Consider the following 144179-nt stretch of genomic DNA (forward strand, 5'->3'; position numbering starts at 1 on the left):
CCTGTATGTACGGATGGTTGCGATGGGTCCCCACCGGTAACCCGCTCCCCGGCTTCAAGCTGGGCCGGAGGAGCACTACACTTTGCCCGCAGGCGCTGGCCCTCAGAGACTGGTGCCCTGGCGGTGGCGGTGCCTCTGTTGTACGGGTTGGGCTGTTGCCTTCAATCGGGACTTGGTTGTTGGGGGAATCTACGTCCCCTTCACTGACGGATTCGGCAAATTTGGCGACTCCTAGCCTTGCCGGGGTCCGAGAGGCCCCTGCCCTGGTGCTGACTGTCCTTCGGAACACTGCTCCAGACCACCGGGCACACAGCCAACGGGGTCCTTCCAGGAACTTCCAAACGGTCCCCCTCCGGACAGTCACCGCCGTCGCTGACCTTGCTGTTCTGGCCCTGCACAAAGCTGGGCTCTCAGGATTGGCACACTCTCTGCTCAGTCACCACTTCTTGCTTTCCTCCTTTACTACTCTTCTTTCCTCCACTCTCACTTCTCTGCTGTTTACTCTAGCCCTCAGCTAGACTTCACTCTTCCCCTGCCCGGGGTTATCTGCCTGGTTTCTCCCGCCTCCAGAGCTGTGATCTCCTTGGTGGGCGGAGCCAACCGCCTGGCCCACCCCCTGGTGTGAATCATCAGCCTCTGGAGGAAGGCAACAAGGATTTTTGGTTCAGCTTAGGTGTGCCTACCTGGGATGTGGGGTGTGGTGGTGGTGTGACCTGTGACCCCTGGCTTGCCCAGGGCGACACACTGTGCATTCCCCATCGTGCTCCATCCCCCATGCTGCGCACCCCCCATCGTGCTCCATCCCCCATGCTGCGCACTCCCCATCGTGCTCCATCCCCCATGCTGCGCACTCCCCATCGTTCTCCATCCCCCATGCTGCGCACTCCCCATCGGTTCCATCCCCCATGCTGCACACCCCCCATCATGCTCCATCTCCCATGCTACGCACCCCCCATCGTGCTCCATCCTCCATGCTGTGCACTCCCCATCGTGCTCCACAGTCACACATCAGACAGTATACATGCACACATCTGATCGCATACACTCACACCCCACTTCTCCCTGTGCCCTCCGGTGGGCGGTCCCAGCAGCTGTGCTGCACGCCGTGCTCCTCTGCCGACACTCACACATCAGAACACATGCACACACCCGATCGCATACACGCACACACCCGATCGCATACATTCACACACCCGATCGTATACACGCACACACACACTGACGATATCGCACATACGCGCTCACACACTCACAACATCCGGAGATACCACATGCTTCCGGCCATGTGATCCTCCGGCAGGTCCTGGAAGGTCACTGCACGCACAGTATCTCCGCCGAGAAGTAAGCGATATCACTGGATGTTGTTGTGTGTGGATGCGATCTGATGTGTGTGTGAGGTGTGTGTGAGAGTGAGTGAGTGTGATCTGATGTGTGTGTGTCTGTTCTTATGTGTGCGGCCAATCCGTGGGGGGGCGGAGCCAGGCCAAGCCCAGAGCGGCTAATCCATGCGGGGGCGGGGCCAGGCCGAGGCAAGCGGCCAATCCGTGGGGGGGGGGCCGGGCCAGGCCGAGCCCAGCGGCCAATCCGACAGTTGTCACTTTTATGACACTTACGGTGACACTGTCACGTGACACAATTTTGGAGCAAGACAGACAGAATAAGGCAATTATATATATATATATATATATATATATATACACACACACGCAGACACACACAGACACACACACACACACGTTTTTCCAAGAATGGTGGTGAGAGTGGTGGAGGTGGAGCTGGGGTGGAGCCTGGGCGGAGTCTCAAAGAGGCCCAAAAGTGTTGCCAGTATGGGGCACTGAAATTCCTAGTGGTGGTCCTGTACACTGCTGATAGCACAGGATCCATCTATCACAATCTGCAGTGTCAGAACATCCCCTGTTCCCCCCTTTACAATGGACGGCACAATGGGTCAGTGGTTACTAGTGTTGCTTTGCAGCGCTGGGGTTCTTGGTTCAAATCCCACCAAGGACAACATATGCAAAGAGTTTCTATGCTCTCCCTGTGTTTGTGTGGGTTTGCTCTGGGTTTTCTAGTTTCCTCCCACATTTCAAAGACATACTGATAGGGAATAGAGATTGTGAGCCCTAATGGGGGCAGTGATGATGATGATTTGTTTAAAGCTCTATGGAATATGATGGAGCTACTCTATACAAGCACACATAATAAACAGATGATCTTTGATACTATTTAGATACTTGTCCAAGTTTCATGGTCTGTGTATGGCCTGTGATATGCAGACAGACAGTGAATCTTCTGTACCGAACCAAAAAGTCTCAGGCCGGTTTCAGACGCCCGTGTTTCAGGTACGTGTGACATCCACTTTGTAACACAGATGCCACACGTACTCATTTTATTCTATGAAGTTACTCACAGCCGTGTTTTCACAGGGACCGTGTGACCCCTCTTGACCCCACACGCACACACGGAGACATGTCCGTTTTTCTCCAGCAGCACGGGTGTCACACGGATCACACACTGATGTGATCCGTGTGACATAAGTGTGACACGTACTGGAGAAAACACGGGTCTTTGAAATAAACAGATTTTCTATATTTACCTGTATCCAGCGCTGTTTTCTTCAACTCTGCTGCCTCCCGCTTCTGACTGCAGCTCATTATATTCATTGATTATTCACTCCACTAAGGAGCTGGAATACGGAGCAGCGCTGGGGACTTCAGTGCCGAGGACCGCATCGCTGGGGACAGGTGAGTATACAGCAGTGTGTGTGTGTGTGTGTGTGTCTCTGTGTTCAGTGTATACAAGAATGTGCGCTATGTGTGTGTATGTGCTCAGTTTATCCATGTGTCTGCTATGTGTGTATACATATGTGTTTAAACAGATGGAAGTTTATTCACATGTGCAGGTTAACATGCTGTGGCAAGCGGGGAGGGGGTAGGACGGGGCAGCACGTCAGACGACGGCCATATCGCACTCTATACTAGTGCTTCGACGAGTCTAACTGGTTAGATATATGTGGCGCTCCGGCCCTGGTCAAGCACCACTGAGTGCTGCACCTATGCTGGGTCAGTACAACACAGGTAATCCCAGAGGCTGACTAGGGTGTGGACACACGGAACACTAGTAACCAGAAACACACGCACACCTAGAGGGGACCCCTGAGCAGACTCAGGGAGTGGCATGGCCCTCGCCTCCCAGCTAGTGGTGCGTGGTGTCACTGGGAACGAGAAGTTGTGCAGAGGCAGCCAAAGGAGAAGGAAGTGGAGGAGTCACGACTGGAGGGCAGAGCAGTGGAGCAGGGCACCGTTCGTGGCTGCTGGCGGGGGAGAAGGGCTACTGTTGAGTGCTGCCTGAAATCCTCCTGGCGTAGAGGTGGCAGAGTAAGGGGACTGTCAGTAAACCCAGCCCGCACGGGGTACAGGTCCCCAGAGCAGGGGCCCATTTTGTTGGCCTGCCCAACCTGCCGGTGAGGGCACTTTATGCGCCTCACCAAACCTACACACAGTCCGTAGCTACAGCAAGACTTCAGGTCGGGGTCACCTCAAAACAAGAAGGGCTAGGAAGGCGAGTCAGTCACCCCTACATCAGCCGAAGGGATACTTGGTTCCTCCTGATTCATCATAGCATCGCCTGGGTTAACTCACCCCTGCCCTCTAAAAGTGAGTAAAAACCCTGAAAGACATTGCTGTTTTGTGTGTGAGTTCTTCTGCGACCTGTTGTACTACACACTTAGACTGGCCACTGGGGCCAGCCTCACTCTCGGGAGGCTACAACATCTGACTGCACCTAACATCAGCCCCAGGCATTCCCCCTAAACTGAAGTGGCGGTCACCCCCTGACCGCAAATACCAAGAGTGACGTCCCGAATCCCCCATTGAAGTTAACCTACCTGTGACCAGAAGATTTACAAGCCCGTGGAGACCCTGCGGCGACCTGCACCAGAAGGTAATGTGGGGCTTCACATATATACTGTATATATATTATATATGCATATATATATACCTATATGTGCAGTGGATTATTTAATAAAAGTAGACTTTCAACATATATAAGCGGGTAAAAGTAAAAAGCCCATGACATTTTAGACATGTGAAGTCAGCCTTAGGCGGGCTTTGCACACTACGACATCGCAGGTGCGGGTCAAATTGAAAATGACGTACTTCCGGCATCGCATGCGACATCGTAGTGTGTAAAGGCTCGATGATACGATTAACGAGCGCAAAAGCGTTGTAATCGTATCATCGGTGCAGCGTCGGTGAAATCCATAATTACGCTGACGCAACGGTCCAATGTTGTTCCTCGCTCCTGCGGCAGCACACATCGCTGTGTGTGAAGTCGCAGTAGCGAGGAACATCTCCTACCGGCGTCACCGCGGCTTCCGTAGGATATGCGGAAGGAAGGAGGTGGGCGGGATGTTTACATCCCGCTCATCTCCGCCCCTCCGCTCCTATTGGCCGCCTACCATGTGACGTCGCAGTGACGCCGCACGACCCGCCCCCTTAATAAGGAGGCGGGTCGCCGGCCAGAGCGATGGTCGCAGGACAGGTGAGTCCATGTGAAGCTGCCATAGCGATAATGTTCGCTACGGCAGCTATCACAAGGATATTGCAGCTGCGACGGGGGCGGGGACTATCGCGCTCGGCATCGCAGCATCGGCTTGCGATGTCACAGTGTGCAAAGCCCGCCTTAGGCTATGTTCACACTTGTGTTTGGACATTCTTCTGTCAGTTCCATTTTTAGCAATAGATAAATGGAATGAATGTCCAACATGGAGCCACTACATTGCTGATACATTGAAAGCAGAAGGACCCCATTGATAATTATAGGGTTCAAATATCAAATAGGTTCTGTTTTGTCTGTTTTTAAAGGGGAAAAAAATTGATGTGCTTTTTCTTCTGTTCTACAAATAAATATGGTACATAAGATAAACCAGAAGAACCCCATAATAATCAATGGAGTCTCTCGACTTCCGTCATGCTATGGATTAGTTTCGGACATTAAGTATTGTTGTTGTAATTGTCATATTTACACACAAGTGTAAGCGAAGCGTTAACAAGAGGAAGACAAAACTTCAAGAAAGTGTTCCCATATCCATTGCCATCTGCAAATTGTGCCATGTAGAGTTTGGATATCAGTGGAACAATTATGCTTCCCTTTTCTTCTGCAATTCTTTTTCCCTAAACTACAAATAGACATTTTACCTAAAACTTCAAGTAGACATTTAAAGCGCACCAATCACCAGGATTTTCCTATATAACCTATAGCCAGTGCTATATTGGCACTATCATGCTGATTCAATAATACGTTTAGTTGTCAGCTAGGATGTATAGGCTTTGAAACACAAGCAAGTAAAGTCTGTAAAATGAGCAGCTTTTTGAATGACAGCAGCTGACGATCAGCTGATAGCTGGGGTGGGTAATCATAATGATTCCTGTCCCCCTGCCTGTCTGTCCTACCCCTGTAATTTATGCTAATTCTATTATAGAATCATTTTACTATCTGACTAGAAGGACCTGTGCTGATATCATACCCATTTGACCAGAGGGGGCAGGACCTTAGCCAACAGAAAAATAATGTTGCTTCCTGGTATCAGCTATGTTGGCTGAGGCCCCGCCCCTTCTGATCAAATGGGTATGACATCAGCAAAGGTCCTTCTAGTCAGTTATACGATTCTATAACAGAGTTAGCATAAATAAAAGGGGGAGGACGGACAGGCAGGGGGCAGGAATCACTATGAATACCCACCCCAGCTATCAGCTGATCAACAGCTGCTGTCATTCAAAAAACTGCTCATTTTACAAATTTTACTTGCTTGTGTTTCAAAACCTATACATCCAAGCTGCAACTAAAGGTATGTATAGAATCAGCATGATAGTGCCAGTATAGCACTGGCTTTAGGTTATATAGGAAAATACTGGTGCTTTAAGCAACTTTTGCATGGTTTGATGAGTAAACCAGCTGCGTGAATATATGGTAAATATAACGCTATAGGACACTTTCATCTTATCTTCAACATCTAACATCACCAAGCAGCTGAGTGTCGCATCCTAAATAGTTCACTGAATTAGCAGTAGATACAAAGATTACTCGCTAATCATTTTGTCCAGATTAAGGCTTAGCATGATGTGTTCCCTTACTATGACTTACGTAATTGTTTTCGAGTTTGTGAAATATATTCTAACTTTCTGTAATCAAGATGGCTTTCAGTTTAATTTATTGTATCTGTGTCAGAAATATTTTCCTGGAGGCCTCCAGCCATGCTCGGCATGCTAGAAAACCAGCAATTTAATCCACACGGCACAGGCTGTGTATTAGGACATCTGTCTCTTCATCCTCCCAGCCAACTTTAATAACTTGTTTAACGGAAAAAGCTGCCCACACAGGCACATGTGTATCATTGTAACTGCATTAACCTTCTGTATAACTGGCTTCTGATCTCCGTCATATAAGGTTATTGACATAAGCCTTAAAGGGAAACTGTCAGGTCCCCTATGTCCTCCAACCCAGCACCATTCACATGTGTATGCCAAAATTCCCTGCCTAACCAGCCCTGTATAATATTACCATATTTACTAAAATCAATGTAAAAAAAACAACTTTTATAAGGTGCGCTGTTCCTATGCTACAGTACCTTGCGAAAGTATTCGACCCCCTTGAATTTTTCAACCTTTTCCAACATTTCAGGCTTCAAACATAAAGATAAAAATTTTAATGTTATGGTGAAGAATCAACAACAAGTGGGACACAATTGTGAAGGTGAACTATATTTATTGCTTATTTTAAACTTTTATAAAAAATAAATAACTGAAAACTGGGGCGTGCAATATTATTAGTCCCCTTTAAGTTATTACTTTGTAGCGCCACCTTTTGCTGCGATTACAGCTGCAAGTCGCTTGGGGTATGTCTCTATTAGTTTTGCACATCGAGAGACTGAAATTCTTGCCCATTCTTCCTTTGTAAATAGCTTGAGCTGAGTGAGGGTGGATGGAGAGCGTTTGTGAACAGAAGTTTTCAGCTCTTTCCACAGATTCTCGATTGGATTTAGGTCTGGACTTTGACTTGGCCATTCTAACACCTGGATACGTTTATTTGTGAACCATTCCATTGTAGATTTTGCTTTATGTTTGGGATCATTGTCTTGTTGGAAGACAAATCTCGGTCCCAGTCTCAGGTCTTTTGCAGACTCCAACAAGTTTTCTTGAAGAATGGTCCTGTATTTGGCTCCATCCATCTTCTCATCAATTTTAACCATCTTCCCTGTCCCTGCTGAAGAAAAGTAGGCCCAAACCATGATGCTGCCACCACCATGTTTGATAGTGGGGGTGGTATGTTCAGGGTGATAAGCTGTGTTGCTTTCACGCCAAACATATCATTTGGCATTGTGTCCAAATAGTTCCATTTTGGTTTCCTCTGACCAGAGCACCTTCTTCCACGTTTGGTGTGTCTCTCAGGTGGCTTGTGGCAAATTTTAAACAATACTTTTTATGGATATGTTAGAGAAATTGCTTTCTCCTTGCTACTCTTCAATAAAGGCCAGATTTGGGCAGTGTACGACTGATTGTTGTCCTATGGACAGACTCTCCCACCTCAGCTGTAGACCTCTGCAGTTCATCCAGAGTGATCATTGTTCTCTTGGCTGCATCTCTGATCAGTCTTCTCCTTATTTGAGATGAAGGTTTGGATGGACGGCTGGGTCTTGGTAGATTTGCAGTGGTATGATACTCCTTCCATTTCAATATGATCGCTTGCACAGAGCTCCTTGGGATGTTTAAAGTTGTGGAAATCTTTTTGTAGCCAAATCCGGCTTTAAACATCTCAACAATAGTATCACGGACCTGCCTGTTGTGTTCCTTGGTCTTCATGATGCTATCTATGTTTTAAACAGGACACTGAGACTATCACAGAGCAGGTGCATTTATACAGAGACTTCATTACACACAGGGGGCTTATATTTATCATCATCAGTCATTTATGACAGCATTGGATCATTCAGAGATCCTCAATGAACTTCTGGAGTGAGTTTGCTGCACCGAAAGTAAAAGGGACGAATAATATTGCACCGCCCACTTTTCAGTTATTTATTTTTTAAAAACTTTAAAATAAGCAATCAATTTCATTCTACTTCACAATTGTGTCCCACTTGTTGATTCTTCACCATAACATTAAAATTTTTATCTTTATCTTTGAAGCCTGAAATGTGGGAAAAGGTTGAAAAATTCAAGGGGGCCGAATATTTTCGCAAGGCACTGTAAATAGGGCTTTGACTAGACAAAGGGGCATTGTTTCCCCGGACTAGTTGGCCCTCTTTCCATGTTATCACGCCCCTGTGGTCATAATAACATGATTTCCATAAGCCGCCATCACTGAAGCTCCTGGAAATATTACGCATGTGCGCGGCTCATTTTGGCAGTGTCGGAGTGCCTCAAAAGCCGGGTGTACGCGTCCCAGCTTCAGAGAGGCTCCGGGCTGAGTGAAACCGAAAGTAATTCATGTGAGCTACAGGAGTCATCACATGACCCTGTGCTACTATGGCAACCACCGAAAGTCACATGATCACGCACGTGACTTCCGGTGGGGGCGCGGATAAGTGAAAGTAATGGCCACGCGCATATACATCTCGCTGCCAGACTTTGTCAGCGAGATGTTAAGGGGTTAAAAGTTGCAGGTGGAAGCGATTGCACTTATAACTTGCAGGCGCACATGTCAGCTGTTAAAAACGGCTGATATGTGCGCGGAGGAGGCAGGGGGCGGGGATTAACCTCACACGATCAATGACGGATATATCCATCATGGGTCGTGAAGGGGTTAATCATGTGCTTTCTGTATCCTGCAATATGGATCAAAACTATTGAGGTGATGATGAATTATAACATATAATTCATCATATAATTTTATCTCATCTTCATTGGGTGAAATAAAAAAAATTCAGCGTGACTTTATAACAGTAATATGGAAGCCATCACGTTTACATACACTATTTAAAAAGACACATAAATGTGGCGCCCCTGAGCATGTCAGGATGCCATAGGGGAACTGCACCCCCTCCAAAGGGATGCAGGGCCTACCCTCCCTTGGTTCCAGGTTCCACCCTATGGTATTGCTACCAACTGCATTCAAAGCCCAATCCACACTCACACCAGGACTGGACAGAAAAACCAGTGGTTAGGTCTAGAGGGGAAAGGGCCACCCACTGAAGGGTTAAGCAGACTGGTGGGAGGTGACAGAGCAGTTGGCTCCAGGGGAGCAATGTGAGAGGAAGTGAAGTAGTGACTCTCTAAGAGAGAGGAGACAGGGGGTTGGAGCTCCCAGGAAAGTGAAGCGGTAGTCCTCATGGTGTGAGCAGCTGAGGAGTTGTAGCTCCCAGGAAGTTGGACTAGACTGGGTCACAGCAAAGCAATACCATCGGGAGTGGATACCTGGACGTGCTCCCCTTTCGAGGAAACAGTGGTACACTGGGACTTTTGGTTCACCTGCAGCATGTGTACCTGATGTACGAAACATCATCCAGCACCATAACTACCAGCCGTGAGTACCCTGCTCCTTGCCTCCCAATCTCCCAAACCAGCACTATCATGCAGAGTCCCTGGAGGGAAATGTCATCTGGCTGCCCCACTCCATCGCCCCCTGGTACTCCCATCGGCAGCAGCAGTACTCCCAGTTACCACACACCACGGGTGGCGTCACAAACTCTCTCCCCTGTAAATAGCCCCCCTTCATTTGAGAGTGGCCACGAGCCCCCGGGTCTGGAGACCCTCGAGCCACAGCCGCGACACCCCCGGATCAGAGCGGTTCGACCGCTGTAGGGGTGGCAAATATGCACATTTTTCTCATTATCTGTCATGAAATTAAAATAAACCTTTTCATTTGTAGGTCAATTAGGATTACCAAAATTATTTCTATTTGCCAAATGGCAGAATAATAGAGAGAGAGAGAGAGAGAGAGAGATGTTTTAAAGGCATTTTTAATACTTTCTGCAAACTCAAAAGTTTACATACACTAAGAGTACTATGCCTTTAAACAATATCGGACAGCCCATTTGATGATGTCATGTCTTTGGAAGCTTCTGATTTATTGGTAACATTTGAGTTAATTAGAGACACACCTGTGGATGTATTTTAATGCACACCTGAAACACACTGCTTCTTTGTGTACCATCATGGGAAAGTAAAAAAAAATCATGCAAGATCTGAAGAGAATTGTAATCATGCACAGGTCTGGTTCATCCTTGGGTGCAATTTCCTGAAGGTGCTTTATTCATCTGTTCAAGAAATTATACGCAAGTACAAACAAGATGGGAATGTCCAGCCTTCATACCTCTCAGGAGAGAGACAGGTTCTGTTTGCCAGAGATGAACGTAGTTTTTTCAGACATGTGCATATCAACCCAAGAACAAAAGCAAAAGACCTTGTGACGATGCTGCTACGATTAATTATTATCCACAGTGAAACAAGTACTGTATCCACATGGGCTGAAAGCCCACTCTGCCAGGAAGAAGCCATTACTCCAAAAGAAACATAAAAAACCTAGATTAATGTTTGCAAATGCACACAGGTACAAAGACCTTAATTTTGGCAGACCTGTCCTGTGGTCTGACGAAACTTAAATTGAACTATTTGGACATAATGACAATCGTTACGTTTGGAGGAAAAAGGGAGAAGCTTTCAAGGCTAAAGACACCATCCTAACTGTGAAACACTGGGGTGGCAATATCATGTTGAGGGATTGTTTTGTTGCAGGAGAGACTGGTGCATGTCACAAAATAGATGGTATCATGAGGTAAGAAGATTATGTGGGAAAACTAAAGCAACATCTCAAGACATCAGTCAGGAACTTAAATCTTGGGCTAAAATGGGTATTCCAAATGGACAATGACCCTAAACATACTGACAAACTGTCACACTGTATCAAGGGCTGATAAGATGAGATGTGCCACCCCTCCGCGGCGGTTGAACTGCTCGGGTCTGGCATGGTTACTCGTGGCTCGAGGGTCTCTGGACCCGGGGGCCAGGGGCCACACTCAAATGAAGAAGGGGGCTATTTACAGGGGAGATATAGTTTGTGACGCCACCCGTGGTGTGCGGTAACAGGGATTACCGCCGCTGCCGATGGAAGTCCCCGGGGGCAGATCGAATGGGAGCAGCTAGATGGCTTTTCCCTCCATGACTAGGGAAGGCCCCAGGACTTTTGGATGTTGGGAATGCAGGGGGCGCAGGCTTGTTGGGCAAAAAGGAATCACATACTCACTCAGGCAGCATCGACGATGAAAGCAGACTCTGACAACTCTGTAAACCAAGTCTCTGGGTGCCGCTGCCCTCTTGGGGGAGCCCGTCCCGGTATCCGTCCCCTGTAGTACTGCTTGGTGATCCGGAGCCTGCCTCTGTGCACAATTTGTAAGTGTTCAGGTGGCCCATAGGCATAAAGCTGTCCGGGCCCCGCTCCCTACCATTAGTAGTAGAGCTCTGCTCTCAAGGGCTCACGCTTGGGATTTCTGTGGGCTCCATGGGTTGGAAAGCCCTATCCCCCTCGTTGCACTAGTGCCCCTGATCTCTGAGCTTCATGGGGACAGTCCATAAAGTCACTATCCTCCACAGGTTAATTGCTGGGTTGCCTGAAGCTACTCCCCGACCTAGGGTCCAGTACCCTGCTGTGCTTTCGGTCCCGGGCCGGCTATCGGACTATAGCTGCTGACCGTCCTCCAAGACTAGGTCCAGGCACCCAGTCCCAATATCCCGCGACCAAGTCTCCGACTCCTCCGGGCCCAGACCACCGTCTGCAACCCAATCTCTTTACTCCCCAGGAGCCACACGCTCCCCTAGTGTAAAGCCTGATTGGAGCCACAGACTCAGACTGGCTGTAAGGGGAGTCTAGAGAAAAGCCTCTCACAAAGCAGGACCCCAAGAACTCTGCAACCCTTTAACCCCTATACAGGGATTTGGAATTACACAGAGCCCCAGAGATCACTACCTGTGGTAGGCTGTAGTCCGTGGTCGTCAGGCAGGGTAAAAAAAAACAGGAGATGCTAAACAGGAACAGCATCGGCAGGCAAGGGCGTAGTGAGGAGAAAAAGCAGAGGTCAAATCCGGAACTGGCAGCAAGGTACAAAAACGACAGGCAGGAGGGTAGTCACACAACAAGCAAAGGTCATCGCACAGGAATCAAAATACAAACAGCACATGAGCCAGGAGTACAGAACTATCTCTGGCAGTGGTCATGTGACAGGAGGGGGAATAAGAAGGGTGTGGTGTCTTCCCATTGGCTGCAGGTGAATGTTGGCAACTTCAGCTGGAAGACACATGCCACCTACAGTCAGCCAGTGGTACTGCAGGTTCCAGGGAAACCCAGCCTAGTGGATGAGCAGAGCCTGTGCTCTGCAGAGCCATGGGCACCGACTTCTCTCCCATCATCAGCACTATCCATGGTGGGAACATGACGTCGTCTGGCGATCAGAGCAGAAGTCGCAGGAGCGGACTCCGGTGGGGACGTGACACCTAGCTCCTCACTGCTCGAGGGCTACTACTGCTCATCTCCTCTCCCTTTGCTCCCCTGGGGCCGACTACTCTATCACCTCCCACCAGTCTGCCTGACCCCTAGGTGGGCGGCCCTATTCTAGCTCAGCAGCCCACTGGTGTGTATGACAGGGTGTAGTGTGAGGTGTGGTTGGGATTTTGGATGCTGGTGGAGGCAGTACCACTGGTTAGGAACCCAGAATTATGGGGGTTTGAGTCCTGCACTAAAAAGTAAAGAGTGTGCAGTACCCTGTGACACCCTGACTAGTTCAGGGGCGTCACAGTAGTACAGCGATTTCCCACTAGGTGGCAGCAGAGTAGTGAAGGAAAGTCAAAGAAACACTGTAACACAAGGGCAGCTGAAGTACAGCAGAGTAACTTCAGCAGGTAGTTCACAGGCAAACCACCAGAGGGCAATAGGGGCACCTTACGCGTTTCAGATCTACGATTAAGAACTTGTTTTTACTTAATTGTCCGGAACGCGTAAGGTGCCCTCATGTGTCCTCTCAAGTTTGGACCCTCTGTATTTTTAGATGGCCAATAAAATTTTGATGTTTTTATATTCCTGATTTTTTTAGTGCTGGGCCCACCCTTTTCCTTTTCTCAGTCATATACCAGCCTGGCCTATCTGGAGGACTATGAGCACCTTTAAGTCCTGGAGCACAGTCGCCTATGGTAAGCGGAAGTGTTTTTTCTTATTTTCTCAAGCCAGCAAAGTCAAGTCACTGCAAAGGGAGGATCAAAATCAAGTCAGAAAACAGAACTGAGTCGGAAACCGGGAGATCAGGTACGCAGAGGGAAACACAAACAACTGACAAGAGTGGGAAGTCAGGTACTGGGACAGACAAATGGGGGAGGGTACAAGTCAGGGCACGGTATAACAAGGAGTCAGATCAAAGAGGAAATCTCACCAGAGCCAGTCACAGGGTGCAGAGCAAAACAATAACCAGCACTGGAATGCAAGTGCAGAGACCAGATATAGTATCTCCTGAAACCAAAACGAGGCTGATAGGAGTTAACCCCATGGCATGACCAGGCCGGGTATGGGAAACTCTGGAGTGGAGAATACCGGTCCCGGATCATGACACAAACTGGTTACAAAGTGGCTTAAGGATAACAAAGTCAATGTTTTGAAGTGGCCATCGCAAATCCCTGATCTCAGGCCTATTGAAAATTTATGGGCAAAGCTGAAAAGGTCGGTGCGAGCAAGGTGACCTACAAACATGGCTCAATTACAACAGTTCTGTCAGGAGGAATGGACCAAAATTCCTACCAACTATTGTGAGAAGCTTGTGGAAGGATATCCAAAATGTTTCACCCAAGTCATACAGTTTAAGGGCAATGGTACCAAATACTAATGAAATGGATGTATACTTTTGACTTTGCAGAAAGTAATAAAAATGCCTTAAAACATTCTCTCTCTCTCTCTCATTATTCTGGCATTTGGCAACTATAAATTATTTTGTCTTTTAATTGACCTAAAACGGGAGATGTTTACTCTGATTTCATGTCAGATAGTGAGAAAAACATGCAGATGTGTCTTTTTAGATAGCGTATGAAAATTCTGGTTTCAATTGTACATTACAGAGCCAAGGAAATAAGTGTGATAGGGAAAGGATGATTGTGATTTAGCAAATCTCACACCATATTTTAACTTTTCAGTCTGGATGCTTGTGACTGCTGGATATTACAGTTCTATTCACATTACTATGTTCCTAATGTTTTTACACCTATTAAGTTTAAAAATGGATCAAAACTCCAACTTTACTTTTTATTTTTGGTAATTCTATGAAACTTTTCATTCCAATTACAATATGCAGCGCTCTTACAGTGGGTACGGAAAGTATTCAGACTAGAGATGAGCGAGTACCGTAATATTTGTATTTGCTATACTCATAATGAGTACTTTGTAATATAACAGAGAGGTCTGGGGGCCTGAGGAAAAGGCTGAAATGAATGGGAAAGTGATGAAACTGAACGGGGAGAGTCTTGAGAATATCCCTGCATGCATTTCTGACTCACATATCGTTTCTAGGAATGAGGATGTCACAGTATTATGCCACTTATTCTCTCTCTCTGTCTCTCTCAGGTTCATACTCACCGATCATGGCGCGGCTGTCACACTGCTCCCGCTGCCTCTCTTCTTCTTCCCTACCCGCTCATTAGCTTCATCACATGTTCACTGTACCCACTCAGGTTACTACATATTTACTGCTTCACCCGCCCACTGGTGCCTATGATTCGTTGCAGTCAGACCTGCCCCGATGCTAAGTGACAGTTGTCTGACTGCAACCAATCACAGCCGCCGGTGAGTGGATCAATATCGTATAGTAAAATAAATGAATAATTAATTTTAAAAAACGACGTGTGGTCCCCCCCAATTTTGATACCCAGCCAAGATAATGCCTCACAGCTGAGGGCTGGTATTCTTAGGCTGGGGAGACCCACATTGTTAGGAGCCCCCCTGCCTAAAAATATCAGCCAGCAGCCGCCCACAATTGCAAATCCATTAGAGTTGGGACTTTAACCGGCTCATCTCGATTGCCCTGGTGTATTGGCAATCGGGGTAATGAGGGGTTAATAACAGCGCACAGCTGTTATCAAGCCCAGAATTAGTGATGGGAAGGGGTCTTCTATGAGACCCCTGTCACTAATCCTATAAGTAAAAAGAAATACACATACACCGAGAAAAATCCCTATTTGGAATAAATGCAGAACCACCTTCTTTCACCACTTTATTAACCCCAATAACTTCCAAGTTCGACATAATCCACATGAGGTCCCAAGATGGTCAGGACCCTGCTACATCCGAGCCTGGAGAGACCGAAAACATGTCCGATATCTCCAGGCTCCGGGAAACACTGACAAGAAGGACCCGGCTGGCAGCAGTGACCTCACTCAGTTCATCGGAGGTCATACCTGGGTTCCCACAGTATGACCTCTGCTGATCTGAAGCACTCTTAAAATGCGGGGCTGTGTCCTGCACCCCGCCAGTACTTTAACAGTGACAGTGCTGCCCTGCACTCCCCGGACGGCTTTGTCTGTTTTAAAGTGTGGGACCATGTCCCACTCTCCGCCAGCTCTTCAACATTGACCATGGCGTCCGGAGAGAGCGGTGATCACAGCCTGCCTGCTGTCAGCTGCCTGGGGTGTCTCGGCAGCTCCTCCTGGAAGAGCACACAGCTCTGCCAGGAGGAGCTGCTGGGGACCAAGGTCAGTACAAGCTGTGGCGAGCGGTGCAGATGAAGTCAATGTTTTTCAAGATCCAAAATTAGGAGTTTTCAGATTGGATTAAATAGTAGTAGAAAAGGGCTATAATGTTCAACTTAAAGGACTAAGGATGGTGGCAGACATTCTAGAAATAGAGTATTGGGTAAGAAGGAGCCTTAAAGGGGTATTCCCATCTCCAAGACCATATCCCAATATGCAGATAATAATAATACTAGAAGGTGGCCCGATTCTAATGCATTGGGTATTCTAGAATTTACGTATTTTGTAGGTAATGTATGATTTTTGTTTTATATAAATATATATATATATATATATATATATATATTTATATATATATATATGTTGTGTGTAGTTGCCAAGTGTTTGTGTAGGGCGCTGTAAATGTTCTGGGTGTTGTCTGGGTGTGGGGGTGTGTGAGAGCGGTGTTGTTTGTGTGTTGCGTTGTGTGTGTTGCGTTGTTTGTGGAGCGCTGTGTGTGTGTGTTGCGTTGTTTGTGGAGCGCTATGTGTCTGCAGTGTTGTGTGTGTGTTGTGCTGTGTGTTTTGCGTGTTTTGTGTGGGTGTGGCTGTGGGGTGCGTGTGTGTGTTTTGGGGGAGGTATGTTTTGTGCAATGTGTGTGTGTTGCGCGGTATGTGCGTATATTTGTTGTTGGGTGTTGTGTGTGTGCGGCGTTGTCTGTGTGTGTGTGTGGGTGTCTGTGTAGGGCAGTGTTTGTGGTTCCCAGTGTGTGTGTGTGTGTGGTGTGTTGTGCAGTGCGCGTGTGGCGGTGTGTGTGTTTTTGGGGGAGGTGTGCACCCCCATCGTGCTCCATCCCCCATGCTGCGCACCCCCCATCATGCTCTTTCCCCCATGCTGCGCACCCCCATCATGCTCCATCCCCCATGCTACGCACCCCCCATCGTGCTCCATACTCCATGCTGCAAACCCCCCATCGTGCTCCATCCTCCATGCTGCGCACCCCCTATCGTGCTCCATCCTCCATGCTGCACACTCCCCATCATGCTCCATCTTCCATGCTGCACACCCCCCATCGTGCTCCATAGTCCATGCTGCGCACCCCCCATCGTGCTCCATCCTCCATGCTGCACACTCCCCATCATGCTCCATCTTCCATGCTGCACACCCCCCATCATGCTCCATCCCCCATGCTGCGCACCCCCCATCGTGCTCCATACTCCATGCTGCACACCCCCCATCGTGCTCCATCCTCCATGCTGTGCACCCCCTATCGTACTCCATCCTCCATGCTGCACACTCCCCATCGTGCTCCATCTTCCATGCTGCACACCCCCATCATGCTCCATCCTGCATGCTGCACACCCCCCATCGTGCTCCATCCTCCATGCTGCACCCCCCCCATCGTGCTCCATCCCCCATGCTGCCCCCCCCATCGTGCTCCATCCTCCATGCTGCGAACCCCCCATCGTGCTCCGTCCCCCATGCTGCGCACCCCCCATCGTGCTCCATCCCCCATGCTGCGCACCCCCATCGTGCTCCATCCCTCATGCTGCGCACCCCCCATCGTGCTCCATGCTGCACACCCCCCATCGTGCTCTAGCCTCCATGCTGCACACTCCCCATCGTGCTCCATCCCTCATGCTGCGCACCCCCCATCGTGCTCCATCCTCTATGCTGCACACCCCCCATCGTGCTCCATGCTGCACACCCCCCATCGTGCTCTATCCTCCATGCTGCACACCCCCCATCGTGCTCCATCCTGCACACCCCCATCGTGCTCCATCCCTCATGCTGCGCACCCCCCATCCTGCTCCATCGTCCATGCTGCACACCCCCCATCGTGCTCCATGCTGCACACCCCCCATCGTGCTCCATGCTGCACACCCCCCATCATACTCCATGCTGCAACCCCCCATCATGCTCCATGCTGCACACCCCCATCGTGCTCCATCCCCGATGCTGCACACCCCCATCCTGCTCCATCCTCCATACCCCCCATCGTGCTCCATCCCCAATGCTGCACCCCCCCATCGTGCTCCATCCTCCATGCTGGGGCCGCCGGGGGCGGGGCCGAGCGTGCCAACGTGTGCCGGGGTCGGGGCCGAGCGGGCGAGGCGTCAGCGTATGCTGGCTCCCTCCATATGTGTACCGTGAGCCGGTGTACGCTGGTAACCATGCTACACATCGGGTAACTAAGGGAAGCGCTTCCTATAGTTACGCGATGTGTGTCATGGTTACCAGCATACACCGGCTCCGTCACGATCCCAGCATCGCAAAGTTATGTCCGCCGGGGGCGGGGCCGAGCGGGCGAGGCGTCAGCGTATGCCGGCTCCATGCACATGTGTACCGGGAGCCGGTGTACGCTGGAGCGGGCGATGCGTGCGGAGGGCCGTTGCGAGCGGCCAATCCATGCGGGGGGCGGGGCCAGGCCGAGGCAAGCGGGAGCGAGCGATGCGTGCGGAGGGCCGTGGCGAGTGGCCAATCCATGCGGGGCGGGGCCAGGCTGAGGCGAGCGGCCAATCCGCTGGTTGTCACTGTAAGGACACAATTTTGGAGCAAGACAGACAGAATAAGGCAATTATATATATAGATTAGCAAATACCTCCAACTAGAAATGTAGTATAGTTCTTCTGATTCACTATGTCGCTTACCTCATGTGCAAGGAATTGCAGCTTAGGTATCCATGGTTACAACCACCAGCAACTAACTGTCACTATATGGGTAGTCATAATCATAGATACCTAAGGTCCTGCATTGCCCTGCACATGAGGTAAGTGACATAGTAAATCAGAACAACTATTCTACATTTCTAATTGGAGGTATTTGCTATTATTATTATTATTATTATTATCATACCTACTACATATGGGGATAGGATCTTGGAGATGGGAATAACCCTTTAACCTTAACTTACCCCTCTTATTTTTTCTTTCTTTGCATTCTACTTGTAGACATGGTCAGGATTGTAATATCTCTTAATGCCGACTACAGGGAATGCCCTATTCTTCCTCCTGACACCACCGCATCTCAGTCCTAATTCTATGACACTTATTTCATTTGGGGTTTAGCCGCACTTTACTAAATTGTACCTGATTTTTTCATTCTTTCTATTTTTATTTTTTTACACTTATTATAGTGTTTAAGATTAATCAATTCATGAATTGAAACAGACTGCCAGCCTTCTGCCAGTTTATTTGCCATTAAATCTGTTTTTGTTTTACTGTGCATTTGTCTAGAATAGATAGATGATGTGACTAATTAATATTCTAAAGCTGATATCATCATCATTACCAACTTTGTTGAACTAATTTCTATCTCCATGGTTCTTTAACTTTTACTGAATCAAAGCCTAATTCCACATTTATCTCATTATTCATCTCTAGCGGTGCGGGGAGGTTTCACAGCATTTTGCTGAAGGTACTTTATTTAATACAACCCCAAAACGGTGACATTTGTCTTGCAATTATTTAAATGGGAAAGAACTTGGCATAACTAAATGGAGTTCTATCATTTCTCGCTCATTACAGAAAGCACAAGGTTACTGCAGAAAAGATTAAGGTCAACAATGTTTCTGTTCTTAGAGAGTTATTCTTTTGGACTTCTCTGTAAAAAGGGCACTGGAGACATCAGTACATTTTGCACAGTATGTACAATAAAGATTAATTAGCCATGTCTAAAAAGGACTCAAGAATCAACATGTATTTGAGACACCCAAGATTTGGGCTTAAGTCTATCAAACATTGCTAATTATGGTATGTTTTTGAATTAACATTTTTATACAAAAAGAATAGGCACAAATCGTGAACAAAAGGTTTTATGCAGACCTAATATAATGTTTTATAAGGAATCCATGCCATGATTGATGTAAAGGCCTATTTACACACAACAATATCACTAACGATATGTCGTCGGGGTCACGTAATTCGTGACGCACATCCGACGTCGTTAGCGACGTCGTTGCGTGTAACAGCTCCGAGCGAGTGTTAACGATCAAAAATACTCACCTAATCGTTGATCGTTGACACGTCGTTCATTTTCAAAATCTCGTTGGTCGTTGTGGACGTAGGTTGTTCGTCGGTCCTGAGGCAGCACACATCGCTACGTGTGACACCCCGGGAACGACGAACAACAGCTTACCTGCATCCTCCGGCAACGAGGTGGGCGTGTCGTTAATGCAGCTGGTCTGCGCCCCTCCGCTTCTGTTGGTCGGCCACTGTGTGACGTCGTTCTGACGGCGCATGAACCTCCCCCTTAACAAAGAGGTTGTTCGCCGCCCACAGCAACGTCACTAGGAAGGTAAGTATGTGTGACGGGTGTTAGCGATATTGTGCGCCACGGGCAGCGATTTGCCCGTGACACACAAATGATGGTTGCGGGTACGCTCACTAGCGATATTGCTAGCGATATCGTAGCATGTAAATGGGCCTTTAGACTTAAAGTAGTAATTGTCACCCCGTGACTACCGGGGTTCTGCTTGGAATAAGGGAACCCTCAGTGAGCGCCGCAACAAACTGGGGTCACAGGATACACTCTCTCCATAGAGCTGGCCTATATGGAATAGTGGCCAAAAAAGCCTTTACTTACAGCCAAAAAGGAAAGGGCTCATTTTGATTTCACCTAAAGACTGTGGGAGACTCCTCAAATGTACGGAAGAAGGTTCTGTGGTTAGTTAAATAGGTTGAAAAAAGACCTAGGCCCCTGTAATTCAACCTTCCTCCACCAATTATACATTTTGCCACTAAATAATTTATAATGATTTATATATGATTATGAGACCGAAATTTAACTTTTTGGCCACCAATGAAAATGCTGACTGGTGACAAACCAACACAGTTCATCACCCCAAGAACACCATCTCACATCATGCTATAGGGATGTTTTTCGACAGCAGGACCAGGGAAAATGGTCTGAGTCAAGGGGAAGATTAATGGTGCGAAATACAGGAATATTCTTGAGAAAAACCTGTTTCAGTTTGTCAGTGATTGAAATAGAAAGCTTGCCGGCACTTCCTAAACTTATAGTCTGAACCGGTGCAAACTGAACATAACATATAATATCCAAAATAACAGTTGTGCTCAAGAAAAGGGAAGGGGAAAAAAAACAGAAGGATGTACAGTGCCTAAAAGTAGTCTTCAACCCCCTGCAGATGTAGCAGGTTTGATAAGATGCAAATAAGTTAGAGCCTGCAAACTTCAAACAAGAGCAGGATTTATTAACAGATGCATAAATCTTACAAACCAACAAGTTATGTTGCTCAGTTAAATTTTAATAAATTTTCAACATAAAAGTGTGGGTCAATTATTATTCAACCCCTAGGTTTAATATTTTGTGGAATAACCCTTGTTTGCAATTACAGCTAATAATCGTCTTTTATAAGACCTGATCAGGCCGGCACAGGTCTCTGGAGTTATCTTGGCCCACTCCTCCATGCAGATCTTCTCCAAGTTATCTAGGTTCCTTGGGTGTCTCATGTGGACTTTAATCTTGAGCTCCTTCCACAAGTTTTCAATTGGGTTAAGGTCAGGAGACTGACTAGGCCACTGCAACACCTTGATTTTTTCCCTCTTGAACCAGGCCTTGGTTTTCTTGGCTGTGTGCTTTGGGTCGTTGTCTTGTTGGAAGATGAAATGACGACCCATCTTAAGATCCTTGATGGAGGAGCAGAGGTTCTTGGCCAAAATCTCCAGGTAGGCCGTGCTATCCATCTTCCCATGGATGCGGACCAGATGGCCAGGCTCCTTGGCTGAGAAACAGCCCCACAGCATGATTCTGCCACCACCATGCTTGACTGTAGGGATGGTATTCTTAGGGTCGTATGCAGTGCCATCCAGTCTCCAAACGTCACGTGTGTGGTTGGCACCAAAGATCTCGATCTTGGTCTCATCAGACCAGAGAACCTTGAACCAGTCTGTCTCAGAGTCCTCCAAGTGATCATGAGCAAACTGTAGACGAGCCTTGACATGACGCTTTGAAAGTAAAGGTACCTTACGGGCTCGTCTGGAATGGAGACCATTGCGGTGGAGTACGTTACTTATGGTATTGACTGAAACCAATGTCCCCACTGCCATGAGATCTTCCCAGAGCTCCTTCCTTGTTGTCCTTGGGTTAGCCTTGACTCTTCGGACAAGCCTGGCCTCGGCACGGGTGGAAACTTTCAAAGGCTGCCCAGGCCGTGGAAGGCTAACAGTAGTTCCATAAGCTTTCCACTTCCGGATGATGCTCCCAACAGTGGAGACAGGTAGGCCCAACTCCTTGGAAAGGGTTTTGTACCCCTTGCCAGCCTTGTGACCCTCCACGATCTTGTCTCTGATGGCCTTGGAATGCTCCTTTGTCTTTCCCATGTTGACCAAGTATGAGTACTGTTCACAAGTTTGGGGAGGGTCTTAATTAGTCAGAAAAGGCTGGAAAAAGAGATAATTAATCCAAACATGTGAAGCTCATTGTTCTTTGTGCCTGAAATACTTCTTAATACTTTAGGGGAACCAAACAGAATTCTTGTGGTTTGAGGGGTTGAATAATAAATGACCCTCTGAATAAACTTTTCACAATTTAAAAAAAAAAAATAAAAAAAGAAATAACATTCTTTTTTGCTGCAGTGCATTTCACACTTCCAGGCTGATCTACAGTCCAAATGTCACAATGCCAAGTTAATTCCGAATGTGTAAACCTGCTAAATCTGCAGGGGGTTGAATACTACTTGTAGGCACTGTAAATGGTGCATTGGAATATGAATACGCATTACTACCCAGAAAATATGAACATTTTTTTTTTAAATGAGTTACTTAAAGGGAACCTGTCATCAGAAATGTAGCTTGAAACCTAAAAGATTCCCCCTCTGCAGGTCTTGGGCTGCATTCTAGCAATGTTCCTGTTGTTTATGTGCCCCCTTTCTGACCAAAATAAGACTTTGTAAAGGGGTACCTTTTTGCATTCAGATCTTGATAATGGTACACGGGGGCAGGCTCTCTGGTGGCATAAGTCTGCCTCCTGTTGCTTTAGGCCATCCCCATCGCTCCATTCCATACTTCAGGACGCCGCCCACTGCGCCCGAGGTCCCATGCACGCGAGGATTGCTGGTCACGTGTGTTGCAGGCACGAGACTATGGGCGGCGCTGTGATTGCATCGCAAGTGCCCGCCCATCATCTCGTGCCCGCCCTTTCCCCTCTGCCTCCAGCGTTCTGCGCAGAACGTTCCAACGTCGGGTCATCTGGCCAGCGCTTGCACAGAACGCTGGAGGCAGAGGGGAGAGCGTGGCCACGAGATGATGGGCGGGCACTTGCGATGCAATCACAGCACCGCCCATAACCTCGTGCCTGCGCACACATGACCAGGAGTCTTTGCGTGTACGGGACCTCAGGCACAGTGGGCGGCATCTTGAAGTATGGAATGGAGCGATGGGGGACAGCCTAAAGCGACAGGGAGGCAGACTAACGGCCACCAGAGAGCCCACCCCCTTGTACCATTATCAAGATCTGAATGCAAAAAGGTACCCCTTTACAAAGTCTTTATTTTGGTCAGAAAGGGGGCACAAGAACAACAGGAACATTGCTAGAATGCAGCCCAGGAGCTGCAGAGGGGGAATCTTTTAGATTTTAAGATAAATTTCTGATGACAGGTTCCCTTTAACAAACAAAAGTTACCAAAGTTACCGTATGTTTCGGACTATAAGATGCACTTTTTTCCCCCCAAATGTTGGGGGAAAGTGGGGGGTGCGTCTTACAGTCTGAATGTAGGGCTGCGGGGATTGAGGGTGCTGCAGTGGAGTGCGTCATCTGCGGGATGAGCAGGCTGTAGCAGCACCTGCCTGACCACGTGGGCCCGCTCATTTCACATTCATGCCCATCCTCCCGCCCATCATTTCTCAGCGCTGAAGCCGGCACTGACAGGTGGGCGGGATGATGGGTGGAGGATGTGCACATAGTAAAGAGCCGGCCCGCGTGATCACCCCTGACAACTACAGCCTGGAGTGATCATGTGCGGCTGTATTCACTGCCCCCTGCGCATCATCATCAGCATGGGGGGCAGTGAATAAGTACGGTATACTCACCGTTCCCCTGCAGCACCGCGATGCCCTTCTGTCTGTCAGCCACCTGATCTGTGTAGAGAGCGGTGAGCACAGGGATGACGTCATCCCTGTGCGCACCGCTAGTCTCCACACACATCAGCGCTGCGGCCGCAGACAGGAGGACATTGTGATGCTGCGGGGGAACGGCTTCACACAGGTCAGCGGCGCTGCTGCTGACACAGAGAGGAAGATGTTCGATGCTGCAGGGAGTGAGGAAAGGGGAGTATAATTTTTTTTTTTTCTGTGCCATAGGACACAAACCATATACCAGGATGGGGTATATTATGAGCAGGATGGGGGTATATTGCAGGATGGGGGTATATATCAGGATGGGGGTATATGAGCAGGATCGGGGTATATGAGCAGGATGGGGGTATATGAGCAGGATGAGGATATATTGCAGGATGGAGGTATATGAGCAGGATGGAGGTATATAGCAGAATGGGGGTATATAGCAGGATGGGGGTAAATATCAGGATGGCGGTATTTAGCAGGATGGGGGTATATAATAGGATGGGGGTATATATCAGGATGGGGGTATATATCAGGATGGGTGCTATACCAGGATGAGGGACATATATACAAGGATGGGGATCATATACAAGGCAGGAGGATCATTACCAGGATGGGGTACCTTAGTAGAGAATTTGGGGACATTACCCTCATAACAGTGTCAGCAGCAGATCCTCGCCCCATAACAGTGTGTCATGACTACATTTTTTGCATAAAATTTTATTTTCCTCCTCTAAAACCAGAGTGCGTCTTATGGTCCAGTGCGTCTTATAGTCCAAAAAATACGGTACTTGTGCCAAGATACCACGCCAAGGTATACTCTCATCTGGGTCCTACTCTAAATGCTATGCCTTTCTTCATGTCCAAAGTCCAAACTGACCTCGTATATGGGCTAGAAAAGAACCTGCAAAAGAAAAATTAAAACACCTGAAATAACTGGGAGGACTGCGCAGACAAAAGGACATGACTCCATTTCCCTTTCGCTTTACTTGAGTGCAACTGTTAGTTTGGACATGAAGAGAGGCATAAAATTAGGATTAGGACTCAGTTGAGAGTTACACCTTGGCATGGTAACTGGGCACAAGTAAATGTGGCCAATTTTATTTGCTAAGTAACTCGTTTTTTTAAAAAAAAAATGCTTGTTTTCTGGGCACTAATGCATATTCACATTCCAATGTTCACCATTTACATCCTTCCGTATTTTTCCCGTCCCTTTACTTGAGTGCAACTGTTATTTTGTATATTATATGTCAGTGATTTGAGACTGGGATGGAGGTTCATCTTCCAACAAGACAATGACCCAAAGCTACTGCTAAAGCAACACTCGAGTGGTTTAAGGGCAAACATGTCAATATATTGGAGTGGCCTAGTCAAAGCCCAGACTTAAATCCAATTGAGAATCTATGGTCAGACTTGATTGCTGCTCACCAGAAGAAAACATCTAACTTGAAGGAGGTTGACCACTTTTGCCTTAAGGAATGGGCAAAAATACCAGTGACAAGATGTGGAAAGCTCATAGAGACTGATCCATAGTGATTTGCAGCTGTAATTGCACCCAGAAGGGGTGGGGCCTCAGCCAACAGAAAAATAATATTGCTTCCTGGCATCAGCTATGTTGGCTGAGGCCCCACCCCTTCTGGTCACATGGGTATGACATCAGCACAGGTCCTTCTAGTCACAAATTAAAATGATTCCATTATAGAATTAGCATAAATAACAGGGGAAGGGGATAACTATGAATATTCACCCCAGCTATTAGCTGGTCGGCAGCTACTGTCATTCATTTCATTACATATTCATTACATTTCATAAATACAGGGTGATAATAATCTGCGGGAATATTGGAAAGGGCAGGTGGAATAGGAGCGGTAATAACTGGTGTGCAATTATGGTACCTGTTTTCATATCAGACAATGTTCTTAAACAATATAATTTCACTAAAACTATGAGGAAGCGGAAACATGCAAAAAAATTGAGTCACAGAAGCCGATGAATTTTGTTTTGGAAAACTTTTTTGCCTTTTTTGTCCAGTCCTGTTGTTTGTCATTCCAATTTACGTTAAAAAAAATAGTGATCTTTACCCCAAACATAAATGAAGGTAGAAAATAGCAGCCATTGAAACACATACATTTGTATTTGAATAACAAAGGAGTAAAGGGGGCTTTACACGGTAGCGATATCACTAGCAATTTCTAGTGATATCGAGCGTGTAAGTACCCGCCCCCGTCGCGCATGCGATTGTTTGTGATCGCTGCCGTAGCGAACATTATCACTACGGTAGCGTCACATGTACTTACCTGGTCGGCGGCGTCGCTGTGACTGCCGAACAATCCCTCTTTCAAGGGGGAGGGACGTTCGGCATCACAGCGACGTCACCGCAACGTCACTAAGCGGCCGGCCAATCAAAGCGGAGGGGCGGAGATGAACAGGACATAACATCCCGCCTACCTTCTTCCTTCCGCATTGCGGCCAGTGGCAGGTAAGGAGACGTTCTTCGCTCCTGCGGTGTCACACATAGCGATGTGTGCTGCCGCATGAGCGATGAACAACATGGATAAACAACCCTTACTGATTTTTGAGTTTGGCACGACCTCTCCATGGTGAACGATTTTCACCATTTTTGAGGTCGCTTAAGGTCGCTGGTCAGTGTCACACGCTGCGATATCGTTAATGACGTCGGATGTGCGTCACTAACAACGTGACCCCGACGATAAAACATTAACGATATCGTAGCGTGTAAAGCCCCCTTAAGAGTACTGTAAGTAGTACAAGCTGTAGATAATGATGATACTGACCAAGAAACTGGGGGAATTCAGAACAATCGTAGCCAGAAAATAACCTCCTACTTAGCCAAAGTGATTGTATTGTTAATTATGGAAGCAATGGCTTATTATTTAAAATGTGACAAAAGAACATATTTTTATCAGCGCATCAATTACATTCCTAGAATGTTGAATGATCTTGATTAAGCACTACACCCCAAAGAAAGGGGTAAGCCCATCGATTATGGCCATGGAAGTGCAAAGGGACATCTTTGCGCACCAAAAGACCAAAGGTGAAGAGAAAATGTCAGACTTTGCTTTTCCTCTATGCCTTGTTGCATCTTTGTCTGCTGATGGCACAGTTGTCCCTTGTAACAAAATTTACCCTCTTTCAAAAGCCTCAGTAAGCGATCAATGGTGGGTATCAAGGTAAAATAATCTCCAGCTTCTATGCTGTAAAATATAAGCCATCCCCTCACTGCCTTATGTTACTCATACAAATGCTGCAACATACACAGTAGAAAATTATTGAATATATTGAATAAATAATGGCAGCTAGGTAACTTCTATGGAGGTTGATCACATGCAACTCTTTCAGAAAAAGCAGTACAATCCCGGAGGTTTGGTATCGATTGTGTTGGACTTCAACATGCGAGAGTTCAGTTTCCACACAAAGGGATGACTGAACACATTTCTTGGGCATACAAAAGACTAATTAATGAGGCAATGGAGGAAGATGAGGAAGAGTACAGTATGCAGAGGATGAGAATAATGATGAGGCTGATCACACTGATCAGACAGTGGCGCTACACGTGGATGTGGACTGGCTACCAGACAGATGATCTCAAGGAGAGGGAGGACTTCTTGAGCCTTGCTTATTTTCCTGGTCAGTTTGCTTTCTCAAAGTGGGCAGGTGAAATAATTTCATGTGCTGAAAGAGAGACAGCGCTCCTAATTAATGTAAGAAAGGATGTTAACAGCTTATTTTCTAACAGTAGAGCCTGCAGACGGCAATAGATGGTTATTCTGGAATAGCATTCTTATAACCGAGATGCCAATACATAGTACTCACCATCACCACGACCACTACCACAACTTACAGGTAGTGTTGAACCTCCTAGGCCAACATCAGTTGCAGTATTGCCTGCTCCTGAGCTGACCTCAGAAGAAGCAGAAAGTCCATCAAAGATCTTCTGTGCAGACATCAGCTCTGCTTTTTAATGATGCCTCTACCACTCTCCCACTTTGATGTCACGTACTTGGCACCCCAATCTGCAGCCCAATCATCAGCCTATAAGTGACGCCCATACTACTAGATCACTTGGGCTGCCCAGCACTTTATAAGTGCACCCCACAAGGACAAACTAAGCAGCTGAATGAATAAAGGTATCATTGATGGAAGTGAAAGACTGTTATGTAAAAGATTAAAAGGTGCTTTACACGCTGCGACATCGCTACCGATATATCGTTGGAGTCACGTCGTTAGTGACGCACATCCGGCGCCGGTAGCGACATCGCAGCGTGTGACATCAAGGAGCGACGATCAATGATCGCAAAATCGTTCAGAAACGGTGATCGTTGACACGTCGCTCCTTTCCTTAATATCGCTGCTGCCACAGGTACGATGTTGTTCGTCGTTCCTGCGGCATCACACATCGCTATGTGTGACAGCGCAGGAACGACGAACATCTCCTTACCTGCGGACACCAGCAATGCGGAAGGAAGGAGGCGGGCGGGATGTAACGTCTTGCTCATCTCCGCCCCTCCGCTTCTATTGGCCGGCTGCTTAGTGACGCAGCAGTGACGTCCCTATGACGCCAAACGCACCTCCCGCTTGAAGGAGGGATTGTTCGGCGGTCACAGCAACGTCGCTGACAAGGTATGTGCATGTGACGCTGCCGTAGTGATAATGTTCGCTACAGCAGCAATCACCACATATTGCACCAACAACGGGGGCGGGTGCTATCGCGCTCGACATCGCTAGCAATCGCTAGCGATGTCGCAGCGTGTAAAGCACCCTTAAGTGTCTTGGTGGTGGAGGAGTTAGATTTGAATACTAACGTAAACTGATGATGTCACTAACAAAAGTAACATCTTACTAGTGTGACTGAAATTCCATATATTCCAAAATGCCTTCCTCTTCCTTCCCACTAATATGCTTGCCAGAGATGTCGCGGGCGGGGAGGAGGGTGTCAGCACACCGCGCTCACCCCTTCTGCTCGGGTCCGGCTGCTCAGTGGTGGCTCGAGCCGTAGGCCGGATCCCGGGGGTTTCCTCGAGCGGCACTCCTCGCCCGTGAGTGAAAGGGGGGTTGTTTGGGGTGTTGGGATAATGTCCGTGACGCCACCCACGGTTGTGGTGATGTGTAGCACCACCGCTGCTCAATGCGGGGATCCCGGGGATGGTGATGGGGAGCAGCCAGGTGTTGTGTTGCCCCTCCGTGGGTAGGGGTGGTGATCCCGGGGCCCGGTGATGGCTTGGGAGGTGCAGGGCTTGGTGGGCGCAGGGACGCGGGGGCAGCGCTGTGCCTTGCGGCACTGTGGTACTCACTCAGCCTGAGACTTGGACACAGTTTGTACGGTAAACCAAACGGCTGGTAGGACGGTCCCACAGACGGCTGCTTTGCTTTCCTGGTAGGTGACGGTGATGTCCCTCTTCCTTGCACCTGTATGTACGGATGGTTGCGATGGGTCCCCACCGGTAACCCGCTCCCCGGCTTCAAGCTGGGCCGGAGGAGCACTACACTTTGCCCGCAGGCGCTGGCCCTCAGAGACTGGTGCCCTGGCGGTGGCGGTGCCTCTGTTGTACGGGTTGGGCTGTTGCCTTCAATCGGGACTTGGTTGTTGGGGGAATCTACGTCCCCTTCACTGACGGATTCGGCAAATTTGGTGACTCCTAGCCTTGCCGGGGTCCGAGAGGCCCCTGCCCTGGTGCTGACTGTCCTTCGGAACACTGCTCCAGACCACCGGGCACACAGCCAACGGGGTCCTTCCAGGAACTTCCAAACGGTCCCCCTCCGGACAGTCACCGCCGTCGCTGACCTTGCTGTTCTGGCCCTACACAAAGCTGGGCTCTCAGGCTTTCCTTTCTTCTTGTCACCTCACTTGCTTTCCTCCTTTACCACTTCTCTCTCTTTACTTTCACTTAGGTGTTTACACTTGCCCTCCCTGGGCTCTAACTCGATGTTTACTCAAGCCCTGCCTGGGCTAATCTGCCTGACACTTCCTGCCTCCAGAGCTGTGAGCTCCTTGGTGGGCGGAGCCAACCGCCTGGCCCACCCCCTGGTGTGCATCATCAGACTCCTGGAGGAAGGCAACAAGGATTTTTGGTTCAGCTTAGGTGTGCCTACCTGGGATGTGGGGTGTGGTGGTGTTGTGACCTGTGTCCCCTGGCTTGCCCAGGGCGACACAGAGACATAGTAGTTCAATTGTGACCTGTGTTTGGTACTACTACTGTGTACAAGTCTAGTATCAGTATTGTTGGTGGTGTACAATTTTAGAAGTGGTATGACTTTGCTTTTGTCACTCAAACTGCCACGTCCATTACCAGAGCCATTTTTTTCGTTTGCCTTACATTTTGGACACAAGTATAAAGTTCATAAAAATGTTTAACCACATACATTATTACACCCTTGTAATATATGCAATCAACCAGAAATACTAGGTAGGTTACAAGGCCAAAAAGCCTAATGCAACAACCATTGGCCCATAATTTCGGTGTGGCATGTACATATCTCCAATTTGCTAACTTAAGGAGACGTGGCAAAATAGACCTGCAGAGTTAGTTGTCTTGATTTAGTCTAACAATTTCTTTTTTCAGATTTTTTGTTAAGCAGATTAATTTATCCTTCTCAAAAGAGCAACAGAACAGAAAATGATGTTATATGGCTTTGAAAGCTGGCAACATTTGGAAGTATAGTTGTGGGATGTATAATTGCCAAACTGGACTAGTAAAACAGATATTCAAAAAGTAAAATGTTTCTAAAAATGGAAATATTTGCCTGTAACAGAAGGCAGTTTGTTAATGAAAGGGTTTGAGAGTGGTACAATCATGAGTGTTTGTAGGCACCGGGAGACAGGGTGGTGGTTCCTTTCAAGTTTGGGACTGCATTTCAGCAAATGGAGTTGGAGATTAATGGTGTCCTCAATGCTGAGAAAATACAGGAATACACTTATCCATCATGCAATACCATCAGAGAGGCATTCGATAGGCTCAATGTATAAAGTGCAGCAGAACAAAGATCCCAACTTACAGCCAACATCATTGTGTAGGCTTGGGAAAAAAGGTTTGCAGCCTCTATACAACTGCAGGATAACAAAATGCCAAATTGCAAAAGCACGTCATGAGCAGGCTTTCGAATAGTCGCATGTATGTGGTTTGTATGTCAAATACCAGCGAACAAGAATTCCTGGAAGTGATGATATGGCCCCTGCAAAGCACTGATCTCAACATCATTGAGTCTGGGATTATATGAAGAGACAAAATGATGTGCAGAAGCCTACATCCACAGAAGATGTGTGGTTAATTCACCAAGATATTTGGGACAACCTCCCTGCCGAGGTCCTTCAAAATACCTGATTTTGTGTACGAGTACCTAAAAGAATTGTTGCTGTTTTGAACGCAAATGGCAGTCACACCAAATATTGATTTGAATTTATCTTTACGTTCATTCACTTTGCATTCTAATTGCTAAAAATAAACTATTAATGCTTCTATTTTTTAAAAAAAAACATTCTTAATTTGTGGCATTTTTTCCATGCCTGCCCAAAACTTTTCCACAGTACTTAATAAATATTTATATATACGTTTAAAAAAAAGAGAGAGATAAGTGATAACAGTTTTGCCTACAATGTTAAGGATAAGAGGAAAAGATTATCACTGTGTTATGTATCAGCAATGAAACAGGTTTTCGTTAATGTCAGGGAAGATCATTTCTTTAGTTCTGTAATTTCTCTAGATACAATCATTGAGCTAAGACATTAAGATGGCATTTTATAGTTTTCTTTGGTTTAAAAAAAGTAATGCAAAAGATCTTGAAAGCTTCTTGCTTATTAATTATGCACTGCTGATCTAATATTAGAGTTGAGCGCGGTTCGCGGTTCGAGGTTCTCCAGTTCTAGGCTCGAGTGATTTTGGGGGCTGTTCGAGATCGAACTAGAACTCGAGCTTTTTGCAAAAGCTCGATAGTTCTAGATACGTTCGAGAACGGTTCTAGCAGCAAAAAGCAGGGCTTTTTACAGCTACAGTGTGCAGGAGCCATCGCTGGCAGCTTGCCAGAAGCTGGTAACCAAGATAAACATCAGGTATCCAAGCAAAGCGCTTTGGTTAGTAACCCGATGTTTATCCTAGTTACGTGCAGGAAGCCCACACTTCCCCGCTCAGCTCGCTCCGCCCCCTCCTGCCCGCGGCATGTACACATACACACACACACACACACACACACACGGTCCCGCTCGGCTTACCTGCGGTGATGAAGTCCCGCCATCCTGACCTCAGCGCTGTCACTGTCCTCCATGGCCGCCGCTTGTCACATCACCTCTCGCTTCCGACCCGAGACTGACTAGCGGTGACGTCACGGGCCTCTCGCGATACTTGGTGTGAAGGCGCCGGTCATTGAACTCAGTGACAGGGGCTGTCAGTGTGCTGGAGATCAGCGCAGGTAATGTACCTCGCTGACAGCAGCACTTGTCATGCCCTGCAGTGACCTGGACTGACCCATTGATGTTAGCTCAGGTCACTGCACTGCTCTCCCAGCCAATGGGGAGCATCCTGCTCTTCATTGACTGGGACAGTGTGGATCGTCATGGCAACCCCTTGGATTACACCAGACTTGGATTTGTTTTTCATTCTAATAAATTGGTTAAAGAGGGAATGTTTTGGGGAGTGTTTTTTCAAATAAAAATGTGTTTGTCATCTATTTTTTTTTTAATACTGACTGGGTTGGTGATGTCGGGTATCTGATAGACGCCTGACCTCACCAACCCCAGGGCTTGATGCCAGGTGACATTACACATCTGGTATTAACCCCATATATTACCCCGTTTGCCACCGCACCAGGGCGCGGGATGAGCTGGGGCGAAGCACCAGGATTGGCGCATCTAATGGATGCGCCACTTCTGGGGCGGCTGCGTCCTGCTATTTTTAGGCTGGGGAGAGTCCAATAACCATGGACCTCCCTAGTCTGAGAATATCAGGCCCCAGCTGTCTGCTTTACCTTGGCTGGTGATCCAATTTTGGGGGACCCCTACGTGTTTTTTTTTTAATTATTTATTTAATTTAAAATAACAGCGTGGGGTGCCCTCAGTTTTGGATTACCAGCCAAGGTGAGGTTGCCAGCTGCGGTCTGCAGGCTGCAGCCGTCTGCTTTACCCTAGCTGGCTACAAAACTAGGGGGAACCCTACGTCATTTTTTTTTTCATTTTTTTGGATAAATACAAAGCTAAGCACCCCTTAGTGCCACATGAAAGGCACCAAAGGGTGCTCCACTTTTTCTCCACTTTTTCTCCATTTTTTCTCCACTTTTTCTCCACTTTTTCTCCATTTTTTCTCCACTTTTTCTCCACTTTTTCTACATTTTTTCTCCACTTTTTCTACATTTTTTCTACATTTTTTCTACACTTTTTCTACACTTTTTCTCCACTTTTTCTCCACTTTTTCTCCACTTTTTCTCCACTTTTTCTTCACTTTTTCTCCACTTTTTCTCCATTATTTTCTCCACTTTTTCTCCACTTTTTCTCCATTTTTTTCTCCACTTTTTCTCCACTTTTTCTCCACTTTTTCTCCACTTTTTCTCCACTTTTTCTCCATTTTTTTCTCCACTTTTTCTCCACTTTTTCTCCGTTCTTTTTCTATGGTCGGTCTACCCATTAGCTCTGCCATGCATAGTGTAGCTCTACACCTACTGCACATGTTACTTTATGATTGACATCTCTTTCGTACCAGAGCTCTCTAAGCCTACTCTGACCCCATATTTGTCATTACTATATTGTCCTTGTACTGTATTATGACATTTGTATCATGTGTTTCATTTCTTGCTGTGTTGCAATTTTTTTGCTGCATCCCAATTGTACCTCTACATTGTTCGAGTTTATGTTATTGTTCTCTCACTCTTATGTGATACTGATTATTGTCATTTTTCATGATTACATGCAGATAAGTCCAATCTGACGAAGGCTCAGGCCGAAACGTCATTTGTAACTTGTTTTGGACAAAAACATATATGCTTATGAAAATTTTTTTTTTCTTAATACGGACCAATAAAGAGTGATTTTGCATTACTATCCGTTGTGACTTACTGACTTAGTCTGGGAGATTTAGAGTGCCGAGGTTACTCACTAATTTTATCTATTATTACCTCTGAGCACCTATATACCAGTGAGCAGAGCTTCCTCTACAGTAGTTCTCCTGATTAGGCATGCCCTTACCTCATGAGCAGGGCATTGCAGCTTTGGTAGCAACCATTACGACATGGACTCTGCTGCTGTGGACCCGAGAAGAGTGAGTGCAGATTCATTGCACCCACACTCCTCACATGAAGGGTCCGCACTCCTAGAAAATGGGGGATACGTTCCCTGAGTGTCTCCCCCCCATATTCTAGACGGTCCAGAGTCGTCGTGGGACCCCTTTATTTTTTTTCTTACAATAAATTGGTGAAAGAGATGTGAAGAAATGTTTTGGGGACTGTTTTTTCAAATAAATTTCTTTTGTCGATTTTTTTTTTTTTTGTTAGTACTGACAGTTTATGATGTTGGGTATCTAATAGACGCCATGACATCACAAACTGCTGGGCTTGATCTCAGGTTACTTTACAGCTAGTATCAACCCGATTTATTACCCTGTTTGCCACTGCACCAGGGCACGGGATGAGCTGGGGTGAAGCGCCAGGATTGGCGCATCTAGTGGATGCGCCACGTCTGGGGTGCCTGCGGCCTGCTATTTTTAGGCTGTGAAGGCCCAATAACTATGGACCTTCCCACCCTGAGAATACCAGACCACAGCTGTCCGCTTTACCTTGGCTGGTGATCCAATTTGGGGGGGACCCTACTTTTATTGTGTAATTATTTAATATTTATAAAATAATTATAAAAAAGAGCCTGAGGGGACCTCCACATTGGATCCCCAACCACGGTAAAGCTGCCAGCTGTGGTTTTCAGGCTACAGCCGTCTGCTTTACCCTAGCTGGCTATCAAAAATGGGGGGACACAACGTCATTTTTTTTTTTAACTATTTTTTAAATAGAAAAAATTAATGGGCTTCCCTGTATTTTGATTGCCAACCAAGGTAACGGCAGGCAGATGGGGGTGGCAACCCATAGCTGTCTGCTTTATCTGCGCTGAGAATCAAAAATACCGCGTAGCGCTACGTCATTTTTTTAAAGATTTATTTTTACAGCACTGTGATGTCCAGCAATCAAAATACAGGGAAGCCCATTTTGTTTTTAGTTATTTAAATAAATAATTAAAAAAAATATATATGGGCTCCCGCTGCATTTTTTGTATTGCTAGCTAAGGGTAATCCAAGCAGCTACTGGCTGCTAACCCCCACTGCTTGGTGTTACCTTCACTGGCAATGGAAAATCCAGGGAAGCATTTTTTATTTTTTTTGCCAAAAAACTACAAAAAAAGGACGTGAGCTTCGCCATATTTTTGTATGCTAGCCAGGTATAGCAGGCAGGTGCTGGAAGAGTTGGATACAGCGCCAGAAGATGGCGCTTCTATGAAAATGCCATTTTCTGAGGCGGCTGCAGACTGCAATTCGCAGCAGTGGGGCCCAGAAAGCTCAGGCCAACCTGTTTAGCGGATTCCAATCCCCAGCTGCCTAGTTGTACCTGGCTGGACACAAAAATGGGGCGAAGCCTACGTCATTTGTTTTCTAATTATTTCATGAAATTCATGAAATAATAAAAAAAGGGCTTCCCTTTATTTTTGGTTCCCAGCCGGGTACAAATAGGCAACTGGGGGTTGGGGGCAGCCGTACCTGCCTGCTGTACCTGGCTAGCATACAAAAATACGGCGAAGCCCACATAATTTTTTCAGGGGGCAAAAAACTTCTGCATACAGTCCTGGATGGAGTATGCTGAGCCTTGTAGTTCTGCAGCTGCTGTCTGTCTGTATGGAGAAGAGCAGACAGCAGCTGCAGAACTACAAGGCTCAGCATACTCCATCCAGGACTGTATGCAGAATTTTTTTGCCCACCAAAAAAATGACGTAGGCTTTGCCATATTTTTGTATGCTAGCCAGGTACAGCAGGCAGCCACGGGCTGCCTCCAACCCCCAGTTGCCTATTTGTACCCGGCTGGGAACGAAAAATATAGGGAAGCCCGTTTTTTTTTAATTATTTCACTTATTTCATGAAATAATTAAAAAACAAATGACGTGGGCTTCGCCCCATTTTTGTGTCCAGCCAGGTACAACTAGGCAGCTGGGGATTGGAATCCGCAGCACAGGTTAGCCCGAGGTTTCTGGGCGCCTCTGCTGCGGATTTCAGTCCGCAGCCGTCCCAGAAAATGACGCTCTCATAGAAGCGCCATCATCTGGCGCTGTATCCAACTCTTCCAACAGCCCTGGAGCCGGGTGGCTTGTTGGGTAATCATGAGTTAATACTGGCTTTGTTTTACTAGCCAGTATTAAGCCAGAGATTCTTAATGTCAGGCACGTTTGACCTGGCCATTAAGAATCTCCAATAAAGGGTTAAAAAAAACACCACACAGAGAAAAAATACTTTAATAGAAATAAATACACAGACACATTAGAGACTCCATCTTTATTACCCCCTGTCAGCCCTCCACGATCCTGCTCTTCTGTCTTCTTTCTTTCTAGTGTAGTAGTAGTGACGATTGTAGTGAGGATGAGGTTCACCAGCTCATCACTTGGGGCTGGGGAACCTCATCCTCACTACAATCCTCACTAGTGTAGTAGTAGTGACGATTGTAGTGAGGATGAGGTTCACCAGCTCATCACTTGGGGCTGGGGAACCTCATCCTCACTACAATCCTCACTAGTGTAGTAGTAGTGACGATTGTAGTGAGGATGAGGTTCACCAGCCCATCACTTGGGGCTGGGGAACCTCATCCTCACTACAATCCTCACTACAATCGGGAAGCAGCATGCAGCCTTCACTCCGTGAGTGATCAGTGCTGGCTGTCAGCGGTAACAGCGGTAACGCTGACAGACGCGTTACCATAGCAACGGTGCTCTCGGAGCCGCGGTTAGCGGTGACGTCACCGCTAACTGCGTTGCTATGGCAACGGTGATCTCCGTTAATGACCGGCTGTGTCAGCCGGTCCCTAACGGAACGGGGAGTCGACCGTGTGCTAGAGCATGTCGCCGGTACACGGCGATACACATATGTGCACCGTGTACCGGAGAGATGCACTCGCAGGTCCTACATGACGCGTCATAGTCATGTGACCAGTCTGTAGCCAATGAGATAATAGCCACGTGACTGGTCACATGGCTTTTTTGACGTCACGATAGGTCCTGCATCTCTGCTGGCAGTGCCGTCACCGGGAGGATTCAGCGATCATCGGATGGAATAGCGGCAGGAGACAGAGTGCAGAAGGGATCGCGAGGACCGGTAAGTGTTATGGCAATGTTTATTAACTGTTTGTGTACATTTATAATGCATTTTTACGTGTTTGTGATTGCCTCCCATTATAGCCTATTGGTTCGAGTTCGGTTCGTCGAACGTTTGACGAACCGAACTCGAACGGGACCCCCGTTCGGCGAACCGACCTCGAGCCGAACCGCGACCGGTTCGCTCATCTCTATCTAATATTACAAAAAGATCTGCTTGTTATTATTTTAGGATATATTTTTGTAAGATTTTAAGAAATTGTTCAGGAATGAGCAATTACTGATCCTATCTGTAGGATAGTTTATCGATATCACAATAAAGACCTGCACTGGCCGACACAAACAGAAATGGGCCCCTGTGCAAGAACGATAAATGGGCTCTTTGCAGCCCAAGGGCTCATCAAAATACAAAATTTCACCTGTTTTGGAAGTGGTTATGGCCCTCTCTTAGACCTCTGAGCAGCTGCATAGGTTGCATCAATGGTATGTCCGTCCCTCATCAGCTGTAAACTGCTTCGGTGCCAGCCAGACTAAAGGGTGCTTTACATGCTGCGACATTGCTAATGATATATCGTTGGGGTCACGCCATTAGTGATGCACATCCGGCGTCGTTAGCGACATCGCAGCGTGTGACACCTAGGAGCGACGATTAACGATCGCAAAAACATCACAAATCATTGATCATTGATACGTCGCTCCTTTTCATAATATCGTTGGTGGTGCATGCCGCTGGTTGTTCATCATTACTGCGGCAGCACACATCGCTATGTGTGACACCGCAGGAACGACGAACATCTCCTTACCTGCGTCCATAGAAAAGGAGGAAGGAAGAAGGTGGGCGGCATGTTCCGGCCGCTCATTTCCGCTCCTCCTCTGCTATTGGGCTGCCGCTTAGTGACGCCACAATGATGTCGCTATGGCGCCGAACACACCTTCCCCTTGAAGGAGGGATTGTTCGGCGATCACAGCAACGTCGCTGAAAAGGTATGTGCATGTGACGCTGCCGTAGCGATAATGTTTGCTATGGAAGCGATCAACAAATGTCGCACGAATGACGGGGCGGGTGCTATCACGCACGACATTGCTAGCTATCGCTAGCGATGTTGCAGCGTGTACAGCAACCTTAAGCCATGAATGGATAGGAGCACAACAGCCCAATGGAGAATACTGCAGTTCGTGTCTCATTTATGTCATTTATTTGGTTGAGAATCAGCTTTGTCCAGTGTCTCTCTGCTCAAGATAAAGTCCCAGCACTTCATATGTAGAATTATTTTTTTTTTTTTTTCAAATATTTATTTAAATAATTTTAAAATATTGACATGGGATCCCCTCTATTTTTGATAACCAGCCAAGATAAAGCATACCGCTGAGAGTTGAATCCCATAGCTGTCTGTTTTACCTGTGTGCCGCCCCGCGACAGCCGACGGGCTGCTCGGACCCAGATCCGCAGTGGCTCGAGGGGTCTCCGGATCCAAGGCGGCATTGCGCGCACCCTCGGAAATAAAAGGGGGGATTGTTTGTGGGTTTGGGATAATGTTCGTGACGCCACCCACGGTGTGTGGTAACATGAGAGACCACCGCTGCCGGTTCTGGGAAACCCGGGAATTCTGGTGTGTGGCAGCTTAAGTTGGTAACCCCTCCTTGGGCAGGGGAGTGGTGTCCTAGGGTCCGGTGATGAATGACGTGGGGAACCCGTCGGGTGCAAGGGAGGTAACATGTACTCACACACTCCAAAGTCACTGACGCTGACACCAGGTAAACCAAACTCTTGAGCACTCTGTGGTCCTTGAATGGGCACGCTGGGTCCGTGTCCTCTTGGTGTTGCCTGTTGGCCTGAAGCCATGTCCCTTGTCACTGTGTGTCCTACGTGTGGATCCCTTACACTTGAAGCGTTTCGGGTCCCGCTCATCTACGTGGCTAGCAGGGTGAGCTTGCTCTCAGGGTTCACGCTTGGGATTTTCTGGAAGTTAGTGGGAAGTCCTATCCCCCTCGTTGCGCCAGTACTCCGATTCTGGAGCGGGTGGGGAACGGTTCCTGAAGATTCCGTTCCCGTCGGGTGAATTACTGGGCTGCGTGAAGCTACTTCCCAGCCTAGGGTCCGCGTACTCCGTCGTGCCCTGGTCCCTGTCCGGTTGTAGCACAAGGCAGCTGGCCTGCTCTTTGTATCAGCACCATGCTCCCTGCCACTACCCCCTGCGACCGGGGTTCCAGCTCCTTCTGGCCAGGCCAATGTCTGGCACCTGGGACGGGTACAGGAGCTCAGCTCCACAGCGTGACCAGGACTGTCACCGCTGTCTCTCCTTCAACCTCCACTGTCCAACTCTACAACCTTACTACTCTACTGCTCTGCTGCACTTACACTTCTGCCCTCCTTCTGCCAGCCCTCCATCTGGGTGGCCCTATTCCCCTCAGGCTGCCCAATGGGTGTTTGGTGGGTGTGGTGCAGAGTTTTCCTCAGGATTTGTGTAAACCTGTTGGTAGCAACACCAAGTGACAGGACCCGTAACGAAGGAGGAGCGGGTACCATGCAGAAGGGCAGATTGCACGACACCCTTGTGACGTCCTGATAGGCCAGGGCATCACACCTGTGCTTATTATCAAATATAGGACGAGAGTCCAAGTCATATTTTTAAATTATTTATTTGTTTTTACACTACTACAACTGAGTGTTTGCAATACACCGGCACAGAGGGTGGGCCGGAGGAGGGCATGTATAGCAATCTGACTGCAACCAATCAGACGCTGGCACAGAGGGTGGGCGGTAGAAGCAGGAAATATTCATGCAGTTTAGTGAGCGGGCCAGAAAAGAGTCTGACTGCTGCTTTATCTTTGGGGAGGTACAGTATATATAACTGCTCTGCTCTTACACTTATATTGCTTCCTTTTGCAGCCCCCTAGCCTTTACTATGACCATGTTACAGTCATTTTACAGCATAGAACTTCGGGTCTCCTTTGACTTGTGTGGGGTTAGATGTCTAGGGTCAAATAAGTCCGGTTCCTGAACTAATCTTTTTATTAAAGTCCGGCCAAACCTGGCGAAGCCAAACATCCACTGGTCCGCTCATCTTTATATTCTTGGTGATTTATGAAATCCGGACTTTTGATTGTCTGCACCTGGAACTACTTTTTGTCACCACCAATAGGAGAAGCATGCTGCTGGATGTTATTTTTGTTCAATAGAAAGGAGTGAATAGTGAAGGCAAATGGATAATGGTCATCTAAAGAAAAGGAGTCAGACTTACGAATGAACATGTGGAGATTGTTATTTTTCATTTTAGTTTGCCAAAAATATCAAAGTCTGCTATACCCCCCATGTATGCTGCTTCTCCAATGATGACTCCTCACTGATGCTGCCAATCCTTATTCACTGGCCACAATGGTGACTTCATAACTACACCCCACATTACAGTTGTACACTAATGAGCAAAAGAGTAAAAATATTTAGACAATTTTTACTTACATATCTCACCATCTACTACAGCTTTGAACGTGAGGCTACTTTCATTTTATAGACCACCATCCTGGCTATTTCATACTTAAAGATTACTTGCAACTATTTAGCATATGATTAGTTATGCAGATTCTTGTCATGTCACTGCATTGTTACTGTTTTGCTTGTATTTTGGAAATTGACCTTTGATTTTCAGCAGTGCCTAAATCCTTCTGGGCATGCTATCAATTGGATTCAAGCATGTCTCTATTAAAATACGATCCCAGGTCTCTTCTAAATGATCCTACTGTTAATGCATACTGGTCAACTCACTTGGGTATGTATACAGATTTTTCTTCACTTCTACCCACAAGTGTTCGATTGAGTTGAGGTCTGGGGACTGTGGGGCCCAATCCAGCACCTCTTCTTGTTATTGAACTATTTCTTCGCCAATCTCGACATATGCTTGTCCTGCTGGAACACTATGTCATCCTTTTTATAACCCATAGTACTCGAGTGTACAAAGTGACTTGTAGGATACTCACATATAGCTCAGAACAGAGACCACCATTGATCCTGATCAAGTATCCAATGCCTTTGGTGGTCAATCAATCCCATATCATCAGGCTTCCTCCAACAAACTTGACAGTTTCTTCAATTTCTTGATGCGTTAGCCCCTTTTTCCCTTGTTTCTTCCAGACATAATTTCACCCATAAGAGCCTAGTCTAAAATCTTTCATCTAATCCCTCCCAATCACCCTTCCAATCTTCTACTGACAATCTTTTCTACTTTTTTGCAAATTCGAGTCAAAGCTTCTGATGATGATATTGAAGTTGAGGCTTCTTCACCTTTATTCAGGCCACCAATCCAAACTTGTGTAATGTGCTTTGCACCATGCTTGCATGGGAGTCTGTGATCTCACTATTATGAAGCGTACCAGCCACCTCCACTGCTGTGTTTGTTGCTCCAGAACTGATAACCCTTGTAATGAGCTGACTTGATAATTCTGATAATTTGTCTGATCGTGAATCTGTTGTCTTTTGAATGGATTGATGGACTTCATTTCATGTTCTTCCAGCTGTCATGGCGTTCACATGATGCTATTTTGCAATTTTGTTAGCTGAGAGACTACTGTCGATGAGTTGAATGATGCTATTTAAATGATGCTGTTTCCATTCGAACCAGTGACTTTCAGTTTGGAAATCAACCAAATAACACACTGAGCTATTAGGGAATGTGAGAACAGGTTGTAGATTGTAGTATACAGTGGTAATGTAGTATACCGGAAGAAAAAGATTTTTCCACCACCAGGAGCAAAACAGTAACGATGCAGGGACATGACAAGGATCAGCATAACTAATCACATTCCAAATAGTTGCAAGTTAAGTTTATGTATGGGATAGCCAAAATTATTCTCTATAAAATGAAGGAAGTCTCACGTTTGAAGCTGTACTGGATGGTGAGATATGAAGCCTAAAATTCAAAAGTTCAAGTTCAAATCATTTTTTGCTCGTCAGTTTAAAAAATCACTAGACCTAATGGACGTACGAAGCCCAGTGATTGGCTACAGAGCTCACATGCAGTGTAGTCATAAGATCACTGCTGCAACCATTCAGCAAAGACCGAGCGCATCAATGAAGAGGCATCACTGGAGCAGCAACAATAGGTAAGTATAGCGAGGGGTTTTATTTTTATTGTTCCCAAGCCTATAGAATAAGAAATGTCAACACATACAACTCCTCTAACATTTCTTTGGAGTTTTTTGTAATTTGCTCTGAAAAACAGTGAATGAAGCCATTTTTCATTTTCCTTATTGCCTTTGTGATCATTAGCACTTTAACATTACGAGTTACAATGGATAGTAGAAAGACACATGCAGTGAGGTAGAATGTGTTGGAGAATGGGTATTAGGTAAAGATTAATTTTAAACGAGCTTGCTTAATTATTCATAAAACAGCAGCTGAATGCTTTTCAAGGTAAATGTTTGGAATCTAATCCCTCTTTCAAGAGGGAGATGGAACATAGGAAGGCGTTATATGAATCATTACTAATTGCATTTTTATTCATGAGGCCCCTGAAGAACAGGTGACCTGTTGGAGATGCTGGAAAGAATCAAGCTGACACCATTACAGATTACAATAGTGGCAAAGTGGCAATAAATAATGAATGTACGAGATTGTGTTCAATATCAAGTGGTAGAATAAAATAGTATGAATATATGTAATATTTGGACTGTTAGCATCACTATATATTTGATTATGTGTAAACATTTTCCATTTTTCATGAATATTTGCTCTGTTTTATTTTTTTTGTTGAAGCATTTTGAGCAGTTGCTTTTTGTGCTCAGTACCACATGCCAAGGTCAGTAACTTCTTGAGGTCCAGTTTCTGGGGGTCCCCTAAAAAAACGGAACCTTGTGCAATTGCTCAGTTTTTTCCCAGCTAAAGGCCCTGTCACACACAGAGATAAATCTGCGGCAGATCTGTGGTTGCAGTGAAATTGTGGACAACCAGTGCCAGGTTTGTGGCTATGTACAAATGGAACAAAATGTCCATGATTTCACTGCAACCACAGATCTGCCAAAGATTTCTCTCTGTGTGTGACGGGGCCTTAAGACTAGTCCTTATTATCATTCAGTAGCTGAAAGAGGACTGGTGGGACATGCTCTTTTATAACAACAGTACTTTTAGGCTGTGATCACACACTATAAAAGTTTCAAAAAGCTCCCATGTACAAATAAGGGCATAAAATTTCTCACAAGAGTCAATACACCATACAATAAAAATATTAAAAAATATATGTTTTATTGGAAAACTATTTAAAAAAAAATGTAGATATTACGATTATTTCCATTATAATTACTGGGAAAAGAAAATGATGAAAGGATGCAAAGCAGGATAGTCTGGTTGGTGGGTAAACAGCCCAAATCAAGTTCCAAGGAAATTCGAGCTATCCAGGATGCTGCGTGTTATGATTATGTGTACCTGTGTCGCCCAGGGAAGCGGGTACTCGGGTCCGGACAGGTGCAGTTGGGAATGTCATCCTGGTGGCCATTGCCCGGTCTCGTGCCCTGGGAATGCTTAATAAAAAGGGGGTATTTGCAAGGGTGTGACACCCTACGGAGCACAAGATAGGAGCATACCTTCGTACTCTGTATACCCGTCTCCGAGCCAGTGGTTTGTAGAAGTCATGGCCTGACCCGGTTCCGTGGCCCCGTAGTGCACAGTAAAAGGGAGGTTAGATAGCATTGTCCTGGAGAGGTAGTCACCGGTTACAGTGGTGACTGTAGTCCCGGCCTTCTCCACTGCGGACCCTTCCTCCGACCTTTCCTCCTCCAGGAGTGCAACGGATGATGTCGACTACGCCACCTGTGGTGTGCGGCCAGGGATAAGGCCGCCGCTGCATGGTACTTCGCTGGGGGTGATGTTGGGGTGCAGCCGGGATGATATCGCTCCCACAGGCGGGAGAACGGGGAACTGGGAATCGCCAGATCACAAGGCGACGACAAACAGAGTCAGAGTCACTGGGTTGCGGGTTTCATATCTTATTTACTCACAGTTCTTTCATATTCACTGCAAGGACTGCAAGCAGGGCAGAGGTCAAGTCTGGTAAGGCAACCTGTGAACTTTCTCTTCCTGTGCTCTCGTGTGGTGGTCCCCTCCTTATCTCTGGAGCTCTTGGGACCCATTACTCTGCCACCCGAAGCTGCGGGGCTCTGTAACCCTCTCTCTTCCATGCCACATGACTACCGGTCCCAGGCTCTCAGTTCCTTCCTGGCTAGCCACCTCTCCCCCTCCATGTCTCTGCCGGCTAATGGATCGGGAACCTCCTAACTGGCATCTTCCTCAGCTTAGGGCCCTAGCCATCCACTCGTCCGGTCCCCGGTAAGGAAAGGGTGTATAACCAGCCTGGACACGGTGATACCTCTGCTCCACTTCCTGAGAGAGCTCTTAGAGAGCTGATCACTGCATGTTCTCTCTCTACTTCCCCAAGGCGTTCTGACTACAATGAAAGTAACTGTCCCTTTTGTAACTTCCCCCTGCACGTGCCCCCACCTCAGGAATGTCCTCTCTGCCTGCGTGTGTGTGTGTGTGTGCGTGCGTGCGTGCGTGCGTGCGTGCGTGCGTGTGTGTGTGTGTGTGAGGCTGTGTGAGCAAAAACGTAACTTACCATGTTAACCTCTGCCTGCCTGGATGGATATTATAAGATACATAAGAATAAATATATAAAATACAATACCCTGTAGCACCCAGTCTCAGGGGCGCTACAAGGGATAATAGAGTTAATGTTCGTGACGCCACCTGCGGGTTGCGGTTAGAGATAGGGAACTGCCGCTGCTCAATGTGGGTATGTGGCGCCCCAGGACCTGGTCGCCACAACAGCATTGACCTTCCAAAGGGTTAATGCTGAGCCTGGAGGTAATGGGGAGGTCCATTGGCCAGCAAGTTTAACACCCAACGCAGTTCTCCCTCCGGCCAGCAGGGGGAGCTCTGAACCTGGAATTCCAGGGAGCTTTCCTCAAGTCTGGCCTGAGGGAGGAAGTAGTGGTCAGTCTGTAGAGAGAAGTGGAAGGAAGCAGACGCAGAGTGAGCTGTCCTGTGAATCTGGGGCCTAGAGCTAGAGTAGCTTGGCCCAGGGAAGCAGGAGTAGCTGAGAGGCAGCGGAGAGACTCGGACATCGGAGTCTGTGGCCACCAGGGCTTAAAATACTCCCTGGTAGCCGAATCCGAAGGGCAGGAGAGCTGCAAGCACCTGGCCCATAAACATCCCAAAGGTACAGCTGCAGCATCAGGGCCCGGTGTGGACTCCAGCAGAGAAGCACCAGAGAGGGCCTGCGCAGCCTGCTACAGAGGGAAAGGGACGTACCAACAGTCCCAGCAGCAAAGAGGGCCATTGCTGGATTCAGAGAAGCAGGGTCCTATCATAACAAAGAAATGCACAGGAGTAGGCCTCATACTCAGCTGGCCAGAAAGATCACCCCAAGTACTTCCAGGCCGACCGGATCCCCATCACCACCTGTAACGGTCTCCCAGGACTGGACTGTTCCCAAAGTAAAAGAGGAAAAGGTAAAGATACTGTTGTTTGTGCCTGGTTCTTTCATTGCCTGTCGGCCCTGCACTGTGTTAGCCACACAACCCCATAGACTTTCACGAGCACTAACAGTGTCCCCTGGGCTCCGCTCCAACTGTGGGGAGCAGTACCACCATTGCTGCCATAACATCACCCCGGAGGCCTCACACAGCAGCGGCGGCTTAATAGCCGCAGACCACAGGTGGCGTCACAAACACAAACTTTATTCATCAAGCCACATATTCTACTGACACCCACCAGGGCCACGGAGCCGGGCCCAGCCACCACTGACTACCACCGGACTAGTCCGGCCCGGCACCGGGTGTCCCATAGCCCTGGGGTGGGTGAGTCAACTTTTGGCGTCACGAACAGGATTTCGTGCCCGGTCCCACCGGGTACTGTGCGCCTGCAGAAACTGTGCTTAAAAGACTGTGTTACTGTTTGCAAATTGCCGCCGCCATTAGCCTCGCTGAGCGCAGGAAGAAGGGGGGCGTGCCTAACAAAGAGCGCGAAGGGAGCGCGCCATCAGAGCAGAGCGCTGTTAACCCCGCGCGACCCAGAAGGGAATTTGAAAAGTGAACGGAGCCTGGTAAGGTTCACTAAGGGGGAGGAAGATGTCCGACTCGGAGGGAGGGCAGGTGGCTGCCATAGCCCGAGACGCCGCGGCGCCAGCCGAAGCAATCCCAGTCGCCGTCACCCCAGCCCCCGCTGTAGCGCCGGTAATGCCGATCACAATGCCGTACATCCCGGGAGCAGAATGGCTGCCGCAGTACTCCGGGGAGTCACATACCCTGAGCGACTTCAGAGAAAGGCTGCACAGCTTGTTCCGGGTGTATCCTCTGACTGAGAGCCAGAAGGTGGGCATATTAATGGGGCAGCTAGCCGGCGCGGCCCAGCGTGAAGTGAAGTCCTGGCCTGATACAGATAAAGGGACAGCAACCCAGATACTGGCCAAGCTAAAGAGTACTTTTGACACCCGCACTGCAGCAGAAATAAAGATGAGATTCTTTGGGTGCAAACAACGGGCCACAGACAGCATAAGGGACTATGCCTTAACTTGCAGGAGGCCCTGAAAGCAGTTAAACAGGTGGACCCAGAGAGTGTACGTGAAGAACACAAACTCCTAACTGAGCAGTTCATAGAGGGGCTCCTGTCAGATGCCCACAGGACCCAGCTGCGTATCATGGTCCTGCAGAACCCTGCTCTGGACTTTGCAAAGTTTAAGGACCAGGCCATCCGGGTACTGAGAGAATCTACACCGAATGACCCAGTACCCCTCCGGCCTCTTGCTATCACGTACCCCGGGGTGGTGCCTGCAACACGAGCTGCTGCAGGGGCTGAGGCGCAGTCCCTGGATAAGGATCCCACTGCAGAGCTCAGACAGCAGGTCCAGGAGCTGACCAAGACTGTAGCTGCCCTTGCCAAGACCGTGCAGTCTCTACAAGTGACCCCATCGCCTGCAAGAATCGAGTTGGCCTCCAGCCCAGCTGACGTCCCATGGATGCGACGGAGGAGGATTCCGCCGACCCGAGGCAAAGACACAGACCGGTATGATTCAACGGGACAACCGATCTGCCGCCGCTGCAGCCAGGCGGGCCACATTGCACGACACTGTCCTTTAAATGGGCCGAGCCTGGGGCCAGGAGCCAACCCCCAGGTGTAAGGAAGCCCGGCTCAACCCCCAGCCGCAGCAAATATGTGGGAGGATGACCGGTCCTTCCTATTGTGCTGGATGGGATCCCTTTGAATGCCCTCCTGGATACGGGGTCCCAGGTAACAACCATCCCTTATAAACTGTACAAAAGATATTGGGCTGATTCAGACATTGACCATGGCCCAGATGATGATTTAACAATTGTGGCCAGTAATGGTCAGCCCTTACCTCAAATTGGGTATAAAGAAGTAACCATTAAAGTGGGGCGGGTAGAATTGCCATGTCAGGGGATGATAATTGTAGATATTGATCGCAAAGAATCTGACCCACTGCTAACCATTGGTACAAATGTGATAGAAAATTGTATTGCCGAAGTGATAATTTTGTTGCAACAGGCGTCTGAAACTGCCAGCTCCGGGCAGCAGCGTGCCCTACAGAGGGAGATCAGAGCCCTGATGAGGAGGCAGCAGGTAGAGCTGGCCGGAGGAGAAATTGGCAGTGTGAGGGTAAGTGACCCCCTCCCCATTGCAATACCCCCAAGAAGTGAAATGTTGATATGGTGTCGGGCAGCAATAGGCCTCAGGGGTCAGGATTACCATGCCTTGGTAGAACCGGTGTATTCAGACAGTAGGCCTGGAGTTCTGATAGGCAGAGGGGTAGCAGACGTTCGCAAGGGGAGAGTGCCCGTCCGTGTCCTGAATTGTGGGGAGGAGGAAGCCAAATTGCCCCGGTACGCCACTGTAGCAAAACTGTACACTGTCAGCAACAATACCATCAAAGCAGTGGAACCCTTGATCCCGTCCGACCAGGCGGAAGACAATGGCTCCAAGGGGCAGCTGGAAGACTGGTGCCAAAAATTACATGTGGGCACCGACTCCACCCCCTCACACCAAAAGCATGGGGTTTACCGGGTGGTACAGGAGTACGAGCGGGTCTTCAGCAAACACCCCCTAGATTTTGGGCAGGTGAAAGGGGTTAAACATCAAATCCCCACGGGTGATCATCATCCCATTAAAGAGAGATACCGCCCTGTACCCCCCGCACAGTATCAGCGTGCCAAAGAAATGTTACGGGAAATGAAGGAGGCTGGGGTTATCAGAGATAGTTGTAGCCCCTGGGCAGCTCCACTAGTGCTCGTAAAGAAAAAAGATGGTACAATGAGAATGTGTGTAGATTACAGGCAAATTAACCGCATTACACATAAAGATGCTTATCCACTACCCAGAATAGAGGAGTCACTAACAGCCTTAAAGTCAGCTAACTATTTCTCCACCTTGGATCTCACCAGTGGGTATTGGCAGGTTCCCGTGGCAGAGGCGGACAAGGAGAAGACTGCATTCACGACACCAATGGGCCTCTGTGAGTTCAACTGTATGCCATTCGGGCTCTGCAACGCCCCAGGGACATTCCAAAGGTTGATGGAGTGCTGCTTGGGCCACCACAACTTTGAAACCGTGCTGTTGTACCTGGATGACGTCATAGTCTACTCCAAGACTTATGAAGACCACCTGAGGCACTTAGCAGAAGTGTTTGAGTCCTTGTCGAACTATGGCCTGAAGATAAAGCCGTCCAAATGTCACCTCTTGAAGCCAAAGGTACAGTACCTGGGTCATGTGGTCAGCGCAGAAGGTGTGGCACCTGATCCGGAGAAAGTCACCGTAATCAAGGACTGGCCAAGACCCACCACGGTAAAGGAGGTGCGGCAGTTCCTTGGGCTGGTGGGCTACTACCGAAGGTTCATTGATGGTTTCACTAAGATAGCAGCGCCCCTTCAAGATCTCCTGGTGGGCCAGCCAAAGCAGGCTAAGAAGCAGAGCCCTCCATTTGAATGGAGCAGCCAACTAGAAACATCCTTTGTCCGGCTGAAAGGGGCTCTCACGGGAGAAGAAATTCTGGCCTACCCTGACTACAGCCAGCCGTTTGTACTGTATACAGATGCCAGCAACGTGGGACTGGGAGCAGTTCTGTCCCAGGTGCAGGGAGGCAGAGAGAGGGTGATAGCGTACGCCAGTAGGAAGCTTCGGCCCACAGAAAGGAATCCAGAAAACTACAGTTCCTTCAAGCTGGAGTTCCTCGCTATTGTTTGGGCAGTGACTGAACGCTTCAAGCACTATCTGGCATTGGCCAAGTTCACCATCTTCACGGACAACAATCCGTTGACACATCTGGCAACAGCCAAGTTAGGTGCGTTGGAACAGCGATGGATGGCCCGGCTGTCTAACTTTGACTTTACCATCAAGTATCGGGCTGGCAAGAAGAATAACAATGCTGATGCGCTGTCCAGAATGCCTCACTTTCCCGAGTCTGGAGAAGACCTGGATGAACTCGAAGAGATAGAGTTACCGGCTTTCCATCCCCAAGGTGTTTCCCAGTGTGAGCATGCTGTAGGAGTGAAGCGCTCGAGCCAGCACGAGGTCTCGGTCAACCAATTACTCCACCATAATTGGGAAGAGACACAGAACGGTGACCCGGCCGTGCGATTGGTCAAAGAAAAGCTAGCACAAGCTGAGACCCATCTTGGCCCAGATGCTCCAGAAGAAGCCCAGCAGCTGTGGAAGGAGAGGGGACGACTGTTCACATACCAAGGCAAGCTCTGCAAGAGATATGTCAACTGGCAAACGAATGAACTCGTCTGGCAGATAGTGGTCCCACAGAGGGATGCTCCAATGGTCCTAGCAGCTTATCATGATAACGCAGGACACTTCGGGTGGAAAAAGTTGGAGACCCTACTCCGTGATCGGTTCTACTGGGTGCACATGAGAAAGACCGTTGAGAAGTGGTGCCGAGACTGTGGTCCGTGTAACCTGAGGCGGAAAGATGATGCCAGCCAGAGGTCTCCCCTACAGCCAATTGTCACGAAGCGGAAACTGCTGTGTGAATACTGACATGAAAAATTCAATAGCTATATGTATAGAATGAAATGTGAAAAATGGAACCTGCATTACTGCCATGAATATATGAATAAAGAGAAATTTAGCTACTGAATTGATCAATGCAGAAGAGCCCCAACACTACGCCAAAGTATTTCTCTACGTTGGGGTCCCTAGCTTGTGTGTGTCCTCTCATGCAGTTAAAAAACTTACCGTGTATGGGACGCTGAGACCCAGGCTATATATGCGTATAATGTGGATTGGCAATAGGTGTGTATGGGGAGGGTTCACAAACGAAAAAACTACTAACATTAAGGAATAACGTTTGGAACTCCATTCTATGTCTGAACTGGGTGCAAAAAACCTAAAAAACATCACTATGGGGAGATAAGGTATGCACTCCAGTGACTATGGAAGGGGAATACATGGAATAGCAGAAACTGCTGTGTGAATACTGACATGAAAAATTCAATAGCTATATGTATAGAATGAAATGTGAAAAATGGAACCTGCATTACTGCCATGAATATATGAATAAAGAGAAATTTAGCTACTGAATTGATCAATGCAGAAGAGCCCCAACACTACGCCAAAGTATTTCTCTACGTTGGGGTCCCTAGCTTGTGTGTGTCCTCTCATGCAGTTAAAAAACTTACCGTGTATGGGACGCTGAGACCCAGGCTATATATGCGTATAATGTGGATTGGCAATAGGTGTGTATGGGGAGGGTTCACAAACGAAAAAACTACTAACATTAAGGAATAACGTTTGGAACTCCATTCTATGTCTGAACTGGGTGCAAAAAACCTAAAAAACATCACTATGGGGAGATAAGGTATGCACTCCAGTGACTATGGAAGGGGAATACATGGAATAGCAGAAACTGCTGTGTGAATACTGACATGAAAAATTCAATAGCTATATGTATAGAATGAAATGTGAAAAATGGAACCTGCATTACTGCCATGAATATATGAATAAAGAGAAATTTAGCTACTGAATTGATCAATGCAGAAGAGCCCCAACACTACGCCAAAGTATTTCTCTACGTTGGGGTCCCTAGCTTGTGTGTGTCCTCTCATGCAGTTAAAAAACTTACCGTGTATGGGACGCTGAGACCCAGGCTATATATGCGTATAATGTGGATTGGCAATAGGTGTGTATGGGGAGGGTTCACAAACGAAAAAACTACTAACATTAAGGAATAACGTTTGGAACTCCATTCTATGTCTGAACTGGGTGCAAAAAACCTAAAAAACATCACTATGGGGAGATAAGGTATGCACTCCAGTGACTATGGAAGGGGAATACTTGGAATAGCAGAAACTGCTGTGTGAATACTGACATGAAAAATTCAATAGCTATATGTATAGAATGAAATGTGAAAAATGGAACCTGCATTACTTCCATGAATATATGAATAAAGAGAAATTTAGCTACTGAATTGATCAATGCAGAAGAGCCCCAACACTACGCCAAAGTATTTCTCTACGTTGGGGTCCCTAGCTTGTGTGTGTCCTCTCATGCAGTTAAAAAACTTACCGTGTATGGGACGCTGAGACCCAGGCTATATATGCGTATAATGTGGATTGGCAATAGGTGTGTATGGGGAGGGTTCACAAACGAAAAAACTACTAACATTAAGGAATAACGTTTGGAACTCCATTCTATGTCTGAACTGGGTGCAAAAAACCTAAAAAACATCACTATGGGGAGATAAGGTATGCACTCCAGTGACTATGGAAGGGGAATACATGGAATAGCAGAAACTGCTGTGTGAATACTGACATGAAAAATTCAATAGCTATATGTATAGAATGAAATGTGAAAAATGGAACCTGCATTACTGCCATGAATATATGAATAAAGAGAAATTTAGCTACTGAATTGATCAATGCAGAAGAGCCCCAACACTACGCCAAAGTATTTCTCTACGTTGGGGTCCCTAGCTTGTGTGTGTCCTCTCATGCAGTTAAAAAACTTACCGTGTATGGGACGCTGAGACCCAGGCTATATATGCGTATAATGTGGATTGGCAATAGGTGTGTATGGGGAGGGTTCACAAACGAAAAAACTACTAACATTAAGGAATAACGTTTGGAACTCCATTCTATGTCTGAACTGGGTGCAAAAAACCTAAAAAACATCACTATGGGGAGATAAGGTATGCACTCCAGTGACTATGGAAGGGGAATACATGGAATAGCAGAAACTGCTGTGTGAATACTGACATGAAAAATTCAATAGCTATATGTATAGAATGAAATGTGAAAAATGGAACCTGCATTACTGCCATGAATATATGAATAAAGAGAAATTTAGCTACTGAATTGATCAATGCAGAAGAGCCCCAACACTACGCCAAAGTATTTCTCTACGTTGGGGTCCCTAGCTTGTGTGTGTCCTCTCATGCAGTTAAAAAACTTACCGTGTATGGGACGCTGAGACCCAGGCTATATATGCGTATAATGTGGATTGGCAATAGGTGTGTATGGGGAGGGTTCACAAACGAAAAAACTACTAACATTAAGGAATAACGTTTGGAACTCCATTCTATGTCTGAACTGGGTGCAAAAAACCTAAAAAACATCACTATGGGGAGATAAGGTATGCACTCCAGTGACTATGGAAGGGGAATACATGGAATAGCAGAAACTGCTGTGTGAATACTGACATGAAAAATTCAATAGCTATATGTATAGAATGAAATGTGAAAAATGGAACCTGCATTACTGCCATGAATATATGAATAAAGAGAAATTTAGCTACTGAATTGATCAATGCAGAAGAGCCCCAACACTACGCCAAAGTATTTCTCTACGTTGGGGTCCCTAGCTTGTGTGTGTCCTCTCATGCAGTTAAAAAACTTACCGTGTATGGGACGCTGAGACCCAGGCTATATATGCGTATAATGTGGATTGGCAATAGGTGTGTATGGGGAGGGTTCACAAACGAAAAAACTACTAACATTAAGGAATAACGTTTGGAACTCCATTCTATGTCTGAACTGGGTGCAAAAAACCTAAAAAACATCACTATGGGGAGATAAGGTATGCACTCCAGTGACTATGGAAGGGGAATACATGGAATAGCAGAAACTGCTGTGTGAATACTGACATGAAAAATTCAATAGCTATATGTATAGAATGAAATGTGAAAAATGGAACCTGCATTACTGCCATGAATATATGAATAAAGAGAAATTTAGCTACTGAATTGATCAATGCAGAAGAGCCCCAACACTACGCCAAAGTATTTCTCTACGTTGGGGTCCCTAGCTTGTGTGTGTCCTCTCATGCAGTTAAAAAACTTACCGTGTATGGGACGCTGAGACCCAGGCTATATATGCGTATAATGTGGATTGGCAATAGGTGTGTATGGGGAGGGTTCACAAACGAAAAAACTACTAACATTAAGGAATAACGTTTGGAACTCCATTCTATGTCTGAACTGGGTGCAAAAAACCTAAAAAACATCACTATGGGGAGATAAGGTATGCACTCCAGTGACTATGGAAGGGGAATACATGGAATAGCAGAAACTGCTGTGTGAATACTGACATGAAAAATTCAATAGCTATATGTATAGAATGAAATGTGAAAAATGGAACCTGCATTACTGCCATGAATATATGAATAAAGAGAAATTTAGCTACTGAATTGATCAATGCAGAAGAGCCCCAACACTACGCCAAAGTATTTCTCTACGTTGGGGTCCCTAGCTTGTGTGTGTCCTCTCATGCAGTTAAAAAACTTACCGTGTATGGGACGCTGAGACCCAGGCTATATATGCGTATAATGTGGATTGGCAATAGGTGTGTATGGGGAGGGTTCACAAACGAAAAAACTACTAACATTAAGGAATAACGTTTGGAACTCCATTCTATGTCTGAACTGGGTGCAAAAAACCTAAAAAACATCACTATGGGGAGATAAGGTATGCACTCCAGTGACTATGGAAGGGGAATACATGGAATAGCAGAAACTGCTGTGTGAATACTGACATGAAAAATTCAATAGCTATATGTATAGAATGAAATGTGAAAAATGGAACCTGCATTACTGCCATGAATATATGAATAAAGAGAAATTTAGCTACTGAATTGATCAATGCAGAAGAGCCCCAACACTACGCCAAAGTATTTCTCTACGTTGGGGTCCCTAGCTTGTGTGTGTCCTCTCATGCAGTTAAAAAACTGCATGAGAGGACACACACAAGCTAGGGACCCCAACGTAGAGAAATACTTTGGCGTAGTGTTGGGGCTCTTCTGCATTGATCAATTCAGTAGCTAAATTTCTCTTTATTCATATATTCATGGCAGTAATGCAGGTTCCATTTTTCACATTTCATTCTATACATATAGCTATTGAATTTTTCATGTCAGTATTCACACAGCAGTTTCTGCTATTCCATGTATTCCCCTTCCATAGTCACTGGAGTGCATACCTTATCTCCCCATAGTGATGTTTTTTAGGTTTTTTGCACCCAGTTCAGACATAGAATGGAGTTCCAAACGTTATTCCTTAATGTTAGTAGTTTTTTCGTTTGTGAACCCTCCCCATACACACCTATTGCCAATCCACATTATACGCATATATAGCCTGGGTCTCAGCGTCCCATACACGGTAAGTTTTTTAACTGCATGAGAGGACACACACAAGCTAGGGACCCCAACGTAGAGAAATACTTTGGCGTAGTGTTGGGGCTCTTCTGCATTGATCAATTCAGTAGCTAAATTTCTCTTTATTCATATATTCATGGCAGTAATGCAGGTTCCATTTTTCACATTTCATTCTATACATATAGCTATTGAATTTTTCATGTCAGTATTCACACAGCAGTTTCTGCTATTCCATGTATTCCCCTTCCATAGTCACTGGAGTGCATACCTTATCTCCCCATAGTGATGTTTTTTAGGTTTTTTGCACCCAGTTCAGACATAGAATGGAGTTCCAAACGTTATTCCTTAATGTTAGTAGTTTTTTCGTTTGTGAACCCTCCCCATACACACCTATTGCCAATCCACATTATACGCATATATAGCCTGGGTCTCAGCGTCCCATACACGGTAAGTTTTTTAACTGCATGAGAGGACACACACAAGCTAGGGACCCCAACGTAGAGAAATACTTTGGCGTAGTGTTGGGGCTCTTCTGCATTGATCAATTCAGTAGCTAAATTTCTCTTTATTCATATATTCATGGCAGTAATGCAGGTTCCATTTTTCACATTTCATTCTATACATATAGCTATTGAATTTTTCATGTCAGTATTCACACAGCAGTTTCTGCTATTCCATGTATTCCCCTTCCATAGTCACTGGAGTGCATACCTTATCTCCCCATAGTGATGTTTTTTAGGTTTTTTGCACCCAGTTCAGACATAGAATGGAGTTCCAAACGTTATTCCTTAATTGTCACGAAGCAGCCCCTGGAGTTGGTGGCCCTGGACCACGTGAAGTTAACACCAAGCCGGTCAGGCTATGTGTACGCCCTCACCATTGTGGACCATTACTCTCGTTTCCTGGTAGTAGTGCCCGTGAAGGACCAGACAGCCAGAACAGCAGCTAGAGCATTTCAAGCATACTTTTGTCGACCTCACGGTTACCCTGAAAGGGTACTGACCGATCAAGGTCCTGCATTCGAGGCAGAAGTGTTCCAAGAGTTCTGTAACATGTACGGTTGTAAGAAAATCAGAACCACACCGTACCACCCCCAAACCAATGGATTGTGCGAGAAGATGAACCATGTGGTTATTGATATGCTCAAGACTCTACCTCTGGAAGAAAGAAACCAATGGCCAGAGAAGTTACCAGATCTGGTAGACCTGTACAACCATATCCCGGTAAATTCGACCAACTGCAGCCCTGCTTACCTGATGCGAGCAAGACCTGGCAAGTTACCTGTAGACTTTGAGATGGGGACTGTGTCACCTGAAGCAGTTCAGGAGATAGAAGATTGGGATACAGAGCGACAACAGCAGTACCGCAAGGTCCAGGAATGCGTAGAAAGGAGCCTGTCTCAAGCAAGAATGAGACAAGAGCAGCATTACAATCAAACAGCTCCAGCAACTCCCTTAGCACCTGGAGAACAGGTCCTCAAGAAAAAGCGGAGGGCGCATAAATTAGATGATCAGTGGGAGAATGAACACTACACCATTATCCCCTCCAATTTTGACAATAGTAAGGTATGCCTCATAAGCAAAGATGAAGGCAAGACCTATCAAGCAGTTTCTCGAGACCGCCTGAAAGCATGCACCGAACGGTGCAGAATCCAAAAAGAAGTAGAAGAAGTACAAGAAAGTCCCCAAAGTCCAGAAAAAGAGGAAGAGATGATCCAAACAATCCTGGGAAAATTCCCCAAAACTTGGACCCGAATAAACAATGCCATAGCGGTACCAGTGTTGACGTTCCCGCAGTTGGTGGAGCCAGAAACAGAAGAGGTTCCAGATCCACCTAAAGAACCGTCCGCTCCAACACGAGATGACACGCCAGCAGTGGAACAGGAGAATCAACCCCCTGTCAGTGGTGAACCTGTCATACCCTTGGCGACTCTTAGACCACATAGGCAATCATCACGCTTACCTATCAGGGTTAGGCCTACCTGTAGTGCTGAGGTAGAAGACACACCAAGTAGTCAGGGACCAACACCAGAGCTACGCAGGTCTCAACGCAGCACTCGGGGACAGCCCCCTCCAAGGTATAGAGAGTAAAAAGAAAGAGTACTTATTAGAATATAAATAGTTATGTGCAATGTCTGTAATGTTGTGTATAAAATGTTTTTCTTTTTTGATTGAGAAAATGGACAATTGGGCCACTGGACTATGGGTGGCCAACACCTAGCTGTACATAGTTAGCACCAGTGTGCTCAGCACCCCTGAAGAAAAACCCGTCCGGCGTGCATAGAGTGGGGTCATCAATGCTCTGACGCACGCCCAGAGCCTACGTTGGGGGTTTTATCGCGGCGGGTCCCCCATGGAGCAGTGTAATGGACACCCGGCTGGGAGCCACACTGGACTCTTAAAGTTGTTTAAGGTTGTAACATGTATGTCTTGTCTTGTTTTCCACAGTCCGGGAGTACTGAACTTAACTAAGGGGGAGTGTGGCGCCCCAGGACCTGGTCGCCACAACAGCATTGACCTTCCAAAGGGTTAATGCTGAGCCTGGAGGTAATGGGGAGGTCCATTGGCCAGCAAGTTTAACACCCAACGCAGTTCTCCCTCCGGCCAGCAGGGGGAGCTCTGAACCTGGAATTCCAGGGAGCTTTCCTCAAGTCTGGCCTGAGGGAGGAAGTAGTGGTCAGTCTGTAGAGAGAAGTGGAAGGAAGCAGACGCAGAGTGAGCTGTCCTGTGAATCTGGGGCCTAGAGCTAGAGTAGCTTGGCCCAGGGAAGCAGGAGTAGCTGAGAGGCAGCGGAGAGACTCGGACATCGGAGTCTGTGGCCACCAGGGCTTAAAATACTCCCTGGTAGCCGAATCCGAAGGGCAGGAGAGCTGCAAGCACCTGGCCCATAAACATCCCAAAGGTACAGCTGCAGCATCAGGGCCCGGTGTGGACTCCAGCAGAGAAGCACCAGAGAGGGCCTGCGCAGCCTGCTACAGAGGGAAAGGGACGTACCAACAGTCTCAGCAGCAAAGAGGGCCATTGCTGGATTCAGAGAAGCAGGGTCCTATCATAACAAAGAAAAGCACAGGAGTAGGCCTCATACTCAGCTGGCCAGAAAGATCACCCCAAGTACTTCCAGGCCGACCGGATCCCCATCACCACCTGTAACGGTCTCCCAGGACTGGACTGTTCCCAAAGTAAAAGAGGAAAAGGTAAAGAGACTGTTGTTTGTGCCTGGCTCTTTCATTGCCTGTCGGCCCTGCACCGTGTTAGCCACACAACCCCATAGACTTTCACGAGCACTAACAGTGTCCCCGGGGCTCCGCTCCACCTGTGGGGAGCAGTACCACCATTGCTGCCATAACATCACCCCGGAGGCCTCACACAGCAGCGGCGGCTTAATAGCCGCAGACCACAGGTGGCGTCACAAACACAAACTTTATTCATCAAGCCACATATTCTACTGACACCCACCAGGGCCACGGAGCCGGGCCCAGCCACCACTGACTACCACCGGACTAGTCCGGCCCAGCACCGGGTGTCCCATAGCCCTGGGGTGGGCGAGTCAGGTACTCCCAGGGATGGTGGTAGTGGCAGCTGAGATGGTAGGCCCTCCACAGGTAGGGCTGTACCTGGGAGATGTATGGTGTATATTGAATGAGACCACACCAGGTTAACTTTAACAGTCTCTACTCACTGTGGACCCTCGGCTTGCTGGTTCCGGTCCCAGGAGTATCAGTGCCAATGTAGTGACCCAGGTTGCTCTGTCCCCGGCACTCTCTGTAGATTGAGTCCCCGTAGCATGGAGCGTTTGGGAACCCCGACTGTCCCTTTTGGGATACAGTCTCCTTCTCCGTACGGCGGGCAGTGCGGACCCTGCGGGGAGGTAAGTGTCCAAACCCCGATCCTAGTTTACTGCTGATGCCCCCGGATTATTTGGTTCGATGAAGTCCATGAAGGTGTCCTCACCGTGCAGGTATTTATCAAACCATTTGAAACTTGACATTTGACCTAGGGCCCTGTGCCCCATTCGTGCTCTGGTCCCAGCGATATCTCGGTTCCCGTCCTGACGACCTCTCTCCTGTGCCCCAGGGTCACCGTTAAACGGACCCAGCTCCGACATGTCCACACACCTCCTCCGTGTGCTCTCGACTTCCTCTGAGTGACTGCTCACCCCTCCCACCAGGCTGGCTATACCCAGGGACTCGTTCCCATGAAGACCATCCCCTTACATGGTTAACCCTTTATGCCCAGTATGGAGAGGAGAACTAGGATTTTAGATGTGTGTTGTTGGAATCGGCACTCGTACTCCAGGTCCCAGGGGGTAGGTCCTGCATCCCCAAGAGGATGCAGTTCCCTGTAGTGCCCTGAGGATCTCAGGGGCGCTACATACTCACCCTAAGGGTATGCGGACACATTCCGTATTTGGAGCATATGTTTATTCACCAAAAATATGTCTCTGCATGAAAAGTGCTGCCCTTTTTTGTTTTTTTTCCATTCGTTTAAATGGGTGAAAAATGCGAAAGAATTGATATGCTGAAGATTTGAAACTGCTTCAATTCTCATTTACCTTGCTGTAACAGTAAAACACTGCTTTTTTTTGCGGACAACAGCATAACAAAAGTGTAACATGTGAACAAGCCTTATAGAAAGATTAACATTCATCTTATCAGTTCCATATTCAGTTGGTGGTTGTCAGAAGCTACACTCTTTAGTCAAGTGGGTGGGGCTTGACTAAATTTTGGTCACAGCAGAGAAATTGTCTCATAGCTTAAAGACAGGACTGTAAGTGTGGGGGAGGGGATATGGCTGAGCTCATTTGGCACACAGATATGATTACTGTATATATTTTCTGCTTTAACTTTAATATGAGACATAATAGGATCAAGGAAAAAGATAATTAATGGAGAAAGTGTTGGGATGTTTTATTTCGTGTGTATTTTCTGAATTTACCGTTCTTTTAAGCTTTCTCATGAATGTACCGACTTCTAAACCGCTCCACATCCGCACAGTTTGAGTTGTTTGCTGGTTTTCATTCTATGCTAATGTAACAGTATGAGATTTGGAGCTATAAAATGCTTATTTTGTAGTCTGGCTGTCAAACATAGTATTCATGACATAAAATGTAACTCTGTGCATGACATATCAATGTGTCCTGACTTCATCACCAATTTTCATGAGTATTATTCTTTCATCCCTACGAAGCCTAAATCTGCATGATTATGTTCCATACAAAAGTAGCATGTTTGTCATGTCACCGTCCCCATTGCTAAACATGAGCTGTCGGCTGACATGTAAGCCTTTTTTTCATCAATTACTTCGAACAGCCCATTCACTAATTAAATACATTGATAGTGACCTACTTATGGGCTTAGAGAGTCAATATATTTAAAAGGTTGATTACTATTAGTACATCATGGGCATTAATGTTATTGCTGAAGACCTTGGTTAGTTTATCTTTATAAGGTAAAACATGACTAATTATAACCTCTGGGAATATTCAACTTGCAGCTGATAAAAAAGCTTCTTCATATTATTTGTACTTTTATACAGTTTGCTGTGATATTTCAGTAGAGCTCCATGATGATGATGGTCACTATTGAAAAACAGTCGCATCAGCTTTGTGGTTCACCATAGACTTCAATATTAGTTTAGCTGGATTTTTCTGAGCTGTACAAGTGGTACTAGACCTGAATTCTTACTTAGGCACAATATAAAAACTAAAACATTTTCAAATAAAAACAAAACAAAAAATATATTTTACAATGAGGCCGGGGTAACACAAACGTATGAATCAGATGAGTGCAGTGCGAGAAAATCTCGCATTGCACTTGGACTAATGTTAGTCAATGATGTGGGTCAGATGTGACAGTTATTCCTCAGCTCTAATTGGAGTGAGGAAAAAAAAAAATCGGAGGATGTTGCGCTTGTCAGTGAGTCTCGAATAATGCGCCCCTATACAGGTCCATGGGTGCGGGAGAAACATAAGACTGCACTCAGATGACATCCAAGTGCAGTGCAATATTCTCTGAGACAGGCAATGGAGAAGATGGAGAAATTAATCTCTCCATCTTCTCCACACCTGTGATCTGATTCTCACGTATGACAGAAATAGAGCACAGTAAATGACACTTGGCTCACGCTCACAGCAGAGATGGAGCAGGGTATCATTAGCACATAGCATCCGATGCTGTATGCTAATGTGAATTTGGGCTTAGATAGTTTTTCATACAGTCTTTAAAATGTGTATTTTCACTAAGATTTAAGAAACAAGTGCTCAGCACACTACTTGTGCCTCTTCAGCTCCAACTTTCACTTCCACAGTAAAAGGACATATAAGGTCCATTAATTCTGGGGAAATATCTAAAATAAATGGTATATAATAAAAATTTGTGGATCCCCAGCTATTTCTTACATATGTTGCGTTTTATAAATACCACTTACTCCCTTACTTACTGTCTAGAACAGTGTTCCCCAATTTCAGTCCTTAGGAGCCACCAACACTGCATGTTTCCAGGTTTTCCTTACCAGTGCACGGGTGTTGGAATCATCACATGTGCAGGTAATTAAATTATCACCGATGCAATATTAAGGAAATCCTGAAAATACGCTATGTTTATGGCTCCTGAGGACTAAAGTTGGGGAACACTGGTAGACAAGTCCCATTTTGTCATATTAGTATCACATGGCATCATATATCATCTTGTGTATCATATCATAAATAGTTGAAATTGGCTGCAGAAATTGATACATCTGTGTGGAATTAATATTATGATCTATCTTTGTAACTGACTAGTGAATTAAATGTTGAGTGTAAAGCGGGTTTTACACGCAACGACACCGCTAATGAGATGTCGTTAGGGTTACGGAATTCATGACGCACATCCGGCCTCGTTAGCGACGTCGTTGCATGTGAAAAGCATGAACGACCGTTAACGATCAAAATTACTCACCTAATCGTTGATCGTTAACCAGTCGTTCTAATTCCGATTATCGTTGCTGTTGCAGGACGCAGGTTGTTCGTCGTTCCTGCGGCAGCACACATCGCTATGTGTGACACCGCAGGAACGAGGAACATCACCGTACCTGCGGCCGCCCGCAATGAGGAATGAAGGAGGTGGGCGGGATTTTCCGCCCGCTCATCTCCGCCCCTCTGCATCTATTGGGCGGCTGCTTAGTGACGCCGCTGTGACGTCGAACAAACTGCCCCCTTTGAAAGGAGGCGGTTCGCCGGCCACAGCGACGTCGCTAAGCAGGTAAGTACGTGTGACGGGTCCTAGCGATGTTGTGCGCCACGGGCAGCGATTTGCCTGTGACGCACAACCGTCGAGGGCGGGTGCTTTCATCTAGCAATGTCGCTGTGTGTAAAGCCCGCTTAAGACTGATGATGACTTGCCAATATTTTCTGGTTGTAATCAATGGTCAAGGGGATTAAAGCTCATACTGTCTGTCATCAATCCTATTACTGTCTTTTTGTTGTTACTTTCCTCATTGGTTTCCATATAAAGGATATCATATGGAAAAGCCACAACTGTGGTCTTTACTTGCAGTACTGCAATGTGGCACAATTCAAACTGAGCAGCTGTATACTGCATCAACCTGAAAAGGAAATTTGGGGAGAAGCGTTATAATTAGAGATGAACGGATCTGTGGAAGTTTGGGTTCTGCTGGTCCAGCTGAACATTTTTAAAGATCTGTTTTGGACCTTGACTTGATCTGAACTTCATTTGAAGGCACTGATTGGGCAGTTCTGGTCTCCACCAGCCATAAACAGATCACGTCTGGGGGCAGGGTAGGCAGTTTTTTTTCCATATTATTTTGTTTGTACAGACTACAAGACTACATCCGATCACGCTGTTGTTACCCCCAGTGCGAGCCATTGAAACAGTGCACTGGGCTGAGCACCGAGTGTACCTGAGGACAGCGATGCTCCTGCGAGTGTTTTCCATTTGTAAAGCACCAGAACTCCAAACCCGAACTTTGTATTCTTGGAAAAGTCTGCATTCATACCAATCACCGAACTTCAGGTGCATACGCGCTCATTCTACAGTGTCAGTGCTGGAAGAAAATCTATACAGTTGGTGGCGCTCCCCATATCGGTAACTCGTTGAGTATCTGATTGTAAGGCTATGTGCGCACTTACCGGATTTTGCCACGGATGTTTTGCGGTTTTGCTGCATGTTTCACTGCAGAAAATGTTTATAACATCTCTGCAGTGAATTACCAGCAAAACCTATGGGAAAAAAAAATCCTGTGCGCACTAGGCAGAATTTGACAGCTGCATGTTTTGCTGCGGGATTCCCGCAGCAAAAACAATTGCATGTCAATTCTTTTCCGCACGTTGCTGCGGGATTTCACTCCATTGACTCCAATGTAATCGTGAAATCCCGCAGGGAATAACGCAGGCAGCAAATTCTGTGCGGTTCACTGCGTTTTCCTGCGTTATTCCCTGCGGTATTTCGCGGTTTACCTCCGGTAATGTACATCCCTGCCTGCGGTTTTGCAGGGAAGTGATGTCATTACAGGAAGAGGAAGCGGAGCAGAGAGTAAACACACACATCACAGACATAGAACACAGACATAGAACACACACACAGACACATAGAATACACATAGAAAGCAAACGGAAATATAGAAAAAAAAACACGCGGGCTCCGCTGTATATTTACCGTCCAGCCGAGGTAAGCACACAGCGGCGGCCCGGTATTCTCAGGCTGGGGAGGGAGAGGGGCAGGGTTAATGTCCCCTGCCTCACTCCCCCTCCCACAGCCAAGAATATCAGCCGCAGCTGCCCTGGGACTGTCGCATGCATTATGCGGCAGTACCGGCGTGTCCCCGGCTCTTCCTGCCGCCGTGTAGCAGTGGCAGTCAGGGTAATACAAGGGGTTAATGGTGGCGGATCGCCGCCATTAACTCCAGGCTTGATCATGGCAGCGTCTATGAGACAGCTGACATGATCAACCAGTAAGTAAAGTGAATAAAACACACCGAAAAATCCTTTATTTTAAATAAAACACAAACAAGCCTCGTTCACCCTTTTATTAACCCCCCCCAACACACAGCTCTGGCGTAATCCACAGCTCCAGCATAATCCACAGGTCCTGCGCTGCTTACATCCAGCCGCGACTGACACAGCACTGAATGAATGCAGCAGACAGCAGAGGTAATTACCGGTCATTTCCCACGGCCGGTAATGTGAACTCACTGCCGACCGTGGGCAATGCAGCGATCTGTCATCTATCTATCTATCTATCTATCTATCTATTCTTCTGTCTCTTTATCTATCTATCTACTATCTAAGAAGGAAATTTTTTATTTTTTTTTCAATGTGCTTTATTGCATTGAATGCAATAAAGCACATACCAACCCGCACGCGGCAAAACCGCGGCAATACCGCGAACAATACCGCGGTAAAACCACAGCAAACCGCGGCAAACCGCATGCGGGTGCGGTAATATTTCAGTGCCTGCGGAATTTTCTTGAGAAAATTCCATTTTCCAGTGCGCACATAGCCTAAGAGTTCTGTTCACATTAATCACTCACTTGTCCTTTTCAGTGAGATACCAGGCACAGTATACACATTCTTATTACAGGTTATAATGGAACCTGTGCTTTAAAGAAAAAACACAGGGAGAGAAGCGCAAAGGTTGTCCACCCCTGAGAAAAATAGCAACTAGCTCTTCAGCTTGATGAATGTTCCATTGAGGGAAGCGGCTGAGACTCTAGTTGGCATATTACTACACCTTTGCAAACTGCCTACTTGTGTTTATCTGATGACAACTAGAATCGGTAAGCCGAACCAAATACCAATTGTGTGTGCATTACACACTGCAAGGATTTGGCAACTGCAGGGCCTGTTGTAACCTTTTAGGTTGCTTTATTGAATGCAACTGTGGCGCCCCTGACCTGGTCAGGCACCACAGAGTATTGCACCCATGCGGGAGCAATGCTTCCAGGTAATCTCCAAAGGCCAGGATGAGGTGCACACACAAACATATAGTGATCAGGCCTCCCACATCACCAGAGGGGACCCTTGGGTAGCCAGAAGGGGTTAACTTTCAATTCCCAGCTAGGGGTGTGTTCAGGGGCTGGTTGCTAGGAAGCAGGGCAGAGAGAGAGAGGAAGTGAGGGAGTCGAGAGGAAGAAGTTGAAGTGTATGGAGGGGGAGCAGAGAAGCTCCCGTGCAGACAGGTCCTGAGGAGTGCTGTAGCTGAAAGCGGAGGAGAACGGAGTACTGTGGGTCGGCCTGAAGAGCATCCAGAGAAAGAGGGGTGGCTGAGTACGGAGATCCCAGTATCCGAGCACACAAGGGGAACTAGGTCCCCAGTACAGGCAGCAGATCATCCAGAGCTGCTTAACCTACAGGTGGGGGGGGGGGTACTTATGCCCTCACCACGACTACACAGAGCTTGAGCCAAGCAGCACACCAGGCCCATAAGGGGACAGGGCCAGAAGCCATCCCACCAAGGCCACGCTGCCGGCAGACGAGCCAGAGAGAGGGGAGCAGGGTGGTAACAGCTTCCCTGGAGGGGTCCTACTACGCTTCAAGCAAAGGATCCTCCTAAAACAGAAAGAGTGCAAGGAAGGCGAGTGGACAGCTACCCTCAGAACGGCCTCCTGGAATTCCTGGTTCCACCTGGTTATCACAGTGTCGCCCGGGCATCTCACCGTGACCTCCAAACAGTGAGTAAACACGTTAAAAGACTTCTTGGACTGTGTTTGAGTCATTCTGCGACTTGTGGTACTACAAACCCACACCGGGCCCTGGGGCTTGCCTCACTCTCAGGAGGCTACTATATCCGACTGCACCCACCATCAGCCCCAGGCGTCCCCTAACCTGCAGTGGCGGTCCCCACTGACCGCAATACTGAGAGTGGCGTCACGATCAAAACTGAAGATTCCCTACCTGTGACCAGCACCAGCTACGTGGAGTCCCTGAAGGTATGCACCGATACAACACCTGTGGGGCTTCACATCTTCTGGCGTCACGAACAGGATAAGGACTAGACCTGTTCAGACAGGTGACCGTGTGCCTCAGAGGTCCGACCGCAAAAATTGAACCGCCGCCATATTGCCATCTTCAAAAGCGCGCGCTGCAGCCCGCGCGAGGGAGAAGAGCACCGCCCACGAAGAGGTGTGGCCGCCCCAGAATCCCCACAATTCAGAGAGCGTTCTGACCCAGGAAGTGGAAAGGGAGCGCGCGGATTTCTGAAGAAAAATGGACGCTGCAGGAGGTAATGCCCCTGGTCAGGGCGACGCAGCCCAAGCGATGCCAGCCCCTGTCGCGCTGGACGCCGCAGCGCCTGGTGCCGGTGCCGCGGTCGCAGCTGCGCCGGCCGAGGTCGCCCCCATAATGCCAGTGTCCTTGTTGTATGCCCCAGGGGCGCAATGGCTGCCTCAATACGCCGGTAAAATAGACACGCTGACCGGGTTTAAGAAAAAGATCAACACCCTGCTAGACATGCACGCGATGACTGGTAAACAGAGGGCCGCTGTGGTGCTGGGACAATTGACTGGAGCAGCAGAATTGGAAGCTGAGTCCTGGGCCAATGATGACCGGAGCTCTGTTGAGACCATCTTTGCCAAACTAGCAGCTGCTTTTGAACACCGCACGGAGGGAGAGCTGAGAACGGACTTCTATCACTGCCGTCAGAAGCCCCAAGATAGTATAAGAGACTATGCCCTCAGGCTGCAGGCTGCACTACGGGCTCTCAAGCTGGTGGACCCTGTCAGTGACCAGGAAGGAAACCGGATGATGAAGGAACAATTCCTGCGGGGCCTGCGCTCTCCTGAGGATGGGAAGCAGATGAAGCTGTGGTCCCTAGAACACCCCGACGTGGACTTTGCCATTCTGAAAGACCGGGCAGTGAAAGCACTCCAACCCCCTGTGGACACAGACCCTGCCAGTTCCACGGCTGCAGGAGCGGAATCCTCCACGCAGGCCCTGATGACTGCAAAAGGACTCAACGCGCCAGCAGAGACCATAAGTACGCTATCCTCCCAAGTGCAGCAGCTCACTAAGGACGTCGCACAAATCCTGAAAGCAATGCAGTTGCCCTCAGAGACCAAAGTCCCTCATCAGATCCTGCTAGCCGACAACCCAGAGGACGTCCCTTGGATGCGGAGGAGAAGGGGTCCCCCAACTCGAGGCAGGAGCAGTGATCGCTATGACTCAGCTGGACAACCCATCTGTCGTCGTTGCCAGAAGGCAGGTCACTATGCAAGGGCCTGTCCTTTAAACGAGTCAAACCTGGGGCCGAGGGCCAGTCCTCAGGATTAAGAAGATCAGGCCCAAGTCGCTGCTGTGATCAGTACGTGGGTGGACGTCCTGTCCTGTCCATCGTCCTGGACGGGATCCCTACCCCGGCGTTATTGGACACCGGCTCTCAGGTAACCACGATCCCGTATGTCCTGTATCGTAGGTTTTGGTCGGACGACGATCTCCGACCACCGGACCCCTCCCTCACCATCTATGCTGCCAACGGACAACCTATAGACCAGATCGGGGTCAAAGAGGTAACCATAAAGGTGGGAAGGCAGGAAATGAAGGGACAAGGACTGATTGTTGTGGACACTGATATTAGAGAAAGGAACCCGCAAATGATTTTAGGCACTAATGTCATAGAAAATTGCCTAGGGGAAGTGTTGTTGTTGCTTCACCAGATTGTTGAAGGTGCTGACTGCAGGTCGCAAAGAGCCTTGCAAAAGGAGATCCGAATCATTCTGAGGAAGCAACAGGTAAAACAGACTGGCGGTGAGATTGGTAGTGTACGGGTGATGGATGCTAACCCCATTGTGATACCCCCACGGAGTGAAATGATGATGTGGTGTAGAGCAGCGGTAGGTCTCAGAGGACAAGATTACCAGGCTGTACTAGAGCCCACTCATTCAGACCACTGGCCCATGATTCTGACAGCCAGGGGGGTAGTTGATGTACACAAGGGACGAGTGCCTGTACGAGTGTTGAACTGTGGGGAGGAGGAAGCCAGACTACCAAGGTACGCTACCATAGCCAAACTGTTTACATGCTCAGATGACGCCATAACACCTGTAGGTCCCCTGACACAAGCTGACTCAAAAGAGGGCGAGACCTCCCAAAAGCAGTTAGAGGACTGGTGCCAGAAACTACACGTGGGGACTGACTCTACACCCGACTACCAGAAACATGGGGTTTACAGGGTCGTGCAGGAATACGAGCAGGTCTTTAGTAAGAACCCACTAGACTTTGGTAGGATCAAAGGGGTGCAACATCACATACCCACAGGCAGTCATCCTCCCATTAAGGAAAGACATAGGCCTATTCCACCAGCCCATTACCAGCGCACAAAGGACATGCTGAAGGACATGAAGGAGGCAGGAGTCATAAGGGACAGTTGCAGCCCCTGGGCAGCTCCCCTAGTCCTGGTAAGAAAGAAGGATGGCACGATGAGGATGTGTGTGGATTACAGACGGATAAATCAGATAACACACAAGGATGCCTACCCTTTGCCAAGGATAGAGGAATCCCTCGCTGCCTTGAAAGCCTCTAACTACTTTTCTACCCTAGATCTTACTAGTGGCTACTGGCAAGTATCTGTAGCAGAAGAAGATCGGGAGAAGACAGCCTTCACCACCCCAATGGGCCTCTGTGAGTTCAACAGCATGCCATTTGGACTCTGCAATGCCCCCGGGACCTTCCAGAGGCTTATGGAATGCTGCCTAGGGCACCTCAACTTTGAAACCGTCCTGCTCTACCTGGATGATGTCATCGTGTACTCCAAGACCTATGAGGACCACCTGAAACACCTGGCTGAAGTCTTTGAAGCACTATCCCGATATGGAATGAAGCTGAAACCATCCAAGTGCCATCTACTGAAGCCAAGGGTCCAGTACCTAGGTCACGTGGTCAGTGCAGAAGGAGTAGCACCGGACCCAGAGAAGGTCACAGTCATCCAGGAATGGCCCACACCTACTACCGTCCGGGAGGTACGTCAGTTCCTTGGCTTGGTAGGCTACTACAGAAGGTTCATCAAGGGCTACACGAAAATGGCAGCGCCTTTGCAAGAGCTCCTGGTAGGCCACCCAAAGAAGAAAGGAAAGATCACCGGCCCGCCATTTCACTGGGGAGAAGCAGAAGAACACTCCTTCAGACAAATGAAAGGGGCCTTGACGGGTGAAGAGATCCTAGCCTATCCTGACTACGGTCTGCCATTTGTACTGTACACAGATGCCAGTAATGTGGGACTGGGAGCAGTGCTTTCACAGGTGCAGGGAGGCAAAGAGCGTGTGATTGCTTACGCCAGCAGGAAGCTCAGGCCTACCGAAAGAAACCCAGAGAATTATAGCTCATTCAAGCTAGAGTTCCTGGCCATGGTATGGGCTATCACAGAGCGGTTCAAGCACTACTTGGCAGCCACCAAATTCACTGTCTTCACGGACAACAACCCCCTGACCCACTTGGATACTGCTAAATTGGGTGCCATGGAGCAGCGTTGGGTAGCCCGACTGGCGAATTATGACTTTACTGTCAAGTATCGAGCTGGCCGCAAGAACGGCAACGCAGATGCTCTGTCCAGGATGCCTCACCTAGCAGACGAGGGTGAAGATGAAGATGATCTGGAAGAGATTGAGCTGCCAGCGTTCCATCGCCATGGAGCAAAACAGTGTCGGCAGTCGCGTGCCAACCGCCAAGAGGTGACCCTGAACCCACTACCTCATTACAACTGGAAGGAGACCCAGGAAAATGATCCAGCGGTGGGCTTGGTAAAGAAACTGATCAGCCAGCCTGGCGCCAGCCTTGACAAAGGAGCCCCACCTGAGGCACAGTACCTATGGAAGGAGAGGGGTCGATTATTCATCTATCAAGACAAACTTTACAGGAGCATCATTGACCCGAGGACGCATGAGAAGGTGTGGCAAGTGATTGTACCACAGAAGGATACGAGGATGGTGCTAGAAGCCTATCACAATGGTGCAGGCCACTTTGGTTGGAAGAAACTGGAGGCCCTACTTAAAGTAAGATTCTACTGGGTGGGCATGAGATCTGCCCTAGAGAAGTGGTGTCGAAACTGCGGGCCTTGCAATCTTAGAAGAAAAGACCAGCACCGCCAGAGAGCACCACTCCAGCCCATCCAAACTAAACGGCCCCTGGAGATCGTGGCCCTGGACCATGTAAAGTTGGCACCCAGCAGACAAGGCTACAACTACGCTCTCACTATGGTTGACCACTACTCCAGATTCCTGGTGGTAGTACCAGTCAAGGACTTGACAGGTCAAACTGCAGCCAAAGCTTTCCAGACACACTTCTGTCGACCACATGGCTATCCAGATCAAGTGCTCACTGACCAAGGACCAGCCTTTGAAGCTGAAGTGTTTAAGGAGTTTTGTAACCTATACGGCTGCCAGAAGATCCGTACTACGCCTTACCATCCTCAGACCAATGGCATGTGTGAGAAGATGAACCACATCATTCTCGATCTTCTGAAGACGCTCCCATTGGAGGAACGAAGTCAGTGGCCAGAAAAACTACCCGATCTAGTGGACATGTATAACAACATCCCTGTGAGTTCCACGAACTGCACACCGGCATACCTGATGAGGGCCAGACCAGGGAGATTGCCAGTAGATCTGGAAATGGGAGTTGAGACCCCTGAAGACCATCAACAAGGTGCTGATTGGGATTCCAACCGCCAAGCCCAATACAAGAAAGTACAAGAGTGTGTGGAGCGAAGCCTGAATCAGCAGCGTGAGAAACAAGAAAAGGCCTACAATCGAAAAGCACCTGCTGTTCCTTTGATGCCAGGAGATATAGTTCTCAAGGGAAAGAGAAGGCGTCATAAACTTGACAATCACTGGGAAGAAGAACCCTATACTGTGTTACCATCAACGCTTAGCAATGAAAAGACATGCCTTATCAGCAAAGATGGAGGAAAAACAACAGCTGTCGTTTCTAGAGATCGCCTAAAGAAATGTCCTGAACAACTAAGAATCCCTGAAGAAATTCCCAACCCTTTGCCAGTTCAAGAACCAAAAGAAAGGATGATCCATACTGCGCTTGGAGATTTTCCAGCAAGTTGGCCTCAATACAATGGAGCAGTTGTTATTCCAGTCATTACATTCACTCAATCTAGAGAAGTAGGAGACCTAGAAGCACCTGTTCAGAACCTAGAAGTGCCAAATGTAGCTGAAGCAGAAAACCACGCATTGGTATCAGTACCCAGTACACCCAGAATTCACATTGAGACACATACATCGGGTGGGAGGACACAACCTCAGACAGATGACAGTATAGTACTGCGTAGATCAACCCGCAGCAACTTTGGTCAGCTCCCATTACGCTATAGACAAAGTACAGTTTAGTTGAAAGTGACGGTATGAAGTGTAATGTTTAACCTGTTATAGTTAAGCAACGTTTAAGCGAAATGTGCCCACAAGGACTATTGTGAGACTTCCTTAAAATGTTAGACCACTGGTTATGAACTGGCTTTAACCACAAACTTTGCATTGTAAAAAGTTGCCTTCTTGGTACCAACCACAGGGTCTGCCTGTTGAGGGGCATGGCTCTGCACCAACAAGGGGGCACGCCTGTTTATGGGGCCTGCCCTCCAACACTCGGAAGCGGGTACGCCTGTTTATGGGGCCTACCTTACACCACTCCCCTCAGGAGAGGAAGATTGGAGGAAAGGTCTGGGGAATGTGATGGCCCAGACCTGGTCACCAAAAGGACCGGCGACCTACCTCCTGGAGGTTTTTGGGTGGGTTTCGGACATGTGGGTGGTTGGTGGTGGAATGGTACCTGGCATGTTTAAATGTAAATAATTGCCCCTGTGTGGGAAAAATTTGTATTTACCTTTTTTCTTTCTCTTGTCTTTGCAGCCCGAGGACGTGCTGATGATAACTAAGGGGGAATGTGGCGCCCCTGACCTGGTCAGGCACCACAGAGTATTGCACCCATGCGGGAGCAATGCTTCCAGGTAATCTCCAAAGGCCAGGATGAGGTGCACACACAAACATATAGTGATCAGGCCTCCCACATCACCAGAGGGGACCCTTGGGTAGCCAGAAGGGGTTAACTTTCAATTCCCAGCTAGGGGTGTGTTCAGGGGCTGGTTGCTAGGAAGCAGGGCAGAGAGAGAGAGGAAGTGAGGGAGTCGAGAGGAAGAAGTTGAAGTGTATGGAGGGGGAGCAGAGAAGCTCCCGTGCAGACAGGTCCTGAGGAGTGCTGTAGCTGAAAGCGGAGGAGAACGGAGTACTGTGGGTCGGCCTGAAGAGCATCCAGAGAAAGAGGGGTGGCTGAGTACGGAGATCCCAGTATCCGAGCACACAAGGGGAACTAGGTCCCCAGTACAGGCAGCAGATCATCCAGAGCTGCTTAACCTACAGGTGGGGGGGGGGGTACTTATGCCCTCACCACGACTACACAGAGCTTGAGCCAAGCAGCACACCAGGCCCATAAGGGGACAGGGCCAGAAGCCATCCCACCAAGGCCACGCTGCTGGCAGACGAGCCAGAGAGAGGGGAGCAGGGTGGTAACAGCTTCCCTGGAGGGGTCCTACTACGCTTCAAGCAAAGGATCCTCCTAAAACAGAAAGAGTGCAAGGAAGGCGAGTGGACAGCTACCCTCAGAACGGCCTCCTGGAATTCCTGGTTCCACCTGGTTATCACAGTGTCGCCCGGGCATCTCACCGTGACCTCCAAACAGTGAGTAAACACGTTAAAAGACTTCTTGGACTGTGTTTGAGTCATTCTGCGACTTGTGGTACTACAAACCCACACCGGGCCCTGGGGCTTGCCTCACTCTCAGGAGGCTACTATATCCGACTGCACCCACCATCAGCCCCAGGCGTCCCCTAACCTGCAGTGGCGGTCCCCACTGACCGCAATACTGAGAGTGGCGTCACGATCAAAACTGAAGATTCCCTACCTGTGACCAGCACCAGCTACGTGGAGTCCCTGAAGGTATGCACCGATACAACACCTGTGGGGCTTCACACAACCGCCAATAGTGAAAGAGATGGAGGACATGTTATATTGACGAACAAAGAAGCCCAGTGGATATTTCATTGTCAATTTGGAAAGGTTATAGCAGCAGCAATAAAATTAGATACATCTATTATTTGTATTGTCCAATTACAAGAACTTGGATGAAGGTGTGATATACTTAAAGCAGATAAATGCATTTCCTATGGATAGACCATGCCTTGCATAATAAACATGCTTATAGCTGTAGAAATCAGGAACAATGTCTGTTGTGATAACCATCAAATGGGCTGAAAATAAAGGGTGATAAAGTGCTACCTGGTGACAGATATGTGCTCTGTGATCTGAATTAAACATCGTCATCCTCCAGTAATCAGCCTAATGATTTTATAAGTGTGGACATTCTTCTAAATAGGGTCATCAAGTAGGAGTCTGCTCTCAGATGACATATATTGTAGTGGAGCTCTTTTTGCTAGAAGACCTCCTTTACAGAAAGGAAACAGAACAATGTTCTGATGGAACAATTGTTTATGTTTCTATCTTTTGCAGAGACTAGGAATCATTTCATGAAAATGAAGCAAACAATATTGCAGAGTATAAATGGTGCAGGAAATTGGGCCATAATAATGTAACGTATGACTGGCCCATTTGCAATACAATTTTTATTACAAAATCTTCAGTTTTAGTCAAATAAGATGCTGCAAAAATGAATGATACAGGTATAATATACCTTTGTACCGTGTCAGCAAATAAATAATTTCTTTTTAAAAATTTCATAGTCCTTAATGGTTGACACGTTTTAATGGCTAACTGAAAAGATGGCAATAAATAGCAAGTTTCACCCCTTCCCATACTGATCGTTCTGCTTCACATCACGTCTTATTTACTGCACTATTTTGTATCCTGTTGTGTATAAATATGGGACGCTTCAGATTTTGTGTTAGGGTACAGTTCCACTTGTGTATGACTCATGCGAGTCTCACATCGGTATCACCCGGTACGGCCACACACTCTCCTGACAGGAACAGGTTGGCTGCATGTATTTCCATGTAGCTGAGGCGCTCGTGGCCTTATACTGAGCCTGATGAAGAAACCGGAATAGTCTTGAAAGCTGCTATTTATTACCATCTATTCAGTTAGCCATTTGCCATGGGTGTGCCATGGGCGACAGTCCTGTAGTGTCCGGCTATAGCAGGTCGAAGCATTTGGCTGTGAAAACTGCTCCCTGACCTTTTATTATTCCTACTTGTTGTATATGGTATCTTATATATATATATCCTCTGCTTGGGGTTTATCCCTTTCCCTTTAGGACCCTGCGGACTTCCTCACTCTGTCAGCTGTTTTCATCAGCACTTCCCTTTGTGTCCTTAAAAACCTTCATTCCCTTCTGGTCTGTGCTGGTAATAGGTCTAATACCTTTAACAAGTCTTCAGTGCAAGCAGTTGGCTTGGAGTCATCTGGAGAAACTTTGCCGTGGTTGCAGTTCCTCTCCCTGAGTCTTCTGGAGAGTAGAGATGAGCCACCCCCCTGGCGTTCGAGTTCAGTTCGGTTCATCGAACGGAGGCCCCGTTCGACGAACCGTTCGACGAACCACTCGAACCCCATTGAAATCAATGGGAGGCAAACACAAACACATAAAAACACATTATACATGTACACATACAGTTAATAAACATTGCCATAACACTTACAGGTCCCCGCAACGCGTCCTGCACTCTGTCTCCCGCCGCTTTTCCTTCCGATAATCACTGCGTCCTCCCGGTAACCAGCACTGATGATAGGACCTATCGTGACGTTAAAATAGCATGTGACCAGTCACATGTCTATTATCTCATTGGCTACAGACTGGTCACATGGCTAGATGTCATTCTAGGTCCTGTCAGTGCATCTCTCCGGTACGCGGTGATCGTTCCAGCATCTCCGTGTACCGGCGAAATGCTTCCCCGTTCCTGCATGTGTGTGCTCTTTACAGAGTCAACCCACATGCAAGGACTGATTGACACAGCCGGTGAATAACGGAGATCACCATTGCTATAGCAACCCGCCTGTCAGTGTGTCTGTGTATTTATTTCTATTAAAGTATTTTTTCTCTGTGTGGTGTCTTTTTTTTAACCCTTTATTGGAGATTCTTAATGGCCGGGTCAAACTTGCCTGACATTAAGAATCTCTGGCTTAATACTAGCTAGTAAAACAAAGCTAGTATTAACTCATTATTACCTAGCAAGACACCCGGCTTCAGGGCTGCTGGAAGAGTTAGATACAGCACCAGATGATGGCGCTTCTATGAAAGCGCCATTTTCTGGGGCGGCTGCGGACTGCAATTCTCAGCAGAGGGGCCCAGAAAGCTCGGGCCAACCTGTGCTGCGGATTCCAATCCACAGCTGCCTAGTTGTACCTGGCTGGACACAAAAATGGGGCGAAGCTCATGTCGATTTTTTTTTAATTATTTCATGAAATCATGAAAAAATTAAAAAAAAGGGCTTCCCTATTTTTTTAGTTCCCGGCCGGGTACAAATAGGCAGCTGGGGGCAGCCATACCTTCCTGCTGTACCTGGCTAGCGTACAAAAATATGGCGAAGCCCACATCATTTTTTTTGGTGGGCAAAAACTCCTGCATACAGTCCTGGATGGAGTAGGCTGAGCCTTGTAGTTCTGCAGCTGCTATCTGCTCTCCTGCATACACTAGTGAATGGAGCATGCTGATCCTTGTAGTTCTGCAGCTGCTGTCTGCTCTCCTCCATACAGACAGGCAGCAGACTGCAGAACTACAAGGCTCAGCATACTCCATCCAGGACTGTATGCAGGAGTTTTTTGCCCCCCCAAAAAAAATTACGTGGGCTTCGCCATGTTTTTGTATGCTAGCCAGGTACAGCAGGCAGCTATGGGCTGCCCACAACCCCCAGCTGCCTATTTGTACCCGGCCGGGAACTAAAAAAATAGGGAAGCCCTTTTTTTAATTATTTCATGAATTTCATGAAATAATTAAAAAAGAATCGACATGAGCTTCACCCCATTTGCTGCCTATTTGTACCCGGCTGGGAACCAAAAATATAGGGAAGCCCTTTTTTTTTTTTAATTATTTCATGAATTTCATGAAATAATTAAAGAAAAAAATGACGTTGGCTTCGCCCAATTTTTGTGTCCAGCCAGGTACAACTAGGCAGCTGGTGATTGGAATCCGCAGCTCAGGGTGCCCAAGCTTTCTTGGCACCCCTGCTACGAATTGCAGTCCGCAGCCGCCCCAGAAAATAGCGCTTTCATAGAAGCGCCATCTTCTGGCGCTGTATGCAACTCTTCCAGCAGCTCTGGTGAAAGCTGGCTCGCTGGTTAATAATGGGGTTAGGACTAGCTTTATATTATCAACTGGCCCTAAGCCCGAAATTCATGGTGTGACGCCAATATTAGACATGGCCACCATGAATTTCTAGTATAGATAAAAAAAAACACAACACACAGAAAAATATTTTTATTAGAAATAAAACACAACACAATTAGTGACTCCATCTTTATTGAAATAAAGAACCCCCCTCCGCAGTAATCCTGGGTCAAGGGTCCCACGCCGTCCAATCCGGATCCAATATCATCTGATCGGTTTGCTGGAAGACTAGAGATAGAGAAAAGAGAGAGAAAAGAGAGAGAAAAGAGAGAGAAAAGAGAAGAGAGAGAGGGAGACAGAGACAGAAGAGAGAGAAGAGGAGAGAAGAGAGAGAAGAGGAGAGAAGAGAGAGAGGAGAGAGAAGAGAGAGAGATGAGAGAGAGGAGAGAGAGAAGAGAGAGGAGAGGGAAGAAAGAGAAGAGAGAGAGAGGAGAGAGAAGAGAGGGAGAGAAGAGAGAGAGGAACGAGAGGAGAGAGAGAGAGAGGGAAAAGAGAAAAAGAGAGACTGAGAAAAAGAGAGAGAGAAAAAGAGAGAGAGAGAAAAATAGAGAAAAAGAGAGATAGAAGAGGAGAGAAGAGAGAGGGAGAAGAGAGAGAGGAGAGAGAGAGGAGAGAGAGGGAGAGGGAAAAAGAGAAAAAGAGAGAGAAAAAGAGAGAGAGAGAGAAAAAGAGAGAGGGGAGAGAGGGAGAGAGAGAAAAAGAGAGAGATATAGAAAGAGAGAGAGAGAAAGAGAGAGAGAGAAAGAGAAAGAGAGAGAAAAAGAAAGAGAGGGAGAGAGAGAGAAGAGAGAGAAGAGAGAGGAGAGAGCAATGCAGCCTCATTCCGTGAACTGCTCCGATTTTAGAGGTGTGTCCCGCGGCTCACAGCTGATGTCCGGCTCCTCCCCTCAGTTCATAATTAAATTAAATTATAATTATAAATAAATAATAATTTAAAATTAAATTCTTTACCGGGGCAGCCGGGATTTGAACTCGTGAACTAATGCTTCTTAGGCGAGAGCTCTAACCATTGAGCCACTGGCTCTAATAAGAAACATAGGCAGATTTGGTAATCTTTAGCTTTATACTGCAGTAGAGAATCTAGAAGCAGATTGTTCAGCTGCAAGGATGGATGGATGGATGGGCAGATGAATGGATGGATCGGCGGATGGGCAGAAGGATGGATGGATGGGCAGATGGGCAGAAGGGCAGAAGGATGGATGGGCGGGCAAACACTGGCAGTACCGCACTCATCACCGCACACACGCAGGCACTATCATCACCGCAGGCACTACAACCCCCATCATCCTCCCCTCAGTGCATAATTAAATTATAATTATAAATAAATTAAATTCTTTCCCGGGACAGTCAGGACTTGAACTCATGAACTAATGCTTCTTAGGCGAGAGCTCTAACCATTCAGCCACTGGCTCTAATGAGAAACATAGGCAGATTTGGTAATCTTGATGTCTGCATTGCAGAGTGAAGTCTGGTGACAGCGCGATTCACTTCAGGTGCTACGTGGAGAGGACACAGTGCTCGTGTTCTACGGTGCTCCCTGTCATCTTCATGTAGCAGAGCTGACAGTGTCGTGTGGATTACTTCGGACCTGGAGGGGTATTTGGGGATTTTAATAAAATGGTGAAAGAGGGTGTTTTTTTGTCTTTTATTCCAAATAAAGGATTTTTCGCTGTGTGTGTTTATTTACTTTCACTTACAGATTAATCATGGAAGGTATCTCGGGGAGATGCCTGCCGTGATTAACTCCTTATTACCCCGATTGCCACCGTACCAGTGCAATTCGAGATGAGCTGGGTAGAGTCCCGGGACTGTCGCATCTAATGGATGCGGCAATTCTGGGCGGCTGCCTGCTGATATTGTTAGGGTGGTGGGCTCCCCATGACATGGCGCTCTCTATCCTGACAATACTAGCCTCCAGCCGTGTGGCTTTATCCTGGCTGGTATCAAATATGGGGGGAACCGCATTTTTTTATTTTTTATTATTATTTATTTATTTATTCATTTCACTGCATGATATAGAGCTGCCCGCCGGCGGCTGTGATTGGTTGCAGTGAGACAGCTGTCACTCATTATGGCGGCGTGTCTGACTACAACCAATCATGGGCGCCGGTGGGCGGGGAAAGCACGGAATAACTAATTGAATAATGAAGTGGCAGCCATTTTCAAAAGAGGAAATGCCGCTGGAGATTTGTGACAGCCGTGTAGCGAGATGCCCGTGATCGGTGAGTAGGAAAGAGAGAGGGATTGTGCTGGGGACGCAGGACGCATGCAGATACGAAAGGTGCGCACATGCTTACTGTGAAAAGCCCCGCTTTTGGTGCTCGAACCGTTCTCGAACGTAACTCGAACTGCTGAACTTTTAGCAAATCGTTTGAGTTCATCGAACGACTTGAACAGCCCCCAAAATCACTCGAACATGAAATTGGCGAACCTCGAACCTCGCTCATCTCTACTGGAGAGAAGTTATTCGTTCACTCTTTCTGTCTGTATTCCCTGTGTGTTCTTTAGAGCTTAGTGGGGTTGATTAAGCACTCATCCCATCCATTCCCTACCTAGGGCCTATTTCAAGGTCAGGTATCCGGCTGGACACATAAGTGCAGAATCTATCTACGGTGTTGAGGGATGAAGAGGGGAGCCAGGTGATGGCCAGCATTGCTCCACTCCCTTTTCCCACTCCAGTGTTGTGCATGTGTTCTGCCCCGATTGGGAGGTTTGTCCCCAAAAAAGTAATAATGCCCCGTGTGCTCCTTTGATTGTAACAATACCCTACAGCAATATTGCATTAAGTGCCCTCTTGAAGGGGTTGTCCAGGACTTTAACAATGATGGCCCTTTTTTGTGAAGCAAGAAAACAAGCTGCAGCCTACAGAAAAGAGAACCATACAGCAATATTAATAATGATTTAACAATTGTAAAAATATTATGTAGTCAACAAACATATAAGTTTACAGTAAAGTAAATGTAGCAATCTTGTAGTCTTTCATGTATTAAGCCAGTTGGGGGAACCATTAGGTCAGTATTGGATCTGGTTTAGGATGTGATAAGGCTCTGGAATATAAAAGATTATTTCTTATTCTCCATAACCCCATTGAGGAGGAATGAATCTTTTCAGAGATTCATTAGTTATAGGTAGAAACATCAACATGGTGTCCTGAACTGGACTATATAGGAAAGGTGCAGTATTTAATTCCTAAATTATTATTATTATTATTATTATTATTATTCAGAATACACATAAATTAGTATATGCATTTCATAAGAATTGTAGGAATAGTCATGAAAATTATTCAGATTGGTTCAACACTTGTGCATATCTTGGAATAAATATAATACAGTATGGATGGAGCTCAGTCTCATTTTGTAGGCTTACCTTGTGGTGCTAAATGTAATTATTCCGATTGCAGGGATCATGGTGAATGAATACAGGTGTCTAATGTCTCCATTCAAAGTTCATATACTTCATATTTAATACAATTATTTCTAATAAATGTAGAACTGATATAATTAAAATGATAGGTAGTCTTTAAAATACAACTCGTAATATTCTCTTATATTCTCTAAACAAAATTTGTCCTTGAAAAGATGTCAATTCATTAGATTACCAGAAACTATTCACCAAGTGATTCATATCCTGAGAATGGATGACTATATTTTACCCTGGGTGTCAGTGCATGTATTGCAGCAGAATCATTAAGGTAATTGGAAGCTGTTTTATCAACTACTGACCTTGAGATGTCCTTGGTGTAGGATATAGCTTGGTGCACCAACATTTGATCACATAGGGACAAACATAACCTGGGACACTTTGTACCTTTGTTGGATTGCACATTTACTTGACATTTTGCAACCATAAAATTGTAGCTTAAGCATGGCTTTTATTACATTAGTTTTCTTTAAAAAAAATAAAAAAATGCTTACCTTAATACATTTTTAATATCACTCCATAATGATGATTTGGGGCTGGTCTGCTTTCTCTGCATTGGAAATCTGTAGCGTATGGATGGAAAGATAGATTCAAACAAGTATCAGTAACCCTAATAGAAAACGTCATGTCTTTGGATCACATTGGACATTCTAACAGCACAACGATCTCAAGCATTCTCCACAGTCCACCAGTCTTGGGCTATGTCCGCACTTTGCGTTTTTACCTGTGTTTCCGCAGTGTTTTGAACTGCAGCGTTTTAATGCCAAAATGCCTGCGTTTTGATTTTCAAGCAAAGTCTATGGGAAATAGGGATTTCTTGTGCGCACTTTGCTGTTAAAATCGCAGCGTTTAATTTGCATATAAGCGTTTAAAGAAGCAGCATGTCAATTGTTTTTGCCATTTGGGCTGCGTTTTGCTAACATTGAAGTCAATGAGAAGTTGCAAAACGCAAGCAACATAAAAATTCTAGTGTTTTACATGCTTTTTTGATGCTGAAAACATGCTTTTTGGACCAATTAAATGCATGCATTTTTGGCAAAATATTAATGGCATGATATGTCCCTTTACACACACACATAGTCCGACAATTATTTTTAAGAAAATCCATAAATAAATGTAATTTTATGCATAATTATTATCACAAACTTATTATTTTAATAATAAAAAGCCATTTTTTGATTGATAATAATCTTGATATTTGTTATTATTTCTTTCCATTTTTTTTCATAGTGTTTGAATGGTTAAACTTTACTTAGTAGTGTCTTTGTATTGAAAACGCATCTGACTTTAAACAATGAAAAAGCATGTAAATCGCGCTAAAACGCGGCTAAAACGTGGTATAAACGCACGCGTATTTATTGCGTTTTTGTGGTCAAAACCAACTTTGGCAAAAAACATTTCTGCCAGAGGATGCGTTTAGAACTGCAACTACCTCGACGCAACATGCGCACTCCGCCTTGGTGTCAGAAATAGTCATTTAAGATTGTGGAGAGGTCATCACAGTCATCTGACTTGAACTCCGTAGAGAATCTTTGATGGGATTTAAAGAAGGCCGCTGAAGAAGGCAAACCCTAGAATATTAGTAAACTGGAAGCCATTGCTCATAAGAAAACGGCTATGATTCTTTAGGACCGCTGCTTTAAGCTGGAGTCTGGTGCATCACATTTTCAGCAAATCATAAAAGCCAAAAGGAGCTCTGCTAAGTACTAAAGACGCTTGTCATAAAGGGGATGGATAATTATGAGACTGCAGTAGTCAGTAAAAGTGACATTTTGTTTTCAATATGGAGAAACCACTTGTTATTTTACTTGTGTTGAGCTCTTTACATTGTTTTTGTTTTATTATTTTTTTGCAAACAGCAGAATATTTGTATGTTTTGCTAATAAGACTAATTTGCAATCGAAGTTGAATCATTTTAATTTGACTGTATAATGGGATAAGAAAGTGTCACGCTAGTGGGTGCGGACCCACTGTGCCACATAAATGGGCTCACCCTGGAAGGGCGTGACTAAGCGACTACCTAGTCTTCACTAGAGCCTCTGATGGTGAGGTTAGGCTTGTGCTGGAAGGTCGCCGCCAAGCACCAATCCAGGGTATCTCACGGTAATGTAGCAGCTGACCCCAAATGGTCAGGGATGCAGGGATGGACTCAAGTGCAGTCAGGACAACTGGAACAGACTGAACGGCTGCTGCAGACTGATCAGCTGATGTAGACTGATTGGCTGATGCAGACTGGATGGCAGGACAGCAGGTATTGGCAAGACCGGTACAGGACAACAGGTACTGGACTCACAGTATGTGTACTGGAACAGAGGTAAAGGTTTAGCAAGCACATGACCTGACCACTAGCAAACATGAATCTAACTAAATGACTATGTTGCTCAGGCATCTCCCATAGGAGGAGGATGACTTAAATAGTTAGTGGCTCTCAGCCATAGACCCTGAAGCAGGAGGCAGTGATGAGGACTGCAGAAACACCGGGAACGTGAGTGCACCAGAGAGACAGTGCGAAGATGCTGGCGTTACACAAAGCATCAAAACTTATTTAGTATGTTGTCAAGACATGTAGAAAAAAAGAGAGGCAATGGATGTATCTTTCTTTAATAATGTGTATGCACAAAAGTAATGGGAAATGAAAATAAAATAAGTATATGCAATTGTGTATGTATATATGTATAAGGGCTGACTCACACTTGCATATAAAAAGGACAAGTGCAATGCGAGAAAAATCGCATTGAATTAGGACGTGTGTTATTCAATGAGCCAGTACTGATCTGCAAGTTTTTCATTAGCTGTAATTGGCTTGAGAAAAAAAATTGCATCGTGCTGGGTATGGCCGTGTATATCAGACGAGACTCCCCATTGCTAGTGCATGCCCTCATAATCTCCTCATAACCTTGATTACTGCAACATCCTCCTCTGTGGCCTCCCTGCTAATTTTCTCGCACCTCTCCAGTCCATCCTTAAAGCTGCTGCCCGACTGATCCACCTTACTCCTCGCTACTCCACCGCTTCTCCCCTATGCAAATCCCTTCACTGGCTCTCAATTCCCCACCGTATTCAATTCAAACTACTACCACTGACCTACAAAGCTGTCAATAATCTGTCTCCTCCATATATCTCCGAACTAATATCCTGATATACTCCAACACGTAATCTTTGGTACCCCCAAGACCTCTTTCTCTCCTCCACACTTATCCGCTCCTCACCCAACCACCTCCAAGACGTCTCCCGAATATCCCCTGTCCAGTGAAATTCGCTGCTTCAACACGTCAGATTATCTGCTACACTTGCGAGCTTCAAGTAGAACCTGAAAACTGATCTGTTCAAAAATGCTCACAGCCTGCAATGACCCTGATGCCTCACCACTGCCGCCTTACCACTGCCAGACCTGCTGCCTTACCGCCACCCCAGTTACTGTCTCCTCCCTTTTATCATATAGAATGTAAGCCCGCAAGGGCAGTGCCCTCTTCCCTCTGTACCAATCTGTCTATTATAACGTGTATATGTATTTTGCATGTAACCCCTTCTCATGTACAGCCCCATGTAATGACTGGTGCTCTATAAATAAATATTAATATTAAATAATAATATTAATAATGTAAGTGTATGGGTGCAAGAAAAAAAATAGATTGCACATGGACCATCCATATGTTATCCGTTTTTTATGGTTACATTACCAGTCTTTAGCATAGAACACTGTAAATTGTCGTCTAACGCCTCTTTTACATGTCAGTGATTCTGGTACGTATGTGCTACTTGTTATACGTACCAGAATCACAGACATACACAGACCCATTATAATCAATGGGTCTGCGCACACATCAGTGATGTTTCACTGACCGTGTCCGTGATTGCCGCACAGAGACATGTCCGTTTTTTTCTGCCATCACTGATATCCCATGGACCACACTATGGTGTGATCAGTGAAACACGTACTGGAAAAACACGTAGATTGAAAATAAAAAGCATTTTGAACTCACCTTCTCCAGCGCTGATTGTCTCTGGCCTCTGCTGGCTGCTGCTTCAGAGCTGGGTAATTACTGGCATGCATATTCATGTATGCAGGCACAGCCGACCCGGAATAAGCTGCAGTGGGAGAGGAAACACAGCAGAGCCGAAGAGTTCAGCACCACGGTCAGCATGAGCGGGGACAGGTGAGTATACGTCCACGTGCAATCACGGATGATGGATCACGTCTTATGGATTGCACATGGACAACCCACATGTGCTGTGAATCACGGCACACGGAGGGACATATGTGTTTTTAACACATCAGTGAAAAACATCTGTGCTTTTCACTGACGTGTGAAACAGGCCTAAAGAGCGCTTTACACTCAGCGACGTCTCTCGTGAAAGCACCCGCCCCCGTCGTTTGTGCATCACGGGCAAATTGCTGCCTGTGGCACACAACATCGCTAGCACCCGTCACATATATTTACCTTCCTAGTGACGTCGCTGTGGCCGGCGAACAGCCTCTTTCTAAGGGGGCGGTTCGTGCGGCATCACAGCAACGTCACACGGCAGGCGTCCAATAGAAGTGGAGGGGTGGAGAGCAGCCGCATGAAAGTCACGCCCCCCTCGTTGCCAGAGGACGCAGGTACGGTGTTGTTCGTCGTTCGTGGGGTGTCACACGTAGCGATGTGTGCTGCCTCAGGAACGACAAACAACCTGCGTCCAAAAGCAGGAACGATATTTTGGAAATGGACGACGTGTCAACAATCAATGATTTGGTAAGTATTCTGTATAGTTAGCGGTCGCTCGTACGTGTCACACGCAACGACGTCGCTAACGAGGCCGGATGTGCGTCATGAATTCTGTGACCCCAACGATATCTTGTTAGCAATGTCGTTGCGTATAGCGGGGCCTTTAGACTGTAGAATATTTGCAGAAAAAAATGCATTGCATAAGGATGGGATAAGGATACTAGGCAAGAAAAAAAAAAATTGCGCACTCATATGACATATGGCATACTAAACGGATTTCACTCATTTAACTCTTCTGGATGAAAATCGGACCAATTTTTATATGGAAGTGGGAGAGAGGCTTTATGATCATACTTTCTCCCATGTCCTGGGCAAGTTAAGAAATAAAATAAATGAAAAGGATAACATAGAACTGCGGAAAAGAGCAAACAATACACAGCTGTTGTGCTGGACTTGTGAATAGGGGTGGGCGAACCCGAACTCTAAAGTTCGGTGTCCGTACAGAACACATGGTGTGCGTGCACACGAACACAAGCTTTCTGGAATGTTCGTGTTACAGTTCGTGTAACCGTTCGGGTCCAGGGGCTATTAAAAAAAGAACGTTATTAAAAAACCATTATGATCTCAGAAGTGGCTGGTGAAGGAAATACCAACAAAAAAAGAACTTGTTAATCAATTGAAAAAAACGCTCATGTTGGAGAACGTGATGGTGGAGAGGTGTAAAGAAAGGATGACAACAAAATTTTTCAGTAAATGGAGAAAGTTCATAAGCATTATATGTTCTAGAGAAGAAATAATACAAATAATGTCCACATTTGTGTCTACGGAATGGTACATGAAGGAAGACCTGTCAGGGTCCCTGTGCGAGCTGAAAGTATAGTTGGCCAAATTCTGGGTTGTGTCGCATGGAGAGGGGAGGGGGGAATGGGAGGGATAGTGTTTACAAGTAATGTTTGTAACAAGTTATCAAGGAATGCTGAAGGGGGGTAGCGGAGACTGAATAATGGAAATATACATTGACGAAGAAGGGGAAGGAGCATATTTGATGACCGTGACAAATATTTGATCGATAAATTGTAGAGACTATGTTATTTGATATTTTGATTTGTTGACCCTTATTTTCTTCATTCTGTACCCTATTTTACCATTACAAGAAAAGAAATAAAAATTTGGTTTAAAAAAAAACAAAAAACATTATGATCATACTTACAGGTCCCGTGAGGTCCTGCACACTCTGCCTTCCAGCGCTTCTGCTAACGCGTCCGTCCGATCATTGCTGTTCTCCCCGGTAAGCACCTCTGGCTAAAAGGACCTGCCGTGACCGTGACATCATACCCATGTGACCAGTCATGTGTGAATGTTGTATTATCTCATTGGCTACAGACTGGTCACGTGATTATGACGTCATCACAGGTCCTGGCGCGCCGTGATGTGAGTGTCATCGCACCACGGCGCACAATATCCCGACGGCAGTGAGTCAGCTGCATGTATTTCCACAGCTGAGGCGCTGCTGTCGGGAGAGGGGAGTGATGCACTGCGAGACGCAAGTGCAATCATCCCGTCACTGTCAACCTGCTGTATCACTCTGTCCAGGACTATGTAGCAGGCTGACATGGCTCTCTGTGCTTCACTGTGTAGAGACTGTCTGTGCACAAGATGAAGCTGAGTTGACTTTGCTCTTTGCTTCTCACTGTGTATAGACTGTGTCTGTGCGCAGTGATGAAGCTGACATGGCTGTCCCTGTGGATTACGTCGGACTAAGGATTTTTTTTATAATAAAGGTGGAGTCTCTAAATGTTTTTTGTTTTATTTCTAATAAAAAAAAATGTCTATGTTGTGGTTTTATATTTACTGTTTCCTAAAAATTCATGGGGGCCATGTCTAATTTGGCGTGACACAATGAATTTCGGGCTTAGTACCATCTGAGAATACAAAACTGGTATTAACCTCTTTATTACCCAGCGAGCCACGGCGATCACGGCCGCTGGACGAGCCGGGTAAAGCACCTGGAAATGGCGCTAAGAAACAATGCGCCATTTCCAGGGGCGGCTGTGGGCTGCGGAGAATCCGAGACCCCAGCTGCCTGCCTTTACCTGACTGGCGATCAAAATACGGCGGGAGCCCAAGCATTCTTTTTTAATTATTTTTTTAAATAAAAAAAATTAATGGGCTTCCCTGTATTTTGATTGCCAGCCAAGGTAACATGAGGCAGATAGGGGTGGCAACCCGTAGCCGTCCGCTTTATCTGCGCTGAGAATCAAAAATACCACGGAGCGATACGTAATTTTTTTAATGATTTATTTATTTTTACAGTACTGTGATGTCAGGCAATCAAAATACAGGGAAGCCCATTTTTATTTAGTTATTTAAATAAATAATTAAAAAATAATGTGTGGGCTCCCGCTGCATTTTTTGTATTGCTAGCTAAGGGTAATCCAAGCAGCTACTGGCTGCTAACCCCCACTGCTTGGTGTTACCTTCACTGGCAATGGAAAATCCAGGAAAGCATTTTTTTTTTAAAAATTTGCCAAAAAACTAAAAAAAAAAATGATGTGGGCTTCGCCATATTTTTGTACGCTAGCCAGGTACAGCAGGCAGGTACGGCTGCCCCCAACCCCCAGCTGCCTATTTCTACCCGGCTGGGAAGTAAAAGTATAGGAAAGCCCTTTTTTTACTTAATTCATGAATTTCATGAAATAATTAAAAAAAAAAACGACATGGGCTTTGCCAAATTTTTGTGTCCAGCCAGGTACAACTAGGCAGCTGAGGATTGAAATCCGCAGCGCAGGTTGGCCCAAGCTTTCTGGGCCACCGCTGCGAATTGCAGTCCGCTGCCATCCCAGAAAATGGCGCGTTCATAGAAGCGCCATCTTCTGGCGCTGTATCCAACTCTTCCAGTGGCCCTGGTGACGGGTGGCACACTGGGTAATAAGGGGTTAATACTAGCTTTGTTTTACTAGCTAGTATTAAGCCAGAGATTCTTAATGTCAGGTAAGTTTGACCCGGCTATTAAGAATCTCCAATAAAGGGTTAAAAAAAGACCACACAGAGAAAAAATGCTTTATTAGAAATAAATACACAGACACACTTAGAGACTCCATGTTTATTACTCCCTCTCACCCCTCCACGATCCTGGTCTTCTGTCTTCTGTATTCTTCAACCCATGCAGCTCTGCTACAATAGACAGCACAGGGGAGGAAGATGCTCCTCCTCCCCCGTGCAGTCTAATCATTCAATGACTGAGCAGAGGCTGTGGGTTGGTAAGCAGTGACGTCACCACTGCCACTGTTGCAATAGTAACCTGACAGGCGGGTTACTATAGCAACGGTGATCTCCACTCATCTGATTCCTGGCTAGAGTTGAGCGCGGTTCGCGGTTCGAGGTTCTCCAGTTCGAGGCTCGAGTGATTTTGGGGGCTGTTCTAGATCGACCTAGAACTCGAGCTTTTTGCAAAAGCTCGATAGTTCTAGATACGTTCGGGAACAGTTCTAGCAGCAAAAAAAACAGCTAATTCCTAGCTGGCTTTCCGCTGTAATAGTGTAAGTCACTCTGTGACTCACACTATTATGACATTTCAGTGTATAGTGTGCGGGAACAGCGCATTCAGATCACTGCTGTTTGGATAATGGCGATCGCCATTTTTTTTTTTTTTTCCTTGTCTTCCTTCCCTAAGCGCGCGCGTGTAGTGGGGAGGGCCAGCATGTCAGCCAATCCCAGACACACACACAGCTAAGTGGACTTTTAGCCAGAGAAGCAACGGCATGTGTGATAGGATGTCCATGTCACATGTCCCTGCATTATAAAAACGAGTATCTGCCCGTCTGGACGCCATTATCTCTTCTGCGTCCTTGGTGTCAGACATCATTGGCGCAGCTCCGTCCTGAGTCCTATCGCCGATACTGCTGTATGCGCTCCATACACAGCGCTGGACAGCTTAGGGATAGCACTTTCTATCAGTCCTTTTAAGGGCTCATACCGGCAGGGTCAGAGCCATAGGTGACAGGTCCTGAAAACAGAGTTTAACAGGTACACAAGATGACAGCGTCTGTGTAGCTAAGGTCAGGGATTTCCTCGCTGCATTTCCCCATTAGGAGGGATAGAAAGGCAGGCTTCCTTTCCTCTACCCAGACCCACAACCCTGCCACTGTACCCTCCTGCCCTTTGCACACTCCAACTCATTGTTACTAAGCCATTATACTAGCAAACACTGAGTGTACCTAGTGGCATCCTAAACGTGGCTATTGGATTTCTGTATAGTCCCACTAGTGCAAAGATATTTGCAGCACCTCTGCCTGCATTGCACACTCAAACTCATTGTAGCTAAGCCATTATACTAGCAAACACTGAGTGAACCTAGTGTCATCCTAAACGTGGCTATTGGACTTCTGTATAGTCCCACTAATGCAAAGATATTTGCAGCACCTCTGCCTGCATTGCACACTCAAACTCATTATTGCTAAGCCATTATACTAGCAAACACTGAGTGTACCTAGTGGCATCCTAAACGTGGCTATTGGACTTCTGTATAGTCCCACTAGTGCAAAGATATTTGCAGCACGTCTGCCTGCATTGCACACTCAAACTCATTGTAGCTAAGCCATTATACTAGCAAACACTGAGTGTACCTAGTGGCATCCTAAACGTGGCTATTGGACTTCTGTATAGTCCCACTAGTGCAAAGATATTTGCAGCACCTCTACCTGCATTGCACACTCAAACTCATTGTAGCTAAGCCATTATACTAGCAAACACTGAGTGAACCTAGTGTCATCCTAAACGTGGCTATTGGACTTCTGTATAGTCCCACTAGTGCAAAGATATTTGCAGAACCTCTGCCTGCATTGCACACTCAAACTCATTGTAGCTAAGCCATTATACTAGCAAACACTGAGTGTACCTAGTGGCATCCTAAACGTGGCTATTGGACTTCTGTATAGTCCCACTAGTGCAAAGATATTTGCAGCACGTCTGCCTGCATTGCACACTCAAACTCATTGTTGCTAAGCCATTATACTAGCAAAGAACTGAGTGTACCTAGTGGCATCCTAAACGTGGCTATTGGACTTCTGTATAGTCCCACTGGTGCAAAGATATTTGCAGCACGTCTGCCTGCATTGCACACTCAAACTCATTGTAGCTAAGCCATTATACTAGCAAACACTGAGTGAACCTAGTGGCATCCTAAACGTGGCTATTGGACTTCTGTATTGTCCCACTAGTGCAAAGATATTTGCAGAACCTCTGCCTGCATTGCACATTCAAACTCATTGTAGCTAAGCCATTATACTAGCAAACACTGAGTGTACCTAGTGGCATCCTAAACGTGGCTATTGGACTTCTGTATAGTCCCACTAGTGCAAAGATATTTGCAGCACCTCTGCCTGCATTGCACACTCAAACTCATTGTAGCTAAGCCATTATACTAGCAAACACTGAGTGAACCTAGTGTCGTCCTAAACGTGGCTATTGGACTTCTGTATAGTCCCACTAGTGCAAAGATATTTGCAGCACCTCTGCCTGCATTGCACACTCAAACTCATTGTAGCTAAGCCATTATACTAGCAAACACTGAGTGAACCTAGTGTCGTCCTAAACGTGGCTATTGGACTTCTGTATAGTCCCACTAGTGCAAAGATATTTGCAGCACCTCTACCTGCATTGCACACTCAAACTCATTGTAGCTAAGCCATTATACTACCAAACACTGAGTGAACCTAGTGTCATCCTAAACGTGGCTATTGGACTTCTGTATAGTCCCACTAATGCAAAGATATTTGCAGCACCTCTGCCTGCATTGCACACTCAAACTCATTGTAGCTAAGCCATTATACTAGCAAACACTGAGTGTACCTAGTGGCATCCTAAACGTGGCTATTGGACTTCTGTATAGTCCCACTAGTGCAAAGATATTTGCAGCACCTCTGCCTGCATTGCACACTCAAACTCATTGTAACTAAGCCATTATACTAGCAAACACTGAGTGTACCTAGTGGCATCCTAAATGTGGCTATTGGACTTCTGTATAGTCCCACTAGTGCAAAGATATTTGCAGCACGTCTGCCTGCATTGCACACTCAAACTCATTGTAGCTAAGCCATTATACTAGCAAACACTGAGTGAACCTAGTGTCATCCTAAACGTGGCTATTGGACTTCTGTATAGTCCCACTAGTGCAAAGATATTTGCAGCACCTCTGCCTGCATTGCACACTCAAACTCATTGTAGCTAAGCCATTATACTAGCAAACACTGAGTGTACCTAGTGGCATCCTAAACGTGGCTATTGGACTTCTGTATAGTCCCACTAGTGCAAAGATATTTGCAGCACCTCTGCCTGCATTGCACACTCAAACTCATTGTAGCTAAGCCAATATACTAGCAAACACTGAGTGTACCTAGTGGCATCCTAAACGTGGCTATTGGACTTCTGTATAGTCCCACTAGTGCAAAGATATTTGCAGCACCTCTGCCTGCATTGCACACTCAAACTCATTGTTGCTAAGCCATTATACTAGCAAACACTGAGTGTACCTAGTGGCATCCTAAACGTGGCTATTGGACTTCTGTATAGTCCCACTAGTGCAAAGATATTTGCAGCACCTATACCTGCATTGCACACTCAAACTCATTGTAGCTAAGCCATTATACTAGCAAACACTGAGTGAACCTAGTGTCATCCTAAACGTGGCTATTGGACTTCTGTATAGTGCCACTAGTGCAAAGATATTTGCAGCACCTCTGCCTGCATTGCACACTCAAACTCATTGTAGCTAAACTATTATACTAGCAAACACTGAGTGTACCTAGTGGCATCCTAAACGTGGCTATTGGACTTCTGTATAGTCCCACTAGTGCAAAGATATTTGCAGCACGTCTGCCTGCATTGCACACTCAAACTCATTGTAGCTAAGCCATTATACTAGCAAACACTGAGTGTACTTAGTGGCATCCTAAATGTGGCTATTGGACTTCTGTATAGTCCCACTAGTGCAAAGATATTTGCAGCACCTCTACCTGCATTGCACACTCAAACTCATTGTAGCTAAGCCATTATACTAGCAAACACTGAGTGAAAATAGTGTCATCCTAAACGTGGCTATTGGACTTCTGTATAGTCCCACTAGTGCAAAGATATTTGCAGCACCTCTGTCTGCATTGCACACTCAAACTCATTGTAGCTAAGCCATTATACTAGCAAACACTGAGTGAACCTAGTGGCATCCTAAACGTGGCTATTGGACTTCTGTATAGTCCCACTAGTGCAAAGATATTTGCAGCACCTCTGCCTGCATTGCACACTCAAACTCATTGTAGCTAAGCCATTATACTAGCAAACACTGAGTGTACCTAGTGGCATCCTAAACGTGGCTATTGGACTTCTGTATAGTCCCACTAGTGCAAAGATATTTGCAGCACCTCTGCCTGCATTGCACACTCAAACTCATTGTAGCTAAGCCATTATACTAGCAAACACTGAGTGTACCTAGTGGCATCCTAAACGTGGCAATTGGACTTCTGTATAGTCCCACTAGTGCAAAGATATATGCAGCACCTCTACCTGCATTGCACACTCAAACTCATTGTAGCTAAGCCATTATACTAGCAAACACTGAGTGAACCTAGTGTCGTCCTAAACGTGCCTATTGGACTTCTGTATAGTCCCACTAGTGCAAAGATATTTGCAGCACCTCTGCCTGCATTGCACACTCAAACTCATTGTAGCTAAGCCATTATACTAGCAAACACTGAGGAAACTTAGTGGCATCCTAAACGTGGCTATTGGACTTCTGTATAGTCCCACTAGTGCAAAGATATATGCAGCACCTCTACCTGCATTGCACACTCAAACTCATTGTAGCTAAGCCATTATACTAGCAAACACTGAGTAAACCTAGTGGCATCCTAAACGTGGCTATTGGACTTCTGTATAGTCCCACTAGTGCAAAGATATTTGCAGCACGTCTGCCTGCATTGCACACTCAAACTCATTGTAGCTAAGCCATTATACTAGCAAACACTGAGTGTACCTAGTGGCATCCTAAACGTGGCTATTGGACTTCTGTATAGTCCCACTAGTGCAAAGATATTTGCAGCACCTCTGCCTGCATTGCACACTCAAACTCATTGTAGCTAAGCCATTATACTAGCAAACACTGAGTGTACCTAGTGGCATCCTAAACGTGGCTATTGGATTTCTGTATAGTCCCACTAGTGCAAAGATATTTGCAGCACCTCTACCTGCATTGCACACTCAAACTCATTGTAGCTAAGCCATTATACTAGCAAACACTGAGTGTACCTAGTGGCATCCTAAACGTGGCTATTGGACTTCTGTATAGTCCCACTAGTGCAAAGATATTTGCAGCACGCCTGCCTGCATTGCACACTCAAACTCATTGTAGCTAAGCCATTATACTAGCAAACACTGAGTGAACCTAGTGTCATCCTAAACGTGGGTATTGGACTTCTGTATAGTCCCACTAGTGCAAAGATATTTGCAGCACCTCTGCCTGCGTTGCACACTCAAACTCATTGTAGCTAAACCATTATACTAGCAAACACTGAGTGAACCTAGTGGCATCCTAAACGTGGCTATTGGACTTCTGTATAGTCCCACTAGTGCAAAGATATTTGCAGCACCTCTGCCTGCATTGCACACTCCAACTCATTGTTGCTAAGCCATTATACTAGCACACACTGAGTGTACCTAGTGTCATCCTAAACGTGGCTATTGGACTTCTGTATAGTCCCACTAGTGCAAAGATATTTGCAGCACCTCTGCCTGCATTGCACACTCAAACTCATTGTAGCTAAGCCATTATACTAGCAAACACTGCTGCCAGTTTAAGGGCCGTAGTTGCATTGTCAGTGATACTTATTGTTGTTTATTCTGCTGTTAATAAAGATAGACCATCGCTGCAATCTACACCACCTCTCCATTTTTACTACCACATTTTAAGTGCACAATCTTGTCGCAATCAAAATGAGTGGCAAAATGACAGATGCTGGTGGAAAGGGTAAGAGGCGTGTTAGAAAAGGAAAAAAAGGGTTTGTCCGTGGTGAAGGTGGCAAAGCTTCATTAACATCTGCTGAAGATAGACCATCTTCCAGCAAAAGTAAGATGTCTACTACTTACCGTGGACAATCTGATGTGCTCCCTTTTTTACGGACACGGACAACTGGAACAAAGGTAGATGATGGCCAAAAAAGGAAAATGCTTGAATGGATCTCAAGTGGTCCAACAAGTGCCCTCTCCGCCACCTCAACTACCGCATCCAAAAAACACCAGTCCTCTGAGTTGTCATCCCAATCAAACTTGCTTTCTCCCAGCTCTGAAGTCTCCATCCGCCCTGCACAGTATGGTTGAACTGAGATGGCTGAGTCTGCAGAGCTGTTCAGTCACACTATAGCCTGGGAATCAGAGGTCTGCTCCCAAGCTACAGTGAGAACAGAACAGGAAATGGTCTGCAGTGATGCCCAGAACCTTTGTGACTCTGATTCAGGCCGTGACCGTGAGGACCAAGTTTCTGAGCATAATGTTGACCCTTTTTCACCAACTGTAACACCTGTTGTTATAGACAATGAGGAACATACTGATGACGATGAGACGCAGATACCAGATTGGGATGACAACTTAAATATTCGGTCAGGGCAAGAAGAGGCTCGGTCTGAGGGTGAGGGGAGTGCAAACACAACAATTGATGAGGAAGTTCTAGATCCCACCTACTGTCAACCCACAGTCAGGCACTCGAGGAGGTAAACAGAGGTGGTGGAGGAGGATGCAACTGATGACGAAGTTACCTTGCGCCTTCCTGGACAGAGTCGGAGTACTGGTAGCACGTCTACAACTGCATCCTCAGCCACCACTCTGCCTCTGAGCACTAGTCGGGGTGGATCAACAGGTCGCATGCCCTCTAAGCCTTGCCTAACCTGGTCCTTTTTTGACATAGCAAAAGATCGCCCAAATTATGTGATCTGTAAAATTTGTCATGGTTCTCTTAGTAGAGGTCAAAACCTCAGCAGTTTGACAACTTCTTCCATGAATCGTCACATGAATAAATATCATATGTCCCGGTGGGAAGCTCACCGTGCTGCAATGTGGCCTAGCGGAGCGAACCATCCACCGCCGGCCCCTTCCAGTGCATCCGCGCGCTCTTCATCTTCTAGGACTGTGGGGACAGCTGTCACACCTGGTTTTCCACGCACAACTTCTACCACTGTAACCGCAACAGGCAGTTTGCTTGGTAGGTCGTCAGTTGGTTTGGAAGGGGAAACAAGTAAGTGTGTACAGCTCTCTCAGACATCGATAGCACCAACGTTGGATGAAGGCGACATCATGTCTCCGCCTGCACTTTCCTCACAAAGCTGCATTTTTCCAGGGACACCCTACTCAACACCATCTACACACAGCAGCCAGATCTCTGTCCCTCAGATGTGGACAAATAAAAGGCCATTTCCTGCGACCCATGACAAAGCTAAGAGGTTGACTTTATCCCTCTGTAAGCTCTTGGCTACCGAAATGCTGCCTTTCCGCCTGGTGGACACACAGGATTTTAGAGACCTTATGTCTGTCGCTGTGCCCCAGTACCAGATGCCCAGTCGCCACTACTTCTCTAAGAAAAGTGTGCCCGCGCTACACCAGCATGTCGCACACAACATCACCGCTTCCTTGAGAAACTCTGTGTGTCAACGGGTGCATTTCACCACCGATACTTGGACCAGTAAGCATGGACAGGGACGTTACATGTCGCTGACTGGGCACTGGGTAACTATGGTGATAGATGGTGAAGGGTCTGCTGCACAAGTCTTGCCGTCCCCACGACTTGTGTGTCAATCCTCTGTCTGTCCAAATTCCACTACTGCTTCTGCCTCCTCCACCTCATCTGTGTCCTCCACTTCCGCCCCAAGCCTGCCTGGTCAGGCCACCAGCGTTCTCACTGCGCAGAAGGAATCACGCACCCCTCATTACTATGCTGGCAGCAGAGCGCAACGGCATCAGGCGGTCTTTAGCTTGACATGTCTTGGGAATAGGAGTCACACAGCTGAGGAGTTCTGGTCAGCTCTGCGGTCCGAGTTTAATAAATGGTTGTCTCCACTCAACCTGCAGCCTGGTAAGGCCATGTGCGACAATGCTGCAAACCTGGGTGCGGCCCTTCGCCTGGGCAAGGTGACACACGTGCCTTGTATGGCTCACGTGTTGAACCTTGTTGTCCAGCAATTCTTAACACACTATCCCGGCCTAGATGGCCTTCTGACCAGGGCACGAAAACTGTCTGCTCACTTCCGCCGTTGAACCGCCGCAGCTGAGCGACTTGCATCGCTCCAGAAGTCTTTCGGCCTGCCGGTTCATCGCCTGAAATGCGATGTACCGACACGCTGGAATTCGACTCTCCACATGTTACAGCGACTGTGGCAGCACCGTCGAGCCCTGGTGCAATACGTCATGACGTATAGCCTGGGCCAACGAGATGCAGAGGTGGGGAAGATCACCCTGATGGAGTGGTCTCAGATCAAGGACCTATGCACCCTTCTGCAGAGTTTCGACATGGCGACGAATATGTTTAGCGCTGACAATGCCATTATCAGCATGACAATTCCAGTCATTTACATGCTGGAGCACACGCTAAACACTATTCGGAGTCAGGGGGTGGGGCAACAGGAAGGGGAGGAACTACAGGAGGATTCATATGCGCAAGACACAACAACATCACCAAGGTCCAGACGTTCATCATCACCAAGGCGGCAGGCATGGGACCATGGGGGACAGGGATCAACAAGGGCGCATGGTAGCAGGCGAGATGTTGAGGAAGGTGCAGGAGAACATGAAGAAATGGAGGACGAACTGTCCATGGACATGGAAGACTCAGCGGATGAGGGAGACCTTGGTCAAATTTCAGTTGAAAGAGGTTGGGGGGAGATGTCAGAGGAAGAAAGAACGGTTAGCACCTCTATGCCACAAACACAGCGTGGACTTGGTCCGCATGGCCGCGCAAGACACATGAGCGCCTTCTTGCTGCACTACCTCCAACATGACCCTCGTATTGTCAAAATTAGAAGTGATGATGACTACTGGCTTGCCACACTATTGGATCCCCGGTACAAGTCCAAATTTTGTGACATAATTCCAGCCATAGAAAGGGACGCACGTATGCAGGAGTATCAGCAGAAGCTGTTACTCGATCTTAGCTCGGCTTTTCCACCAAACAACCGTGCAGGTGCAGGGAGTGAATCTCCCAGTTGTAACTTGAAAAACATGGGACGGTCTCGTCATCTTCAACAGTCTACCCGTACCAGTAGGACCATATCTGGTGCTGGTATCAGCAATTTTATGGAATCTTTTCATAATTTTTTTAGACCGTCCTTTGCAAGGCCACCAGAGACAACAAGTCTGACACATAGTCAACGGCTGGAGAGGATGATACAGGAGTATCTCCAAATGAACATCGATGCCATGACTTTGCAAATGGAGCCTTGCTCATTTTGGGCTTCAAATCTTGAAAAATGGCCAGAGCTCTCAACTTACGCCTTGGAGATTTTGTCATGTCCAGCTGCCAGCGTTGTCTCTGAACGTGTCTTCAGTGCTGCTGGGTGTGTGCTGACAGATAAGCGCACGCGTCTGTCCAGTGACAATGTGGACAGACTGACGTTCATCAAAATGAACAAGTCATGGATCCACAAGGAATTTACTACCCCTGTGTCATCCTGGGGAGAGTAAATGCTTGTGGATTTGGAATGTGCTTGATGCAAATCAAAACATCCTGTTTGCAACTAGGGCACAAGTGCTGCCACTGATGGGGTGTCTGTGTGGCCCAATTTTTGGAAAAAAGGGAGACTCCACTTGGAGTAACCCTTGCTTGCTGTGTTTTTTAAAAATGATCCAAGATGAACAGAGCTAGGATCAGGAAAGACTTTGTTATCTACCCCGGTGTCATCCTGGGGACGCCTAATTATGGCGTATTTTTGAATGTGCTTGATGCAAATCTAGCTGTGAAGTGTACAACTGGGGCACAAGTGCTGCCACTGAAGAGGTGGGTGTGTGTGGGGCCCAATTTTTGGAAAAAAAGGGAGACTCCGCTTGGAGTAACCCTTGATTGCTGTGTTTTTTTAAAATGATCCAAGATGAACAGAGCTGGGATCAGGAAAGACTTTGCTACCTACCCCGGTGTCATCCTGGGGATGGCTAATTATGGCGTATTTTTGAATGTGCTTGATGCAAATCTAGCTGTGAAGTGTACAACTGGGGCACAACTGCTGCCACTGAATGGGTGGGTGTGTGTGGGGCCCAATTTTTGGAAAAAAAGGGAGACTCCGCTTGGAGTAACCCTTGATTGCTGTGTTTTTTTAAAATGATCCAAGATGAACAGAGCTGGGATCAAGAAAGACTTTGCTACCTACCCCGGTGTCATCCTGGGGACGGTTAATTATGGCGTATTTTTGAATGTGCTCCTGTTATTACTCATTGAATGTAATCTAACTAATCCTTAGTTAATATCTTAAGGTTGTTGCCCTTATATAGTGCTGTTTGACGTTATGTTATTATGTTCTAATCTTTTTCCATTTTTTCCCTCTTCTAGATATCCTAGAACACCTCTCACCAGTCCTATAGCGTGCACAGTATTGTTTCTCCTATAACACGCTCCACCGCTACCTGATATACTGAGTCTTGGATCTCACGATACCTTATAGGAACGCACAGCACGCCTGCGTCCTCTTGTCACGTCACATTGCACAGCACATGCGTACATTGCGTGTCAGTCGCCTGCGTTCCAAAGCCAGGAAGGCAGAGCGACTTCATCGCAATGCGCATGCGCACACACGTCGCCTTTTCCCAGCAGTCTCTGACCCGGATATCGCTAAGACGCCATAACACACGCTACCAGTATATAATCCCTGCCTCTCCGCTCTGTCTCTGGGCTCCCTCATTCTGACTACATGCTGCAATAGGTAAGGTCATCAGCTTCTCTGCTGGTTCCTCCCTACTTTCCTGTTTGAAATGCTAAATCTGACTACCCTTTTCTTACTTCTAAGGCATTCCAGATTACTCTTTGGTCCTTGCACCATTTCTGATTAGGTAGGTCCTTTATTCCCACAGATTTACTTGCACATATTGCTCTTTGTTGATAATTCTGTCACGTTACCCACTGTTCATTTTTCAGCCTCGGTATACTCATGGGGCAATTTCCCCTATTACCTGGCCACGGAGTACAATCCTCAGGATCCCCTCTCTTGATGTGACTCATCTTCATAATCTATTGGTATGTTGATTCTACCTCTGCCCACATCGGATTCATACCTATTCTGACCTTACTATATATATTTTACCTTCTCATAGCATCATCTCACACTGAGATCAGCCCTTATTGTATCCTCCATATGAGAGCCCCCACGTCACATAATACGGCCGTAATACTGGTACGTATTCACACTACTACAATTAATAAATCCTTGCCATTTCTTCCGGTACACTCTAATCCCTATTCCCCTCTTCCCTCCCCCATGCTCTGTAGTCCGGACATTTCTCTACCCTGACTCCATCCTGAACCTCGGATTCTATTAGTAGCCTTGTGCTTCTCCTATAACCTACATGTAAGTCTACATAATTTTTTTCCTCTCATCCCTTATTCTAGGACCGCATCACATTACATAGATTGTATAAAAAAACATTTTTCTCTCTCCCTTTTCTTCTTTTTCCTTACAGTGTCTCTATTTATACTGTGTGTGCAGGACTTTTCCTTACACAATACGGGTATGTCTCTCTTTTTCTCTCTTTTTTTTTCTCTTTTTCTCCTTTGCCATCTACTCTTCTCCTTTTTTCCTCCCTTTTTCATCTTCTCTCATTAACCTCTTCCTTACTTCCCTCCTCTCCATCTCTCCTTCTTCCTTGCTTCTTGGACCTCCACGTCCTCACTTTCTCACCTCCCCCCTTTCTATCATATTAATCCCACCCCGGATGTACATTTATCATACACCCCTTCACCCATGCACTGTAAACTGATCCTCCCCCTCCCCCTCCCTTTCTAATTATCTTACAGGCGTTATGTTGATATGCTATGTATTCATATCATGATGTTATTGTAATTATTTTCTCTTTGTATTTTTGTACAATACTGTTCTAGTATTTCATGTCCCTGGTGAAGGCTCTCATATGAGCCGAAATGTTGGACTTTGCATTGCCCTGTATTGCCACACACTGACTGTTATGGAATTTTTCACGAATTAAACACCAGCATATTAAAAGCAACCTTTGACTGGATATTCTCTTTTTCTCAACCTGTGTGCCGGGGTTTTCTAAATTATTGGACAACTTTTTTCTCCCGAGCACCAGTTCGTTCAGTTTTAGAGCGCAGCTTATCTCTTCTCAGCTCTACCTTGAGAATCTGGCCTCAATGTTAAATCTGGACCAGAGTCCTCTAAACCTGCATAATATGTGTCAGATAGGTCCTGTGGACATATTGGCACCACGCACTGTTTGCCACTGAATCCCCATTAGCTTCATCACTAACGTAAACCAATAACCCACTAGTTTGTGCATTTCACACTTTTCAGCAGATGGAGTGTAAAGGGTGCTTTAGATCGTGCGATAGATCGTCGGGGTCACGGTTTATGTGACGCACATCCGGCATCGTTTGCGACGTCGGGCTGTGTGACACCTCCGAGCAACGCAGTATCGCTCACAAATCGTGAGTCGTGTACTCGTCGCTCAGTTTCATAATCTCGTTTAATTAAAATGGCGCCGGTTGCTCATCGTTCCCGGGGTATCACATGCCGCTCCGTGTGACACCCTGGGAACGATGAACTGCAGCTTACCTCCATCCCGCGGCACCCGCCGGCAATGTGGAAGTAAAGAGGTGGGTGGGATGTTTACGTTCCGCTCATCTCCGCCCCTCCGCATCTATTGGCCGGCGGCTGTGTGACGTCACTGTGACGCCGAACGTCCCTCCCCATTCAGGAAGTGGACGTTCGCCGCCCACAGCGAGGTCGCTCAGCAGGTAAGTACATGTGACGGGGGTTAACGACTTTGTGCGCCAAGGGCAACTAATTGCACAATCGGTCGACCCGTGTAAAGTAGGCTTAAGAGTGGTGGACTATTGCTACCCCTGAAGACAGCAATCACATAGTTTAGCATAATGTGAATAATGTCTTGCTTCTTTTGTAATTATTGTGATCTGTATACTGTGATGATAATGTGAAGATTGTAATGTACTGTGATGTGTTACTATGTATTGTATAGTGTAATCTGTGATATTATACTTGTGTTGATAATGTGTAATATGAAGTGTGGTATAGCACTTGTGTAGGAAGCTATCAGACCATAGGGTAAGCAACTTGTAAAAATTAGGACTAGCCCACAATGAGAGGAGTTATTATAATAATAATAATCTTTATTTCTATAGCGCCAACATATTCCGCAGCGCTTTACAATTCAGGAGGATCATATACAAACAAGTAACAGTTATAGATTATTTGACAGGATATGAGACAGTTAAGGTGGCTTTACACACTGCAACATCGCAAACGACATCGCTGTAATGTCACCAGTTTTGTGACGTAATAGCGACCTCCCCAGCGACATTGCAGTGTGTGAAACACATCAGCGACCTGGCCCCTGCTGTGAAGTTGCTGATCGCTACAAATCGTTCAGGACCATTCTTTGGTCCTTTGTTTCCCACTGTGCAGCATGATCGCTAGAAAGTTTCAGTGTGTAAAGGGGACTTAAAACACTGGAAACGAGTGATGTGTCACAATATCTGTCAATCACTATTCTCTGTCAGTCGGTCTCTCCCTCTCGGTCTCTATTCTCGCTCTGTCGGTCCGTCACTCTCTCTGTCCCTCTCTCACAGTCTGTCGGTCATTTTCCCCTCCTCTCTCATACTCACCGATCCCCGGCGCGGCGCTGCACGGCATTCACACTGCTGCGGCGGCTTTTACTATTTTGAAAAAGCCGGCCGCTCATTAAACAATTTTGTATTCCCTACTTTCCCCACCCACAGGCGCCTATGATTGGTTGCAGTGAGACACGCCCCCACGCTGAGTGACAGGTGTCTCACTGCACCCAATCACAGCAGCCGGTGGGCGGGTCTATACTGTGCAGTGAAATAAATAATTAAATCATTTAAAAAAACGGCGTGTGGTCCCCCCCCCCATTTTAATACCAGCCAGATAAAGCCATACGGCTGAAGGCTGGTATTCTCAGGATGGGGAGCCCCACGTTATGGGGAGCCCTCCAGCGTAACAATATCAGTCAGCAGCCGCCCAGAATTGCCGCATGCATTATATGCGACAGTTCTGGGACTGTACCCGGCTCTTCCCGATTTGCCCTGGTGCGTTGGCAAATCGGGGTAATAAGGAGTTATTGGCAGCCCATAGCTGACAATAAGTCCTAGATTAATCATGTCAGGCGTCTCCCCGAGATACCTTCCATGATTAATCTGTAAATTACAGTAAATAAACACACACACACGAAAAAATCATTTATTAGAAATAAAAAACACAAACAAATTCCCTCATCACCAATTTAATCAGCCCCAAAAAGCCCTCCTTGTCCGGCGTAATCCACGGACCTCCATCGTCGCTTCCAGCTCAGCTGCATGCAGGTGACAGGAGCAGCAGAAGACACCGACGCTCCTGTCACCTCCACGCAGCTAATGAAGACAGCCGCGTGATCAGCTGAGCTGTCACTGAGGTTACCCGCTGTCACTGGATCCAGCGGTGGATGCAGCTGTGGCCGCGGGTAACCTCAGTGACAGCTCAGCTGATCGCGCTACTCACCTCAGTTGCTGCGTGGAGGTGACAGGAGTGGCAGTGTCTTCTGCTGCTCCTGTCACCTGCATGCAGCTGAGCTGGAAGCGACGCTGGAGGTCCATGGATTACGCCGGACATGGAGGGCTTTTTGGGGCTGATTAAATTGGTGATGAGGGAATTTGTTTCTGTTTTTTATTTCTAATAAATGATTTTTTCGGGAGTGTGTTTATTTACTGTAATTTACAGATTAATCATGGAAAGTTTCTCGGGGAGACGCCTGACATGATTAATCACATGGGTTCACAGCCAACACAACACAAGTCCACACACCCAGCCAGGACCATCTTTTCCATGTAATTTGTTGGGGCGTCCGGAGTCAATCCCTCGCCCACAACTACTGCCCCACGCCACCCTACAGGAGTACAACCTTTTACCTTGTATAACAACAGGGAAGGCCTTTAAAGGGAGTGTGCTAGTAGCTTTAACCCTGCAAAACTGTTGACAGGGCTAGATAGTTGTACTGATTTAGCAAAGGCATGAATGCAAAAATTGAGTTTTGATCTAGTAGCTTCAACTCTAAAGGTGGTCCCTAAAGACTTGCATATAAACTAGATAGCTGTTCGTCTAAGAACTATTTTGAACTCACAAATATACAAGAACACTTCACTTGGTCAGGCGTTCCACTATTCTCTTTGAGAGCATTGCTAGACTCCAACCCAAACAAAAGGATGGACCACTGGAAATTCAACAGTCCATATCCTTCTTTCCCTAGAGAATATTTGTCAGGGAAGAATCAGGAGCCTTGCATATGCATTAGACTATCAACCAATCCTGCCAATATCACTGGGTTTGTCTGACATTACTCTAATGTATACAGTTAGGTCCAGAAATATTTGGACAGTGACACAATTTTCGCGAGTTGGGCTCTGCATGCCACCACATTGGATTTGAAATGAAACCTCTACAACAGAATTCAAGTGCAGATTGTAACGTTTAATTTGAAGGTTTGAACAAAAATATCTGATAGAAATTGTAGGAATTGTACACATTTCTTTACAAACACTCCACATTTTAGGAGGTCAAAAGTAATTGGACAAATAAACCAAACCCAAACAAAATATTTTTATTTTCAATATTTTGTTGCGAATCCTTTGGAAGCAATCACTGCCTTAAGTCTGGAACCCATGGACATCACCAAACGCTGGGTTTCCTCCTTCTTAATGCTTTGCCAGGCCTTTACAGCCGCAGCCTTCAGGTCTTGCTTGTTTGTGGGTCTTTCCGTCTTAAGTCTGGATTTGAGCAAGTGAAATGCATGCTCAATTGGGTTAAGATCTGGTGATTGACTTGGCCATTGCAGAATGTTCCACTTTTTTGCACTCATGAACTCCTGGGTAGCTTTGGCTGTATGCTTGGTGTCATTGTCCATCTGTACTATGAAGCGCCGTCCGATCAACTTTGCGGCATTTGGCTGAATCTGGGCTGAAAGTATATCCCGGTACACTTCAGAATTCATCCGGCTACTCTTGTCTGCTGTTATGTCATCAATAAACACAAGTGACCCAGTGCCATTGAAAGCCATGCATGCCCATGCCATCACGTTGCCTCCACCATGTTTTACAGAGGATGTGGTGTGCCTTGGATCATGTGCCGTTCCCTTTCTTCTCCAAACTTTTTTCTTCCCATCATTCTGGTACAGGTTGATCTTTGTCTCATCTGTCCATAGAATACTTTTCCAGAACTGAGCTGGCTTCATGAGGTGTTTTTCAGCAAATTTAACTCTGGCCTGTCTATTTTTGGAATTGATGAATGGTTTGCATCTAGATGTGAACCCTTTGTATTTACTTTCATGGAGTCTTCTCTTTACTGTTGACTTAGAGACAGATACACCTACTTCACTGAGAGTGTTCTGGACTTCAGTTGATGTTGTGAACGGGTTCTTCTTCACCAAAGAAAGTATGCGGCGATCATCCACCACTGTTGTCATCCGTGGACGCGCAGGCCTTTTTGAGTTCCCAAGCTCACCAGTCAATTCCTTTTTTCTCAGAATGTACCCGACTGTTGATTTTGCTACTCCAAGCATGTCTGCTATCTCTCTGATGGATTTTTTCTTTTTTTTCAGCCTCAGGATGTTCTGCTTCACCTCAATTGAAAGTTCCTTAGACCGCATGTTGTCTGGTCACAGCAACAGCTTCCAAATGCAAAACCACACACCTGTAATCAACCCCAGACCTTTTAACTACTTCATTGATTACAGGTTAACGAGGGAGACGCCTTCAGAGTTAATTGCAGCCCTTAGAGTCCCTTGTCCAATTACTTTTGGTCCCTTGAAAAAGAGGAGGCTATGCATTACAGAGCTATGAATCCTAAACCCTTTCTTCGATTTGGATGTGAAAACTCTCATATTGCAGCTGGGAGTGTGCACTTTCAGCCCATATTATATATATAATTGTATTTCTGAACATGTTTTTGTAAACAGCTAAAAAAACAAAACTTGTGTCACTGTCCAAATATTTCTGGACCTAACTGTATGTGAGCTGGGTCAGAAACAGAAAAAGGCCCCTGTGCAAGAATGGTATTTTTGCCCCATGCAGTTCAAAAATGATTCATAATGCACCCGTTTCTGTGCTCCTTTGTAGGTACAAGTGGGCACCACTACCTCTTGAACAACTGTGGGGCTCAACAGGTTGCACCAAAGGAATATTCTCTCCTGTATGTGAGCTTTAAAGCTGAGGTCCTCTTTGCACTTGCATTATAGATTCCACATTTTCTCCTCTCTAAAGGGATGGCTCTATCAGCCACGCAAGAGCCCAGTAGAGCTGTCAATATCAGCAGCAGCTGCTTAGTGCTGGTCAACATGTATAACTACTGCCAACAAAGTTGTAGGGCTGGCTTTCCTAGTGTGCTGGTGCTCCATGGCATCCTAGCGCTATATCCCTGCTCCCTCCTCTTTCCTGCAAAGCCTTCCTCGTGCTGCGCGGTACTCTTCTTACCTGCATGACTGTCTATGTATCGAGTGGTCCACTGTGTCCCTTCATTGCCGTCCACGTGTAGTGTGGTCCCCGGCTCATCCCCTCTAAAGGATTCTCATGTGTGTATCAGTTCTCAGCTTCCGCCTAGACCCCAAGCCCTGCACATGCTGTGCGGGGTTTTCTGGTCTCCAGCCTAGGGTGCGCGTCCATGCTTCCAGTCCCGTTAAGAGGAAATACACCGTGTGCAGAATTATTAGGCAAGTTGTATTTTAGAGGATTTTTTTATTATTGATCAACAACTATGTTCTCAATTAACCCAAAAGACTCATATATATCAAAACTTAATAGTTTTGGAAGTTGTAGTGTTTGTTTTTTTTAGATTTGGCTATCTTAGGATGATATCTGTTTGTGCAGATAACTATTACTGTGCAGAATTATTAGGCAACTTAATAAAAACCAAATATATTCCCGTCTCACTTGTTTATTTTCACCAGGTAAACCAATATAACTGCACAAAATTTAGAAATAAACATTTCTGATATGCAAAAACAAAACCCAAAAAAATTTGTGACCAATATAGCCACCTTTCTTTCTGATGACACTCAACAGCCTACCATCCATAGATTCTGTCAGTTGCTTGACCTGTTTATGATCAACATTGCGTGCAGCAGCCACCACAGCATCCAGACACTGTTCCGAGAGGTGTACTGTTTTCCCTCCCTGCAGATCTCACATTTTATGAGGGACCACAAGTTCTCCATGGGGTTCGGATCAGGTGAACAAGGGGGCCATGTCATTATTTTTTCATCTTTTAGACCTTTACTGGCCAGCCACGCTGTGGAGTAGTTGGATGCATGTGATAGAGCATTGTCCTGCATGAAAGTCATGTTTTTCTTGAACAATACCGACTTCTGTACCACTGCTTGAAGAAGTTGTCTTCCAGAAACTGGCAGTAGGTCTGGGAGTTGAGCTTCACTCCATCCTCAACCCGAAAAGGTCCCACAAGTTCATCTTTGATGATACTAGCCCATACCAGTACCCCACCTCCACCTTGCTGGCAATTGAGTCGGAGTGGAGCTCTCTGCCCTTTACTGATCCAGCCTCTAGCCCATTCATCTGGCCCATCAAGAGTCACTCTCATTTCATCAGTCCATAAAACTTTTGAAAAATCAGTCTTCAGATATTTCTTGGCCCAATCTTGACGTTTTATCTTATATTTCTTGTTCAAAGGTGGTCGTTTTTCAGCCTTCCTTACCTTGGCCATGTCCCTGAGTATGGCACACATTGTGCTTTTTGATACTCCAGTAACGTTGCAGCTCTGAAATATGGCCAAATTGGTGGCAAATGGTATCTTGGCAGCTTCACTCTTGATTTTCCTCAATTCATGGGCAGTTATTTTGCGCCTTTTTTGCTCAACACGCTTCTTGCGACCCTGTTGGCTATTTGCCATGAAACGCTTGACTGTTCGGTGATCACGCTTCAAAAGTTTGGCAATTTCAAGACTGCTGCATCCCTCTGCAAGATATCTGACAATTATGGACTTTTCAGAGCCCGTCAAATCTCTTTTCTGACCCATTTTGCTAAAGGAAAGGAAGTTGCCTAATAATTAAGCACACCTTATATAGGGTGTTGATGTCATTACACACACCCCTCCTCATTACAGAGATGCACATCACCTGATTTACTTAATTGGTAGCTGGCTCTCAAGCCTATACAGCTTGGAGTAGGACATGTATAAAAAGTATCATGTGCTCAAAATACTCATTTGCCTAATAATTCTGCACACAGTGTATGTTCACCTTGCTAAGGTGTTCTCAGCCTATCACTGGGAGGCACCAAGTACTTAAGGCTTCCTCCCCCCTGATGTAAAGGGCCAGAGCAATGCATTAGGATTCAGTTCCTAGCACTGTGTTGGTTCTTCCTGTCTGCTCTGGTCTCCAAGCCTCCATCACCAGTCTTGTATGCAATCAGTTCTGCTCTGCTGTGTTTTTTCTCTCTGTTTCCCTGGACCTGTCTTGTCTGTTCTCTGGTACCACCATTTGTCCTGCACCTGTGTTCCTACCTGCCTGCACCTGTAGTCCTGTTTGCCTCAGCCGTCCCAGCTGCTTCTGTGTCAGATGTCCTGTGCCTGATGGCCTGGACCCTGACAACTGGAGTTCTGTGCCAAATGACCTTGATTCTGATGACTAGAGCTCCGTGCCTTATGATCTGGACCCTGATGACTGAAGTTCCTCTAGAGGTCCTCTCCCGGCTACACCTTTATTCAATGTCCTGTGCCTGATGTTCCAGGCCTGGTGAGCCATGCCTGATGTCCAATGCCGTAAGTTCCTTACCTGCCTCTGCCTGTTCAGCTGTTCCCCATTTAGACTGTGTCTCATGTTCTACCCTGTTTGTCCATCATGTCTATGACTGTTTCCACCTGTCCTACTATCTCCCTGCTCCGTTCCGCTGCCACAGTCCCGGTTACTGCTGAGTGAGTGACACCTAGCGTTTTGCCTCATGCAGGAACTTAGTCAAGCCCCTCCCATGCAAGGGTAAGCCTGGGTTCCCCCTGTGGTCCAGTGTGTTCACTCCCGCTCACTACTTTCACCAGCAGTGAGCATTACAAAGTAAAATTCAACAGAGAGGAAAAACAACACTTGTGATGAATAAAAACAATCCAGAGTCCAGGCTGGTTTCACATCAGCATTTTTTTTAACTGCGGCATGAGTTAATTTTTTTGCCGCAAAGCCTGATCCTTTAAAAATGCGTTGTCATTTCAATGCATAAGCAATGGAATCGTGGCAATATGCGGTCACATGCGGTTACGTGAGGCACACACTGGATCCATTGCTTTGCGGTATTTTACCTTTTTCAAAAATGCTACTTGCAGCGTTCTTGTCCTCGGGAAAAATACTGCATGTCAATGGATGTTAGATTGCGGCAGTAGCTGCAATGTATTTCAATGGGTGCCAGATCCTGTTCTACCGGCATTCGCCGTATATTGATAGACAGGATCCTGTTGCCTGTACTGAGCATGCCCAGAAAGCAGCCTGGCATGGTCAGTACAGAAATCTCTCTCTCTCTCTCAGACAGAAGACCAGGATCGTGGAGGGGTGAGAGGGAGTAATAAAGATGGAGTCCCTAAGTGTGTCTGTGTATTTATTTCTAATAAAGTATTTTTTCTCTGTGTGATGTCTTTTCTTTAACCCTTTATTGGAGATTCTTAATGGCCGGGTCAAATTTGGCCTGACATTAAGAATCTTGGGCTTTATACCAGCTGGTAAAACAAAGCTGGTATTAACCCCTTATTACCCAGCGTGGCACCCGGCACCAGGGCCGCTGAAAGAGTTGGATACAGTGCCAAAAGCTTCTAAGAAAGCGCCATTTTCTGTGGCATCTGCGGACTGTAATTTGCAGTGGGGGAGCACAGAAAGCTTGGGCCACCCTGCGCTGCGGATTCCAAACCCCAGCCGCCTAGTTGTAACTAGCTGGACACAAATATTGAGCAAAGCCCACGTCGTTTTTATTATTATTATTTCATGAAATTCATGAAATAGTTAAAAAAAGGGTTTCCCTATATTTTTGGTTCCCAGCCGGGTACAAATAGGCAGCTGGGGGTTTGGGCAGCCCGTACCTGCCTGCTATACCTGGCTAGGATACAAAAATATGGCGAAGCCCATGTCATTTTTTTTTTGTTTTTGGGCAAAAAAAATTCAAAAAAGGGCTTGCCTGGATTTTTTATTGCCAGTGAAGGTACCAACCCACAGTGGGGGTTAACAGCCATTAGCTGCTTGGGTTACCCTTAGCAATAGAAAATGGAGTGGAAGCATTTTTTTTTTTTACCCCTAAGTGGTTAGGGTTATGTGTTTGGGGTTATTATTTCTGTTTTTTTTATTTTTTAATGAATTAAAAAAAAAAACAAAAACCGACATGGGCTTTGCCCATCGAGCACCCGAGCATTTTACTGCTCACTCATCCCTACTCCTGACCACAGAGCCAGCAGAACAAGTAATCAGATCAGCTGACTCTAGTGTCCACCTGTATCCATCGCAGTGTGTGCGGGCTGTGAGGTCAGCTGAGTTCAGCCGACACTCGAGTCCGCTGATCTGAACTCAGCTGAACTCTGACCACACAGCCCGCACATGCTGCGGTGGATGCAGCGGGACACAGAACAAGTAATCGGCCGGCACTGGAGTCCGCTGATCTGAACTCAGTTGAACTCCAGCCTGCACACTCTGCAATGGATGCAGCGGGACAGAGAACAAGTAATCGGCCGACCCCGGAGTCAGCTGATCTGATTACTTGTTCTGCTGGCTATGAGGTCAAGACTTCAGCTGAGTTCAGATCATCTGACTCCAGTGGCAGCCCATTACTTGTTCTATGTCCCCCTGCATCCATCGCAGCGTGTGCAGGCCGTGAGGTCAGCTGAGTTCGCCCGGCACTGGAGTCAGCTGATCTGAACTCAGTTGAACTCCAGCCTGCACACTCTGCGATGGATGCAGCGGGACACAGAACAAGTAATCGTCCGGCACTGGAGTCAGCTGATCTGATTACTTGTTCTGCTGGCTATGAGGTCAGGACTTCAGCTGAGTTCAGATCAGCTGACTCCAGTGTCGACCAAACTCAGATGAATTCCACAACCTACACACGCTGCGATGGATGCAGGGGAACAAAGAACAAGTAATCGTCCATCACTGGAGTCAGCTGATCTAACCTCAGCTGAACTCCTGACCACACAGCCCGCACACGGTCACATGTGATCGGCAGCAGGCAGTGACTGCTGTTAACCTACATCCACCGCAGCATGTGCGGGCTGTGAGATCAGGAGTTCAGCTGACTCCCGATCAGCTGACTCCAGTGCCAGATGATAAAATTCTGTGTCCCGCTGCATCCAACGCAGCAGCCATAAAAAGTGGAAGTAGAAGGATCCGGTAAAATAACAATTGCAGTTGCATGCCTTGCACTTTGAATGCACAGGATCCGGTCAAATGCGGTTTGCAGTATTTTACCTACAGACAAAAATCGCTGATGTGAAACCAGCCTTACATGCTGTCCCTTTCCTTGTGATCCTCCTTGAGATGGTTCTACTCCTTCAGTGGAGTCCAGCTGTGTTTAATTAAACTGATAGAATTTGATTTGGAAATGCACACACCTGTATATATAAGAGCTCACAGCTCACAGTGCATGTCAGACCAAATGAGAATCATGAGGTCAAATGAACTGCCCAAGGAGATCAGAGACAAAATTGTGGCAAGGTACAGATCTGGCCAAGGTTACAAAAGAATTTCTGCAGTGCTCAACGTTCCTAAAAGCACTGTGGCCTCCATAATCCTTAAATGGATGAAGTTTGGGATCACCAGAACTATTCCTAGACCTGGCCATCCAGCCAAACTGAGCAATCATGGGAGCAGAGCCTTGGTGAGAGAAGTAAAGAAGAACTTAAAAATCACTGCAGATGAGCTCCAGAGAAACAGTAGGGAGATGGGAGAAAGTGCTACAAAGTCAACTATCACTGCAGCCCTCCACCAGTTGGGCCTTTATGGCAGAGTGGCCCAACTGAAGGTTCTCCTCAGTGCAAGACATATGAAAGCCCGCATAGAGTTTGCAAAAGAGACAAAAATAGAACTTTTTGGTGATAATCCTAAATGGTATGTGTGGATAAAACCAGGCACTGTTTATCACTTGTCAATACAATCCCAGCAGTGAAATGTGGTGGCAGCATCATGCTATGGGGGTGTTTTTAAGCTGCAGGGACAGGATGACTGGTTGCAATTGAAGGAAATATGAATGTGGCCAAGTACAGAGATATCCTGGAAGAAAACCTCTTCCAGGGTGCTTTGGACCTCAAATTTGGCCGAAGGTTCACCTTCCAACAAGACAATGACCCTAAGCACACAGCTAAAATAACAAAGGAGTAGCTTCAGAACAACTCTGAGACCATTCATGACTGGCCCACCCAGAGCTCCGACCTAAACCCAATTGAGCATCTCTGGACAAACCTGAAAATGGCTGTCCACCAACGTTCACCATCTAACCTGACGCAACAGCAGAGGATCTGCAAGTAAGAATGGCAGAGGATCCCCAAATCCAGGTGTGAAAAACGTGTTACATCATTCCCAACAAGACTCATGGCTGCACTAACTCAAAAGGCTGCTTCTTCTCAATACTGAGCAAAGAGTCTGAATACTTTTGACCATGTGATATTTCAGTTTTTCTTGTTTAATAAATTTGCAAAAATGTCTACATTTCTGTTTTTTTCTGTCAAGATGGGGTGTAGAGTGTACATTAACCCCTTCAGCCCCCGGGCACTTTCCGTTTTTGCGTTTTTGTTTTTTGCTCCCCTTCTTCTGAGAGGCGTAACATTTTTATTTTTCCATCAATCTTGCCATATGAGGGCTTGTTTTTTGCGGGACGAGTTGTACTTTTAAATGAAACCATAAGTTTTACCATATAGTGTACTGGAAAACGGCAAAAAAATTCCAAGTGCGGAAAAATTGCAAAAAAAGTGTGATCGTACAATAGTTTTTGGGATATTTTATTCACCATGTTCACTATATGGTAAAACTGAGGTATCTATGTGATGCCTCAGGTCGGTGCGAGTTTGTAGACACCAAACATGTATAGGTTTACTTGTATCTAAGGGGTTAAAAAAAATTCACAAGTTTGTCCAAAAAAAGTGGCGCACGTTTTGCGCCATTTTCCGAAACACGTAGCGTTCTTATTTTTAAGGATCTATGCCTCAGTGATGGCTTATTTTTTGCGTCTCGAGCTGACGTTTATAATGGTACCATTTTTGCGCAGATGCTACGTTTTGATCGCCTGTTATTGCATTTTGCGTAAAACTTGCGGCGACCAAAAAACGTAATTTTGGCGTTTGGAATTTTTTTGCGACTACGCCGTTTACCAATCAGATTAATTGATTTTATATTTTGATAGATCGGGCATTTCTGAACGCGGCGATACCAAATATGTGTATATTTATTTATTTTTTAACCCTTTAATTTTCAATGGGGGGAAAGGGGGGTGATTTGAACTTTTAGGTTTTTTGTTTTTTTTTTATTTTTTAAAACTTTTTTTTTTACTTTTTTTTTTTATTTTACTAGTCCCCCTAGGGGGCTATAGCGATCAGCAATCCGATTGCTGATCGCTATCTGCTGATCACAGCTATACCGCTGTAATCAGCAGATTCAGTCACTTTGGTTTTCCCTCTGCTCTCGGCCGAGGGAAAATGAAAGTGAAACATCGTAGCAGCAGGCGTCATCACATGACCCTGTGCTACGATGGCAACCACCGATAGTCACGTGATAACACACGTGACTTCCGGTGGGGGCGGCGGTGAGTAACAAACATGGCCGCGCGCATTTAAATCTTGCTGCCAGACTTTGGCAGCAAGATTTAAGGGGTTAATGGCCGCGGGTGGAAGCGATTCCACCCGCGGCTAGCAGGCACACATGTCAGCTGTTGAAAACAGCTGATATGTGTGCCGATCCACGCCGCCTGCCCGCGGCAGGGGGTGGGGCTTAACGGGACACGATCCTGGACGGATAGATCCGTCCAAGGTCGTGAAGGGGTTAATGAGAAAAAAATTAACTTTTTTGAATTTACCAAATGGCTGCAATGAAACAGAGAGTGAGAAAGTTAAAGGGGTCTGAATACTTTCCGTACCCACTGTATACACAGCCAGCATCCTCTATATTATATATACACAGCCAGCATCCTCTATATTTTAATATATATAGCTAGTAGCCTGTATCTTCTGTATTCTAAATATATTATGTATATATGTATATGGCTGAGTATTCTGTTTGGGGCTCGTTATTTTGATAACCTGAAAAACGGTGCATACAGCTTTTTTCGGGCTGTCAAAATGAAGACTAGTGGTTAATGTTTGATTGGTGAGGACTGTTTGCAGAATTGGAGATTTTCCAAGAGTGGTGGTGGGACTCTGGAAGGTTCGAGGCAGAACTGGGGCGGATGCGCAGTCTCAAGGGGGCCTGAAAATTTTAGCAGTATGGGGCCCTGAAATTCCTGGTGGCAGCCCTGCCAATGTCATATAGAGCAGATGTTATAGCGTTTACCTACTGCCAGCTGCTGGATGGATCTGCTGGCTTCTTTGCTTACCGTCCTCCTGACATCTTTCATCCTGGTCAGGTGTCTTCAGAGGAGTAATGGGGGTCTTCATCCATGTAGTGATCCATGATGATATTGGATATGTAATCTCCTGGTCTCTCCTCATGGTTTTATAAAGTGTCAGGTACATGTTTTTCTTACTTGGATGACATATCTAAGCTGGTATCTGAAAAAAAAAATCCGGCCTCCTCCACCTATTAATAGCCGGCCATCACACGCCTCTTTTTTAATCACCCATGACAGATCTGTCATAAGAATAAGGAAATTCAATTACCAGTAAATGTAAAATTATCAGAGGCATGTGCTTAGATGTTATGATTAAAAAAAAAAAAAATCCGGCCTCCTCATCTCCCCTTAATAGCCGGCCAACACTCTCCTTTGTATTTTCCCATTGCCTAAGACAGCACAAAATGCTGTGCTATCAGGAGCATGGGGAAATCCATTTACTGGTAAGTAAAAAATGTGTCACACATGCCTATGACTTGTGGCGCAGATGTTATAGCGCTTACCACCAGCTGCAGGGTGGATCTGCTGGCTTCTTCTCTTGTTTTTCTCCTGGCACCTTTCATCCCAGTCAGGTGTCATCAGTGTATTGGAGGTCTCCATCCATGTAGTGATCCCTGGTGATGTTGGAGATCCAATCTCCTGGTCTTCCCCTTATGGTCCTGTGGAGACTCAGGTACATATTTTTCTTAACTTGATGACATTACTCAGCTGGTATCTGAAAAAAACAAAAAAAATCTGGCCTCCTCCACCCTTTAATAGCTGTCCATCACACACCTCTTTCCTCATCACTTATGACAGATCTGTAATAAGAATAAGGAAGGCCAATTGCCAAAAAAATGTAAAATTATCATAGGCATGTGCTTAGATGTTATGATTGAAAAAAAAAAGAAATAAAAAATCCGGCCTCATCTCCCCTTAATAACCGGCCATCACACACCTCTTTCCTCATCACCCATGACAGATCTGTCATAAGAATAAGGAAACTCAATTATCAGTAAATGTAAAACTATCATAGGCATGTGCGTAGATGTTATGATTTAAAAAAAATAAAAATCCGGCCTCCTCATGTCCCCTTAATAGCCGGCCAACACTCACCTTTGTATTTCCCCATTGCCCAAGACAGAACAAATGCTGTGCTATCAGGAGCATGGGGAAATCCATTTACTGGTAAGTACAAAATGTGTCAGACATGCCTATGACTTATGGCGCAGGTGTTATGGTGCTTACTTACCACCAGCTGCTGGGTGGATCTGCTGGCTTTTTCTCCTGTCCTCCTCCTGGCGTCTTTCATCACATTCAGATGTTGTCAGTGAATTGGAGGTCTCCATCCATGTAGTGATCCATGGTGATATTAGATATCCTATCCCCTGGTCTTCTCCTTATGGTCCTGTGGAGACTCAGGTACCTATTTTTCTTACTTAGATGACATTACTGAGCTAGTATCTGAAAGAAAAAAAAAATCCGACCTCCTCCCCCCCCTTAATAGCCAGCCATCACACATCTCTTTCCTCATCACCCATGACATATCTATCATAAGAATAAGGAAATCCAATTACCAGTAAATGGAAAAACTATCATAAGCATGTGCTTAGATGTTATGATTAATTTAAAAAAAAAAAAATCTGGCCTCCTCATCTTCCCTTAATAGCCGGCCAACACTCACCTTTGTATTTCCCCATTGCCCAAGACAGAACAAATGCTGTGCTATCAGGAGCATGGGGAAATCCATTTACTGGTAAGTACAAAATGTGTCAGACATGCCTATGACTTATGGCGCAGGTGTTATAGTGCTTACTTACTCCATCCATGTAGTGATCCATGATGATGTTGGATATCCAATCCCCTGGTCTTCTCCTTATGGTCCTGTGGAGACTCAGGTACCTATATTTCTTACTTACATGACATTACTGAGTTGGTATAAAAAAAAAAAAAAAAAAATTCCGGCCTCCTCATCTCCCCTTAATAATCGGCCACCACACACCTCTTTCCTCATCACCCATGACAGATCTGTCATAAGAATCATAAGAATAAGGAAACTCAATTACCAGTAAATGTAAAACTATCATAGGCATGTGTGTAGATGTTATGATTACAAAAAAAAAAAAAAAAATCCGGCCTCCTCATCTTCCCTTAATAGCCGGCCAACACTCACCTTTGTATTTCCCCATTGCCCAAAACAGAACAAATGCTGTGCTATCAGGAGCATGGGGAAATCTATTTACTGGTAGGTAAAAAATATGTCACACATGGCTATTACTTGTGGCGCAGGTGTTATGGTGCTTACTTACCACCAGCTGCTGGGTGGATCTGCTGACTTCTCCTGTCCTCCTCCTTGCGTCTTTCATCACATTCAGGTGTCTTCAGAATAATGGAGGTCTCCATCCATGTAGTGATCCATGATGATGTTGGATATCCAATCCCCTGGTCTTCTCCTTATGGTCCTGTGGAGACTCAGGTACCTATATTTCTTACTTACATGACATTACTGAGTTGGTATAAAAAAAAAAAAAAAAATCCGGCCTCCTCATCTCCCCTTAATAATCGGCCACCACACACCTCTTTCCTCATCACCCATGACAGATCTGTCATAAGAATAAGGAAACTCAATTACCAGTAAATGTAAAACTGTCATAGGCATGTGTGTAGATGTTATGATTACAAAAAAAAAAAAAAATCCGGCCTCCTCATCTCCCCTTGATAGCCGGCCATCACTCACCTTTGTATTTCCCCATTGCCCAAGACAGAACAAATGCTGTGCTATCAGGAGCATGGGGAAATCTATTTACTGTTAAGTAAAAAATGTGTCACACATGCCTATGACTTGTGGCGCAGGTGTTATAGCACTTACTTACCACCAACTGCTGGGTGGATCTCCTGGCTTCTTCTCTTGTTCTCCTCCTGGCGTCTTTCATCCCAGTCAGGTGTCGTCAGTGTATTAGAGGTCTCCGTCCATGTAGTGATCCATGGTGATGTTGGATATCCAATCTTCTGGTCTTCTCCTTATGGTCCTCTGGAGACTCAGGTACATATTTTTTTTTACTTGGGTGACATTACTCAGCTGGTATCTGAAAAAAAAAAAAAATCCGCCTTCCTCCACCCCTTAATAGTTGGCCATCACACACCTCTTTCCTCATCACCCATGACAGATCTGTCATAAGAATAAGGAACTTCAATTATCAATAAATGTAAAACTATCATAGGCATGTGCGTAGATGTTATAATTAAAAAAAAAAAAAAAATCCGGCCTCCTCATCTCCCCTTAATAGCCGGCCAACACTCACCTCTTTCCTTATCACCCATGACAGATCTGTCATAAGAATAAGGAAACTCAATTACCAGTAAATGTAAAACTATCATAGGCATGTGCGTAGATGTTAGGATTTAAAAAAAAAAAAAAAAATCCGGCCTCCTCATCTCCCCTTAATAGCCGGCCATCACTCACCTTTGTATTTCCCCTTTGCCCAGGACAGCACTACATGCTACTGCTATTAGGAGCATGGGGAAATCCATTTACTGGTAAGTAAAAAATGTGTCACACATGCCTATGACTTGAGGCGCAGATGTTATAGCGCTTACTTACCACCAGCTGCTGGGTGGATCTGCTGGCTTCTTTTCTTGTCCTCCTCCTGGTGTCTTTTGTCCCAGTCAGGTGCCTTCAGAGAAATGGAAGTCTTCATCCATGTGGAGGTCCCCGGTGATGTTGGACATCCGATCTTCTGGTGCTCTTTGCATTATCTTCTGGAGGCTCAGGTTCACAGCATGCTCTGATTTTATTGAGCTGGTGTATTGTTGAGGGTTTTCCAGTTGACAAATGAAAACCCTCTAAACCTGGCCTGGTCCTCAGGTGTTATAGAACACCTAGCCGCTGCTGCTTCGATGTTTTGAAGCTTAAGTGCAAGGGACCTGGGATGACGCTTAGTTGGCTACAAAAAATGAGGCAGAAAAAAAGGGTCATAGTGAACTTGGTGACAAATCATAGCAATTTTCGATTTGAAGTATTGAAAAAAACATGCTCAATGTTAAAGGAATGTTTTCCAATGTAAAAAGAATATCTTAGAGACAAAACCAGCACCACAAGCATTGCATCTCAGTCTGGTCACCTCAATGAGCTGCAATGCTACTGATAATCTATATGGATAAATATACTTCTGTCTTATCATGAATAGGATGCAAAATTATGTGTACTGTAACATGTATGTGAATTATTTGCACTGTTGCACATAATTCACATACATTGGAGAATATGTGTTGGAGAATATGTAAGTCTGATCCAAGTGACATATCAGTACATCTACTTACTATAGGGATGTATGGTGGGTCCATCCTAAGGGCTTCCACTGAGACCCAATCAATACACTGGAAGAATTGATGTTCTCGGATGTTACCATTGACTCCCAATCGCTGGACAGGATCTTTCTGGAGGAGCTGAAAATAAGAAACATATTTAGAATTTAGTAAGTGAACCCTGTGATCTGAGAAACACACAAGAATCTGACCGATCTTATTTCAAAACTATATAACGTAAATGTGTAATTGGATTGAAGGTTGTCAGAAAATGTCTGTGTAAAGCTCTGTTCAATTCCAATCACCGTGTAAGCTGTTAATATGGCAACCCTAATACTAGAATCTTATACCATGAACATACTCACCTGTTTAATGATGTCCTTGGCGCCGGAGGAAGATGTATCAGAGAGTGTGCGATGGTATGCACTCTTACTGGGCAGCATTTTGTTTAGGATGACACCAAACGAATACCAGTCAACTCCGGCGTTATACTCCTTCTTGTCCAGCATCTGTCACAGAGAATAATTAGTAGTAGTGCTACCCCCTCTATGTCACCATACTGATATGTCACTCATATTGTTGTGTAATTATATAGTAAATGGCACTGGGCTTTACTACCTATTCAAGAGACAAAAGGATCTTTCATACTCATACTCAAATGAAATGAATGAATGAATGAATGAATGAATGAAGAACATTAAAAATCAGAATGAATGTACTATATACGATTGTGGCAGAGCACACAATACCAACCCAGTGTGTTACCGTTTTAGACTTTAAAGAGCTATATGTGAAATTATGGCTGATAGAATTGATGTGGCAGTTGACATTGTCTAATATACACAGTGCAGCTTTGTCCAATGTACTAAATACTTCAGATACTTGTTATATAGTAAATATAAGTTCTCATAAATAATACATATTCCTATATCATTATTACACATTATTTTGCCACTTTAAGGCATCTGTGGACTCGATACCTCTACATTACCCCTTCTGTCATAGTGCAACATCCTTGTAGACATGTGCGCTAGGAGGAATGAGAGATTCTAGTCCTCCTATTTAGTGATTGTCAAGCTCCCATAGATGAAACATTTCACACTTGTTCTGTGGATAAGTTGAACATCCCTTAAAGTGAACCTATCAGGAACAATATTCACCCAGAACCACGAGCAGTTCTGGGTGCAGATTGCTAATTCCTGCCTAACCATCCCTGTATCTAGTAGCATAGATAAAGAGATCTTTAGAAAAAGTATTTCTAAAGATCCTTTATGATATGCTAAAGAGCGCAGGAACTAGTCACAAGGGCGTTCCTGTGCTCATTCCGCCCTCTTAGCATGTTAGCACGCCCACAGGGGCATGCTAACATGCTATTCAATGCCCATTGCCCAGTGTAATCAGTGGTGACATGCGTACCTGTGTCCAATGTCACTGCTTCAGAACACTGGGTTAGGGTTAGTGCGCATGATCAGAATGCCCGGCACTGGTGGTTATGCACCCTAGACCTCTCTGAAGCCAGGACGCATACACCTGGCTTCATAGTGCATATGTCCAGAAGTGTGGGGCATTCTGATCATGCACACTGACCCTAAGCCCAGCTTCTGAAGCGGTGACAACGGACACAAGTATGCGCGTCACCGCTGATGACGCAGGGCAATGGACATTGAATAGCATGTTAGCATGCCCCTATGGGCGTGCTAACATGCTAAGAGGGCAGAATGACCGCAGGAAATAACACCCTTATGACTAGTCCCTGCGCTCATTAGCATATCATAAAGGATCTTTAGAAATACTTAAAGATCTCTTTATCTATGCTACTAGATAGAGGGACTATTAGGCAGGGATTAGAAATATGCACCCAGAACTGTTCGTTGTTCTGGGTGCATATTGCACCTGACAGGTTCCCTTTAAAGCGGGCTTTCAGTATTTTGACATTGATAACCTGCAGTTCATCAATGTAAGATTAGTTGGGGTCTAACACCCAGCATGCCCACTGATTAACTGCTCCTGGTGTTTGTATATAACCAATATAGTTAGCGGAGCTTTGCAGCTCTGATCACTGGATAGTGGCGGCTGCTCAATACTACAGATCAGGTACTATTGAACTAAACACAGGCTGATCTGCAGTTTTTTCTACTGACCACTAAACAGCACAGAGGTGCGGCTTTCCATGCTGTTTACATCTAGTTGCTGCCAATGATGATAGCTAATCAGTGAGGATGCCGGTTGTTGGATCCCCAACAATTTTATATTGATGACCTACCCTAGGGAAGTATCATCAATATAAAAGAACCAGAAAAACCCTTTTAGGTAGAAAAATAATAATAATAAAAAAAGTAAAAATCATTCTCACCTCAGGAGCCATGTAACCCATGGTTCCAGCGTAACTGGTGGCTGTCCGGTCTCCGTGCATGTTGTCAAGAGCTAGACCGTAATCCATGATCTTAATATGGCCCGTATCAGCCACCAGGATGTTTTCGGGCTTCAGGTCTCTGTAAGAATAATAAAAAGTACCTGAATATGGAGCAGTTGTTTACTTATATCTGTGACCAATGATGACACACACTTTAATAAACATATTTTCTTTTATTGAAATACTTTCTTTGATAAAAATTCTTTTACTATATGTCCTAATCGTAACACTTTGGATATTACTGCGGCTACATGTGACAGGCCGCTCATTGTAGCTTCCTGGTAGTGATACCTACTAGAAACCCATTCACAGGGCATCAGTCTGCAGGTCACCAGGGTGGAGGGTTAAGTGCAGCTAAGCTTTAACAATGACTCAATTACCTATGGATGACGCCCTTAGAATGGAGGAACTGGATCCCACAGACTAGTTCAGCAGCATAGAATCTAACAAAAAGAAAATGAATAAGTATCAGCTCCTGAAGATAATACAATTGTGAATTCACATTAGTCAATGTCGATATAAGCATTATTCTATATTCTCCTGCTTCCAAAACAATTTTCTATTATTACTAGAGATGAGCATCTTGTTCGGAAAATGTTCACCAATTTTAAATTTGGTACGAGCCTTGGCAGGCTCGGCTTGGGCTCGGATTTCCAAACACTTTTGTCAAATGTCGGCAATGTTTGGTTATGTTTGGTAACTGTTCAGTTGGTACATATATTAAACCAACCAAAAAAACTCCTAATAAAAATGTATACTTTATTTCTTTATCAATTAAAAAGGTTATATTCATGCAACCAGAGACACACAATGTGCATATAGTGTTAGATACATCGGATGGAAAGTGTAAGGGTAATTGTATCTAGGGCTATGCAGATCAATGGTGTATAAACCTGATAGATTTAGATGCTGGACCCTAGGGGATATGACTGAATTCACTGGATCCATTGAAATTGAACAATATGAGATCAAGGCACTCTAGATTGTCACTCATTAAGTTCACTAGCAAAGAAAGAGATGCAAAATATCATACAGCTCACTGGTTGAATGTCTACAATCCAGGGATTACAGTTCACATATAAAGGATAAAGCACCATACTCCATTATTCCAAGGATAACATGTCCCCAGAAACATCCCTGGAAAGAGGCATGAATCATATCAGATGACTATAGATAGGTGGGTGAGAAAAAAGAAATACACCCATTGAGTACTTTACGATTTGTTGGTAGTGCCTCCGGGCCTACTGTCGAGCCATGCATGTCAGCAAAGAATGACAATTCATATGTCAGCAACGCTCAGTTGTGTCTTTGACCTCGCCCTTCGCCCAACGCGTTTCCCCCCATTTGTGCCTGGGGTTCATCAGGGGATCAAAGCTGACAACAGGGGAGAAAATCACATCCCCGTCATCCTTTCCAAACAGTTCAAGAAATATATACCCGGTATCAATACACCGTGGGGTATATCATGTAGATCACAGGAGCTCATAGTCAGGTGTGCTAACATGCATGGCTCGACAGTAGGCCTAGAGGCACTACCAACAAATTGTAAAGTACTCAATGGGTGTATTCCATTTTTCTCACCCACCTATCTATAGTCATCTGATATGATTCATGCCTCTTTCTAGGGATGTTTCTGGAGACATGTTATCCTTGGAATAATGGAGTACGGTGCTTTATCCTTTATATGTGAACTGTAATCCCTGGATTGTAGACATTCAACCAGTGAGCTGTATGATATTTTGCATCTCTTTCTTTGCTAGTGAATTTAATGAGTGACAATCTAGAGTGCCTTGATCTCATATTGTTCAATTTCAATGGATCCAGTGAATTAATGGTGATACCAGTCCTGGGTAACTCTAATGTGTCACCTAGTGTAAATATTTATTGCAGTTGACTCTTTTGGGTAGCAACCGCTCTACTAATTTGTGTCTGTTGTATGTGTATATGTGGTTTTGCACTTAGCACTTTATTCTGGTAAATTTGGTGATGGTTATCTTCAAGTTAGTAAGGGATACAATAGGGGCAGCAGCCGTGGAATGGGGGCACCAAGAAAGTTAGGGTGCTTAAAGCCCCATTGCTAGGCAGGGACCAATTAAGGGTGAGTCATATCCCCTAGGGTCCAGCATCTAAATATATTAGGTTTATATACCATTGATCTGCACAGCCCCTAGATACAATTACCCTTACACTTTCCATCCGGTGTATCTAAAGGCCGCTTTACATGGGACGATTTATCGTGTGTTCGCATGTGCAATCACACCCGCCCCCATCGTTTGTGCGTGACGGGCAATTTGTTGCCCGTGTCGCACAAAGTCGCTAACCCCCGTCACACGTACTTACCTCCCGAACGACCTCGCTGTGGGCGGCGAACATCCTCTTCCTGAAGGGGGAGGGATGTGCAGAGTCACAGCGACATCACACAGCGGCCGCCCAATAGAAGCGGAGGGGCGGAGATGAGTGGGATGTAACATCCCGCCCACCTCCTTCCTTCCGCATTGCCGGCGGCCGCAGGTAAGCTGCAGTTTATCATTCTCGAGGTGTCACAGATAGCGATGTGTGCAGCCTCAGAAACGACGAACAACTGGCGCGCAGAAGGACGATCGATTTTTTTGAAAATGAGCGACGTGTCAACGAGCAACGATAAGGTGGCTATTTTTGCTCGTTCACAGTCGCTCGTAGCTGTAACACGCTGCGATATGTCAAACGATGTCGGATGTGCGTCACTAACGACGTGACCCCGACGACATATCGTTAGATATATCGTAGCGTGTAACGGGGCCTTTACACTATATGCACATTGTGTGTCTCTGGTTGCATGAATATAACCTTTTTAATTGATGTAGAAATAAAGTATACATTTTTATTAGGAGTTTTTTTGTTTGGTTTAATAGTTGATACCTCTGATACTATATCCTTTTAGTCTTCAGTTGGTACATACCATCCACTCCCGGCTCCATCACAGCCATGTCAAGTATTGCAGTCAGACTCTCATCCGGGCCCACTTATTAAACTTCATGATTTTTCAATGCTTTCCCCACCCACCCACCCTCTGTGTAAAGCAGTCTGTGTTTGGTTACTCCAGCAGTGAGGGCGGAGTGCAAGGTATGCTCTCCGGAAGATTGTGTCACATCATGGGCCGGCGCCATTTTGCTGTCGGATACAGGAGATGTAGCAGCTTGCTGCCCTGATCACCTGAGTGCAGACAAGAAGATAAGCTATGCTGGAACTGAGCAGAGGTGGAGGACATCATCCGGCTGATGACCCCTAGTGTCCAAGGTGACTGTCGTGCTCCTGGAGCGGCAGGCACAGACAACGCATCCACCATATATGTAACATGGGGGATGGTACAGCACCCAGTGCTCGGCCATGTCTGAAGCGAGGTCCGTATCCAGCGCTGAGACCGGATGGCAGAGGAGCTTCCTGAAGTGATGGTGGTATCTGCAGGGACCAACTCCCCCATCAAGGAGACCAACAGGGGTAAAACCCCTGGGGACAAGACCCTTGGAACCAGTCTGCTGAAGCCAGCAGGAGAAGGAGGAAGAGGAATAAGAGGAAGAAGTCCTCCCACCCCTGAGTGAGTCAGCCATCCAGCCTTCCACCCCACCCTGCAGTCCATTGGAGCCCTATCTCTGGTTTCTCCCTGAAAATGGACGAGACATTTGATGTGGTTGAAGAGAGGATGAGGGCAGATGCCTTAGCCCGGGACTGGCTGGCTGGGCCGAAGAGAGTCAACTTTGAAAAGGGCTGTACCCAAGGCAAGGTCATCGACTTTAATCAGTCCCGAGGCTTTGGGTTTATAGCTGAAGATAAGACTGGGTACCATATATATGTGAATCAGGTCATGGTCAAACGGCATACCCTCGTCCACAGACCCTGTATGTGGGGCAAAGGGTATCGTTCATGCACCTGTGGTGCCGCAAGGGGTGATATGCGGTGAGGTGGGAGGAAGAGGCTGAGGAAGAAAGGCAAAGCCTGCGTTGCGGGAGAACACTATCTGTCAGTCGGTGGGAGACCCATCACCAAGAGGAGCATATAGCTCAATCCCCGAAGAGTGCCTGTGGCCCAGATCCCCATTTGGCAGAACAGGAATATCAGCAAACTGCCGCCTGTTTAAGCACCGTGGCAGGTACTGCCATAAATGTTACTGGTAACTAGACGGCACAACTATTTTATGCCAGCAGCAACATTCTCCGAGAGGACCGTGGCCAGAGTGAATACATGCACCAGCCATGGAACTCGACCAGGCCCCTTCCCCTAAATCCTAGGAAACCTGGAAAAAGAAGGTGTCCTGAACCGGACTAATGACCCCTGTCTGTTCCACTGTTGGCTGATGGCCAAGTTAAAAAAAGAGCTAGTTCCAGAGCCCTTTTGTAAAGGAAGGAATCGGGGCCAGTCAGGTCTCCATTAGGACCCTAAGTTGTGCAGGAAACCACGTTGGCTGAAAGAGGCCCTAAGGTGAAATTTTTTACAGGAAAGGAGATATTGCCAGATAGGCCTGGTTTTTATTTCCCCCCTTCAAGTTTTGTGCTTATTGCGCTCTCCTCTGCTGGATTTGGAGAACTTTGAGCCCTCTGGGTTGTAGGCGTATACCCCCTCAGACAAGGACTTGCCCCTTGCAGCTCTCAGGAACTGTGCTCCAAACTGCCGTTTGAAGTTTTCCTTCATGGACTTTGCCCATTTACACCCTGACAATATAGATTTTTCCCTAACCAACCCCTGAGAAACTGTGTCCAGTCCAGTGAATCGTGAGTGGAGGATGACCCGATGCACTGGCCAGGTCGGGATGTGTTTTATTTTTTATGGATGAATAGTTTTAAGGACTGTACCACCACCTTTATGGCGTCTGGTGAAGTACTGTGCCCTTGGACTGGAATGGTAACTGTTGGCCTACAGGCCTGTTTTTAAAACACAGACTTTGTTTGTTCAGGAGATTTAGGCTTGTCCGGCCTGAAGAAAGAAAATGTTAAGACCCCGAAGAAGAAAAGACTAGATAGAGATATATCTTGGTTTTATGCCTGATTTTATTGTGTTGCAGATTTCTACATGACCAAAGATGGTCACGGTTAAAGAAAGGTGGAATGTATGAAGGTGGACTGTGCCGTGCAAACACCTGAAGACCTCTATGTTTGTATTAATTGTATACTGTACATTTATATGTGTAGTAATGATAAGAATTGCTATCAGCAAAATGCAACATTGTTTAAAACGTGTGTTCAATAAAGCATGTAAAGTTTAGAACTGTTGTGGACTCATCTGTAGTATATAACAAAGCACGGTGTCAACAAGATCCAAAACTGCCAGCTAATGGCTGGGACATCCCGCTGCAACCAGGTAATACCTCCACACGCACTCCACTATACATGCTTTCCCACCTGTCTGTAACATGCTGGGGCTGGCACAGGACTGCATCCCTCACCCGAATATACTGGCCCTGGATACATTACACTCCGGCAGCCTCTGTGGCCCACACTCCTCTTGCACTTTGAAAGCAACCGCCGCAATGCAGGGTATAGTTGCGGCCCACACACAGCCCGCACTCTGAGGGTATGTGCCCATGATAATTTATAGCAGTGTTTTGGACACAGCGTGTTTCTGCTGCATCCAAAACGCTGTATTATACAATAGAAGCACAGTGGATGGGATTTATAGAAATCCATGCAAACTGTGCTTCTTTACACCATAGCATAAAGTAACGGCTCTTAGAGCAGCAGCATGTCAATTTATGCTACGCAAATGCGAGTGTTCTCCACAAGGAGAATAGACGAAAAGACCGAAGCGCCCCAACGCTGACCATGGGCACGGGCAGCTGTAGTTTCCTGCGGAGGACACTTACGACTCCACAGGAAAGGACATGCTGCTTCCAGGATGAAATGTGTCCTGAACATGTGCACTGACACTGAAAATAAAAGTTGCTGCCGGAGTGCGGAGCAACCCGCACTCTGGCAGCATTTCAACTTTGAAGGCACTGCCGGACTGTCTGAATGCGTGCCATCTGCTGGCAAAAAAACGCGTTCTTTTAGCCAAGAGATCCCGATTTGGTGCTGAAATTTATATACAATACTGCATCGACTTTTTGCCAAAATATGCAGATTTAGTGCAGGAATTTGTGGTATAAATTTCAGCAACAAATCTGCATCTCCTGGCAAAAAAAACCCCTCAGTTTTTATGCAGTTTCCTGCCAAGAGATGCAGATATAGTACAGAAATGTCTCTATCTAGATGTCCCAGTAGCTGTGAACTCAAGGAATGATAAAGGCTCTCTTAAAGGCTCTCTCACAGCAGCTGTCAACCTGATAACTTTAAGGGAGACTTTAAGAAAGCCTTTAACGTTCCTTGAGTTCCCAGCTGCTGGGACATCTGGATGCTGTGAACGGGCACCAGAGTTCAAAGCCTCCAGGTGTCCCAACAGCTGGGAACGCAAAGAAACTTAAAGGCTCTCTTAAAAGCTCCCATAAGGTTTACGGGCCTTACATAGTACATAGTTTGGGGTCAGTCCCCTTTTATTGTGCCACAGCATACACATGGACCCATTTGAGCTTGGTGGTCCATTATGTAATGCTTCATGTTCGTTTAGTGTGTCTTTTTACAGAATGGACCTAGGTCTTTTTACATAAATGCATTAAAAGTTATATTTTAAGTCTTTTTCTGTGTCATACACCTATTTGCTATTGTGTTATACTAACTTTTGTGGTGTCGGGAATCTTTATTCCACGTACAGTGGTAACTTGCTATTTAGTTTATACTCTCAGGAGCTGACCTTTCAGAATTGGAAGTAACGCTGTGACTGAAATATCTAACTACCCATATATGTACAAAGTAGCTTCAAGTTTTACTTAAAGTAGTTGTCCGGTCTCAGAAGAAAAGTCTAATGTGACGGTGTAAAAAGGGCACAGTGTCAATATTCCTTTATATTTACCATGTGTTTGGGCAGTCTCGTGCATGTATGCAACTTACATACTTGGGATTACATGCAGACTATACTCCTGCACTTCTCTCAATTCTCTCCTATTGAGTGAAGCCGGGTGAGACTAGTCGGCACGTGACCATATGTTTACAAACACAGGATCGCCCACCTGAACATTGAAACAGAGAGATCATGTGACTGCTGACTTTACCTCTGATGCAGGGCAAACTATAAGACACTTTACCTGGCACTGGTGATGTCAAGCCGCCCCTTCTTCCGTAGAAGTTTGGCAAAGTCCCCGCAGCGCATGTATTCCATACCAAGAAAGAGACTGTTCTGTAACATGAAATGAAGCATACTTGTATATGCATTTATTATACATTATAGACAAATATACATTGGAATATTTAAACCCTTAAGTAATGACGACAGATATTTTCTGTCAAAAGTAGGTGTCAGTTCCTGCATTATGATGGATATGCTCATCATGAACTTGAACTGTCACTGTGCGGAAACACAGGGACAGGTCCACGCCGGCAGCAGTCACAGACAGCTACCAGTACGACTAGTGATGTGGTGACCAATTACAGCTGCCCCTGCTCTCTGATCAATGTGATTGCTTAGCCAATTTGACTAACATACTGTATCACAGCATGTGATCGGCAAAAGTTCAGAGATCAACTTAGCTGACAGCTGCACTCCAGCAGAAACAGCCAGCGTCGGTGACAGCACCGCTACAGGCTAATTTACCAGACAAATATTGTGATTAATAGCAATCACGGCATTTAGAAGGTTGTGAGGGAGCTCAGCACAATAATGGGGAGCCAACGGTTGACATGGCACTCACAGGCCAAACAATGACCTCCAGCTTTGCCAGGTATGATGGCCTGTTAGACTCAGCCATGGCATAGTTCTAACAGGCATTCTGCCTGTGTAATCTGACAGCTCTGATGCATTGAAATACATGACAAATAAAAGGAAAAGTCATATAGAGGGACTAAATGAGAAAAAGTCATGAAAAATTAGCAAAAATTTTACCCCCCCATATAAAGAACAACAAATATTACACCAATAAATAGACACGTTTATGTATACTTTATTGATTTTTATAACGTAAAGTGAAATACAATTTTTACAAGTTATGTTGACAACAAGCAAAATAAGACACGTTTATGTAAAAACAAAAATAATCAAAAAATACACATATTTGGTATTGCCACATTTGCATCAACCTATGCTTTTGCATCATAAAGCTTAACAAAAATGTAATAAAATGTGTCAAAAAGTCATGTGATTAGAATTGGTATACCGAAGATAGCGTCCAGACGTTTGTCAGTACTGTAGCGAGGCGAGCCCGCTAAATTTATGAGGTGCATGTATACCGAAGTACTAGCTGGGCACAATGTATTGGGCACTATAATAAAGTATTTGCAATTTTCAGTTTGCAATGTGCACTGCGTACTTGTTTATGGAGTTAAAATTGTCATTGCATCCGTAGATGAATTCTCAGAGACTTAATATCCAAATTGTGGTAACTTGTTTTTTCTTTCTTCTGTTCCGGCACTTAAGGGCTCTGCAAATGGAGTGCAGAAACTATTCTAGAAAAATCTGTGTTCCAAAAGTCAATGGTCACTTGCCATGATTAGGAGATGTTGTGTAACCAACTACTGGGCAATTTTTACCTATTTTCCCTTGTGAAAATGTAAAATCTGGGACCAAATTTTATTGGTAAAAATATATTTTTTTTCTTCATTGCTCAATCAACATTTTGTGAAACACCTGTGGTGTCAATATGCTCAATGCACCCCCAGATTATTTTATTAAGGAGTGTAGATTGTTAAATGGGGCCACTCATGTTGGGTTTTGCTGTCCTGGCACCAGTGGCATAACTAGGATCCGATGGGCCCTGGTGGAAAATTTGGACCTGGCCCTCCCCCATATATTGGTCAGCTGCATGGACCCTAGCAGCATTCTAAATCCTATAAGGCCATATGAGTTACCCTCTTCCTCCTTACATTATGTAGTAATTCCCCCATCCTGGGCCCATCTCGATATATTTGTCCCCCATCATGATATATATGTTTATATGTCCCCCATCCACGTATACATGTTCCTCATCCCGGGCACATCCTGGTACATATAAGTTCCCCATCCTGATACAGTATATATATATATATATATATATATATACTGTATGTCCCTCATCCTGGGCCCATCCTGCTATATATGTCCCCCAAACTGGTATATAGTTCTCCGTCTTGGTATGTGTGTTCCTCATTCTGGGCCCATTCTGGTATTCAGTATATATGTCCCACAATCGGGGCCTATCCTGGTATATGTATATGTGCCCCATCCTAGGCCCATTCTGGTATATATGTACCCTATCCTAGTATATATGTCTCACATTCTGGTCACATCCTGATATCTATCTCCCATATCCTACTATATATGTCCCCCATCTTGGTGTATATGCCTCCCAATCTGGCACTGCATTTTAATACATGAAAAATGATTCTATTACCTTTCTCATTGCTTCCCAGCACACAGCGTCCTCTGCTGAAGCTACAACTGAATTCAGTGTGCAAGTGATGGGCAGCGCATGACGTCACTGCCAGTCACAGGCGCGCCTACATTAGCTGTTGGCCTCTGTTTGGCCGGCAGCTTGTTTTCCTGTGCAGGGATCTGACTGGTTTCTGTGCAGAAATATATTTCAGTTGAATGCGCATCTTTTGTTATTTTTGTGAAAAATCAAAATTTGGACTTCAGCAACATTTTGATTGGAAAAAACGTAATATTTCAACATTATAAAATTCTGTGAAGCACCATTGGGTTCTGTTTAAATTTCTTCAGGGGGTTTAGTTTCCAAAATTGGGTCACTTTTTATGGGATTCTGCTGTTTTGGCACCTTGGCAGCTCCGCAAATGCTACATAGTGTCCAGAAAGTATTCCAGATAACTTTTCATTCCAAAAATCAAATAGCGCTCCTTCCCTTCCTAGCCCTGCCTTGTTCCCAAACAGTAGATTCCTACCACATATGGAGTACTGACAAACTCAAGAGAAATTACATAACAAATTGTGTGATAAATTTTGACCTGCTATCCTTTAAAGGAGAAATTTGGGGATAAAGCAACATTTTACCCTTGAAAAGATGAAAAGCAACATTATATTAAATGAAAAATATAATTTTTAGTTTATTTTCCAGCTTGCATTAATTCCTGTGAAGCACCTAAAGTGTTAACAAACCTCTTAAATGTAGAACACCTTGAGGGGTACAGATTTTAAACTGAGGTTTTGTTTGACATGTTCTGACGTAGTTCAGCTAATTTGTGTAACTCCGCTGTGGTGGTGTTAGTGGGGTTATACAGAGCTCAGCATTCTGAGGAACGCTACATCTACAGCAGAGAAAACAGGAATGTTATCAATACTGCATGACAAGCGGTCTAGTAAATCCCTTTAGGCCTCCTTCACGAGTCAGTATTTCAGGTACGTGTGGCTTCCGTATTTTTCACACATGACACACCTACCCATTATAACCTATGGTGCTGCTCACTTGTCCGTGCGCCATCTGTGTGCTGTACGTGTTTAATATTAAAAGAATAGGAAAAGGTTTGTGATATCTTTATTTCTTTAGACATACTGGAAAAACATAAATGGCACACAGATGACACATTGATGACACATTGATGGCACACAGATGACACACTGGTGTAAAAAAACTGACGATGAGTGAAGGAGCCCTTAAAGAGGCTGTTCAGATTTAAGAAAAAAGCTTGCTCTTCCAGAAATAAAGTGCTGTCTAACCATGGGCTGTGCTTGGTATTTCAGCTCAAATACATTCAAGACTATACAGAGCCATTTTGCTCTGAACACTAATAGCTTCTATATCACCTCTGTACTGTTTGCCCCCTGCCAGAGGCATCGACCATTAAGCAGTGAAGCTTTTAACACAAGCAGTGACATTTGGTAAAGGGGTTTTCCACTATTATGATATTGATTACTCAGCCTTAGAATAGATCATCAGTATCAGATTGGGGAGGGTCTTATCAGCTGTTACCGGCTCCTTCAAAATTCCCATGTAAAGATTGTAAGGAATGAATATTGTTTAGTGGTCACTGATGGGTACAGCAGAACAGCTTCTGTTGAGATGAATGGGTCATCAATATCAAACCAGTGGAAACCCTTTTAAGGCCCTGTGCGCACTTACTGGATTTTGCCGCGGATTTTCTGTGGATTTGTTGCATGTTTCGCTGCAGAAAATGTTCATAACATCTCTGCAGTGAATCACCAGCAAAACCTATGGGAAAAAAAATCCTGTGCGCACTAGGCGGATTTTGACAGCTACATGTTTTGCTGCGGGATTCCCGCAGCAAAAACAATTGCATGTCAATTCTTTTCCGCACGTCGCTGCGGGATTTCACTCCATTGACTCCAATGTAATTGTGAAATCCCGCAGGGAATAACGCAGGCAGCAAATTCTGTGCGGTTCACTGTGTTTTCCTGCGTTATTCCCTGCGGTATTTCGCGGTTTACCTCCGGTAATGTACATCGCTTGCCTGCGGGGAAGTGATGTCATTACAGGAAGAGGAAGCAGAGCAGAGAGTAAACACACAGATCACAGACACACACAGACACACACAGACATAGAACACAGACACAGACACATAGAACACACATAGAAAGCAAACGGAAATATAGAAAACAAAGCATGTGGGCTCCGCTGTATATTTAGTGTCCAGCCGAGGTAAGCACACAGCGACGGCCCGGTATTCTCAGGCTGGGGAGGGAGAGGGGCAGGGTTAATGTCCCCCGCCTCACTCCCCCTCCCGCAGCCGAGAATATCAGCCGCAGCTGCCTCGGCACTGTCGCATGCATTATGCAGCAGTACCGGAGTGTCCCCGACTCTTTTTGCTGCCGTGTAGCAGTGGCAGTCAAGGTAATACAAGGAGTTAATGGTGGCGGATCACCGCTATTAACTCCAGGCTTGATCATGGCAGCGTCTATGAGACAGCTGACATGATCAACCCGTAAGTATAGTGAAAAAACACACAATGAAAAATCCTTTATTTTAAATAAAACACAAATAAGCCTCGTTCACCCTTTTATTAACCCCTCCCGAAACAAAGCTCCAACGTAATCCACAGCGCCGGCGTCCTGCGATGCTTGCATCCAGCCGCGACTGACACAGACACTGCTGAATGCAGCCTCGCAGTGAGACAGCAGAGGTAACCACAGGGCATTTCCCACGGCCGGTATTGTGAACTCACTGCCGACCGTGGGAAATGCAGAGTGTGCTCACAGGGACTATCCCTCTATCTATCTATCAATCATCCTTCTATCTATCCCTCTGTCTGTCTATCTATCTATTCTTCTATCTATTCTTCTGTCTATTTCTCTATCTCAGAATGAAATTACTTTTTTTTTTCAATGTGCTTTATTGCATTGAATGCAATAAAGCACATACCAACCCGCACGCAGCAAAACCGCGGCAATACCGCGGTAAAACCGCGGCAAACCGCATGCGGTTTTCGGGTGCGGTTTGCCACGTTTTTTTTACCGCGGGTGCGGTAATCTTTGAATACCTGCGGAATTTTCTTGAGAACATTCCATTTTCCAGTGCGCACAGGGCCTAAGGCTGGGGTCACACCAGCAGGTTGATTATACAAATCACACTGTTCACACTGTATGCAATCAGAGTATAATCAGAATGTAATGTTACCTTGGTCTGGAATGAGAAGTCTGCGTGGACAAGGAAGGGGCTTCCAGTTGCCAGCTGAAGAACTCGCCTCTCCACCATGACATCCTCGTCATCACCAGCTGCTAGCAGGGCTCTCTTGCTGATGATCTTAACAGCAAATTGTTTGCGGGTTAAAGTATCTTCCGCCATCAGGACTTTTCCAAAAGCTCCAGAGCCGATCGTTTGATGGAATAGTAATCTCTCTTTGATGGAAGGAGAGCTTGTGCTGGAGGTGGTTGGCCGAACACCGCTGTATCCTATCGGGGGAGATAAATGGGATATATTACTTGGCTGTACATTATTCACAATGAGGACATCGTAAGCTCTAAGTAAAGCATTTGCATCATGTGAGTTGTCAAAACATTGAACAATGTGAACATTTAAAGGGTTTTTCCAGAATGACACTTATCACTAGAGGTAAGCAGATATGGCGAGTTTCAAGTTCGCCAAATCGCATGGATTTTACCGGAAAATTTTGATTCACAGTGAATTTATTCTCTATAAACTCAAGTCCTTTATTAACCCTTGGGGTGTTGAGAGCCCACGGACATAAGAAACATAAGATATAGAAAAAAAAATCCTACTAATATCACACTGCTTACTGTCTCCTGTAGGTCCTTGGTCCTTCTTCTCACCGCTGGTGAGCGGGGTGTCTTCATGCTGAGCCAGGACTTTTGGCCGCATACACAGGAATGCCCTGGGTACTCCGAGAGTACACGTCCTAAAGTCATGGCGCACTTCATTATGTCACTATGTGCGCTTCACCTTACAACAAGCCTTCTAAACCAGGACTTTTGGCTATGACTAAGCCTGTGATGTTTCTGTGCATGATGGCAACTCTGTACAGGAGATCTGAAGAGGTGTTTTACCATGTTGTACCACTCTGTAGGGTCTTAATAGCTGTGTATGTTTAATCTGGTGCACAACGCTAACCAGAAATGCTTTTTGAGTGTTTCCTAACACTAAAGTGCCCCAGGCTCGCTATAATAAGCCTCCACAACACCTTTTCTGTACTTTTGAGTGATGACTGCAGTAGACATTTGGATAGATTCTACAACTGTCAGTCAACTGCCACAACACATCAGACTCTCGCCTACCTTGACAAGCTTCAAAAGGAACCTGAAGACCCACCTCTTCCGACAAGCCTACAACCTGCCGTAACCCTCAGTCTGATGCAGCGCCGCACAATCAGCTCTTCCCTCACCTACTGTATCCTCACCTATCCCTTGTAGACTGTGAGCCCTCGCGGGCAGGGACCCCAATCCTCCTGTACCTGTCTGTGTCTTGTATTGTTTATGATTATTGTACTTTCCCTATTATGTATACCCCTTTCACATGTAAAGCGCCATGGAATTGATGGCGCTATGATAATAAATAATAATAAAAGAGCAAAGGTGTGGTAAAGTGTTCACTGCAGAATGCCCAGAGGTCCGGGGCAGGGTGCACCAGAGAAAATCTACAATTTTCTAAGTCGTAAAACCAAAAGAAAAAAAATGAACAAAGATCTGACAAATACTAATAACTTTATTATATTATATGACAGAAAAGGTTGTCTGGAAACAACTGAGCATCACAAATTAGTACAAAACCTGTAGGAAACACATAATAGAAGGGAGATTCAGGCTGCATGGGCATAAATAGCAAGGTAAATATTGATGAGTCAATGTAAATAGAAAAATAGGTAATAGACATAAATGACTCATTAAATATCACACATCACATAGTTAAGCCTAAATAATAAAAAAAATACAATGCTGGTAATAAATATAAAGTGTCAAGTGCTGTGAAGTAGGTGGTATAAAAGGTATTAGGCTGATACATTTAAACAGTATAGGAAACACTAAGTCATTATGGTGCAGACCAAAGTGGCATGTATAGAGTATAAAAAGTATTGCCATGTGTCTTGCAGCACCAGCAGAAATGTACATGAGACGCCCACCCCAACGCATGTTTCGGCGTCACCTTCTTTAGGGGGACTGCAGTAGACATCTGGATGGATGCTACAACAGTCACTCAAGAGCAAAGGTGTGGTAAAGTGCTTACTGCAGAATTTCCAGAGGTTAGAAGCAGCGAGCACCAGAGAAAATCTACATATTCGAATTTGTGATGCTGATAAAATATACATTTGCAGAATTCTTTTTAGAGAATCACACCAGCACTTTTTTTTGTGTGTATAACATTACTCACCATCAATATTCTAGCTATTTAACCACTTAATAACCGGGCTTGTTCACCCCTTTCCTTTCCAGGCACTATTGGGGGTTTTATCAAACATATGCCTTTAACCCCTTCACCCCGAGCAATTTTCTGTTTTGTTTTGGGGGTTTTTTCCTCCCCTTCTTCCATGAAGAACTTTTTAATTTTTTTGTCAATATAGCTGTATAAGGGTTTGTTTTTTGAGGACAGGTTGTACTTTGAATTGCACTATTCATTTTACCTATAATGTAGTAGAAAATGAGAAAAACTTTCCAAGTGCATTGAAATTGCAAAAAATTGTAATTACACAATTTTGAAGGTTTTTTTAATTTTATTTACCATGTTCGATATATGATAAAATTAACATAGCAATTTGATTATCCAGGTAAGTACAAGTACATAGATATCAAACATGTAAATTTTCTTTTACGTGGTGAAAATTCTGGGGAAAATTTGTATATATTATATATATATATATATATATATATATATATATATAAATTTGTTTGTGTCATCAATTTCCGAGACCTGTAACGTTTTCATTTTTCGTGATCTGGGGCTGTGTTGGCTCTTTCTTTGTGCCCTGAGCTGACATTTTTATTGATACCATTTGGGGGTAGATACAATGTTTTGACTGCCTCATATTGCATTATATTGCAATTTTGCAGTGAACAAAAAATGTAGTTCTGGAATTTTGATTTTTTTTTTTGTTTTGTTTGGCATTTACTAATTGGATTAATTAAAATTTAAAAAATAACACATTTCTGAAACTAGCAATACCAAATATGTGCATGTTTATTTTTTTCAAACAGTTTTGTTTTTAATGGGGCAAAAAGGGGGAGGCTGATTTGAACTTTTGTGCCATTTTTATTTTTTTCATATTTTTCCCCATTTTATTTTTTACATTTTACTTTATTTAATAGTTCCCTTAGGGGACTTGAAGCTGTGATCATCTGATCTCAAAAGTCATGAAGGGGTTAATACTACTAAAACAAATTTCTTGTTTGGATACTCAGATAATTATTGCCCCTTTTTTCATGATACATGGGCTTAATTTTCATTTTATGTGTGTACTCCTCTTATCTTTTGTTGCTGATATTGGGGGAAAATGTAAACAAAAATAAGAAAGAAATATTTATCTTTGCTCTTTTTTTTCCACCACAAAAGACCACTAAAAACATTTTAAATGATTTACCCCTTTCCATACAAAATATTTTTATATACGGAGCATATTTTTTTTTTTTTCAATAGGGGCAAAGCTACAAACAGCGATTCAGACTGGCAGGGTTTCTTTTTTTAGCTTTGTTTTATTTATTTATGCTTTTTTTCTGTTTTATTTGTGCTTTTTTATTTCATATTTTATACATTATTCCCCTTATAAAGTCTTACAAGACCTTTGGCGCTCATCTTAACATATTAATACAATCTTTAAATTGCTGAGTCCCCCTTTAACTGAAACTGGCGTATTTGCTCCATTTTCAGGGGAATCTCAACCTCAGTGGTGTAACGACTGCGGTCGCAGGGGTCGCCATCGCGACCGGGCCCGGCAGGTTTGGGGGCCCAGTGCCCCCCCTGCAGGGAAACAGCTGGCTCCTCTCAGTGAGAGAGGAGCTACACTGTTCCTTTACTTTCAGCCAGTCGTGTGGTCTCCCCAGGCCCCATGCTCATCAGGGGCCCACCCGCAGCTGCGCTACTCTTAACTATATCGGCGTGTGCAGCGCGCTGATATAGTTAACCTCTGCAGTAGAGCCAGGAGATGCAATCTTCCTGCACTGTTACTGATGACAATGATGAGCGCACGCGCACTACATCAGAGTCCCAGCGTGGTGACGTCATAGCAAAGCGCCGGGACTAGTCTCTGATATCTTGTGCAAGCGGTGACAGTGCTGTGATTACTACATAATAAAGGGGAGCAACAAGTTTGTCTTTATAGGATTTAGAAAGCTATAAGGGCCCGTTACATCTGACATCAACATGCAGGGCTGCCACTAGGAATTTCAGAGTCCCATACTGGAAAAATTTTGGGGCCCCTTTGAGACTCCACCCCAGCACTGCCTCTGCTAGCACAGCGGTGGATATCGCTGCTTCATAGATCCCATACAGATTGTGTTAACTCACTAGTGCTTTGTAAATACATAGCGATGGATAACGCTTTCAATAGAGCCTTATCTCACAAGCGCATACCTAATAGCAATTTGCACATGTTCCCTACTCAAGGAATTTCTATGGTTTGAAGGTTTAACTCATTTGTTGATCATTGACAAAGGCCATGTTCTGGGCTGCAACGTCTGATGCACTTAGACTGAATGTTTAATACATTTTCCAAGTTTTTCACTTTAATCTGGGAGTGCCTCTTTTCTATTATTACTCCTCTGTATAATATCCCCCCACACACAGTGCTCCTCTGTATAATATCTCCCCACAAACAGTTCTCCTTTGTATAATTTCCCACACACACACTGCCCCTCTGTATAATATCCTTCACATACGCTGCCTTCTGTATATTGTCCCCAACACAAGCTGCCCATCTTTATATATATCCTCCCACAGACTGCCCCTTAGTATATCGCTCCACACACACACACACTGCCCCTCTGTATAATATCCTTCTGGTAAATATGTCCCACTCCTTGTATATATGTCCCCCTCCTTGGCCCATCCTGGTATATTTGTCCCCTTCATAACTCTTCTTGATGAAGGGCAATGTCTGCTACCCTCTCCTCCTGTTGAATCTCTATCCTGGTACATAACTCTGCTTGCTGACAGGCAATGTCTGCTACCCTCTCCTTCTGTTGAATCTCTTTCCTGGTACATAATTAAAGCAAATTTAAGAGGCATAAAATGTAACTTTTAATCTAATATATTAAAAGCTTTTTTGAAAAGCTGGTAACCCAAAGCTCACTGGACTGCTGGTAACCAGCTTTGTGTGAAGTCCAGGGAGCCTATGACATATAACAAAATAAACAAAAAAAAAAAATAAACAAAAAAACAAAACATACATAAAGAAAATATTGAGTGTGATAATCTCACCCAAGGTGGAGACAGTGGTCCCAATAGTGAGTGCAAAAAAATTATCAAAACTAACTCAATATAAAAAAACCATATAGCGTGAGGTGGTCCTCAAAGGATGGATCCACCAATATTAGGCTTATTTAGAGAATGAGTTATGAACGATCTCACCCATTCGTCGCAGCTTGGGGTAGACAAATCTTCCTCAGAGGGTCCTCACAGCATCCAGCTGGCCCTATAATGTCCCTGAGGAAAACTAATAGTGTCTATTACCCCAATGACTTCCGCCCTCACAAGGGCAGACCACATCTAACCCTCTCTTAGTGCCCCTACAATGTTCCTGGCCCTTGTCCCGACGCGTTTCATCTCTCTAGAATCATCAGGGGACTCTGGAAACACATAGGAGGTCAGAGGTCTATAGCCCAAGCTCTGTATAATATCCTTCTGGTAAATATGTCCCACTCCTTGTATATATGTCCCCCTCCTTGGCCCATCCTGGTATATTTGTCCCCTTCATAACTCTTCTTGATGAAGGGCAATGTCTGCTACCCTCTCCTCCTGTTGAATCTCTATCCTGGTACATAACTCTGCTTGCTGACAGGCAATGTCTGCTACCCTCTCCTTCTGTTGAATCTCTTTCCTGGTACATAACTCTGCTTGTTGTGACGTATGCTATGTCATCTTTACATTCATTATATTTAATACTCACCGATGTATGACTGTATTTTCCTCTTTGTAAATCTTTTCTGATGGTGGAAGGTGTGATTTTGTGTAGACTGGAGTCCGGCCGGGTGTTAAATTATTCCCTGGTGTGATCATCATTTGTTAATTATCATTAACAAGCTGAACTCCCATAATCCCCCTTACCTACTCCTTTAGTTTTCCCTATATATTTGTGTGCTTCTTAAGGGGTGCACGTGTGTGGGGTGCTTGCATGCGTGTTATCTTATGCAAAGTGCCATCGTTGCTAAGTGTGGGGTTATTTCAATGGCAGTTAGGGTGGCTTTACATGCTGCGATCTCGCAAGCGAGATTGCTAGCGTGCGTACCCGCCCCCATCATTTGTGCAACACAGGCAAATCGCTACCCGAGGCGCACAAAATCGTGCGGACCCGTCACACTACTTACCTGCCTAGCAACGTCGCTGTGACCGGCGAACCACCTCCTTTCTAAGGGGGCGGTTTGTTTGGCGTCACAGCGGCATCATTAAACGGCCGCCAAATCAAAGCGGAGGGGCGGAGATGAGCGGGACGTAACATCCCGCCCACCTCCTTCCTTCCTCCTCACTGGCGGCGGCCAATCAACCATTAACGGTATTTCTATCTCCATCATCCTATGTGCTTTTACTGTCCACTTTCACTGCCCTGTCCCCCCTCCATCACCACTCATCCACATCAGTCCCTCTCCCCTCCCCTCTCCTATCTATAGCTCCCAGGCTCTTTTCACCTATCTTTTTTTTTTAAATTCTTTATTTATACAACAGACCCTTACAAACCATAAAGCAGTCAGTTGGCAAAATAGACAAAAACAGTTGAACAGAGTTTAGGAGAATACATCTCAATACAAAATCAATAGCATCTGAGCCAACCCCACAAATTATCGAACAGGTCCGTTCTTTTTCAATTTTTATCATAAACAAGAAAGAGAAGTACCAATAGGAGGCAAGAGTGCCTAAGGAACATTCAGACATCTCTCAACAAGGGAGAGTTCACACCAACTGAGAGAAAAGAAAGGGGGTGGAATGTAGAGGAAGAGTGGAAAGGGGAAGGGATAGGGCAGAACGGGGGGGGGGAAGGTTAGAGTGAAGGAAGGGAGAGGGAAAGGAAGGAGAGAAAGGGGGAAGAAGATGGGAGAAGAGGAGAAGAAGGGAAGAGAATAAGAAGAGGAGAGAGCGGGGAGAGAAAAAAAAAAAAGGGGGTGGGGGGGGGAGGTTTGCCAGGGGGGAAAGGCCAGCGACATAGGAGAATGCGCTCCCTCTATGCATCACGCAGAAGGAGGTCGTATTCATTGGAGAGCTTAAATTGCATCCAGGGAAGCCAGATCCCGTGGAAGCGCTCGTACCGATCATGTCATGCAAGGAGGAGGTCAGTTCCTCCATCTGCAGAAGCTCATTGACCCTGGAGGCCCAGAGGGACAGGGCAGGGGGGGCGTCCGACTTCCACTTCAAGGGGATGCATGATCTGGCCGCCATCACCAGAAAGTGCAGAAGCGACTGTTTGTATGCAGAGACAGACATCTCAGTCAATTGGAGAATGAACAGCTCCGGACCCAAGGTCTGCGATATTCCCGTCACGTGTTTAATCACCTCCCCCACTCCGCTCCAGAACCCTCTGAGGGCCGGACACGACCAGAATATGTGTACAAAGTCCCCCTCGGCCGTCCCACATCTCCAACAGCACGGGTCTACGCCTGGAAACATCTTGTGTACTCTGGTTGGGACCCTATACCACCTCGACAGAAGTTTATAATTGGATTCCTGAAGTCTGGAGTTTATGGAGGTCTTGTGGGCGAGCTCCAAAATTTTATTCCTTTGCGTATCTGTCAGGGAAAGGCCCAGGTCTTGTTCCCATTGTACAAGAAATGTGGGGGGGGGAGGTCACCTGGGTCCGTCAACATCCTGTACACCAGGGAGAGAGAGTGCCGTAACACTCCCTCCCGGGTACACAGCGCTTCAAACTCCGTGGGGCGAGCCGTGTACAGAGAGTGGTCGGGGAGAGAGCTAATGTAGTGTCTGAGTTGCATGGACCTCCAGGTTCCCAACTGTCTCGGTGTCTCGCATACTGTGAGTGCCCCGAGCGAGGGCCAGCCCCCGTCAGTTATTAGGTGACACGCCCGAAAGCGCCCCTCCTCTATCCATTGGCGAAAGACGGGATCCGTCAGACTTGGATAGAAGTCTGGGGAGCCAATTACGGGTGAGAGAGGAGAGGGGACTGGGAGTAGTAGTCTGCGGATCTGACCCAGGGAACAACACTCCAGAGTGGCACCAATTGTAGGGTGATGCCTCAGGTTAGCGGGAAGAGGGCTCGGTATCCAAGGGGCTGCGGTAAGACTGATCGCAGTGAAACTTTGTTCCAGAGCCACCCAGGGTTTCGTCTTGGCGTGGCGACACCAGTCGACAACCCTGACCATGTGTGAGGCCCAGCTGTATACCTTCAAGTCAGGGATTCCCATCCCCCCCTCCTCTTATGTCTGCACAGTAAAGAGCGGGAGATACGAGCAGGCTTATTGTCCCAGATGAACTTGGTTTGTAGGGCGGCTAGTTCCTTAAAAAAGGAGCTGGGAATCCGTATTGGCAGAGCCTGGAGAAGGTAAAGGATGCGAGGGAGGACGTTCATTTTGAAGATATCACATCTACCGAACCAAGTGAACCAGCCTTTCGCCCATCTCGTGCAATCCTCTCTGATAGTCCCGAGGAGGGGAAGAAAGTTCAGTTTGAAAAGCGAGTTAGTGTCCGCCGCCAGCTGAACCCCCCAAGTAACCAAGAGATCTGGATGCCCATTTAAAGCTAAAAGATGATTGAAGTGAGGCAACCGTGCCCAGAGGCAGGTTCACGTTCAGGGCTTCAGACTTGGTCATGTTTATTTTGAAATTGGATAGGCAGGAATAAATCTCGAATTCCCAGAGCAGATTGGGCAGGGAGACCAAGGGGTTCGTGAGGAAAAATAGGAGGTCATCTGCGTAGGCTGCAATTTTGAATTCGTGAACCTTAGTGCGAGGACCCGTGATGTCGCGATTTCTTCTAATATGACACAGTAGGGGCTCCAGAGTCAAAACAAATATCAAAGGAGACAGGGGGCATCCCTGCCTGGTCCCGTTAGTGATCGGGAACCTGTCGGAGAGAAGGCCATTCACCCTGACCACTGCGGTGGGACCACTGTAGAGAGAGCCAATCCAGTTCAACATAGACCTGCCTAGCCCAGTCGCTCTCAAGGCCTCCGTCATGAAAACCCAATTAACACGATCGAAGGCCTAATTGGCGTCTGTGGAAAGAAGCATCAACGGCAACTTCTCCATGCGGGCTTTATGAATCAGGTTTAGCGCTTTGGTCGTGTTGTCCCTGGCCTCTCTCCCTCCCAGAAACCCAACCTGGTCAGAATGAATGAGGCCACCCATCAGAGGAGAAAGCCTGTCCGCAAGGATCTTCGCAAAAAGCTTTAAGTCAGTGTTCAACAGAGAGATGGGTCGGTAACTCGCGCACTGAGAGGGGTCCTTGCCCTCTTTAGGGATGACGACTATGGTAGCCGACAAAGTATCTCTAGGGATGGGGGACAAGCCACTCATTGCAACATTATTGAAGGCCTGAAGGAAGGGAGTATTTAGCATTGATCCCAACTTTTTATAATAGGCTAGGGGGAAGCCGTCGGGGCCCGGGGCCTTTCCCATTGGGGAGTTTTTGATAGCCTCGAGTAATTCTAGTTCTGTGACAGGTCTCTCCAGGCCTTCTGCATCCTCCGCCCGGAGCCCTTGCATTCCTGAATTACTAATATATTTCCTGATCCGCAGGCGTAAGTCTGCTTGGGCTGGATTGGTTTTATCTCCATCAATAGAGTAAAGGGAGGCGTAAAAGTTACCAAAGGCCTTGGCGATATCCCTGGGCAAAGTCGCCGTCCTCCCACCCGGGTTCTGGACCCGCTGGACATAACCCCGCGTTCTTTGTAAAAGTAGCGCTCTGGCCAGGGTTCTGCCGCTCTTATTTCCGAACTCATAAAAATGTCTCCTGCATTTAACCATGGCATCCTTTGCCTTATGAGTCAAAAGGGTGCGCAGCTCTTCCCTTTTTTGGATCAGTCGAGATCTGGACACTGGGTCACAGGATCTCTTATGGAAGGCCTCTACTTGATGAATTTCGGAAAGAAGAGCAGCCACCTGCGCCGCCCGTTCTTTTTTCAGACGCGAGCCATGCTTGATAAAAAGCCCCCGCGCGACGCATTTGTGGGCTTCCCAGACCACATTGGGCAACACCTCCCCAGCTGTATTTTGCCCAAAATATTCCGACAAAGCCGATTGGATCTCATCCATGACTATCGGGTCATTTAGTAGTGAGTTGTTCAAGATCCATTGGCACTGCCTGTCGACGGGGTGGTCCAGGGCCAACGTGATCGTAATCAACACATGGTCAGAGAAATAGATGCTTTCAATTGTCGCTGCTCGCAGGGCATGGAGGTCCCTATGACGGACAAAGAGGTGGTCTAGACGGGAATAGCTATCATGAACGGGAGAGTAGAATGAATAGTCCTTGTCTGCAGGATGGAGAAGCCTCCAGGTATCTAACAGCTGAAATTCGCGCAGTCCCCGTTTGATACGCTGAGTTACCCTTAGTGGTAAACAAGAAGCTCCCCCAGAATTGTCAATATTAGGGTCTAAGGTGAAATTAAAGTCCCCTCCTATCACTAAAGTGCCTTCGGCAAAGTCGTCTATTATGTCCAGGAAGCGTAAAAACGTTGTGCACTGACCAGTGTTTGGCAAGTATATGGCCGCAAATGTGTATAATTGGGAGGCGATACGCCCCTTCACCAATAGAAGTCTCCCCTCCCCCTCAGTCTTTGACTCCAGTGTCTCCCATTGTATTGAACCTGCTATTAGTATACTGGTTCCCCTGGATCTGGGGTCGGGAGAGGGGGAGTGAAACACAACCGGGTACCTTTTGTCCGAAAGCTTATATGGTTTCTCCAGGCTGTAATGGGTCTCCTGCAAGAAAGCAACCTGTATGCGGCTCCTCCATAGGAGGTTCAGAAGAATTGAGCGTTTCCCGGGATCATGCAATCCCCTCACATTCAGTGAGCCAATACGTAACTCAGAACACGTCTCCTTCATCACTGGCCAACCTTAGCCCCCGGGAGGAAAGACAAACAAAAAAAAAAATATAAAAAAAAAAAAAAAAAAAAAGGGAAAGGGAGGGTGAAGGCAAGAGGGGGTGATAGGAAGGAAAGGGGGAAAGGGAAAGAAAAAAAAAGAGAAAAAAGAAAAGAGGGGAGATAGGAGGGGGAGTGAAGAGTAGCTTTAGATAAAGAGAGAGTGAGCAGGGGTTAAGGGAGGGGATATAAGGAGAAGAGTGTCCGCCCTGCTAGAGGGAGAGAAGGGAACTGGCTAGGAATCAGAGGGCAGTTACAAACAGAGGTACAACTGAGACAAGGGAATAAGAGAGAAAAAAAAAGGGGAAAGAGAGCACACAGGGTACAAAGCTCGCAGACCTAGGAACCAGCCGCGGGTCCACAGGGAAGAAAGGAAAGCGGGTACGAGTATGGAATCACGGAGGGGCCAAAGTCCGGGCCCAGCTATAAAGAAGTCGGACTTTACCTCCCGGCGCTCCAGCTGGGACTAGGAAAAGTTCCCCCCCCACCGGCCGCGCGCGACACAGCAGAAATTACTTATGAGAGAAACGTCCTTAAACTTTAAACCCCAAAGCACCTGAAAGGTAAACATTATGCACATGTCATCATACAATGCTGTAGAAATATCAGTAGGCTCAATGATCAAGCGGGATCAGCCCCGCTCATCCGACGAGGAGGAAGGACCACCCCCCCACCCCTCTCCCTCCGCCTCACAGGGGTCGGGGGGTCCCAGGCGAGCCAATCCGGGACCGACATCTCATCAATCCCCAGGAAAGTGAACAGTCCC

Source organism: Anomaloglossus baeobatrachus, chromosome 4, assembly GCF_048569485.1.
Source record: "Anomaloglossus baeobatrachus isolate aAnoBae1 chromosome 4, aAnoBae1.hap1, whole genome shotgun sequence".
In the NCBI taxonomy this organism is placed as follows: domain Eukaryota; kingdom Metazoa; phylum Chordata; class Amphibia; order Anura; family Aromobatidae; genus Anomaloglossus; species Anomaloglossus baeobatrachus.